Source organism: Brachyistius frenatus, unplaced genomic scaffold (genome assembly GCF_029030835.1).
Source record: "Brachyistius frenatus isolate BFR_SWC_R1_liver_20210118 unplaced genomic scaffold, ASM2903083v1 Contig_4, whole genome shotgun sequence".
Lineage (NCBI taxonomy): Eukaryota > Metazoa > Chordata > Actinopteri > Embiotocidae > Brachyistius > Brachyistius frenatus.
The window spans coordinates 9,433,809-9,577,987 of record NW_027210603.1 but is presented as its reverse complement, the minus strand read 5'-3'; the positions used below and the strand labels follow the sequence as shown (position 1 = coordinate 9,577,987).

The following is a 144,179-nucleotide window of genomic DNA, read 5'->3' as shown; positions in this document are numbered from 1 at the left end:
AAACTCTGTTTTACAGACAGGTACGATAAAAGATATGATCACGTCAACATCATCCATATTTATGCATACACATGTTATTGGATAGCAGCCTATACTTCTGTAATGCATGTTATAAAATTCCTATTTTCTCAAATATGTTTGTTCCTTTAGAAATAATACATATTTACTCTGCGCCATTTCTCAGGTGGCATATTGTTGGCATTACACACCCTAATTACAGCAGGGAAGTAAAACCGAGATAGGAAATCATTGGCACCTCCCCAGCCAGGCAGGGCCAGGCCTCATTATGTGACAGCGAATGTGAAATTTCCAACGGAGACTGAGCAAGGGGAAAAGAATGAGCTTGTGCCGTCAACGTAGGGTCTGAAAACAGAGGGTACCTCTGTCAAAGGTGTCAAAGTTCACGGGCAGAGCATGAATGAATGCACCCCCCATCGCCTCGCTTCCGTCTTGTTTCTCCCTGATATGTCCCCCCGCCCCCTCCATCTCTCTCTCTCTCCTTCTGTATCGTGGAATATCACTGTGGGGCAGAAATCCCCTCATTGACGTCTGCAGGGCTGCATAATGAGAATAAATGAGCTGGAAGTAAATATGCAGGCTGTGTGCTGCTTTGCCGCTCTATACCAGACAGCCTATAGGCTTTCATCAAAAATTAAGATGGATTGTGTTGCCAAAAACCCATAACAATGCTGCGAAGTGTTTTATTTATCTAAAGCAAAACGCAAAGGCCATTTGAAAGGATTTAACATGTTCCTTCATTCCAATTTGCCACATTTTGTTTATATGCTTTAACCTTTTTACTGATATTTGTTTGAAATGTATAAGATGGCTATTAATCAATGTGATCAAAAAGCATTTTCACTTCCATTTCACACGTATACAAACAAATAACGTATGTTTGTTTTTTATCACAGTGGGGGAAGAGCATTGTGCAGCAGTGGTGGTCCACCAACTCCCTCAGCTGCTCCTCCCCCAGCCTCTTGTAGCTCAGTTGTTAGCTTCATTATAAGTGTTACAGGCACTTTTTTAAGTGATCACTTAAGTCAGCAGTTTCTCTTATGCAATGCAAAAAGGGAGAAATATGTGATAACATTTGAAATGTTCATGACTATTATCAAATAAAAGTTATGACTGTCTGTGACTTGCTCTGAGTGTAAACTCCAAACACAAAACACAATTCTTTGCTTTTTCCATAAAAATAAAAACTGAGCAACACAGCAAAGGGTAGAAGTCACAGATGTAAACAAACAACATGGTGTCAGGGTGGATTAAAGTGTCAGCTCTGAAGCCCCTGGGGAGAAAATCTCCTTCTGAAAGTCTGTGTTATGAAATGTGTGTGTGCTGCAAGTTGTTCACTCTCAGCCACTGGTCCACAATATATCCCTGACAAGAGCAAATTTAATTGTGAAAACACACAAGCACACACACAGACAAACTGCACAAGAGTAAGGGGTTTTCCAAAGGTTAATTAGATGATGTAATTTTGTGTTGCCTTGACAGGTTAACAGAGTTTCTTTCTGGGCCTTTTGCTCCACCCGGATGAGAAATAGTTATAATACATTTGTTTTGTTTTTTAGGGAGTAAATTACTGTTTAAGTCATTTTTATTCAGAGTTTGGTTAACAGTAAATACCTGTGAAACTGTATTTTTTAGTTTGAGAACATATCATTAACACTTCAACATACCTTTTTCATAAAAGTCATTTTAGCATGTCACCGGCTGAATACCATTTAGCTGCTTTAGTTTTAGTGTCGTGGTGCATGCTTGGCTCACTGTGCCACTGTCATGGCTTACTGAAACACTTGAATAGAAGGGAGCCAGTGTTAGAGTTATTAGAAACATTGGTGTTTCCAAGTCAAAATCTGATGTGACTTATGCACAAAAAGCTCAGGGAATAGTTCAGCATTTTGAGATGAGAAGACCAACTTAACTCTTGTGTTTTTGCCTAACCAACAGAACACAATGTTAAACCTGCTTTTTTGTCTCTTTGTTTCCTTCCTGTGTATTTTAGTAACTACAAAGTTTTCTGGGATCATGTTTCATTGGAATTTCATGCTTAAAACTGAATTGTATTGAATTGAATTTAGGGGAGAGTTAGCCTATCTTAGCATATAGGCTGGAAATAGGTGTTCAAACATAAAAACTCCACATAAGAAAATCACTAACCCCGTTTAATTATCACATTGTTTTGTTTAATATCTAAGAAACAGATGTGACAAAATGTCAGTTTGTATTTTTTAGGAGAAGGAGAATTGTTGGGGGACAACAGCAGGGGCTTCACGATGACAGTGAGGTTGCCAGGTACTGTACCTCATCCAGTTTGAGCATGTCAGTCCTCTGAGGTAGCAAGCTGTTTCCCATGCAGTAGTCAGTAGTCAGTAGTGATCCTAGACTCTGTCGGGCCCCGGGCAAAGGAGCCTACAAGGCCACCCCCAACCCAGCCCTCTCTCACATGCCAAAGTTCCCCCATAAAAATGCATTCAATCATTTCATTAATTAGATAAAACACATGTCTGAGTATTTGAGGAACAAAGGAGGAGCAACATGTAAATATGTATTCATTGAATATTAACTCGCAGGTAAACTCACTCTCACATTCTGAAACAGCTGGTGTTCTTTGCACATGGTTTATACACATACAGCACACCCACACACAACGTGTGGCCCCACCTTGGTACTAAGAAGGGGGTTTTGGGGTAACAGAGGTGCACTGTACAGTGACTTTGTGGGAAGTTTTAGGAGGGGGCGGGGGGTATTGCAAAATGTGCCAACATGAGTGGCCATTAGGGGCCCATTTTCCCAATTATTAAAAAAAAAGAAAAAAGGTTCCAATCATTTGGCTGCTTTGCTGCTCCTGAACGTGCACCTCGGCAATAAGTGTGCTAAATAGGTTCCGGTTCCAATAAGTTTGAGTTTGTAGCAAACTTCTCATGTCACTTTAATTTCAAACGTGTCGCTTTAAATATAATGTGTCAGAGAGCAGATGGTGTTTGAGAGGACAGATTGGTATGGTTTTGGCAAATATAGGATTTTATTGATGTTTAATTTTCAACCTTGCATGCACTGTTGAATGAAATAGTACTATCAAGCAAATGATGATCTTCCTCCAAGAACCCGCTATATAACCAGTGACATGTTTTATTTACTGTACACTGGAGGCTATATTGTAGGGCTACATCATGGGAGTCGACACGGAAGAATATCTGGCTGAGTACATGCTCTATTATCAACCAGGGCAGCAGTGATTTATTGAATGAAGGCTTTCTGCTCAGACTACTACCTATCCACCTGCAGCACAGACATGCAAATAAAGCAAAAGCCTCTCCCATTTTCTACTATAAGAATGTGTGAACAACATCTGTAGCCCCCGTAGCCCCACCCAGCCTCGCACAGGAAGCGCTGCAGGCACAGCCATAGCTTTCGATTCGTAATTAATATCAGCAGCAGGTTGGGAGAGGGCGTTTTCCTGTGGCAGATTGCTCTGTGCGTAGGCGCTCTCCCAGGAGACCACGCATTGCTCTGCTGGTAGAGCTTCATCATATGCCTTCGTGGAATAATTTGCTCTTTATGAGAGCAGCAAGGAGCATCCTCTCACCCAATAAAGGCTGGGAGATACCGTGGTGTCTGGATGAAGGCAGAGGGAGGTGGGGAGGCTCACAGTATGAAAGCTGTTTCCATAGCAATCCAAATATTGCAGCAACAAAATCTGAGCTGAGATGGGAGACTGACGCCAAGCGGCCGTCAATCATTTAACAAAGAAGGAAATAGGGAATAAGCCTCCTCTCTCTTCCAGCAGTAATAAAACTGCTGGGCCACTTGATGAAGATGGAGTGTTATGATTAGATGTGGGCATGTGTGTTTTTTACGACCATGCATGAGCATGGTTGTCTGTTGCAGCTTTGCATTTTAGAGACCACACAGGTGAGACAATCGATCCAACTGTAGTGCTGGAACTGTACTCCAAATCTATTGTGCTTTATTGCTAAAAAAAATTAAATCAAACCAGCTCAAGAGAGAGTGAACCCTCAGCTTTAAAACATATTAACTAAAGAAAGCAAAGAACTGTTTGTTTTTTTAGCTTAAATTTTACTTGATGAGTAGACTTACACTCAAGACCTGATAATGCAGCTGACTGTGCTGTGCAGTGAAGGACGTGAACCACTATAGTCAGAAAAGATGGGCCTGAGTCGCTACTCTTTTCCTGTGAAAGAATTTACCATTAGATAATTAAATTTCTCTGTGGTTGGATGCAACACAATGAGTGTGTGATCATGCAAATAATTGCCTTTCCGCTCGTACTCGGGCAGATAGGTCGACAAGCATGTCCATATCAGATCTCCGGGAACACAAGCGGGAGCTCCCATTTACACACAATGATGTTTGGATATGAATTAATTAATGTGCAAATAAATGCTGTGCATAAACATCATCGGTTGTCTGATAAGGAAGATGTCATACAGCGGCTTTACTACAATAAGAAAACATCTCTGCTGCTCCTCAGCGGCCCTGCAGGCAGAATGATCATTCCGAGATGAGATTGGAAGGTGTGAATGATGCACACCGGTGTTACACTTGGTTTGCGGCCCCACACCTCTCTCAGGGGAGGTGCCTGAGAAGCTAATAGAATTGGGCCCATGGGATAACAGGGGTGTTATTTTGTCTGTTTCAATTAAATGTCTTGGGGAGTCTTCTGAGGGGGGGGGGGGGGGGGGACTACATGTTTGGTAGCAGGGCAAACGCTGCCCACAGGGGAGCGGCAGAGATAGACAATAGCAGAGTGGCTTTAAAGGAGTCTGCCAACAAATCAATACCTCGAGATCCACAGCACCATCTAATCAAGTCCTAAGCCCTGGGGCTAATTCAAAAGAAACAATGGAAATCGATATAAATAATCATTCACATTTGCTTCATTGTCTGCATGCTTTACCTTTAATATCTGAAGGATTAGTCAAAGTAAAAATTCACACAATTGCTAATCATTTGTGAAAATAAAAAAAAATATATAAAAAAATGTTGCATCAATAAACATTGATACACTTCCTATTTGCTCACGTATTTCCTCTTTCATCATCTGCAATCACAAGCAGCTGTCTGAATGTCATCAGATATTGTATATAACCTGACATTATGATCATAGGGTTGTCATGACATTTTAAAGTGTGACAAGTGACATTTTCAGCTCATGTTGAAATTAATTTAGCAGTTAGGGTTTCCCCGGAACGTTCATTATTAACGAGGATGGAGGGTAGAGGAATATCATATATATATATACATATTTATACAGTATATACATATATACAGTATATATATATATATATATATATATATATATATATATATATATATATATTACGTTGTACAGGGTGATATATGATATACCAGTTTAATGGTCAGTCATTTTTCATTTTTGTGTCAGATGACATCTTTAATGCAGTTCTGTATCTTTGACCAACATCCATTGCGAGATTTAAATGTTTGACAATGTACATTTATCCCGCACTCATTCCTACTATTAGTATATATTGTAAGCACGGTGGCGTGTAGCTAATTTAAAGTATACACACCCCTCCATAATTTAAGATTTTATACATTTACTACTCCTGATGGGCAGATGGTTCAAATTGTGCACGTGTTTCGCTTTCCTTCTAAAATCTTCACAATAGCTAATGATAGCTTTAGTTTTGGTGACAGAATTAATACTGGGATAACTATAGCACGTTCTCATTTCCATGGCAAAAAACCATTAACTGACGATCTAGGAATAAGAACTGGCTAGCTATACTCAAGCAAAACAGAGATTCTTGTAATCGGTCCTCCATACTTAACCAAACAAATCCTCCCGTCTGCTGGCCCGCTTGTAAACACATTACACCTGTGGCAAAAAAAAATCTTTGGGTTTGGTTTGACAGCAATTTCAGTTTCGAACACCATATCACAAAACTTGTGCAGTTTTTATCACCTTCGAAATATCTCAAAAATATGTCCTGTTTTAACTTTTCATGATGCTGAGACCATGATACATGCCTTCATCTTCTCAGGCCCAGACTACTGCAACAGCCTCTTCACCTGACCTAAATCAAAAATCCATCAGTCAATTCAAACTGTACTCAGCTGCCAGACTTTTTAACTAAAACCAGGAAAAGGGACCACATCACCCCTGTTTTAGCCTCTTTGCACTGACTCCCAGTATGTTTTATAATTGATTTTAAGATTTTACTGTTGACTTTTAAAACACTTCATAGCTTCTCTCTCTCCTACTTAGCTGACCTGATTGTTCTATATAAGCCTGCCCGTATATTCTCAGACAAAAATGTTGTATCTGTTCTGGAGACACGTCTTAAAATTAAGTGTGACAAAGCACTTTCTGTCAGAGCCCCCAAGTTATGGAATGAGCTTCCTGAGGAAATATGGTCTGCAGAGTCAGTGACATCTTTTAAATCTCTTCTTAAAACATAGTTTTATCCGAGAGCCCTTGGTGATTTTAGTGATACACTTTTATTGCTTTCATACCCTGTTTTAATTTGTTTTATGGTTGTTTTATACAACATTTATGTTGTTGGGTGTTGTGTTGTTAAGGCTCGTTGAAATTCACTAGTTCTTTTATTTTAATGGTTTATTTTATGTGAAGCATTTTGTAACTTGAGTTTAGAAAAGTGCTATACGTATAACGTTTATTATTATTATTGTACAGTACAATTTCTTTAGTGGCTCAGAAAGAAACAAATGTATGAAAATGAACCTGATAATTTAAGACTACGAATTTATGACTGAAAAATTGCAGTACCACTTGGAGGTGTGGAATATGAAATGCACGGCCATCAACAACAACAAAAAGCTCTTGGTTGCACTATGAGAAAAAAAATAATCCAGTGTTTTTAGAACCTGGCTTGCATCATGGACTAAAAATTAAGAAACCTCGACATGTTCCTCTAATTTAGATAACTCTCGCAAGACAAGAGTAAAATACTAAATTGCAAGAGGGCCTCTTACATTTAAAAACTATAAATTCTTTCAAATCTCCCACAACCTCTGCTTGTCATCAAATGAGGTCAATACATCCAGTCTGAGAAGCTCTACATTAAAAGTCTGGATGAAAGATAATAGGTGACGTTAACATTCAAGTTTACATTGACGTCAACAACTGACATGAGCAGAGGAAATGAGATGTATGTTTTAAACAGCCCAGCTTAGCAAAGCCCCAAACAAATCAAGAGTTTGTTTGGAGGAGCTGGTTTCTGCTGTGTTCTTGTGTAATTTAAATAATGTTCTTGCACAGCTTATTTCCTGTGTCCCTTCAGCAGGACAAGGCCGCCTGGATCTTGTTTACCCGTCTGATGTGGACACGTGATCTGATCTATTGGGGGAGGGGGTCAGTGTGTCAGTGAGGGAGAGGGATCCACACAATCTTCGTATAAGGAGTCCAGCAGCAGTGATTCAGGACTGGTTTATGTCACTTTGACAGTGAACAGAGAGGGCCATGTTGGTGTCAGTGGGGAGCCAGACACTCAGACAAGCCCAGCTCCCTCCTCCTCCCCCCTCCCCCGTGCGGTGTCTCTTTTAATGACCTCACCTCACAATGCCTTCCTTTAACAACCCTGCCTTGTACATCTGAGTCATTAATACTCAAGCTCCTAACAAATCAGTGTAATCAAGTCATGCACTGATTAAAACTCAGTATTCCTCTAAGAGCATTATCAGTTAACAATTTGGAATGAGCACAGAGCTAAAATGTAATCGTCAATGTTTTATTCAGAAGACTGAATGAGGCTTTAAAAAAAAAAATACAAAAAACTTGTCTCCCTTTCCTATGAGAAAGAAAGGAGATTGCGGGTTTAGTTGCCATGGAGATATAGTGGAATTCAGGAAGTCAATTAGCAATCTGGCTGCATCTCATTAAATGTTGTCTGGCAGCGGTGAGTAGTTGAGGTGGGGATTTATTTTATCAGGGGAGAATTACTCTTATAAGCATTCATGGGTGTCTTATTCCGTCGCTTGCTTTAACAGGCAGCGGTCAGTTAACAATCCGTGCATCTGTGACTTGTCACCAGTGCGAAGGTTGACGACTCAGGGCCCCATTTAAATGCTCTAATGCGGCTATTGTAGATCTCAAATGAGGTATAATTTGGATAGGCCACATGTGTTTGTCTCCGGTCTCTGTGCTAGAGCCAAAGGTGCTGGAAGCTGGGGACGGTCACAAAAAGCCCCGCCAATAAATCTGTCTGGGCAACAAAGTCCTCAAAAGACACACACACACACACACACACACACACACACACACACACACACACACACACACACACACACACACACACACATGGAAACCCTGGAATGATTTGCATCCATCTCTAAAAATACTCTAAAGAAGTTGCTTGCTTTTCTGTCTTGCGGCTCTATTGTGTCTCTGAGGATCATGGGTGGAGCTGGAGCAATAAGCAACACCACGACTGAACCAACCCCCAGATGCACCAAAGAGCGCCTCCTGATATCGCGGGGAATTCCAAGCAGCATCCCACCAGCACTAATGAAAGCAATATGAATTCATCAAAAGCAGCACCCAGCTTATCATCAGCACAGGATATATCATAGCATATATCAGGTCACAAGTATCTGGGAAAATGCTAATGCCTTCTCAGTCCATTATCACTGCCTTGACCAGTTTCTTTGTAGGACCTGATGAATCCACCAGCAGAATCCATTCATTCATTCATTTACATGCGCCTCTCTCCAGCATCGAGGTTTCCTGTCATTGTGTCTGACAGGCAGATGACATCAGCATGCCCTCGGGCAGCTCGCGGGGTGCGGCATCTCTTCCTCATCAAGCAAAATAAAGGAGTACTTTGATGGTATCATCTCGGAGTCTTGCCCCCCCCCCCCCCCCCCGCATCCCCCCGTCCCCGCACTGTCACAGTCACACGACAGCAGACTTCCATTTCCCAGTAATCGAGTTTCTGTTGAGCCTCTTTGTGTTCAGATGAAGCTCTGATGAAGTCACCCCTCCACAAAACCTCTTCCCCCTTTCCCCGTATAGAGTACCGCCCCCCCCTAAACGTGTTTCTGTCTTCTTATTTCTCTCTTCACTACACATGATGAATATTTATAACAAAACTTAGCAGTTGTCTGGATTGTTTTTCCTGTAAAGGCATGACTATTTTCAATAATTAATTACCACCTGCATGTTTCTACAAGTATCAGTTAATAGCAAAATTAAAATTTTCATTATGTGAGGGTGCTGTTCATCATTAAATGGTACCCTCTCACATTTCAGTCATCACATTTCCCCACCCTCTTAAGCAAGCAGGCTCAATGACTGCGACCAGATTTAGCCAGTCAGCTCCTGTTTGCTGGGGAAATAACAAGATCAAAGTAATGAATGAATCGAAACAAAAACACAAAATTCCCTTATGTAGTTTGCTTAACATGCTACCTACCTAGCTGGCTCGGCAGCAACTGGCTGGCTAATCCAAAATTACTTTTGAATCGAAAGGTGTTTTTTATCAAAATGTTGGGTGGTATCACACCAAAGTGTGTAATACATCGCTCAGTCCACTAGAGGATACCATTTCAGTGTCACGTGAAAGCGTGAAAAGTACACACTAGTGAAAAATACCAGTGGCGGAGGTCATTTGTTGCAGCACAAAAGCTGTAAAATCAAAGGGACCAGGGTTTGAGTGTGGATTTATTTCAATACATGTTTTCTAACCCTAACCACATGGCTTTCTCATGGACTGAAACCCCAGTTTCTTGGATTCCACCACTTTTGTATTGCACCTGGCACTTAATGCTTCTTGGTTTCCTCAGCCTGGCCCAGTTTTTTTATTTTCGTTTTTCTTTCCAAAAAGCGCTTCTCTGATATCCCTAACAAAATCTTGTGCTAAAACAGTTTCATTTATTGTTGGGAGTCAGCTGGGTCTGCTTGAGTTTTTAATTAAATTTGTACGTGCTGTTGCTCAAAGCACACATCAATCATAGAGCCTTTCAGCCATTTATTAAACAGCAATTAACACAGTACTCGCGTGAGTTTGCTGACATTAAAACTAGTGCAAAACCATCCACAATGTTTATAAAAACCGTTTGCTTCCACGATGGTCTGAGCGCTGGAGCTAACAGATCATTTTGCACTCTAATCTAACAGGCGGGTAGTGTTCCTGGGATGAACATTTCCACTCGTCACTGTTGGGATTCAAGCAGTTTATTGCTCAAAAACAACTTTTCAGGCTGCTCCCCTCAGAGTCTCCGGCAGTCTGGTTCAATTTCTGCCTCCGTCTGTCTCGTTCTTCTCACACCTGACGTCACTCAGAAAACCATCTGTGTGGTGAGGTGTTAGTCCGTATACTTGTAGCGGAGAACAGGGTAAGTTCAGCTACCCTTTGTTTCTTGACAACTGTAGAAAAAAATGGTCATGTGACCACAATTTATTTTTTTTAATGTTCAAGTAGTTATGATTCTATTTTCTGAACAAGAACAGAGAAGTCCGACACATTTCCCACACTTGTTAGTGCTTTAGTGAGTTACAATATGAGGCTATACTCTCAGCATGATGTTAACTCTAAACTGCTGGATGATACATCTTTGTTAAAATGGCAGGATTTGGGTAATTTGAGCGAACAGGCCTTGAGCCAGTTCCCCCAATTATAATTATCATGATCAAAGTAGTATTTAAATAAAGTATTCATTATACATTGCATTTGTACTTTTTACTGCCAAAATAAAAGGACATTTAGAATGTTTGACCAAACTCGATCTTCTATTAACAGAGGACAGACAGGGCATCAACACACAGGTGCTAATGCGCGCTGGTGCAACCAGTTCCCTTTTCGCCTGTAAATTACCAACTATTTCAGTTTGCACAAGCGCAGCCACCTCTGATGAATTTCCTTAGATTTGATACAGCATTATTTGAGGTGAAAATGTACTTCGCCACAATCAGCAGAACAATTTACCCACCTGCCTTGGCTCAACTCAAACATCACTGGGGGCAAGTTAAGCCAAGAGACCAATTTTTTTTTTTTAAGTCATATTTTGAAAACGTTTTTCTTTTAGATCCAAATTGATTACTCCCAGCGATGCACCGCACATTGAAATATGTGTACATGCATTTAGTTGAAGGCATTACTGTCATTGTTTCACTTTAAAGATGCTCCAAGTACAAACTGTAGAACTTAAACTGGCTGAACTTTCCCCGTTCTCCCCTACTGTCATACTTTTCAGCACCTGCTTGTGGATTAAATTTGACTTTACCAATGTGCAAGCTAGAGAAGCTACCCGGACAAATCTGGCCATTGATCACTATCATAACACCACTGTTATGAAACAATACATTAAATAAAATAGTCATTGGGATAAAATGCCTTATGAAATAAAATTGGTGTTTTAAAAACCTAACCTTTAAAAAAATTCACATTTCACATGTATATTTTACACCGTTTATTCATATCCACATTTCAGAATTTATTTGTTATTTATTTTTTATCAAACACGTCGGGTTGCACAGATGAAGGCTTAAATAATTTGTTGAGCTTTTACGTGGACATGTGCTCTGGTGTGTTGAAGAGTTGACTGGCTGCTCTAACTAAGTCATTTTCACAATTAGATTTGCATTCACCCTTTGCTATTAATTCCTGTCACAATCTGACCTGCTACATTGACATGCTAATGGATATTGTTGTTATTGTTTAGCAGACCACTTTGTCAATCATCATCTTAATTCTTAAAAATAATGTGAAGGTAAATTGCCCCCTCAACCGTATGGTCAGTGACACAAATTGATTCATGGACTGAGATCCACTGACACCTCAAAGATTGCTGAATGCAGCCTCGTTCCACCTCATCCATAAATCTGATTGTAAAAGTTGTCCTCTACCCCCCTCTGTTGGTAAAATTAGGAAGCACATTTGTTATGCCAAAATCCTGTTTTTCGTGTACATTTGTTGTCTGTGTCACCCTCCTCTGGCTATATTTGTTCCTACACCCTTGAATCCAGTCTTTCCAAATCCAGCAGTGTTACATTGGCTATTCGAACATCCAGATCTCCTGGTACAAAATGATATTGCCATATGTCAGTGTGGTTAAATACCTGAAAATGATCAAGCATCATAATTTATTAACACCTGCCCTTTTTTTAAAAATTCAATATTATTTCAAGCTCCTCTTGACTTTGAGGTCCCCTTGCCACTGGGGTATCCCATTATTTCCCCCACCATTTTCTCCAGAATATATAATTAAAGTCCTTTTTCTACTGTGTCAGCAGGCGGTATTACACGGGGTCAATAGCCTAGTGATTTAACAACAGGGAGATGAATCCAACGAGCCACTCGTATTTATGCCCTTGAGCAAGGTTCTTGTCCTTAATTGCGCCAGTGAAAATACAGTTGTTCCAATGTGCTCCTGTATGAATAAAACACATCATATTTCTTAAAGAGTTATGGGCCTGGGTTCTTATTAATGAACTCCAGCAGCAGTATCATCCTGCTTTATGGATGCAATAACATAAAGAGCTCTATTTTTCCCTGTGCAGCCGTATGCAAAGTAGGGCTGGTCAGTGATTACTTAGTAATTCATCCTGTTATATATAAACTTCTGGCACACAGTTCAGTCCAGAGGGGGAAAAAAACGGAGTATAAAAAGCATACAGTATTCTCTGCTGACTGTTTGGATTATTTTAAAGAGAAAAAAAAAATAAGTTGCATTTAACATTCTTCACCCAAGGCGCTGGAGAAACACTGTCTGAAGCTGAGCTGGTGATGTAGACACGTATGTAAATCTACTCCTTCTCAATCCCTGGGCCAATTCCCATGGAAAAGATCTCTGAACTCCACTTTAACCCGCAGCAGCTTCACACCAGCACAGCCTCCTGCCATGTGCCAATGCCTAGTCTAATCTCACACCCCACACCATCTGCCGCCAGAACCCCCAATTTGGCATCCGTCGCTCTGCGGGCAGACACCGAACATGCAATTCACGCCTCTGCACATATTGACACTTTTACAGATGCTGGCTGGAGCATTAAAATTCTCAACCAAGACACTGGCAGCTCTCCTCACAACTAAAGCACCAAACTAACATTTAAAGCAAAGATTAACATGAATTTAGTGGCTTCATACTGTTTTTGGTAAAAGCAATTGTGTGTCCATTTTGCCAGTGTGGGAAGGCAGCTGCAATGTCTATAGGGCTTGTCTTTTTTTAAGCAGCTTGTGCAGATTTGCTGCTCTTTTCTTCTCTTTTTGTATTTATGCCTCCTCAAAATAATAATAATAATAAAAATAAAAACACACACACACACTGGCTCCAGTTGTGCAGCTCTTTACACCCCTTATTGCCAAAATGCTTTGAACAATAAAAGGCAGCGCTGTCCTCTCTACCACTGTGTTCGTAAACCATTCCAAACGTCTTGGGGAGGCATAGCTGCTACGCTTTTAGTACAAAAGCTTATACATTGTCTTGCTGGTGTTTTGTATAATTAGCCATCCAAACCCTCTTCCTGCTACATGACAGCTACAGTAGCCCCAGGTTTTTTTTCCCACACCTGTCTGTTTTGATCCGTCCCTTCAGACTGTTCAGTTTGGTCCGAACCTAAAAAGCAGGTGTGGAAGGTGCCTTGGACCATGGTCCAAACCTAGACACCTAAACTTGGTCTGATCAAAAGAGGCAGTCTCAGACAAAATTAGACTGAATTGTGGTTCAGTTCTTCTGCAGCATAAAAATCCTTCTGATCAATTGGACTTTTGTAACAAATCACAGTTGAGGCAGGCTATCATCACCTAACAAACAGTAGAAGAAAAATAACTGAAAGAGAAGAAAAAAATAGCTACAGCAGCACAAATAATTGAATTGTTATTGAGGTCAACAAAGAAATCAAAGTTCAAATTAAAAACAAAAATGTGTAAAAAAGATGAAACTTGTGCCTTTTTATCTGAAAGTAAAATATGGGCTGGTAGTAAGGCCATGTTAACAATAGTATAGTCCGGACTTCCTAGTTTGAAAACACCTACAGCTATTGGACCCAGAGGACAGCAAAGAATGCCAATAAGCCCTGCAAATGAAGAACAAGCATTGCAATGAAATATACGTTGTTGCTGTAAGGGGGTGAGTTAAAGGTCTGTGTTGGGATATAAAAAAAAAGAAAAAGTAATTTAGCGTGCCATTAAATGCAGAATTGGGTATATTTTAAGGAAAACAACAACAACAAACCCATCAAGCGCCCACAGTGAAGAATAGGAGATACAGTGCCCTAAAAGATGGAGTAAACTGGCCATTATGGTAGAAATTAATTCATGTAGTTTGACCATTAGGATAATACAGCACTGTAAGGCTTTGTTCAGACTGCAGGCAAATTAGATCTGTTTCTCACTGACTCTCCGCACTGTTATTTGCTCTGAAATAAAGCTCTGTCACTCTGAAAATTGTGTTGTCACTGTGTGTTGCGTTGTGAATGACGTACGCGATCAAATCTGAACCACAAGAGTGTCCAGACTCACACACAGCTGTAGAAATCTGATTGGGAGCGCATTGCAAAACCTTTCCAAATGTGGTTTTGATCAGGTTTGCAAAAAATATCATTTCATGTCACGTATTTTTGTCTAATTTTGTCACGTATGTTGTCTTTGAGTACAGATCTAACAGTTTGTAGAGACATAGTAGAACTTTTTCCACCATTAAAACAAGTGTATGGGTAAAATATTAAGTATGTTTTATTCATGTTCGAATTCCAAAGCTGCATAACATGCTAAACATGCTAGATGTGCAGTAGCTATAGGTAACCAGGTATGTACTGGCCTTTTCTGTACTTAATATTTGGTCCAAATTGGAAGTCAACCATGTGGTGTAGTAGAGGAAATCATTAGAATAGATTGGGATATAATGTGATCACAACCTTTTAGCCTGGCTTAACTTTCACTTGAAGAAAGGGGAATTAGCACTGGTTAGCCTGTGATTACAGAATGTAATTAGCCATTCGAAATCAGAGGATTTGAACAATTATGAGGGCGCTCTAAAAAGCTGGAAAAGCTTCAAAGTAAATCATTTTTAATACAGAAATGTTGTTTCCTGATGTTGTGAATTGCCCTAGAAAATGTTCATCTTCGTTGGGGATGTGGCCTTTTTACCAAACATGCATCACTGTTATTGCCTATTCAAATATCAAGTGGCCTTTAATATGTCTTCACCCCCACCCCTCAGACATCCTGAGAGAGAGAGAGAGAGAGAGAGAGAGAGAGAGAGAGAGAGAGAGAGAGAGAGAGAGAGATGCTTTATGGGAATTCATATGTCTAGTAGATGTCACAAAAACAAGTTAGTGGTAATAGTGGGTTTAAAACAGGGCTAAGAAAAGAAGGATTAAGAAAATCAACCCATCACTAGATAAATAGATTAATAAAATTGAAAGTGCCATTGAGAAAAAAAAGTGCGACTGATTGCTATTGCAACAGTAAACACGGTCCTGACACAACTAATGCACAGTCCAAAGGAATATAGCGAGAGTCCATTATAGCCAGTACCTTGCTCCGCATTCACCTGTCCACAACCATCCCCATTGAGTCCAGGCTCCAAGTCGTGAGCCAGCTTTTTTGACCAGTTTGTCCGGCAGCCTTTAGTTCTTGTCGGCCACACTGCCACCCAGCATAAAAAAGGACACACAACACCACTGACTGGATGAACATATATCACATTTCACTGCATACATCAAAGGACCCCAGCCTCCTTAGGAAAAACAGCTGGCTCTGCCCCTTTCTGTAGATGGCACCTGTTTTCAGAGTCCAGTTTGTTATCCAGATGTACACCTAAGTCCTCTACTCGCATGGTGATTGGATGAAGGGCGAGACTTGGACCTTTGAACATCCACAAACATCTCATCGTCTTTGAGGTGTTCAGAAGGAGACAGTTTTTGTCGCACCAGTCAGTGAAGGCCCTCGACTGGTCCCTGTATTCCCCCTTGTGCCCATGAATAGCACATAGTTCCTTTTCAGTGAATGGTGCCACCATGCAGTCACACTGATATCCACAGACACAAACGCACAACTGGTGTGATTTTGTAAATGAATGAATTTGAAATATCAAAACTTATTTTAATGCCTGGCTGGATTACATGCACATTATACAGGGATTTCTGAAGGTATTACTTTTAATGAGGATAGGCGATTGTGTAGATAAATCCATCCAAACTTGATGCTGACACACCATCATCACCTTTTAAGTTGATTATTTTTGGTGTGTATGTCTGTGGTGGTAGCAAACAGCTGCCTATTCACAAATCCAGCAGTTACGGGTGTGCGTGTGTTTTTACGCATCACTTGGAAAGACTATGATGTCTTACGTTTTGTATTTTTTATTAGTGGCACCTATTACAACTAAACCAGAATTTTTGCTGCAGATTGTTGACAAATATGATTTTCTGTTTTCAGGAGAATATTCCCTCAAAAGACTCCAGGGTTTAAAAAAAATGCAGACAGAAAACTTTACATAAACTGGGATGAGTCATAAATGTGGTGAATGAGGTGTGAATTGTGAAACAAAATGGGTATAGTATCCTAGCTTTCGGGGACTGACTCAACTGGTTTGTGGGCATGTGAGAGTTTGAGCATCTGTTTGCTTGGACTAATTGCAGTGACTGGCAGCTAAAGTGGTTGTGCTGTAAGCACTTTCTTGAAATGATTTGAAAAATGTAACAGCTGCTTGGTCACTGCTTTAGAGCTGAATACATTTTGTTCCTAAGTTCTTTACACGCAGGTTGTTGTTTTTTTCATGTGATTAATTCATACTTTTCTAACTATTGTTAAATGAATATTACATGGCAAAAATCCTACTTATGTTTTAGAAACCACTTTATGCTTTTGAGCTTTTGAGGAGTAAAAGCATTAACCAATTACATTGGTTGGAAGAGAAAAAAAGATGTCACATCACAACTCTAAATGACGTGATGATTGATTGTGTCTATATTATAGCCACCCTGTGTTATATGAAAAAGTCACCAATCTCAAATTTCAAAGTCACTACTCCAAATGCACAAGTCAGGACACAGATTAAGGCCTGTGTAACATGTTGCTGTGTGGAGTCATTTCATTTCTGCATTTCTGGTGAGACGCGCATCTCACGTGCATTTCACGCCACACTTGTGCAGTGTGACATATAGAGAATAGACCGGATGCCTAGTTATCTCGTAAGCTGCGCCTGGTTCCATCATAAATATACAGGGCAATGATTGGTGATAACACGTGCAGTGTATAATTATAGTATAAACACAGTGGGGGCTCGAATTATATCATGGAAACACTTAACCAGGTGAAGGGTGGAGCTTTTGGATGTAGTAGAGCTGGGAGTGAGCAGGCTTGGCTAACATATCAACATATCCTCTGCTTTTGTGAAACGAGAGGAGCAGGACAAGATCCTCATCACTGGATCAAAATGTTTCTGACAAATGAGCTGACGTGAATCAATTTAAACTTCTTTTGGACAAAAAAAATTCACATCGCTGCCTGTATGAATAGTTTTGATGCAAAATATTCAAAGGCAGATAATTCAAATTTTTGTTCTGCGTTCGTCACGTCCTCAGTGCGTAAAGGTCAGTGCACATGGATACGATTAACTGCATCCAAAAAAGGAACTACATAAGAGCAATATCAAAGCTTATAATAGTCTTCATGGATTGTTCTTAATAATAAGAAAGATACATAATCATCATTTCAAATCTATTCATTTGGAATGCATCAATACCTTTTTAGGCACTGTAAAAAGTTATTGACCAAACATATACAAATTCAATTTAAAAAAACAACTAAATAATGGTCTGGAGTGCTTTGCAATTGAAAGCTGCAAAATGTCTAACATGTTGATGCAATGTGTTTCCATAGTGTGCAGGAGTCCTGCTGCTGTTGTAAATATTTAATTACAACATGGGAACACATTCTCCACCCTTGTTTAGCCTTGCTAACAAGGCCAGCAGAGTTCCCAATTATTAGAGTGTCAAGCCCACTTCACAAGGGCTACAGTCCTTTAAAAAAAAAAAAAAAAAAATGCTAAATTGAGCAGCAGAAGGCCTTATTTGATTAATCGGTACAGCCTGTGTAAAGTGTGTGGCAGGCCCAGAGGGGGCTGGGTAGTGGGTGTAGGGAGCAAGCACCCCGGCTGGCTGAAGAAGTGCAGAGGAAGGCTGTTGACAGTCCCCAACCTCATTAGAAGACTAGTCAGAGGTGGCTTGTTGCAGTGCAGTCTGCTGGAATGTGCCGCCACCAAAACACTGGAAGGGGCTCTGAAGCCTACTGGTGCGTTGTAGCCATGTCAGACTGAGTCTGTTTGTACCAGTGCACTGTTTTGACATTAATTATCGTCCCACAGCCTGCAGGCTTGAGCTCATGGCCAGCTATCAAGAATTTGCTCTATAGCGCTGTCTAATTGCCATTGTTAGTTTTAGAATGTTCATTGGCACAATTTTGTAATAGGAGCTGTGTTAGGATTCATGTCTGTGAGGAATTGTTACATCCTCATGTGTTTAATATATTTCAAAATGTGTCACAGGATGTAATGCAACAGTGTTTTCACCAGCCAAGTGCAGACCATGCTAGTATTCATGATGTGATGCAATGCAGATTGAATTAACTGTGTCTGTTAGCAGCTGTACTGTAGAACTCTGGCTTTTGTCCAGTGTCCCTATACTGGGTTGAGACTCTGCACCACCAGTGACATCCTGCAGCTCAGGTTGTGTCAGATAAAACTGACAGAGCAATAACATCTCTACCCTTCCCAAACGGCTGCGATAGAAGCGGGGTATGTTCAGAGGAGTAAACCGAGTGGTGTAAGCGGCACCTCAATACTTATTTGTCATAGACTTCAATAAAATGGGTTTGAAACAGCCATGCCTACCTAATATCCTCAGTTAAACTGCGACAACAAAAAAAGAAGAAGAATGCAGCCTCGCCTGAGAGTAAAATAACATGCTGGGGGATAAAAGTACTGTAAAGTAAAAACAGCCAGGTATTCTCTTTTTCTTTTCTTTTTTTTTCCCCAAGTGAAAAATACTGTTGTGGTGCTTCCAGATTGTGACGGTGAACACAACAATGCTTCAGCACTCTCCACAGAGAGAAACATTACATTATTTGTAGCCCCACTCTGTCCCAAGAAGCAGCCTGAGAAACAGCCTGTGTCACTCGTCGATGGGATCTTGGGCCAAAGTGATTGCAATGCAAGGCGCAATTATCAGAGCAGGGCAACATGCAGAGGTAACGTGGCAGTTACTGAACACTGCTCTACACAGTCTCCCTACTGCTGCACGAGCAGTGATGCAGAGGTGAATAAAACCAATGAACTCCAGTTGGTATGGTAACATGAGGTATGTTACAGTATTACCATGACTATAAACCTTGTGGACACTGCAACTTACTGACTTAATGAATAATTTCATTGTGTTGTCCTAAAGGGGAGGGGTGGGGGGTGTAAACTCGCATAATAAAATACATGGTGAATGGAGTGCATGCACATAAGACTATAAGGCAGTAATGAATCTGCCTTCCGCTGAATGGTTCATGTAATTGACTTTGACTTATGTGTCGTTGAACTACTGTGTTGAAGGTGTGGACAGCTAAATTTGTACTGACATAAAAATACCTTTAAAGCTGTAATAATCAATATTATTTATGTTGCCGATGTATGAAATAGCCATGCACAATTAAAAAAAGTTACTTAAAGTAACAAGCTCTCAGAGAATTATTATCCAACTTTGCAATCCCTCTCCCTCCCCCCCTGTTTTGAGTCCAGTCCATAAACTCCACTCTCATATCCCAATGTAACTGACACTCAATAGTTTATGGTCAGCAGTAAATGGACATTTCGAACATTTCATTACTCATCAGGAATAGTCTTGCATGACGGCAGTTTTTGCTCCTATAAAATGTGATGCATTGCACTGAGGGATTGTAAGTAAAAAGTAGTGTAAATGCCATTGACACAATCTTATTGATCTATTACTGGATTTATAAAAAAAAAAAAATTGAGGGCCACACAATAATAATGAATTTATTTGGATTGGATTCTTTAAAAAAAATTGGCAGACAGTCAAATACGTGCACTCTCCAGTAGATATGTGGTGATTAGCAACTATGTAATGAATGAAGGGGAGTTTTTAGCAGTTAAAAAGCTCGACATGTCTCCTAGGAATTGGAAGCGAAGAGAAAAGAGCTAAATGTGTCACGTTGTGTTTTGTAGCTCCTTCCACTTCAGTCTGAAACAATTATTACATAATCGCCTGATCGTGATTATTTGAGCCGACCGCAATCATTTTGCATTATCGTTGGAATTAGTTCCATTATTTCGTAAAAACAGCAGAGTAAAACTGAGTAAAGACCAACTGCTTTTCAATGAACATCTACTAACGTTAAATCATGGATTTGGTTGCAAAGCCAAACACCACAGCCAATAAATGGCTCTTCTTCATAAATGCATTATTAAATTAGGAGTAGGCTTACACTGCAATAGTGGAAAAAAAAATATGAAATGAAAAACAACAACAAAAAATTAAATTGTAAATTTGTATTGAAACAAAAATCTAATGAAGGCCCTAGTCCTACTGAATACAAAGGGCTGAAAAAAACAAAACAAGCAAAACTGTGTTGAATATACAGCATCAGTAAATTAAAAAAGGTGGTTAGTGAGTGAAGCACCAAATGGGTATTCCTTTATAGAGAAAGTTACACTTTAACCTGTTGTTTAATGGTAAAGGAAACTGTAGTATAGGCTGAAATACTCACATGAATTTGGTTGAATTAACACAATTGCTTCGTGCTTATTCAATTTGATTAATTGTCAGGAAATATGACACACTAATATCAACTGACAAGATGACGGTACCGAGTTTTAGTACTTCATTAATGCAGTTTTGTGCGTACAATTCATGCTCCTAACCTAATCAAAGTAACACTACGGTAGTATTTTAACATTCGAAAGGCCAATCTAGTATCACACCACAGCGTGTAATACACCCGCCAGTCTACCAGAGGGACATATATTTTATACATGTTAGTCTGATATTCGCTTTGTTCACAAACTTCATCTTACATTTCCTTGGAAGCCATCAACACTTGAACTGCTGCTGAACCCCCCCTTCATGCTGACATGTTATGTAGCTGGTGATCAAGGCAAGGCAAGGCAAGTTTATTTGAAGAGCACATTTCAACAACAAGGCAATTCAAAACCGTTAAAAGCATCAAAACATAAGGCAAAAGAAAATGACATTTAAAAACAATTAAGACCAGTGATTAAAACATTAAAACAGTCATCAAAATATAAAGGAGGCTAAAAACAGGATAAAAAGTTACAGTGCACTGAAAAATGATGTGGAATCACCTTCAAATTAATGGGAAAAGTCTGTGTCCGTCTGTGTTAAAAAACCACAATGGATCCTATCACCTTCAGTGATTTCTCTAACATTTCCACTGGATGAATGTTCTTGGTTTCACAGCCTATCCTTGTCCGGCAGCCCCTTCCACCTCCCCGTCTTTACCAGGTCCAAGGAAAAACAAAGAGAATAGACAAAGATAAGGGAGAAGGGAGCTCTTGGACACTAGATGCTGCACATCGATGTTTGAATCAGGTTTTCCAGCAATGCCTGTCGAAGGCAAACTCTTTTTAAAAAAAAAAATTTAAGTACACCTACATCCTCGCACTGCACTGCAGTGAACAAAGAGACTATGCAATGAGAGGTACTGCGCATGTTACACAGAAGCAAGGATATTGCTGTGGAGCAATATCAACTTCTCATGATGCCCTTGGCCTACAGCTCATGATTTGCTTTTAATGCAAACCAAATTATCAACATCCTGCTATTAGTAAACCACAGGCCAAAGGAAGCCCCATAATGAATATTAGTGTCCATACAGTACAGCAGAGTCAGACTGAAACAAAAAAACATGCACCTCAAGATCATTAAAAGTGTATTATCTTGACAGTGTCATCAGCCAGCCGTTCCCTTTTACAGCAGCACTCAACGTTCCTCAGACATTGCTCGCACAGTAACTGTGCTTGTGTCCTTGAGTTGCGCCGTGGAACTAATTTGCAGCTGGCGTGCAGAAGGAGCCACAAACACACCAATTAAACTGACATTCGCCTTTCTGTTCGCTTGTCTTTCAAAACACACAAGGGGTGGTGCTCCAAAGCCCAGAGAGAGGAAGTTCACAAGTGAAATCCCCCGATCCCTGTGAGAGAGCAGAGGCAATAATTACTAGCCAGCACATTTGATTTATTGTAGAGCTACATTCCCCTGGCATGGTTATAAAATACTCCCAAGACCTGTCTGCGTGTGATGCAAAGAGGCATCAACATTTCGCATGCTTACTTAGGTGGTTCACTGTACTGCATTTCTGGCTTGATATTGCAACTTCAAGCAGTAAAAAAATACTCTTGTGTTGGGTTGACAAAAAAAAACAAAATATGACTGCCTTAAAAAAAAAATTCAGTAAATTTAAGGGATTAGTTGAACCTCCATCTATTTTTTGTGAAATGGGTGTCAAAGCAAGGTGGAGGGAGCATCTTAACACAAACAGATTAATGACATTATTGATGCATAGAGAAGGAAAAAGATTGAAGACACACCCGATATCCCCATGAAATCTGTGATTGAGTTCTTTCTTGGCATATAATGATGGCTGAGGCACTCACAAGCTTTAAATATCAGCCGGTCAATACCATGTCGAAATAATGATATAAAACGGCAACAGAATATGTATTAACATGCAGTACAGCAATGTCATTTTGAAAATATGATACTGACAAGGCCAAGGCCTGACTCAGTCAAATTTGAGATCACTATAAAAATCCTTTTACCGCAGATCAATCCTGGCCCATAAGGTTAGATCACATCTCTTTTTAGAGCTTTGTGCTTCATTGTGTGGCTTGATGCTTCCCTCACTGAATATAAATATATATCCAGTATTTCCAATGTGCGGCCCACAACCATTGGTAAATGGCTGCAGAAACATAATTATGAGGGTTAACAGGCTCTAATGGGTAATACATTTTGTAATCATGTAAAGGTTACAAAAGACATTATCTATCATGCATACTCACTGTTGTATTAATGCAGCAACCACAGCTGCTTCATGACATGTAAGAGCTTGCATACTTAATGTAATATACACAATAGTTTACAAGTTGAATACACAGAAGACAATTTTAGGTCTGTTCTTTATGTCTCCTTCAAATATTTAATAGACTGAATTATGCATAAGTAGTGTGTCTTTGAGAAAAAAAAAAAGGAATGTCTCTGCTTGCTGTAATTCTCTCTTGTAAGTACTAATTGCATAATTTCATGTGTAAAAGCTCTTAAAGTGTAATGTGTCATGTAGCGCATTAAGGATGTTGAATGAAAACAGAGGATCTCTTCTGTCTGTCTATAAAATGTATTATTGCGTAGTATTAAAAGCTGATTTTATTATATAAGCAACTACTGTTCCTATCTCCTATTAAAATATAAAATGTCTGATAAGACAAATCATGTTGTCATTATAACAAGGACATATTTTTAAAACAATATATAAATAGAATAGATTCAAAAACACAAGTGGGAGTTTTTTTTTTTTAATGTGTACAGTGAAAATACAGGCGAACGTTAAAACTGATGATCTGTTGAATGATTTTTTTAATTTTTATTTTATACTATTATTTTCTTATAGTAAAAAATAATCATTACATGGTCTGTGCATGTACAAAAACTGAAAATAATTCCACTTCAGCACAACAAATTTGGGAAAGCTGAAAATGAATATTTGCCACAGTGCTTTTGTGATAGTTGTAGCAATGGCTATTGAAATGTGCTTTGGGCAGTAAGAGCTAACATTCTTTTTTTTTTTTCCCTCAAATTGTTTGCATTAAGGAGCCCTGCATATAATTTTTACATACTGTGAACTGATACTATTGGGTTCTGTTCGTATTCTATTGTTTAATTTCTTCTGGACTTACTGTAGTTTAAGGTTATACGTCTGCAATTCTGAGAAAAAAGTAGCCAAAAGGGGTCTGAAATAAATAAAAGAATGAAACAGGATTCCTCGTCCTGAGGTGTTTAAGAGGCTGAGCTATCACACAAAAGCACACAAACGCTTGGTGCGGTTCCTCTCTGCAGCTAACATCTGTGCTTTCGAGTGTAAGAGTGAAACATCACAAAAACGCACACATCACTAGCTCGTGCTCTTTCTCGCAAGTTAGGTCGCTACGGCTAACACATAGACAGCAGCTGATTTGCGGCAAACAAGTAAAAACTGCAAAACCACCACTCCTATACAGTAACATGTTAAACACATTTTGCAATTTCACAACAACACCAGCTTAAACAAATAAATAAAAATGCAATATGAGGTATCAACGTTTAAAATTGGAAGACTGGTAGTGCCTCTAAGTTTCCATATTCACTAGGTTTACTATTGAGGCTACAGGCTACAGTTTAAACCTACATTTCATTAAGTATTTACATTTACAAAACTGTCATCATTGTTAAATTACATTTCAAGACATTTCAAATCATACACATGACTTCATTGTCGCTTTCTCCAATGTGCTTGTATACGGTTTTTTTTTTTAGAGTAAAGCCAAATGTCAAACGTTCTTGACATGACAACAACTAACTTACGTTATGACAAAAAGCCATCAAAAGGTTTGTCATTTTAACAAGAAATGCATCTTTTATGATGAAATACTTGTCTCAATAATGAGAAAAACATGTCATTATAACATGAAAGTATTGTATCTTGTTATGACATTTCTTTTTTTGAGGAAATGTCACGGATTAGAAGGTGAGGTGTGATCACTGTGCCTTTTCCTTATACTACCCACAAGAACGAACAACCCACATTTTAAAAACTGACATATTCTGTATATTTCCAGACTTCCTAACATTTCATTATAGTGTAATTTTAAGCAGAAGCTCTTTAGTTTTGTGTTCACCTCAGGGGCAATCCCTCATTAACAAACAGCGATAGCCGCTGTTTCATGGCACTGATTTGAAGTCATTCAGCTCTATAATATAATTCGGACTTCACTGTGACTTACTGCAAGGAATGGAAGCATGTACATTTCAGACCGAGCTCATGTGAGGTTTTATAACAATGCATGTGTTTTTGTTTTGGAGTCACAGCAGACTGTTTTCTCACTTTCTCTCTGCATCTCTATTTTTTAAAAAGAATTGTGGCTTCATTGTATAGATAATAAATTCTCTGGCAGCTATTTAATTTTTGTACTGTCTCAAATTTATGTTGAATAATAACAGCATCCATCCTTTGCAAAATAATTATTTCAGCAGAGCAGCTTCACATTTGGACACAATGTGTCCTTGATTGAAAGACAGTAGAAGGATACAGTGATGCATTAATAGGCAACACAACGTTTTTAATGAAAGATTGCATGAATTAGTGAATGTTATGTGATAATTAAACCTTGATTAATTTATAATTTTTAGTTTCAACATCAAATGGAAGGTGTCCTCACTGCAGCCTTGACCACAACATCCTTTTCACAATATGTCTATTTTACAGTTTTTCACTCAGTACACTGATGGCCTCCGCACCCACCCACTCAATATTTTCTGTGCATTTGTTTTCAGTGCTCCCCATCCTGATAAAGTCAAGATGACATCTTAATAAAGGCTAAATGACATTTCCTTAGCAGTGCAAAATGCCTCATCTGGGTGCCCCACATCTGACCATACAGTTCTTTGGGCGGGTATCTGTATTCTTATGCCGATGCTTTATTTGTCACTGAATGGGTGACAAAAACAAGGGATCAAATCAAATGCTGTCAACATAACTTAGTCCATCAGGCATTCTATTCAAGTACTAGCTGTAGCCATCGACTTATCCTTATAGGCTAAACAAATTATCTGACAGCACATTTAAATTAATGATTAGGCACCCTTCTGTGTTATTTTTACCCAACACTGTACGAGGGGCGATCAAAAAGTCTCGTACATATGCTTTTGTGACCAGCTGTACGTGCGCAATTTCGATTTCACAATCAGAAAGAAGCCAAATCCTGTGAGTAGTGGTGTTGGGGATTGTGTTATTAAAATGATTGTGTTGTTGCAGGCAAGAAACTTTTGAGCAAACTGTGAACGGGTGTGTTGTCATGTTGAAGAACCCTTATGGTATTGTTCAGGTCGTTTGTTTCCCTCAGACGGCTCAGAATATTATAGAAGTACTTGGAATTGAAAGTCTTAGGCTTGTGGATAAACTCACAATGGGAAACCCCTCAAATATCAAAGAAAACCCACGTTTGTGCTCCCAACCTGATGCACCTTCCTCTGTCTTGAACAGTGACGTTTTGCCCCTTTGAGGCGCTAATGTCACTGACAACACATCTCCAGTCTCATTATTATATATTTCCTTGAGGGTCTCTGTTGCTGATTTCTCTGAGTTTTAAACACATGTAGACGTTGTGCTCTCTGCGCAAATGCGCAACTGCAAATGCCCAACTACCAGTGGTCACAAAAACACGTGTAACTTAGGTGCTGATGTTGAAAGTTTAAATATTTGCGAAAGTTAGTGGTTGCCCCTTCTCTGTGCACATCACTGAGTGGTGCTCTGTTCGTGTGCAATAAGAACAGTTGCAGATTTGAAGTTAGAAAATAAGATACAAAATACAAAAATGTATATTAATGTTTAAAGAAATGTCTAACCCTGTCTAAAAAAGAACTGTCTAAAAAACATTAAAATTGCTTTTTACCACTACACCATTCACTGTTCACACGTTCCTTCACTATGATGAATACAGGCACTCAATCCAACAGACTCCATCCTGCTGCCAGTAATGCTCACTGGAGTCACTGTTGCCAGATTGGACGGTTTTTCACCCAATAAATCCACTTAATATTCAAAGGAAAAGTAATTTTTTTAACTCCAGAACTTGCTGAATCTGGGACAATGAGAGCAGCTGTGGCCTGGCCATCGACCAGTTTGTCAAGTCATATCTAAAACCAATGCCAAAATAACTGATTTTAGAAAACATGGCCACACACAGTAAATCATATTCATTCAGGGTTAGTCAGTGGACTATGAGAAATCTTACAAATACCCTGCGACTATGACAGACTCAAAACTGAACTTTGAAGCAAATTGTAAAGCTTAAAAGTTTCAAAGTGCAAAAAGCGGCACCAGAGTTTGTTTTGTGTGAGAAAACCGTCATTTGTCCACATTGACAAAAGCATGATGACCTTATTCCACTGTGCTTGTATTGAATAGATTTGATCTTTTCTTCTTTGGAGTCATGTTTTGGCAATCTGTCTTTAAAGAACAAGGAACTCTGAATCAAATTGTTAAATGGACTAGTAGGCTGACCGGTGAGTCACAGCTTCCCCCAGCGCCCATGCACACCAGAGAGTTAGAGCGTATAAGTGGTGAGATTTTCAATGACGACTCTCACTATTTACAGAGTGAATTTCAGCTTCCTCCTTCTGGATGAAGGTCTACAGTCCCAAAGTGAAGACCAAAGTTGCATGAAAATGGCTTTATTCCAGTAGCCATCAAGTGAACAAGTCATAGCAACATTGCACAGTTGCTTTGGGAGCCACATTTATGTGTTTATTTTATTTGAATGGTTTAGTAATTATTTGAAACATAAGTGCTATATCATGTTTGTCTTTTGTTTGTTGCTGGTGTCGTGTGTCAAATGGATGCCTCATCTGCTGCAAACTAAATCTATCCAAAATAATCTTCAATTCATCATTTAATCATTTTTAAATTTCAAAGTTTTTAATGTGCAGTTGTCAGTACACCCATTGGTACTTAGCAACAGTTAATAGCAAATCAACCATACTTAGCAATATTTAAGGTAACCTCATCGAAAGGTTTTGTAGAAACCATTTTTTCAATGATAATTAAAAGGTGAGTTATATTTACAGACTATATTCATTTATTTTACAATTATGATTTACCTTTTACGACGGCAGGTTCTAAGGTTTAATTCCGGCGCCTATTGTTCTGGCAACACTGAATGGACAACCGAAATCAGTGGCTGAAAATCCAAAACAAGTTTATTCTTAAAATGTACTGCACACAAGAAATGACTGAGTTTCTTTATTAAGGTTTTGTGACCCATTTTTAAAATTTGCGAAATGTACACTTTTGGAAGGATCCAAGAAAGTTAGGCCTTAGTCACAGGCATATGTTGTGTTAATTTCTAGTTCATTTAATCTAAAATGTGAGTTTTAATTGATGTTTTTTTTTTTTTTTACCACTTTAGAGCTTATAATGAAGTCGCCTTTTGATTTAAAATAAGTTTAATGACTGAACAGCTGATAGTTCACAACTCAAAACAAAACTAGTATACAGACTTTCCAGTTTATGACGGAAACTTACTGTTATTTGTAACACAAGATTAAATTAAGAACTAGTTTCTTTCCATTATAATGAAAACCATTCTAACTATGATACCCCTACCCCTGTTTACTTATAAATTATGCAACCAGCCTCACAGTTTGCCTTTGTACTGACCCCGGTACAAAATGGCTTCATGTTGACTAAAGAACAGAGAAAATGAAAAAGGAAAGTTGATTCACAGTCACTGCTGATTCAACTTGATATCTGAAGTTTATTAAACTTTTTTCAAGTTCAGTTAACATAACTAAGCTACTTTTACAATTTCACACCTCATAAAATGACTTTGAACTGATTAATCAAACTGAATGCTGCTAAATTTAATGTTTAGGTATCAGAGGAACTGCAGTTGGTAAGATGAATTAACTTATTAATTACACCTATCAGATAAACCTATTAAATGATTTAGTGTTCTTTAAAAAAAAATAACAGGACAACTAAAACTTAAAATTGGTATGAGATTACTTCCTGCATCACATCAATGCAGATAATTTTATTTTAAAAGTTGACATAATATTTGAGGTATTTTATTTTGTTCAAGACATTTGTAACAATCACACTTCAACGTCCATTTGATGGTTTCTCTGGAGCTTTTGACCATATTACGTGTTCTTTGTGAATTGTTTCAGGTGTTGGAACTTGATTAGTGTAGATGGAAATTTATGTTCAAATTTCATTTCATTTCAGTAACGGTTGAAAGTTTTTGACCTTGGAAAACTAAACTTTTATTTCATTTCAGTTTTTAAACTCAACTCTTAAACCAACATGGACATTTATTTAATGTACCATTGACTTGGTTTTGCATTATTAACGGATGTTTGCAAGTAAAAAAATGAGCTTTGAAACTTCAAGTATTTTTGGTTGCCATGTTTGAAAGCAAATGTCCTTTTCTTTATAAGCCTGCCACATTGCAATTTGTTCTTAAATGAAAGCAAGAAAAATTGTGAAGTTTAATGTTTTATGCAGACTTAGAGCTGCAGTGTTGACCTTAGCAGGTACAAATTACCTGATGAAACCTTGAAATGAATGTGTGTTGGTGAAATAAAACTGCCTTTATTCACCTAGTGAATACATCTTTGCAAATGAAAAGCATTTGAAAGCCATGATTACTCTTTGATCGTTTCAATCTTTTTTGGATGATAACTATTTCCTCTATTTTTATCATGGCCTTCATAATAATGTAACTTATAATGATGTAACTCGTAATACATTTTTTATCTTACTTCAAATACAAGTTTAGAATACACACAAAGACATTTCATTTGGAAGACAATAGACAAGAAGTCCACTTGTAATTTACGAGTTTGTAATAATGTTAGATGTGATTTAAATGCTAACATTAGCATATGATTACACATGGTAGTTTTTGGGGAAAGATTTAGCTCAGTATGAAGTTAATCCCAATGTCTGAGATGAAATCCCCTTTCATTGAATTCATAATAGTGCTTGAGTTTTTGTTTACACATTAGCCATTACAATTAAAACAACACAATGTATCCATGATAATAATCGTTCCTTTATTTCTCATGTCATGAAATTTGCCTGCACTCAAAATAAGGCTGAATGCAACATACAGCACAATGTTGAAGTAATATTTGAAAATCAATACAATCAATGTAGATTATAGTTTGTGGGTGCTTGTCAAAGGTTGATAATGCAAGCATGTCCATGGCAATTTCCCCCTTTTAAAAAGTACAATTAAACAACAGCATCATTGTTTTGCCCTTTTCAGATGAATCAAATGATCAAAATTGTCTGTCTAATTAGCACCCACAAGTGAAGTGTCCATGGTTTCTAATTACACCCATTATCTTAAAACCAATTCAAAAATGCATAAAAAGTATTTGCATTGCACTGCATTTGGACAACATATTTACAGCTCAACCTTTACACTCGTATGTTTTGATGACAGACATCACATTGTTTTGTGGCACTGATTACTGCCATTTAGAAATACATAGGCAGATTAATAAGTTCCAAGACTGCTCCTGTTGCCCATGAATGTTGCACAGTACTGTAACATGCATGAAGCACAGAGAAGCTAAAACCTTCACTTAACCAAAATCAGCATCTGAGTTACATATGCTGTTGTGAGTCGTAGTCTGGGTGCGTCGGCCACGTTTTGTGCACCAGAAACATGAGGAGCGAGCACAAATCAAAGTCTATGACAAATTATTGGGGAACAGAAAGAAGTATTAGGGAGCCAGGATGTTACAATTGTGTTGTTATGTTTAAGAAACTGTGCGTCTTCAGTGGCCTGTGAGCAGGTGCATCGTCATCTTGGAGAACCCAAGTGCCAATGCGCCACTGTTCAGGTTATTTGCACCTAATGTTTTCCCTCAGATGCCTCAGAACATCACAGTAGAACTTGGTGTCGACAGTCTGATCCTCCAGGAAAAAATTCAACATCACCAGTGTCAAAGAAAAGCCATGGTTGCATGGCTAACCTGCTGTGCCTTTTTTGGTGTTTTGGACAGTGATGTTTGACCTTTTGGAAACTTAAATGCCACTTAAAGCACCTCTCCAGGCTCACTGCTTCATTGCTGCAGGCCAGGGGTCTCCAACCTTTTTTCCTTTGAGAGCTACTTTGACAAAATGAAAGTGTCCTAGAGCTGCTCATGTTTATTAGCATTTAGTCACACAGCTGAGCTCCACCCAAACCAGCTGAATAAGCAGAGCAGACACACTCGGTAATCGATCACGTTGATAGTAATTTTTGGTCAGTTGTCTGGCAGTGTGAATGGTTTCACTATTCCATAATTTTCCCCATGGCTGCTTGATACAACATAAACTAAGGGGAGCTTTGTTACTGGAGTTGTATGTTGTGGCAAAAAGGGCTAATACTCGTGGGATGGAAAACTGAACTTGGACTGAACGCTGCAGAACAGACAGACTATAATATTTGAAGCTGCAAATCACGCTGCTTTGAGTGGGGGACATACCTCCAAGCACACAACTGAGAATGTGAGGAGCAGGTGAAAACACCAGTCACCAAACCCATCACCCTTTGGGCGGCCACACTGCAGCCAGCCCCAAGCACTCCTAAAAGGAAGAAGAAAATCAAACTTAACTCAAGTACATTATCATGGGAATTAAATTATTGGGTTGAAAATACCAAAAACAGTTGAGTAAAGAACAGGAAACTAACACCAATAAAAGTAATGTAACTAAACAATACCACAGAAATAAAGAAACACAAAACAGTAGCAAAACAAAACAGCACTGGCTTTCATTTCTGGCCTGAACGTCATGCCTCCTCCTCCATTTCGACAGGCTCACACCTGGTTTGGGCCTCCCTGAGGAGCTGGGTCTGGAGTTCAAACAAACAAACAAACAAACAAACAAACAAACAAACAAACAAACAAACAAACAAACAAACAAACAAAGCTTTACTTCAAGACTGAACCTTAAAACCACCTACCAGATCACTGCGAATCTCAATTTACAGAGCACTCAGACACAAGAAGGGAAAAGCAGCCTGACAGCAGCTCATTTGGTACAGCTTTTATATCCTGCCTAATGGGTGACTCAGGAAGTAGGAGGTGCCAAGACCTGCCTGAACCTCCAGTAACTCAGGGGGGACATTTGCTCACTGGCCACACAAGCAGCAACCCACCGTGAAGTCACACAGTTTTGTGAAGGGTCAGTTTGTCTCCATCTTGATTTGTTGGAACCAAGATGGTATCATACCTCTCTCAGAGGCCTAATATCTAAATTAATATGGAATTATTTTCAAAAGGACCACCAGAACACTAATCAGGAGTGAATTGAGCAAATTAAACCATAATGACTTGTGGGATAAACTTATTGACTTTATATTTCATGAGAACATTTTACACTTTTTGAATGGGAATCTGTTAGTGCCAGCAGTTTTTTTTTTTGGAGCCAACTGCTTGTGGCTGCTTGTGACTGCGTCATCTTCACTTTTCAAACCTGGAGTTTTCATCTATCTTCATATGCAGTCTGTGGTTTCATGTTTTCGATCAGTAAGACCCATCCAATGATGTGTACAGAGCAAGCATGAAAGCAGTAGAATTGTCGTCGTGCCAAAAGGCCAATTAAAACATGTAGTGTGAGTTAACACATTATACAAGATTAATAAAAAAAACGCACAGCTTTAGGTCACTCCATGCATCATTAATACACTCGGGGTTAGAATTACTTAGGCACGTGCGCCCTTGCTGCATGTCTGATGCACTCTTTCCAGACATACAACATTATGTGGTGTAATTATCACATAGGATAAATACTCTACTGCTTAACTAGTGTCTCTGTCTCCTCATTCCATATGCATTTCAGGAAGGATTTCATAAACAACAAGAGACATGTTGATGGAATATTATTGTATTTCACTGGATTTATTAATGTCACAAAATTTTGAAAAAGCAGTCGTTAACATGGCACCTATTATTTATGATATACAAGAATCTCGTGGAAGATTGTAGCATGAAAATAAATTATTTCTTCCTGAAAACTTAAAATATCAACAGAAAGAAAACGTTAAAAAGAAAAAGAAAACCTTTGTAGTCCCAATAATGCTTATTGTATTGTGAGGTCCCTTACAACTGCAGCTGCTCTTCTTTTGATAGTACATTATGACTCAAATACATTAACCTCAGTATCCTCGTAAAGCATCGGCTGTATAGTGCACACTGATCATCTGTATAATCATTATGTAAATGATTATTGTTTTGAATGATTATTGTTTTAGGCGGCACAGTGGTGCAGTGGTTAGCATTGTCGCCTCACAGCGAGAAAGTTCCAGGTTTGAAACTGGGCCTGGGCCTTTCTGTGCAGAGTTTGAATGTTCTTCCTGTGCCTGTGTGGGTTCTCTCCAGGTACTCCAGCTTCCTCCCACCATCCAAAAACATGCACCTCAGGTTAATTAGTGATTTAACAAATCTCCCTTAGGTGTTAATGAGAGCGTGAATGGTCTTTGTTTCTGTCTGTCTATAAGTGTTGGCCCTGTGATAGACTGTGGACCTGTCCAGCTCACTTTGGGCAAAGTGAGCCGGGATAGGCTCCAGCTCCCCTGTAACCCTGTTCAGGATAAAGTGGGTATAGATAATGAATGGAATTATTATTTTTGCTTGGTGTACGAACCGGATCTTCACTATACATGGTCAATCTAATGCAATCTCTTTATCTCTGTTCATCTTATGATTGTCTTTAATTATAATATAATTTGATCTGATCTAATATGAAGGTCTAATTTAAAATGATGACCCTAAAGCTCAGGTTGCATAACATCAAAGTGCAGTACATATAATGAGGATATTCTGTACATCAGTCTAGGGCTTTTCAGTGATGTTTGGAACATTTTTCTGGGTAACATTTGCTGTGGCCAAATAGGGAAAGTGATGTGGCTTTTAAGGCAAGGACATGAACACAGCATCTGTCTGGGAGAGCAAGGAGCTTCTCTACATCTACTTCCCCTTTGGTCTTCTATCCAGACGCAGGTTACCTCAGTGGGCTGGCTGCTGTTTCAAGGCAGACAGCTCATCAAGATGAGTGAAGTGTCGGGGCAGGAACCGGTCCATTCACAGTGTGGAGGGGGCCAGACAGCACACTTCCTGCCTCACATAAAAGGCTCTGCAGCAACAGTATCAGACAATATGACATATCCATAGTTGCATTGCTCCGTATGTAATTTAAAAGGTCCCGCATGAACCCTCATTGTTTTTAATCAGGGTGTTCTTTTTGAATTACAGTCTACTTTGACAGTCTATTACTTTTTTTTAAATGTTCAAAGACCTGTTCTAATGCTGAGTAAATTGGGTTTTGTGGGATTGCATGCTTTTTAAGTGTTTAATTGCAACAAATACATTTTTAAATGCAGTCATCAAGGATGCAAAGTTAAAGACATAGTAATGAAATGTACACAGTTTGTCCTGCAATCAATTGCACCATCACAATGCTTTTTTGGATCTGGTACCTTCCCTGTGAACTGCTTGATTACCTTCAGTGCTAAATCCGGGGTTATGTGAAGTGAAGTCTGGGCTGGGCTTTAATCAGGGTACCCAAGAAAAAAAAAACGCTGGCTGTGGCCCTCTCCAGCCAAGTGGAGCAGGAGGAGCACCAGCTGCAGCCTGCATACTGGGGTCAAGCTGATGGCATCTGAGAGGTCTGAGAAGTCGGGCTGTTGGGATTCCAGCTGTGCAGTCTGGAGGTCCTGACCTTGAGCTAAAGATTTGACTGTGCTCAGGTATAGGCCAACTCCCAGACAGCAGACACTAATGACTCCATATATCTGTTAATTAAGACCACAAGTATCTCCTGATGCAGCGACTTTTGAGAGTCCTAATGAAGGTCTACGGCCATGGCATGGAATAATGGTATTACTGAAGATGTCAGCGGTGTCCCTGGGTCACTCTAAAACATCACAAAATTAAGAAAAGTGCCTATGCAGCACAAATGCTACCATGATGAATTGGTGGGCTATTTTCAGCTGTGATCCCAGCAGTGCGGTTGGCACTGTGCCACCAAGGGGTCGGCCTGACAACTTCAGATGAGGCCCCGGGGCAGGAGGGACGTGCTGGGCAGGGCACAAGGCTTGCACTGGGTGTCAGCCAGCTCTCTGAAGTGGTCCCTCCTGGACGGCAGATGGAGGACTACGCGAGCTGTAGTTGTGTTCCCATGGCTCAGCCGTCCGCTCCAGAGGAGTCCACCAGCTGGGCTTTGAATCATCCCGAATCATCTGGCTTCTGTCGCTGCAGGTCCCACCAGTGAAATCAAAACTTGGTCTTCCAGATGGAAAGACAGACAATGCACAATATGTCCCGGTGCACTCAATGTGACGGATTTATGCCTCCTACAAATGAAGCAGCAGTAGCAGGCTGCAGATGTAGAGCAGTGAAGAGCCTGGTGGTCCTCTGACTTTCCTGGCATCTAATGTGCTGTAATCACATTACTGTAAGGTGTCAGCACAAACAGCATGATTTATTTGACAGCATTTCTTAAAATGTCTCACTACAGCCACACCAGGATCAGACTGGCCTCTTAAAAGTGTGCCGTTAGAGAGAAGCAATAATTAATGTCCATAAATTAATCCTCTGCTTCACATTTTAATAGTGAAAGTGCAGTAACAGGCCTGATGTTATGAATTCCACCAAGCCCTCACCCTGCCTCTCTCAGTGTCTGTCACCAACTAGTCAAGGGCAGCACGCACTTCACACTGCGGCGCTCAACATGCTGTGTATCTGTGTGTGTGTGTGTGTGTGTGTGTGTGTGTGTGTGTGTGTGTGTGTGTGTGTGTGTGTGTGTGTGTGTGTGTGTTTTAGGCATTAGAGGGCTCAGATTTAATGAGGCACACCTGGCCCTCATTCATAATGGAAGGAAGATTTCATATTAATTTGGTGGCGGACTCAGTGTCCAAGGTGATGTCGAACAGCTGTAGAGATCCAGTTGCACTGCATAATGTATGATATCTCACATTTATTTAAAAACCAAAGGAGTGAAGTCTTCATTGTTCAAGCAGTAAACAGCAGAGAGGCAAGTGTTTCACTAAATGCAGAATTAAAGACTTAATTAAACAGAAAGAAAAAAAAAAAAGCCCTGAAAGTTGGAATGGAGGTGTCTTTGAAGACTTGAAGTTCTGCAAATTATTTCTCACAATGAAGCATCTGGTGGGTGGTTGGGTAAGTTTAGGTGTAGGTGTAGATGCAGATGGGTCCCTTGTTTGAGCATGTGTATAGATCATGTTTGTTAGTGCAGAAGGTTACTGCTCCTGGCCAATAAATAGTGAGAACACCATGTCTGTGCTGATTAAAGATTAAACGAGATATAACATGTTAGTATTGTAGGTAGGTTTTATTACCAGCCAGGGTGACTGTTTCCAATCTTAAATAAGCTGTAACTGCATATTTATCGTACAAATATGGACATTTGAAACTTCTTATCTATCTCTTGACAAAGGAGAGAATATGCCAATTTCATAAATTTTTAAATTATTTCTTAAACATCACTTAAAAAAGTAAGGAAGCGAATTAACCCTCCACCGTCTGAAACTTAGTTAAGGTTACTGGGTTTTTGTGAGGTGGCATGTCTTAAAACATTACATACATGTTTGAAACTGGATATTTAGATAAAATTTGGTCAAAAATAGAAACATTTAGTCAATTGACCAATCATATTCAGTAGTCTTCCTCTAGGTTATTTTTCTTACTGTCAAATCCAATGAAAAGACCAAAATCTACAATAAATTGGCCTAATATTGTTTGTGTGTATCCAAAGCCTGATATTTCGTATCTGGCATAGAGCTGCACTGTTGTTCAAAAGCTATTAAGAAACTTGCCTGGCTCTGCCCAACTATTTCTCACGAATTCAATGTTTGCTGTGGTTATAGTCTGGAGACCCTGTTTGCATTAAGGTTCGCTCAGCAATTCTGAAGGGTGGACCAATCGGCGACTATACAAATGGTATATGGTGGTCAATTTTCAAAAAACAACTCAAGGGGCCCTATTTTCATCCGCCAGACGCAGTGCACTTTTGCACCAGCGCAGATAGGTGTGGCCAACTTGTTTGGTATTTTGGTTAACATGAGCGCAAGCGTAACTCTGGCGCAGCAGGGCGCGGTGGTCTATGAGGCGGACTCCATAATTAAAAGGTGTATCTCATCCGACTTTAATTGTAGCTAATCAAATCAGCTCCTCTCATTCTCTTTAACACTGCTGTGACGCACAGGACTGTCAGTTTCTTATGAATGAAGAAGAAACTGACCGGCACTGCTATCCAAACTTTACCGTGCAGGAAACTGACATACTTGTTTTGAGCTTCAGGCTCTATCACCAAATTTATTAGACTATGAGTCGGCCTCCAGGGGCTGATCACAGGCTTGGGAAGAGGTAATTAATGTTACCATGTAGATCAGTTTTGAGACTGTGAAGTGCACGCAGCAGGAGGAAGGTATAACTCTAATGAGTAAGTGTTACAAATCATCATCTGGAAGTCAGCAAGACCCTTAAAATGCTTCAGTAATTCTTCCCCCAGAGAGGTCCCCCACGAGTTATAATGTGCATTACTTTCAATGCAAATGGTCTGAACTGTGCTGCTATGGCACATAAGTTCTCCAACATCAAAATGTGCCCTCACAGTGCATTTAAAAGTTTCTCACCTGCAACAACACATTGCTCCCCACCACTCACATGAATGGGGTATGGCTCCCTGCTGCTTTTTTTTTTTTTATTATTCCCAATAATTTGTCACAAACTGCAATGTGTGCTTTTGCTCAAATTGCACATGCGTAAAACATCACAGATGCCCCCGGACCTGTGTAACTCAGGTACTGATTTTGATCAAGTGACGAGACTTGGAGTCCTTATTAATGAAAGGTATAGCTTCTCTGTGTCCATTGAATTTTGTTCGCATAGGAGCAGTGTGAAACTTACTGATCCACATAAATACAGATTTAGTTTATTATGGAATAATAGTTTACTTTGGGGTGATAAAAAAATAACTTTTTGAATGGTTCATTTGATGTAAATATGATTTTGTCTGTGAGATATACCACTGTGCACGGTGCGCGTTTCTTTAAGGGGGACTACAGTTAAAAATGTTAATATTTGGAGTTATGTAACCGGATGAACAGTTTCCTAAAATACCGATATTGCTGAATCACAGGACTACTTGTAGCATTTCATTTGTTCTATAGTTGTCTTCCTTGTTCCAAATGAACTCCTTGTGTGTTTTAACACCAACCTTAGGTTGTGTGTTACAAACTCACCTGTGTAAATGATGCAGTGTCACTTGCAAGCCTTGATCACTAAACCAGATGAGTAGATGAAAAGGCCTTTTAATTGTTATCCCTTTATGTGTAATTTAATTACAATTAATTTGTAGTTACTGGAGTGTCTTTTATATTTCATGTCTGTGATTGGCTGCTGCATAATGATGTACGCCAACTGCTTGATTAACATCTGATTCAATAGACAAAAGTCCGGTCAACTTTTCATATAATTAACTGAATTGGAACGTTGCATGAAAAAAATATAGTTTAAATATTTATATAAAATGTTTAAATATGTGGGACATCCACCAAGCCTGTGGGTGTGATTTTGGACAGGTCTGCTCATGTACGCTCTGCCCACTAAAGCCACAGAAATAGCTCTCTGCTCGTTGCGCCATTGAGTTTGACCTGGTCGGAGCTGTCGGAGGCATAAGGCGCGAGTTCACCTCAAAGTTGATACCCAAACTCCAATACACCAGCTGATCAATGACACACCCCCTGCTGCGCTGTTCCGCCCTACTTGGTGCATGTGTGGAAAATATGTCACCAAAATAGGTCTGCGTTGCGCTGGGAACAAAAATATGACCCAAGGTTTACCCCGACAAGAATAAATCGACTGGAAACAATCCTCAATGGAGTTTGGCCAGACCCATATGTTTTAGTATTTCATTCTCCCCCAAACGAAACTTGATCTATCTCTGTATCTATCTATGGACATTTTGCTCTTTGCACAACAGGGGATGGGAAAACAGTCAGGGGCTGTCTCAAAACTGTCAAATCACACACACCTCAAACCAACAATTTTTCCCTGTGGATCTGCTTCTGTTATACAGAAAAAAACCTCTAGTCATGCAATATGTTGTAATGCAATTGTGAATTGTATTTTTCCATTATTGTTTTGTATCCCGACTTTTAACAGTTACATAGATCTTACTGACACTCAGTATGGACTCCTTTTTTAATTCTAGAAACGTAGTTTTTAATGCAAACCCTATTTGATCAATTGATGAATTTAGGTAGAAGTAAATACATTTAAGTGGCAGCTGGCAAGGAGGCAACAAATGGCAGTAGTAAATAAAGCAGACAAGAACGGTCCGCTGGCTGTAAACACTCACTCGAATATCAAATCTATTTGTTTTAGGAAGTTGCTGGGCTTTCATAGACTAGGGCTTTTTAAACTGTGGCCCATGGGTGGGATATGTCTCATTTGAAATTATAGCTGCCTGTCTGGATACTGTGTCATTGTTTTCATTTTTAACAAATATGTATATGGACCTGCTATGAGCACCTTATGTTTGTTTGGAACTTTTTTTTGATAGTATCATAAACAGGCCCATACAGTTTTATTATGATAATCTTGTATTTTGGTGTCTGTAATTGATTACATAAAATTAATTTGTGTAATTAGTTTATTCCATGGACTGATATATCTATTTACAAGCAAGCAAAGTTCGAACAAGTTTTAGCGTATATCCACATTAGCTAACCTGTCTGAACACCTACTCATCCATCTATATAAAAGTTATGATAAACATAAAAACTGGCTGCAACTGTTTTCTTTTTCATCTTGCCTCAAAGGCCTCTAGAACAAACCTTCAAGGCTTTAAATAATCATATCAAACTAATTCATTGAATAAAGGACCCAAGGAGCATGACGCAGGAGGCAGATGTAAAATAATCTATACTTAAAAAAAACAAGTATGTAGAAATCCAAACAAAGTACGAAGGGACGGGTTGAAGCAAAATCCAAAACTGCTGTCAAGGTTGGAAACATAATCAGGATCAAAACAGGCAGGCAAAGAACAGAGCGCTGGAAAACTAAGGAACATGGCACAATGACAATCTGGTGGAGAACAAGGGAAAACCAACTGGAATGTGGGCAATGCAGGAGTCGAGGTAATGGGGAACAAGTGAGAAGATTGGGTAGGAGGAGCAGTGCAGGTGATTCTATTTGCCTGCAGGTGAGGGCAACATTGTGCATTCAGGCAGCTGGACATTTTTAAAAGTTCCCATTTGGGAACATCCCACTTTCAACTTGAGAGTGTTATCATAAGGACAGCAAACAGGCAACATTGCAGCCCCCAGAAAATGTCCTCTATCGCTATGATTTCAAACCTTCTTCTTAAACTTCTTAAGAACCTTTCACTTTACTTGTGAGATATTTGTAGTTCAGTAAGCATTCAAGTGTATTCCTCACTCAGAAGCTTTCCCTAGTTGTTAATGCATGCACCTTAAGAACATGTACGCACAAACAATTGGACAGAATGAATTAAAGGATAAATGTGCAGATTGAAGCTCAAAACATGACCCTGTGCTTGTTCATCAATAGAAGGAATTTAATTAAAATTGAAATAAATATTTTATTTGGTGTTTTCCTTAGTTTACTGCATTTTTTTTATAAGGTCACTTGGTAGATCAATGAATGGAATTTTCTTTGAATGCATCCTTATTTGATTTAAGTCCCTAAAACCACTCAAGTGGTAACCCACCATGATGTCACCCATTGGTTTGTGAAATATAATTTGGAAGACTTTGGAAGTCTGTTTGGCTGTTAACATTCAGGTTTTTTTGGAGCCACAAGTGACCATATTTGAATGAGTTGGGGTGGAGACAGGTGACTAATAATCACTATACCTGTTCACGTATACAGAAACTGGACTCTACCTGCATGTTAAACTTGGCATGCCCCCAAACATACCTCTCTTTGAGGCCTAACATGTAATTCATTATTTAATTATCTTCAGGTGGACCACCAGAACACTGATCAGAAGGAGTGTATTTCGCTAATAACACCATGACGATTTGTTGAAAAAATGTATTGCGTTTGTATTCCATGAGAAAAGATTACGCTTTTTGAATAGGAGTCTGTTAGAAGATTTTTGGAGACAGCCCGTAGTGGACCCTCAGTAGTATTGCACTTTCACACTGGTTTCACTTTTTAGACCCAGAGCTTCTGAGAAGTTGAAGTGTAATATTCTTCATCATGCCACGTACAATTAATTATTCATCCAATAACACCACTAAATAATGATTAAAGGGATTTTCGTAACAATCCACCCACGACTCCAATGGAATTCTGATCTGTGGCAAACCATCCGGGCATCTGGGTGTGAACGATGTGTCCCACATTCTCAGCAGAAGTGCTGTGGGAAAAAAAAAAACACCTCACAACTTCACTTCTTAGGTGAGATGGTGTGAGTTTGTGTGCCTTTGAGTGAAAAGCCACATGTTAACAGTACAGCAGCGTGTATTATGATGTTATGCTCCACATGTGTTATGGGGATAAATCAAAATTAGTGACAGCTTGATTCAGAATATAATGTGAAAATGATCAGCAGGTCATCACAAAGCACAGATTGCAGCACGCAGATTTCACATCAATTAAAGACCACCCACAACACTAGATTGAGATAAATTAAGCCATTTATATACTCGGTGTCACGCAACCGTTGAAAGTACTGTGTGACACACTTAAGAAAAGAAACACAAATATGATAGGCTTTTAAAGACGAATCTGAATTAAAAATGTACCACTAAATGTCAAGGTAACATCAATTCCAATTCCACTAAATGCAGTGCCTAAGAAAACTATAACAGCATTTACCATTAATTGAGGGCTTTGAACACCCATACAGGTGCTTTCAGGTTTTCTGGACTAATTTGATTTCTTCCCATGTAAAGTTAGCTCAAGATTTGTTGGGAAACAAAGCAGGTTATATGCTATACTTGATATGGTTAGTTAGTATAGGTAGTTTAGAGAAAATTCAGAACTGCAAGATCAAAAGAGGGAGGAATGGACTAAACCATGTCTCTCTGCTATTACATAAGCAGTGGTCAGAGTGTTAGCTCCAAAGCTAAGGAGTGCATTATTATTAATGAGCAAAAATGTGTTTTTGGAGTCACATGTTAAGTTCACGTCTAAAGGGCAAAACAGTCACATGTATTCCTACAAATGGCTGCTAGTTACGCGTAGGAACGCCGCCCAGCAACACCTCACCCAACTCTATTACTATTTCCAGCATTCTCGTGCCTGAAAAAACCTTTCCTCCCAGAGAAAAGGCTTTTTTGAACTTCACAGCTCCCGTATCATTTCATCTTCTACTCTGCTCCTGTTGTAGCCCCAGGTTTGCAATCGACTTCCTCACCTCTTATTGTTGCAGTCTCACAGTGGGTGAGAGGAGAGGAGTTAATGAGGTCGAGAAAAATCTTGATCTGTACGACCCCACGACCATTAATACCAGGACAGTTGGCAACGTATCCATCACATTGTTTTTTTTCTATGCTTTGTGTGGTCTCCACGCATTGCTGTGCTGTGCATCTTATTGGTGCGAGTGGCGGCAGTCAACGCGCGACACACTGCTTGTTTGTTTTCAGATTAAGACATCCACTGTGTAGTATTTCAACCCGTTTCCTATTTGTTATGGCCTGTTGGTGTCTCATACATATATGCAAGGTAGCTACCTTGTTCCCAATGACATCACACAGGCCATGAAAGATGGCAAAGTAGGATTAGTGTCGCCGAAGTCGAAGAAGTTGAGACTCTACCACTTATTCTGACACATTGATCATTTGATCATCATGGATGATTGTATCATGGAGCCAATAGGGCTGGCTCCAACAAAAACCTACAGCTACAGTAGACTTCCATTGAGGGTGGCATTTATATATGAAACCACCTATTCACTTTATAAAAACCTTGTATTTGCTTTATTACTAAATTATGAAATGCACTAAACAAAAATTTGGTGTATTTCATTTGAATTCTGAGTGTACAATGTAGCAATTAAAATCTTTAAAAAAATTCAAAATGGGAAAAAAAATATAGCGTCTATGGAATGTACACTACTTTTCAATAATTTCCTACAATGCAATGCCAGACGATGATGACTCAAAGTAAGTGTCTGAAATCTGAAAATACTGATCACTCGAACTTGAGCCAATTATTCAGTGTACATGAGTTGTGAATGAGCAAGCAAGGGAGTGATATCAGACACAGCCCTGATGTTGTACATGTTGGCTGGTGATGGCTTAAAGGGACTCTTAAAGGAATTGAGCAATCTATAATATAATTAGCTGCACCTGTGTTTTTCCCTATGACAAGTCAAAATGTCTGCTGTGTGAAAAGCCTATTATCCTCAACCATTAGGTTTGCGCATGCAGATAACTTAATGCTCTGGACAAACCCAAGTTTGTGCTCAGAGATTTGGCTGGTGCCTTGGCTCATGTGGCCACTGACTGTGATGCCAGATGATCAGTACCTGGCAATTCCAGGCCCCTCCCACTCTTCCCCCATCCCTCCTGTGGCCACTCGCTAACAATTCTCTCTTGACTTATTACCCGTTGGGCACACAGGAGAATCTGATGCATGGCATACTGTCATAAAACAGGTGAAATATTTATTTTGTTGGTTTTCCTCTCAGTTTCTGCTGTCAGGGAAGGTTGATGTATTATACAAAGGGTTCAACAGATGCAGTGCATGGCACGGTACAAAACAACTCTTTATGTCTCAAAGTGAAATATGATATAGATTGATACTGTGTTTTTTTCACCTGACAATGTGCCGTAGGCCTAAATAGTATAAGGCTTTTCCTGTCAAATGAATAGCAACCCTTTGAGACATGGAATTCGACAAACACAATATTGTAAACACATGTCCACGTGAACTCTAAAATAAACTAGGTTTGCCAAAACAGAGCCCAAATATACATTAAAATATCTGAAAAGGGAGTGAGTTTTGCTCCCTCCATAAATGTCTCAGATTTAGTTATTGATGTGTCATTCGATCCTTCCAAATATGATGGTTAGCAACATATCCACTGCTTATCCCAATGAGTTGTGTTACTGTATCATATTTTCTTGTCAATTGAACTTTTCAGCAATTCAGTGTTTGGACAATGCTAATAGAGCAGCTTGACTATACGTACTGTATGATGTCACCATTTTACCTATTTATTGCTATTTGTAAGTGTTGTACCTATTTGCACTAGATTATACACACATCACCAGCCATTTTCCTTCTCAGGGTTAGAGGCAGGGGTCCCTCCCAGCTTGCAGCAGGTGAGATCAGGAGCTGGGAGTTGAGCCAAGGCCCTTCATGCAATGCAGGAACAGTTTAAACCACCGATCCACACCTTTTGATGAATACATATTATTTTGATGAATAGCTTTTCTTCAGCCATATCTTGGCAAATTGTGGCCTGCTTATCATACTTAGAAATATGTGCAGTGTAGTAAATTGCGGTGGGTCAAAAATACAAAAAAGCAAGTGTTGTGTTGATGCTACAAAATTAAAACCATGTTTTTGGGGTGGAAGTTGAATTGTTTATTCATGCTGCCTACCATCCTGACATTTTCTCAATAATTAAAACAGTACATTGTTGCAAAGCAGCAGTGGTGGAAGAAGTATTTTAATCATTTAGTAAAAAAAACAAAAGTAAAAGTAATGTCAAAATACAAAAACAATGTATGCCAATTATTACTTGGGGAAAGCTATTTTAGTATTACCCTCAAAATGTAGTTAAAGTATTAAAGTACAAGTATGGTTTTTACTAATATATTTGTATATATGGCATCTTAAGATGAATACTGAAGCATTACGTAAAATCAATATCAGCATTCAGTGCCACTACAAGTATTTTGTGTTTTAAAGTAGAAAAAAAAATATTTGCCTTTGATTGTACCATAAAAATAATATTCTACTAACCTCAATATAGACAATATTTCCCTCATCTTCAACCTGACCACTGTGGGGCAGCAAAACAGGCTGTAAACTATACACTGTAGAGAAATGGATGTAGTCACTGGGTCTGAAAAGTGAAGACAATTTGGAGGTAGCTTAAACTGCAATGCCACTGAGGGCCACCAGGGGCTGGCTCCAGTAGTCTAATTAAAAAGCGTAATTTTCTGTCATGAAATTTAAAGTCAATACATTTTCTCGACCATTATGGTGTCAGTGTCCCCGTGGTCCTTCTGAGAAGATTCTGTAATTAATTTATTGATCAGATCCACCCCTTACACCTCCCATGGTTGTCTACCGGCAGCTCACGAACCAGTGAGTAATGTAAAGTTGATGTGATGAATGTGTTAGCAAACAGTTGCATACAGACACCTCAATGGGGGATCAAATTAGAGTCCTAAAGATTTTGTGCTTGTGAAATGATGTTCACAAATCATTTCAGTCTGCACTTATATTTCACATTTTGTGTGCACGTAAAAATAAATGCGCATGCTTGTATCTGATTGTGTAAGCTTGTAAAAGAAAACTTTTCTCACAAAATCAAATCTGTGAATGTGTGAAACTGTTTTGCACCTGTAAACATGTTTTCTGTCTGCGCAAACAAATTTTGTGCACACAGAGTGCAAAAGGTTTTTGTGCCTGTACAAAGTACAAAGAGGGACACACAAATGTTCTACTTTTGTGTGCGACTCGAGCTACAAAATGACGGACGAATTTTGACCCTGTTTTTACACCGCAGCTGACCAGCCAATCAGCATGTTGCCCGCTGACTAGCCAATCAGAACATTGCCAGCTGACCATCCAATCTGGAGGCACTTTGATTCTTGTGCATTCTGGCTACGCCGTCCACCTGCAGTCTGCCGGGGCGTCATGGCAGGACCGGAGGTGAACTCTTCTGGGAAACAGGAGGGTTAATTGCATGTGTTTGCACGGAACATACCTGTCAAGTCCCTATCAGCTTTCAAGCTGTCCTCTGTTCTAACATCAGTATCACAGGGAGCACAGATCTCTCACAATGTTTGGAATATGAGTTCACAAAATACACAACATTAACATCGTGTGTAAGTGTATACATGTGTAAGTGTGTAAGTGTATACATGATGCTATTATATGTTATATGATGCTACTTATACTATTATACAACTCAGTACAGTATTTACTGTGAATATTTTAATATTTTGTATTTTATTATATGACTATATATCTACTATATATCCTTTAGTATAATGTTATTCTCATATTTGACCTTATTGGTTTGTTTTGCCAATTAATATGTTATACTATTGTACTATGCTGTATATTGGTGTATCACTACATTTCACAATATACACGGATTCCACTGAAATTCCTGGAATATCATGGAATTATAAAAAGTAAGTTCCAGACATTAAAGTCAGAGGATTTGATAAAAAATTTTTGTATGCCAAATCATGGAAAATCATGGGGTTTAGTTTAAATCCTAGTTGCCATTTATCAAACAGTAATATTGAGTGTCTAGTTAAAGTATAGCCAAACTCAACACACTAAGTAACTGGAGAGAAAACATTTTATTTTATCATTTGTGAACATCATTACACAAGCACAAAATCTTTATGACCCTAATTTGATCCCATACCTTGAAATGAGTGAATTTATAGCATTCATTTGAGATTAGGCTTTGTGATACCGAATGGATTGTATTACGTGTGTTACAGACAACTTTATGGCTGTGGACCAAAAACCACACAAGTGGTTAAAAAAAATTTGAACTTTTGTGGAAAGTGCACAGTCAGGGGATGATTATCTCTGGTTTCATTACTGTGAGCAAGCCCTTTTCACAGTCACATTTGATTTATTGTTATTATGAAATAATTGGTCAAAGCCGCTTTACTCATCTCATGGTAGCCATGCTATTATTGGCTCTCCTTACTTTTTGCCACAAAGTAAATCCCAGCAGCTTCTCCTGTCCTTTCTAACAACTGGAGGATTCAACATGTCGTTTCACAGACATGGTTGGAATAATGAGTTGATGGAATAATGAGATAACACAAGCTACAGAAATACCATTCAAGTTTTTTTTCTAACGTCTAATTTTTGTAGTTTGTAGCTGTCAAATAGGAGCATAATTTTGTTTCTCTTTCCAGTTTGAGTGAACAAAAGGTAAAACTACTAAAGAAGGTGTAACACATGTTTTACACTAACATTTTATTAAAAAAATAATTAGCTGAATCCACACTTTCACTGGCTTTACAGAGCTCTATAGTGAGGTTTGGCTCAGTGTTCAGCTGTCTGGTCAGTAACTTACTGCTTTGGTTCACTCTCTCTGCTATCATAGTGTCATTTCCAGTCACATAGGGCAACTGTTTTCAGAAAAACCAGGCAGATGCTGTCAGCAAGTAGCCGGTGAATATAGTGAAGCTTGATATTTCCCTTAGATGTCAGTGGGCGCCAAAAGAAAAACTGAACACTGGACTTACATTGGCCAATTGGTCTAAACATGACTAAATTATGGCTAATGGAAGTGCTGGATGTACTGCATAGGTGAGTATAACTTCATCAGCATAAAAGCTGATGATACCTCAGTGCTGTATGTGTTCACAGCTTGTTTCCGCTGCACCCAAGTGGCTAAAATTAGAGACTGTCCTCCTCCAAAAAAATGACCCCATGGGTCTTTTGTGCTTGCAGCTTGTAACAACCCAAGTGATCTCTAGCTGTCATCTAAATAACGACAATCTGCTGTCTACGGTGTCCTACTTGAGATGACCACAGCCTCATAACGCCGCATAACTTAGAGGGGATATGTAATGTGTTAAAATCACTCAAAGGGACCACAGCAACAATGTCCGTGGAAAGTCAATTAAGATCCTCAGCCATGGTAGCCACACAAACGTAAGCTGGAAAAGTGATGCAGTTTAGATGACGTCGATACAATATGAAATTTTCATAGTTAGAAGGAGGTGGGCTTGATGGATGAGTTGATACAACGGCTGACTCGGGTGTTCCCTTTCCATTTTCAATCTCGAGTCGGGACAGTTCTGCAAAACCACATTTTGTTATGTGGTGGAGTATTTTTCCAGGACCCAAATGCAAGCACACAGACTCGAGGTATAAGTTCCAAAAATACTGTATTTATTGTCCAAAAAATAAACAAACAAAAAACTACAAACCAAAAGGTGGCACCGAGCGTGTCCACTTTACGTCCAGTCGGGAGGGCAACTCAACCGACAGCTTCAGGGGGACACGGTATATACCTACCTACCTACCTACCTAACAGGGCAGCCGGCAGACCAGCGGAAGGGACGGCGTCAACAATCCTCCAAGCCGGGAGGGCAACTCCACCGACTGGTGATTTTGACGGGGATTTCCGCAGCAGACACAGAGGACGGAGGAACGGGAACAGGAACAGGACTGACAGAGAGCTGACAGAGAGCTGACGGGGAGCAGACGGAAGACGGACGGGGAGCAGACGGAAGACGGACGGGTGGCTAACAAAAAATGAACCGACAACCAGAGTTGTGCAGGGGCAGGTTACATATAGTCTGGGGAGGTGATCAGGGAGATGCAGCACACCTGCAGGTGGTGATCAGGGGTGAGTGGCTGCATCTGCTGGGACTGGTGAGGGGCGTGGCCACAGGCAAAGATAGGGGACACAGGAGGAGAGGTGATCGGGGGCAAAATGGAGGACAAAACTGAACTCCTGACACATTTATTGTTGATCAAAATGAAAGTTTCATATTTATAAGGAAGTAGTAACTTTAAAGCACAATATGTTTCCAATTAACATTTTAACCCAAATCCGTATCTTTCCTTGACCAAGTGTTTTTTGTGCCTACACCTAACCAGCGGCACACATGTAGGACACATGTATGTGGGTTTTATTAGAGGGTCAGAACAAACTATCAGAAGTTGCTACTAATCAGAATTAGTACTTAAAAGCTCATACGGTACGTGTTAAATTAAAAGTTTATAGGCACGACTGTTTTTGGGTTATTTATTTTTTATCACAACCAACTGCACTACCTGTCCCTCAGATCCTTAGTACTCTCACGTATTAGTCTAAAATTGCTAAACCAGAATAAGTGAAATAAAGAGGTTTTATAATTCATATATTAATAGTTTCACTGCAAAAAAAGTGGAGGACTTTTTTTTTTTTTTTCAAAATTGATTATTCAATTACTTTTATTTTCATTGACATAAACAAGTTAATATATGCTTCTAAATTTAATGATACACGTTTCTTAATTTCATACATTTAAGTATGCTTCTATGATGGTCACATGACTGCTATAACCATTGGAAGACTGAATGCAGAATGGGGATTAATAAGAGAGTCTTTATGGAGTTAACAAATGTATTGCTACTGACTTGGTATCAAAGAATCCCAGTCACTTTACTAATACAACTGACCATTAAAACAGTTGTACATTTTTGCCTCGATACCCCCTTAAGTATTTTCTGTCATAATCTCAACATTTAATGAGCATGATTTTGCAAATAATTATCCATGTTTGCAGCATTTAGAAGCACACAAACATGCACAAGAGACTTATTCAATATGCTCACAGGCAAGCTATGCTTTTATAGATCCAGCTTTAAATTCTACAAGCAGTCTAGATTCTATAGTACCGCTGTGTTGAGAAGCTCAGAGCTGGAACTGGGAAATCCTGGTGCTGTCATATGGTGCTTATGGATGGTGCTTATTCAGAAACCAAAGACCAGTAAATCAATGATCCTTTAACTGTTAATCAATCACATCTCACTGTTATTCTCATAAGACCACTGTAGCTTCATTACCATTCAACAATTAACACTGCCAGGAGAGTGATTGGTACACTGACTGCCATGATTAATGAGACTATAAAATGGGAGGGGGTCCAATGAATTCAAATTTTGATGTTAATTAATTATCGGACAGTCATTAATTAATTGAAGGGTAAAGTTATAGTGGTTCATAGGATACGGTTTTGTTGGTTCCTGGTAACACATCTCAACATGACTTCGACTTAAAGCAACAAGTTAAAATAAATAAGGAAAGAAAACAACATACTCCTTAAACTGTGTATTCACAGGAAAGGCTTTTTTTTGTTGTTCTTGTAATGTTTCTTGGCTTCTGCAAAGAATCAAATATTGCAATATTGCCTGATCTATCTTTTTCCACCCTAAATCTTGTTAAAGTCTTTCACAAATCAGTGAGCCTGGTAAGTGTTGTTTGTGCTCTCTCTTGCCTGGCATCAAAATGTTTTCAAGATATACACTTTTGGCTGCCCTGGACTGTTGCATTACATTTTTTGTATTGTTTTTAACCAATCAAATGTATGATTTAAAGTGATTATTGAAATGACTGAAGGATGGCAGGCTGTAAGCAAATGGTTAATTGGGTCCCAACAATGGGATGACTTAAGACAATGGCATCACCTGCTACACACTGTTGTCCAAGATTTCACACTTACAATAGGGCATTGCAAATACAATGAATGCAAATACAAGCATTCCCTTCCTCACACTGTCTGTGGTGCTAGATGTTTCCATTCTGACATGTTCTCTGTATGTTTTCAATTATGTAGGTATTTATTTGCAGCCTGTTTTTGCAAGTCACTGAGATTAGCATTATTTTGCCTTAAGACTTGTAAGTGATCTAATAACAAAAAAAAACAATAAATTATCTTAATATTTTGAGTATTTTATCAGCTGTCACGTCTGGCCGTACTGAGTGAGACTTTATCTGTTTTATTTTGGACAGAAGGCAACACTGTGAAGTCAGTAAGTCTTCCTATGATCATATCCTTTGGGATAGTTCATTGGCACATTGAGAACAAAATGTTTGCACATTTGCATCAATTCTCTGCCAAAGTGCCTTCTCACATTGGAAACTGTAGTGTCACTTCCCAGACAAAAAAACCCCCTATGGATTAAAATTTAACACAACAACCTGCAACAACACTGTCAACTTGTGTATGCTCCCTCTGTTAAAATGGAAGCCTACTTTAACAGATTTATTTTGAGACATTTTCACATTGCTATAATGCTGTAACATACACAGAATTGTTTACGTTTATTTGAGTTTATCATTTAAACCTTTAAAATGGTGCAAAGCAGGGACTATGTGAAGTCTTGAGTTAGGGTTTAACTTCCTGCTATCTTTTACATTACATTTCATTTAGCTGACGCTTTTATCCAAAGCGACTTACAATACGTGCATTTCAACCATGAGGGTACAAAACCCAGAACAACAAGAATCAAGAAAATGCAATTTCTTCAAGAAAGTCAAACTACAAAGTGCTATCAGTAAGGGCCATTTTAAGCGCTACTAAAGTTCTACTATTCAAGGTAAAGTCGGAAGAGGTGTGTTTTTAGTTTGCAGTGGAAGATGTACAGAGTTTCCGCTGTCCTGATGTCGTTGGGGAGCTCATTCCACCATTTAGGAGCCAGGACATCAAGCAGTCGTGATTTTGTAGAGTGTTTAGCTCGCAGTGAGGGAGCAACAAGCCGATTGGTAGAAGAAGAGCGGAGGGAGCGGGCTGGGGTGTAAGGTTTGACCATGTCCTGGATGTAGACTGGACCCGATCTGTTCGCAGCACGGTACGCAAGTACCAATGTTTTGAAACGAATGTGGGCAGCTACTGGTAACCAGTGAAGGGAGCGGAGTAGTGTGAGTGTATTTCGGGAGGTTAAAGACCAGTCGAGCTGCGGCATTCTGGATGAGCTGCAGAGGTTAGATGGCGCTAACAGGTAGACCTGCCAGGAGGGAGTTACAGTAGTCCAGACGTGAGATGACCAGAGCCTGCACCAGAACCTGGACCAGAACCTGCGCCGCCTTTTTGACCCAAAAACAGTCATGTTTGTCATTGAGTGAGTAAGTAATAAAAGTTATATTATTGGTTGGGCAAATTCTACATTACTGACTGAAGTTAGACCATTGGCTGGCCTGAATGCCACAGTTTCAAATTAAAAAAATTAAAACAGCACCATGACGTGCACAGAGACCCTTAAAAGGCTTTAGTAAGCCTACAGCAATGAAGCAATGAATCACGTGAGGTGTTTTGAGTGGCATTCGCATGTCAGGGGCAAAACGTCACTGTCCAAGACCAAACAAGGTACATCAGGTCAGGAGTGAAAACAGGTGGCTTTTCCATGATAATCGTGAGGTTGCTCACTGTGAATTCAACCCCCACGGTCAGGCTGTGAACATCAAGTTCTACTGTGATGTCCTTAGGTGTCTGAGGAAAAACATTAAGCACAAAAAACAAAACAGTTGTTCAAATGCACTTGGGTTCTCCAACGTGACAAAATCGTCTAATTACAGCTCTTTGAAAGGCACAAATTTCTCGCCACACAGTTGATGCTCTCAACCATTCCCGTTCGCCAGATTTGGCTCCTTCTTAATTATTTCTGTTGACACAGAAAGTTGGCAAGAGATTTTTGATATGCACTGTAGAAAAGTCTCTGTGCTCAAGTTTCAGGTCAATGGTGAAATCACAAATGCCAACGGAGGAGTGGTCAAACTGTCGAGCACAACAGGAAAACGTTTTGAACACCCCTTATACAGCGCAGCTATATACTTTTTTTTTTACTTTGTCTTGTCATACTTTGATGAAAAAAACATTTAAAAAGCAACAACTATAGGAATATTAAGTGATGAAATGACAATGGAATTGTATGTTAAGACAGAATTTGCCTTTCCTGTAGACCTCTTTAAAACCATTCAGCTGTTTACAGCAAATTACTTGTCAAACTTGTTGTTTATCCTTTATATTCTGTGACAATATGACTGGTTGGTATACATTTCCTCTGTGTCGGAGGCTTTGCTGTATTGCTTTAAAACAGGTCCCTGTGGAGACTGAACACCCCTTTATCCTTTCGCCTCAAGTCGCAATCAGATAATTGTTTCTCAGAGCAACCCCCCCCCCCCCCCCCCCCCCCCCCCCCCCCCCCCCCCCCCCCCCCCCCCCCCCCCCCCCCCCCCCCCCCCCCCCCCCCCCCCCCCCCCCCCCCCCCCCCCCCCCCCCCCCCCCCCCCCCCCCCCCCCCCCCCCCCCCCCCCCCCCCCCCCCCCCCCCCCCCCCCCCCCCCCCCCCCCCCCCCCCCCCCCCCCCCCCCCCCCCCCCCCCCCCCCCCCGTTTGAGACTGCAAACCATGTAATCCCCAGTGCTACTCTGATGGGGCTACAATGGCAGGAGGCTGCTAGAAACTCTGAGGGGCTCATTGTGAGCTTGTTTCTGAAAAGAAATGTTTTTCAGAATTGTTTAGGTTAGGATAGAAACCACAAATACTTAAGTCAAGTGAACTTTCCCAAAGACGGGGTGCGTTTTTAGAAGTTGCACTTTCGTTCGATACCGAAGGATGTTTCTGTTGAAAGAAGGAATTGCATTTGGCAGATTTTATTGTTGCTACGATAGCTTGAAATTAATGAAAAGTCCAACACTTTTATTCAATTAACACCCAAAATCTTTCTCTTGCTTCTCTATGAAATCTACTTTTTGCATCATGCACATGAGACTACCCTTGGCATTTATCATCACCATATTACCTGTCAGCTCCCTGACTCTGTCATGTCCTAATATTCCATATGGTAATTTATTTATGCCTGTTCTACTAAACCAAGTGTCTGTGGGCTGCTTTAAAGATGTAATGGTAACACTGGTGCAGATAGAGTGGCAGAATACTCTAAGCAATATGGTGTAATTTCTCAGTGAGGGGAAGGTGTTACTTTAAATTTGTCAAATGTGGGAAACCAAAATACATAGCAAGGAGAAGAGAAGAGAAGAGAAGAGAAGAGAAGAGAAGAGAAGAGAAGAGAGGAGAAGAGAGGAGAAGAGAAGAAGAGAAGAGAAGAGAAGAGAAGAGAAGAGAAGAGAAGAGAAGAGAAGAGCCTTTTGCATGACCTTTGGAGATAGACACTGTGAAATCACAGCTAAGCTACTTTCAACTAAGCCAAATTATATTTAGAAATTAAATGACTAATTGCAATAGCGAGCTCCAATTCCCAACTCTCATTATTTATTTCAGCTAAATCATTACTCAAAGTAAAGAATTCATTGAAATGTATGAAGGATTTCTTCTTTTTTGTTGTTGTGTTTGTTTGTTTTTTGTCAAAGAAACAACCTCCCCAGTATATTCTTTGCAGTGGCAGGTTATCGCCCCCCGAATGGCTCTATTGTGGGATGTAGGAGAAAAAGAAACAGTGAGAGTTTGCATTTAGTTGTAATTTTCCATCAGTCCTCTGGTATAGTGAATAGTGTATTTATAGACCCAGCAAACATACTGGCTTTTTTTTAAATATTTTTTGCAGTTTAAAGTGTTGTTATTCCCGGGTGGCCAATCTATTTTTCATGAAAGTATTTGGTTGAAGGCCGTAATGCTTTTAAAAGCATAGATGGACAAAATGTGTTCCTGACGATTGCTTTTGTTTTTCTAATATAAAAGAGGAACATTTGCTGACTACTTTCGAAGCAAATATTTAAAGTGGTGAGAAGGGAAATTTAAACTTTACACTAAATATGTAGAGTATTTTATCCTAATTTACAAAGGCAAAAACCCAATTATCTCCTAAATGCAACACAGTGAGTTTGTTTCCATCTCTTGAAGATTTTGGTGGCATTTAGACCTTTTTAGTTTGTGTTTTTTGTCCTGCAACAGACAGACCGAACGCCTTCATGTCATGCTGCAGCCGAGCAATTTCAAAGTCAACATCTTTTTGAGCCAAGGCCACTGCCTGCAGCCTGCAGGTGTTGGTCTATCTAACAGCAATGACGAGACTCACAATGCTTTGTGCTAGTCTCCAATGTGTCAGTCATGTCAGCAAAGAACCACGGTCTGAGTGAGTCCCATTCCCAGCCTGGAAGCCTTGGGCCTTTTGCTTGCAAGGTTGAGAGACAGCTGCTCTGCACATGGAGTCAACTTGAAAGAATGCGACTGACAAAAGCTTGTTGTTCTACCAAGAGAGGTAAAATGGCCTCTCTCTTCCCCAGCCACAGGAAAATCCTCTCAATCATTTAAAGCTGCACAAAACAATGTTAATTCCACATTTTTGTTATGTATGTGACCATATTTACTACAAATATCATGTGCAGTATGGACTGTTATTAAAGTTCTGTTTTAATGGAAAATACATAGTTGTCTATGCTTAGGAGCTTTTAAGTTGGTGTCGCTAGTTTATTAATGTGTGTGGAAATTATCAGGAGTGTCTGAGGGCCCAGGGACAGTGAAATTAACGAGAAATAAGGGCTGTTGGAGAGAAATGTTGTTGTGTGAGAACCAAGTACTTGGTAGAGGCAAGCTTTAGCAAATGTCACATTGTGAAGCATTGGCAAATTCCAGTCTTTTGGGAATATCATCCTTGGTTTTCATGTGTGCAGCATTTGCTTAGCACCCGAAGAAGACAGGTTAAAAAGGCTCTTACAAAGATAATAATTTTGGATCTACACATTAAAAGCTACGCAATGGAGAACTTGTTTTGTTTTCATTTTTGTAACTGCGTCTTTGTGTATTGTTCCTCTTTGGACAACTGGGTCAGTTTAAATGTTACTTACCATTTAATGTTTGAATGTATTTAAAACTATTCACAGATTTTTTTATAAATATCTGCATTTGGTTTCTGATCCTGACATTATGTTTCCTATCGTGTCTTTACCTGCGCCCATGTACTGAGTGACATTTCATTGGCCCATACTTGTCATGTGACCACTGACCAACAGATATAAGGAACAGCCCAAAGTGTGTGTTTTTTTTTTTTTTTTTACTGCGATTGAATAGCCATGACAAATAAAAGGCTTTTTTTAATTATAAACCTTTTGAGTGCCTCAGATTTCTTCAAGTTTTCAACTCAAAGATTAAAATTGCTTCATGATATGGAGCATTGTCACCTCTGTGTTCAGAGATAGACATAGTACTTTGTGATTTCTCTTATATCTACTTGACGATGACTCAGTCTTTTACCTACTTTTGAAAGTTCTGCTCATTATGATTGAGGCATCTCCTCAAGTTGCATTATTTAATTGCAGGTAGTCTTTGTAGTGAGGTGTATTATATAGTAGCAGGGCAGACATTTTTATGGGCAAAAATTAGGCAAAGAGATTAAGTCTATTTCAGTGCACATACTGTGCCCCATACACCACACAACTTCAGGCAGGAACTGCTTGTTTATTTGCCTGCAGAAACAGTAACCACCAACTCACTTCACTCATGGTGCCAAGTGCTTTCTTTCATGACAAACTGTAACACTGTAGAAACACAGTAGCATTATTGTGAAAACCACTAATACTAATACTGTTTGCCACATAACATCTGTGGTTCTTGGCCAAAGAACTAAAAACACATTAACTCAGAGCATCCTGGGAAATACCATTTTTCAAGATCGAAGTTTTGATTTCCTTATTTTATACACTACAATAGCCACCCAACTAATTAGGTTGCTTCTGAGCCTAACATTGTGCACCAAATAGAATGTAGGTTTGCCAAAGTAAAATGGGTTGAATACTTTTCCAAACAGCATACAACATTTTTCATTTTCTTAGAAAAAAGTTTGCGATGTAAAACTAATGTTACTTTACTAATTCAAGTATTATTGTTGTAAGTTAAAGTAAATATAGGAAAATAATTATGTGTTTAAATGTTAAATGAGGGATTTAGCAGGTGGCTTGAACACGTTTGCAAGAGAATGCATACGTCTCACTCTCAAAGTGTCATCCTAAAATCGTCCTTTGTAAAGTAATACAACAAAGCTTTAGGAAGCCAATTGTTTGCTGTCGTGTTTTTCAGAATTTCACGTTTTCAGATGTCCATGAATATCTGACCAGCATGGCCTTGCTCTGTAGTGTCTTCCTCTACATACATTATCTAATAGTATAGCGTACTGACACGTCAATATGGATTCAGGCAAGTCAACACAAGTCAAGTACTTCAAATGGTTTTATAGACTGTGATTTTCAAATTTGATAAGGTCATTGCAATTTGAGCATAATATATGTAATGTAGAAAGGTTCAAATTTTTAACTAAATGTTCCAGCCCAAGACAGTACCAAAACTAGTCATGCTTTGTCTACATGGTCTAATCTGGAGAAATTGTTGATTCGTTTCCCAATTCCTTTTGTGGTGAGAAGCCTGACCACTACCAGGGGTATGTTACAGCAGCAGGATCAGGAGTTTGTCAAGGCGCATGATGAAAAAGCAAGATTCTGCCACCAGAGACCAGGGTTGGCATCCTGCAGGCTGTGTGGGTTTGGGTTTCAGGGAAAAGGATGACTTTTGCTTGTGATTAAAGAACAATAGTGTCGCAGTTTAAAATCACTTATTTTTTTAAACTCCACCAAGACTGCAATCTTTACCTGACTTTAACCACATGCTGAGAGTCCCAAAGCATAACCATTGAAAGCTTTAATCATGGAAAACAAATGTAGCATCAGTGAACATTTTACAGATACATATAGGGTGAACATTTTTCAACTTGCTGTATAATGTTAACAAAACCATGAATTAATCATACGAGAAAGCTGTAACAAATTTCTTGTAATATAATGTCTTTGAGGCAGCAGAAGCTAGCAGGAGTACTGATTTCATTAACACCAGGAAATAATGTAAATTATAAGTTTGCTAGTTAAGCTACATCTCGCATTACCAAAAACAAGTTACCTGTTGGTTTGTAAACAGCCGTCTGGCCGTCGCCATCGTGGTTTTTGGAAAACAGAAGGGACCAAATTTGGACGAGCTGGAGAAGAGCATGCAGTGGATCTACCTGAGAACCTGAGGGCACTAAGCCCGCCCACTTGTTCCAGCAAACTGGCAAACTGTCTGTCCATGTCAATCAAACTAGGCGTGCCCTCAACCAAACCTCTCTTTAAGGCTTAATATCAAAATGATTATTTAATTATTTTCAGAAGGACCATCAGAACACTGACGGAAGGACTAAATTTAGCTAATGACAACTGCTGACAACTGGTGCAGCAATGAAGTTCCATCTTCTCACTGGAGTGTATGTCTGTGAAAAACTTAAATCTAGTAGAAAGACTACAACTATATTGTACAACAACTGCTAACTTCTACCTCCTACTGCACAGTTTGATGTCAGAGGACTCACTTCTCTCTGTCATCTGATACAAAGTAAACCAAAACAAGGAGCAGATCCAATTTCTCAAAGCATATTCTCCACATCAAATGTATACATTCTGTAAGAATTTCAACTTACAAGTTGCTCCTTAACCATCTACTTCTGGAACATGTTTAAAGCAGAGACACTAGTCTCTATTTTATATTTTGAGTGACTACCACTGCGTGAGGGCTATGATCTGAAAGAGGCGGCAACACCGACAACACTTTATTGTAAGATACCAACATTTGATCAGAAGTGTGGAGGCTCTGAAATGTTTTATTTAGAGTTTTGTGTGGGTGTGATATTTGAAAATCCCACTACAAAAAATTAGTTTGTGTCGTGCTTGTGAATCATTTCAGGCAGGCATTTTTATTCAAAAATACCATTTGAGGTATCATATTCAAATGCATAAATAAATCTTCCTTGATAACATCATGCAGCACGTAACCATCATGAACATGTCAGGGAAAGAGATGTGACTGCCAGAGAAATATTCACAGTTGTTTAATTTTTCAGGAATCAGACCTGAAGTATGTACACTGCATAGGCTGTGCTTGATAATAAAAGTCATATCTGAAGAATTCTGTCAAATGATTAATAAAGCACAGTCTCCTGTGATTTGTGAACATTGTGTTACATACAAAGGAATGGTACTGAGCTAATCGTTCAAAAAATGACTTGAACAATGAAAAAGGCATGCCATATGGTTTCATTTCAACTACTTATATATCTTCATACTATTATTTTACACTCACTGTCTATCCTATATATCTCCTCACATTTTCTGTGAAAAGGGTGTCAGCTCTGCAGCAAATGTAAAAAAAGATTTTTTTTAAAAAAAGGAAAGCTGTGCCTGCTACCTAACATTTCTCTGCCATCCAGTTGAAATTGCAGAGCTCTTTCTGTATTTCAGCTCTCACTGGAAATGTATGTGCAAAGATCAGAAGGCTATCTGTGGGTTAAAGTTGTTGTCCAGGCCTGCCGATTTCATTCGGGCAGCAATACATGTTGTATGGGAAATATAATGAGCAGATTCTTGGCTGATGCCATGAGCGTGCCAGAGGCAAATCTGCCCTCTCTCTCTCCAAGCATGAACAGTGTGAACAGGAAGGCTCCAGAAGTTTACCAAGTGCACCGAGGGATCATGGACATAAGGGAATAAGATTAAATGCAGTTCGAGCATGTTTGAATGCAGTAAGAGGTCATAACTGGTATATTCCTGCATTACAATTTGCGTGTTAAGTAGGCTATAAAATGTAGTGTTGAACTGAAAAGCAGCTTACAGGAAGAAAATACTGATATACAGTATGTTGTATTATATTGTTTATATTTAAAATCTGAATTCATAAAAAAAAATGTAAGAACATATTTAGTATTAAAATATGAATATTGTATGAATATTTCTATATTACAACCTTCATAATGTAGTGTTTCCCCCACTACTATGTAGAGATGTCGACCATCATGCCACGTAAAAACTGCAGTGAGAGACATATTGCAAAGGTTTTGTAGTAGTAGTACTAGTGACGCTATAGTGCAAGGTTTTGAAGATAGGGGCCACTGTCATTTATGTTGTGTGTAAACACAAGGACAGATATATAGGCACAGTAGCGTGATATTTTTGGTGCTAACAGTGCGCCAGTAAAAGCTGAGAAGAAGAGGACCACTCATACTGTATACATAAAAATGGACATAGTGTCTGTGTCTAAAAAATTAAGCCAATGTGGAAGTGGAAGATTGATTGTTACTTGTGGCCCCCAAAAAAACATGAAGAAAGGCTTGACTTCAGGCTTCAATACAGCAGTTCACAAACCAATGGGTGATGTCAGGGTGTGTTGACAATTGGGACCACTCGCCGGCAAACATGATTTAATTATTAATAAAGCAGGTGCAAATATGAAACAGTCCACTGCACATGTTTTATGAGCAAGGAACTGACAAAATATATCTTTTTAAAAAATGTGTTTCTATTTAGTTCATTGTAAGACCAAGATAAGACAGATATGCTATGATCTACAAAATACACCTCAAAGCACAAATAATACATGGGGAGCTTGTTGCACATTAAGGATAAATTCAATCATGTGCACATTGTGTTTGAATTGTATCTCAGCTAAAAGGTGTAGTATTTTGGATGCAGCAGAGAACATTAAGTCCGAGCACATTTTTAAAAAAGCAAAGACAATATAGCAAAATATGTTCGTCATGGCCTTCACAAACAGGTATGTGTCAAGGTGAGACGCCTTGGATTTTAATAAAACTGTCTGTTTAAAAGAAATGCCCACCTTTAACCGTGCTTCCGAAATAGGTAAGCTTTATCTGTGGCCGAGTGGGATTTAGTGGAGTAATGTCCATGTTAAATTCTTAACAGTGATACACTTCCTGATTTCGGTACAACTAGCTTTCCCACCTGATGCCTTCTGCACAAGAGTACACCTGATCTGGACCTAAGTCCTTTTTTTTTCCAAACGGACCTGGGTACTGTTCCCAGGTACAGCACACAATGTTCACACTTAACACAAACAAACGTTCACAAACGTACAGGACTTTGGGGTCAAACATACTCAAGTATAAGGGGGAAGTGTGAAAGGCTTTAAACAAGGATTATTTGGAAATAAACTTCTTTCTAGGAGTGATTAGGGTATAAGTGAACACACAGTTTCCTACCAAGCTGAGAAGAGTTTTGTTTGTTCCACATCAGAGATTCAGGATGTTAAAAACTTCCGTCATGTTGCCATGGAAATCTGATGAAAAGAAGAATACCTCTCAATGTGTTTTTTTCCCCTCAACCTTAACTTTGACCACTGCTCATGTATTGTTATAGATAAAAAGTATAATACAGTAAAAGGATCCACCACATAAATAAAACAAGATGAATGAATAAATAAAGAACGTAAAATACGCAGCAGTTCCTGGCTGTCACACAAAGTGTAATTACATAACAGGCTTTTCTAGAATAACCCTGAGACAGATTGCCTAGACACTGTAGATAGAGAGATATTAGCATATGAAGATTGCAAAACTGTATACCCTCACGCGTGTAAAACCAGCTGCTCCCACTGTAAGATATGATGACAGAGCTGCGAACATGTGAATGTGGGAATACTGTAGGTTTTGAATGCGCTGCTGGGGAGCCTGGAGTTGGATGTGACGTGTGCTAGATGTGATTGATTGTGTTGTTATTGCTAAGGACTCTCTTCCGGCTGCCTTCGGGACCTTTTTCGATCCATCCACTGTCTGTTTGTACTGCTGCTCATAAATTTTACAGCCCGTGCTGGAACCTACTGGGAGCTTAAACAATTGCTTTATTGATGAATTTGTCTCATACAAGGAAGAGCACCACACCAAGCTGGCATGAGACGTTTCACCACAACAAAATGAATATTGGTGGCCCTTTTTTTTAATCATTTAAATCTCAATAAGTGTAGGGGTGGGAGGTGTGTGTGTGTGTGTGTGTGGGGGGGGGGGGGGGGGGGGCTGTGTTGGTGAGGTTTTCCATTCAAAATTCTTTACTGGTGCTCTTTATTTACTGCGCCTTTTTTTTTGGTCCCAGCAAATGAAATGTATCTTTAGATGGAGAGGTGGAATCATGGTTTATGTTGTTTGCAAGGTTTATGTTTTTTCATTACCTACCCCGTGGAGAAATAAATGTGAAACTGTGACATAAAACAGAGACAGCCTTTTGAATTAGTATTAGAGGCTTCAGATTGTTTGTATAAAAGCAACCTCAGACATGGTTCTATAGGAAACATAAATCAATTACAGGGCGTAGTGCTACTGTAATGTGCATGTTGTAGCCTATGTGATTAAGAAAGAGAGGCACAGTTTACAGTGTGTGATCCTATTTATAGGAGTAGAAAGGGGGGTATTATGTTAGTGGGAGGATTATTGGTATTATTAGTCTTGTGCTACTAACCCACATGAGCGAGAGCTGGGAAGATATATTATGTCATTAAAGTCAGCTTCTTTAAATGGACAAAAAAAAAATCAAGTGCAGTCACAATAACCTCTTAAAATCAGCAAGGCACTTGCTGTTTTTACAGAATAAATATTGCAAGGAAAACATGTTTAATTCTCGCCAGGATCAGCTCCATGTTCCTGGTGAGTCAACCGGGGATTGGGGAAATGGAGTACTAAAATATTTATCAGAGCGTTGCATATTCAGCTGAGGGTCCTTTGTGCATGCTCGTGTGATCTTTCACAACACGTTCACAAATTAAATATTTATCGCATTTAAATAAAAAGGCGAGTGCTGGGTCTCACCGAGTGGTAGTATGTGTGTGTGTGTGTGTGTGTGTGTGTGTGTGTGTGTGTGTGTGTGTGTGTGTGTGTGTGTGTGTGTGTGTGTATGTGTGTGTGTGTGTCAGAGTGCATGAGGCGGGATGCTAGTTGTGTGCTATCAGGGATGATTGGTGTGGAGTCCCGGGTGGCGGGGGTGTGTTGAGCCTGTCAGGATGGAGATATGAGACTCACCTCCCTATCTCCTCATTCACAGAGACTGGAATCAGCCTCAGCTTATCCAGTGTGCTGTGGCTACTGAGGGGGCTGCAGCACACAAAAAGAGCACTGTGCCTGACCTAATGTTGCAGTATGCCACTAAATACACTGTTGTATAAGGAAACAAATGGCTTCCCAAAATCAGAATATATGCGGATATCACATTTTTTGACTAAATAGACCTTTTAACTATTTATTCAATTTCATATTGATTTAATTAGGGTAATTGTATGGATTCTATCCATCAGTGTATTCATAATACATTTTATATGAATGTATATAGTCTGATTTTTCTCCAAACTTAACAAGAAAGGGTTAGCATGTAGTTAATGGTTATAGGTTTGGTGTATCTAGCTGCTGACAATCATGATCTGGTTCATACAAAGCAGTGAGGTAAGTTCAGTTATAAGAAATGAAATACACTCTGGCTCAACTAAATACACCCAGAGTTTTTTTGTTGCTACTGACTTATTTTATTTCAAATGACCAGTAGCGTGGTGGCTACTGAAGCTTTTGTTTGGCTTATAGCTGCAGAGTTCAGTGTGCATCAAATGGAGTGCTTTTCACTTAACTGAGCATAGAAAACGACCAGCGTAGTTTGTTTTAAGTGTACCCTTTGCTAATGTTAAATAATGTTGACTAAAGTTCATGCCAGCAAATTTAGAAATTTGTAAACTTTTTTTTTTGGTGCTATTTTTACACAACATGGTGTTTTCTTTGTGGTAGTGTTAGGATGCCTGGTACTAGCTGGATTAAAGCAGAAGTCAGAAATGAAGAGCAGACCAACTAGTTATTTATTCACCCACAAAAAACACACAACAAACACATTACATGTTAAACAAAATGTAGATTAAGTAGCATGAGATCCTATAACAGCAGCAGATTGTTAACTGGCAGCCTTTTATAGACTGCTGCTGACTACTTCCTTCAAGCCTTCCCAATGGACAGGGTAGTCACAAAACCCATTAAAAACTAACAAAGAAATTACATCCATGAAAATCATTGCATTAATAGATTTTACAAATAATCCATAACCTTATTTAAAGAAATTTCCTCCATCACATTTAAGGCCATCATCTCAAATTTGAATTTGAAAAACTGCTTCACCCCCTCCTCAATTAAACACTTTAAATTAAACACGCCTCACGAAACCTTTAATTGGTGTTCAGGCTCCATAGAGACTCTATTAGCCTGAACATTATGGAAAGGAACCACAACAGCAGAGGTAAGACATTTAGCAAGATATTACAACCACCCAACATTACAAAAACCTGCATCTAGATGTCTTTCAATTCAGCACCAACTGATGTTCTCTTTTTGTACAGCCAAACCTGCCAATCCAATCACCTTCAAGCTTTCAAAACCGTCATAAATACTTTTGCCTTCCGGCATGGTCACGAAGCACTGTATAGCTTGTTTCAGGTGTACTCTCGATGTTGATTCATGTTTGCAAATGTAATGCAAATATTGCTGTGCTACACAGTCAGTTCCCTGACTTTATAACTTTACTTGTGCCATTGTGTTTTAGCTTGTTACAGAGAAATAAGAATGCACTGCACCTCCCCAGAGTGTCAGGAGTGACTTGAAAGATATTGCCATGTCATAGTGATAGCAAACTTGTCCTGCTGGTGCTTTACCTTAACAATAGCCCTTTAGACAGGCCACCAAAATTAGCAACCCTGAAGCCTCAGATGCATTTGTCTGTTTGTCTGTCAAAGAGTGAAAATAAGTAAAATATAACATGTCAAATAAAAATGATGTGTGAAAGAAATAATGGATCCCTGACTCCTTTTACATGAAGCCCATGAGAACCCATTGTAATGTAGGAAAAAAAAAAAGGTTAGGGCATGCTGAGTTGGTAGCTGTTTTTCCCCAGCTTGCTGCTAATTTCTGAGGGCCAAATGTCAGTGCACTGCCTCCTGGCTAATGGCAAATTCAGACACATTCAAAAATACAACACCAGCAAGGTTTTAATCACAGCATGCTTAGATAATATCTTTTATAATGTGGCAAATTTGTTATGTAGTGTTCAAACAAGTCAGGTTCTGATGTTACCTTCAAAGCATAACAACGTATAAATATAGCTTGCCACTGTTCCTGGGGATAAACTTGAAGTATGGGTCAGCACATGCTGTGAGGAGGCAAGCTGTGAAAGACTCAGGATCTGCTTTAACAGCCAGACCATGAGCGGAGTCGACCCACTGAGACAGAAATGTAAAAAAAAAGGAAAAGAAAAGCCAAACATAATTACTATTGAAATAGTCAGCATGTGGGGGTGTTTTATGTGCAAAATAGTACCTCATCAACATCAACAACAGCCATTACAACATGACGGAATACCTCTATTGATGAGCGCAGCCCAGCACGTAGCACACCGTAAATCACAGTATGATGGTTTAAATTAGGCTTTTTTTTTTCTTTTCTGAGAATACTGCATGGTTATGACTACAATATAACAAACTGTAAATGCAGGTCAATTTTTCTTTTTGTATCCAAAAACTAGCCTTGATAGACTGTAATACTGATGCAGTGTCAGAAAAAAAATCTTGTTGACAAGAACAGGGTTGGGATAGGAAACCGACATCCGAGGAAGGGGAGTTTCAGAGCAGCTTTGTCTTGAAAATGTAGCATCAGTTCATTAAAGGTTAATGGTGCATTGATAATAAGTTTTATTCACCTCCTCTCTTCTGGACTAATGGTGCACTGCTCACATGTTGACATCTTTTAGATAGAATAGATGTTTGAGTCTTTGGATAAGGTGGCTTTGGTAGTAGCCAATGCAGTGATACAGTTCTTTGTAGCAGAATGCAAGAAGTTTCCAGAGATAGGATTTACAACCAAAGGCACCTGTATTCGCACCTCTCCAGACATGTCAGTAAATTTCCTTGAATTGAAAAGATAAATTTAAGACTCTATGATATGTTTATAGCCCTGTGTCTTAGCATTGCTTTAGGCACTAGCACTAGACCTCATATAATGTAGCAAAGATGAGACTTGCACATTCTCTAACTAAAAAATAAAACTGAAAAAGTTGGATAATAAACTTAAAAGTTACCTTTACCATTGGACATTAGACATGAGGTGGGAGGATGGAGCTTTCATTTCAACAACTGCACTAGCAGTGATTATAAAGAAAAACTGCATGAACTTGGATGTGTCTGCAATATCTAAGTTGTGAAAGTATTATATTATCTGAAAGTAGTTGGGGCCACAGCACCATTCATTTTCATGCTTTTTAAAATGGAGGGTGCTGAGAGATAGCAGTTTATAGTGCTTATATATTAGGTCTGGAGGGAAGTGACTGCAGTTAACTGTCCTGGCCACCGGCCAATGTGATCCGACTGCATTATACAATGCTTGGTATAAAATGTTTTTTTATTTTTTTTACATGTATTGAAATATCTATGCAAAGAAATTAACCCTAGCCTCAAACCTATTGAATAATATATTAGCTATTAAAACTTAAAGGCAAATAGAAGTACACTTACAGTACTGTAAACTTTAAATGTTTTCACATCTTATTTGAGTGCCCATCCCAATCATTTGTGTCTTTCATTGGCTCTGCAAGGTTGACCAGGCATGAATTGCTGAAAATGGTATACCTTCTGATGGTTTTAAACAAATATTTGAATTAGTGTTAAAATGTTTTTACTCGAAAGAAACATTTTTGGGGCCAAGAAGTTGACATGCAGCTGTTAAGTCTACTCAGCCACGTCAACTCATTCCTGTCACTGCTTTTTATTGGTGCAGCTACGTAACCAGCAGCAGTGGCTATGTAGGAAGATATGTTCTTTATTATACCTGCTTTGACTGGTTAACCGTTTCTCTAACCATCAGAAACAGCCATCAAGTGAGCACAATGCAGGACCTATTTGACATTATTTCTGATCATCTCCAATTTGTTTGGCAATTACAGTAAGAGATCTGGAACCAGGGTGTACATGACCTGCATATCATCAAATCAGTGTGGGGCTATAATTCACCCTGTGTGATCTACATCTTCAAGGACATAGTTTGAGGATTTTATTTGCAGACTTTACAGTATATCTGCATTTGATGGTGTCGTTAGCCACACTAAGCCTTCCTAGAATATCAGGCCTTCATGATTGTGCACCAATCACTCAGATTAAAAGGTGTAATGCTACAACGGTGACTTTTAGTTTGCAGATCACTTTCCACTGATTGTCATTTGAGGCTGCAAACTGACACCAACTAACAGCTACCTTTCTGATCAAAAGGAATTCACTTTTAAAGTAAAGTTAATGGATTTCATTTCATTTCATGGTGTGCTTGAGAGTGGATGAGACATAGAGAGACGCCTAGCACCTTTTGATCCATCACCAGCCTGAACTCAGAAATACAGGAAACCATGACCCCTTAATACCACATGGTGTGGTGGTGGCGGCACGTGTTGTGTTAAATCACATACTGGTGACATGGAAACAATGCCTATAGAAAGTGAATAAGCAAGAGAAGTGACAAAGTTCAGATGCTGTCCATATCTTTTTTCTTTTTTTTATCACAAGGCAGCTTTAGTGAAGGGCGGTACGGTGGTGCACTGGTTAGTGCTGTCACCTCAAAGGAAGATGGGTTTGGGTTTGAACGTAGAGGGTGTATGTTCTCCTTGTGGCTCCGTGGGTTTATTTTGGGTGCTCTGGTTTCCTCCCGCAGTTCAAAGACATATCTTAGGTTAATCAATGATTATACATTGTCTGTAGGTGCGAATTGGTGCGAGTGGCCCTGTCTTTCTGTGTCCATCTGTGATGGACCAGCAACCTGTCCAAGGTGTACCCTGCCTTTGGCCAAATTCAGCTGGCATAGGCTTCAGATCTCTCTGTGACCTGTACTGGATCATGCGGCTTCCTGTTTGCCACCCTGAGTTGGGACACTTTTATAGAACTGTGTTAACTGTTGCCATAACAAAGAAGGTTGCTGGCTTTTAATTTTAACCCTAACCACGTTTCAAGTGATCATTTTAACCCAAACAATAATATTTCCCTAACCCTAATTGAGTGGTTCTGTACCTAACCATAATCAGACACTAACCACAGCCTTGACACATATTTTAGAAGCCCGCTCAGTGATTTTAATTTTTAACTAGTCCTGCTGTGAACGTACTTTAAATGAAGGTAAATACACATCGCCTGTAGCTTTTGAAATTCAACATATGATAGACTGTGGTGTTTTATCAAAACACACACAAACCTGTCAGCTCCAAATTATTAGCTGCAACTTGTTGTTCATCTAGAAACTGTTGCCATAGAACAAAATCATCTTTGACTCCTCGAATCCTGGTCAAGAATTCTTTAAGGTCCTTTAATTGTCAGCAACATTTGAAAAATTTAGCGTTTTATGCAAACACAAGCTGCTCTTTCAAATGTGGTTTTCATCCTCCTCTCGTAGTCATTTGACTCTGTAACACAACTTGGTGACATTAATTTTTATTTGATCAAACTGTTTTGATCTTTCTGTTGGTAGGTCAGTTTCTAGCCACAAACCAGCTCCCTGACCTGTTGTAAGATTCCTTTGCACTTTTACAGCTATCATTCTTTCCTATTTGACAGATTTTGTCGCTGCTTCATTTCTTAGCTCTTCAAGACTTTATTTCCTCCATGGCTTCAAAACACGTTATGGGAGCCTTCAGAAACTCTTTGAGGGCTGAGTAACTCTGAAAGTCTTACTATGAACAGATTGAGAACATTTGTTTGCCTGGTGCTTGCACTCTCTACAATTACACTTGTGATCTTTCCATTCAAAAACATCCTTTCTCTCCTCAGTGATAGAGAACTGTCAGCTGTCTGACAATTTTATAATACAACATTATCACGGAAAAATGTGGCAGACAGAGAGGCAGCAGCACCGAGGAGAAGGGCGTAAAGCAACATGTTGTCTCACCTAAAAAGACAACAATGACAGCATGCTGACATCCCTGAAATTCCTTCAGAGGCCAAAATTGGCCCGAGCTACTTTATTTCTATGAAACTGTGCAAACCTCTGTCACTACCAAGAAAGCAAGCTAATTGAGTAGCTCTGTTGTCTTGCCAGAGCTGTGGTGATGAATGCCAGTGGACCTCTAAAGGCCTCTGAGTGAGATATAATATAATTATGGTGGTCACTCAACCATAGAGTTCCAGAGGTCTGCACACGCCAACTGAGCATATTGATGTTTTGGTAGAATTTGCTGAATAAGTTTATGTGAGTGTGTTGTATTAATGACAAGGTATTATTGGGACGAGATGTTTTTTCTTTTCTTTTTTTCAGCTTTGTTAGACATTCAAATGCCCTCATTGTCTTTTAGCAAAGTGCATAATTGCACAGTAATTACTGTAGAGCTCAAACCATTTAGCAATTGAGCAGTGCCGTAGGTCGTTGCAGGTTCTTTGTGGCTCCTTAACTGATAAATGTGTTGTTTCCAGCATGGTCATACGTTCCATTAGCCTACTGTTATTGAGATTAATGTTGTTGTGATTGTTATTACCTGTGCATTACATTACATTACATTTCATTTAGCTGACGGTTTTATCCAAAGTGACTTATAATAAGTGCATTTCAACCATGAGGGTACAAAACCCAGAACAACAGGAATCAAGTAAATATAATTTCTTCAAGAAAGCCAAACTACAAAGTGCTATCAGTAAGTGTCATTTTAAGTGCATTGTATGGGCTGAGAGAGGACTGAGTTGAAGGGATGTTAAAAGCAATCCTAAATTGTACAGCTAATAGCTACTGTGGAAGATGTTGTAAAGACTTCAAAGAACAGAGGCCACGACTGTTCACTTCACTCTGTTACCCACTCAGCACCTTCCAACATGGCACCTTATTTTTTTTACAGAACTAATCAACCCAGTGGCTCAAGGAATAATTAGTGACATTGGTCTTTTGTGTCCTACTGTGCAATACTGTGTTGGCTGACTTTGGCCTAGATCAGTCAGATCTGCGACAGGAGACTGTTGTAATAACTGCCTGATGAGCTTTTTCTGTTTTTTCTCCACCAAAAACTGTACTTGCAATTTAGAATTGTTTTTCAGTAACTGGCTAGAGATAATGTCTTATAATTGCCACTGTGTTTATAAGGGAATGGATACAAATTCAATTTGAATAATTTATAATTTGATCTGAATTGCACAACTTGAATAATTGGTTAGGTTAGGTTAGGTTAGGTAGTTACTTTATTAATCCCCAAGGGGAAATTTGTTTCGCTACAGCAGCATACAGGAAAGCAATACAATAATAATAAAATAATAAAAAGCAATAAAATAACAGTAAAAAAACATTAAATATAAAATGCACAGTATATACAGTACATTATATATATATATAATATGCAAACAGCCAAGAAACACAGACAACAGTGTTATTGTTGTGTGATTGATTTAGCCAGAGGTGAGTTATTGTACAGTCTTATTGCAGTGGGCAGGAATGATCTCCTGTATCTGTCCTTGTGGCAGCGGAGCTGGAGGAGTCTTTTGGAGAAAGTGTTCCGCTGTCCCTGCAGCAGGTGGTGGAGAGGGTGGCCAGGATTATCCAATATGGATAACAGTTTGTTCAGCGTCCTCTTCTCCACCACCTTTTCCAGACTGTCCAGATTGTAGCCGATGATGGAGCCGGCCTTCTTAACCAGTTTGTTAAGTCTGTTGGTGTCACCGGCTCCAATGCTGCCCCCCCCAGCAGACCACAGCGAAGTACAATGCACTGGCCACAACAGACTGGTAGAACATCTCCAACATCTTGCTGCACACATTGAAGGATCGAAGTTTCCTCAAGAAAAAGAGTCGACTCATCCCCTTCTTGTAGACAGCGTTGATGTTGGTCTTCCAGCTCAGTCTGTTGTTGATGGAGACACCGAGGTACTTGTACTCCTCAATCATGTCCACCTCCTCTCCCAGAACTCTCAGCAGTTGTGGAGTTCAGTCTTCCTCCTGAAGTCAACCACCATCTCTCTGGTCTTGGCCACGTTCAGGAGCATGTGATTTCTTCCCGCCCACTCCACAAAGTCCTCTACTACTGCCCTGTACTCGTCCTCCCGTCCATCCCTTATACACCCAACCACTGCAGAGTCATCAGAGAACTTCTGCAGATGGTAGGACTCTGAGTTGTACTGGAAGTCAGTGGTGTATAAGGTGAACAGGAAGGGAGACAGAACAGTTCCCTGTGGAGCTCCAGTACCACTGACCACCGTATCAGACAGCACACTGCCCAGACGGACAAACTGTGGTCTGCCTGTCAGGTAGTCAGTGATCCAGGAGACGGTGGACGTGTCCACCCCCACCGCCCGCAGCTTCTCACTCAGCAGCAGTGGCTGGATGGTGTTGAATGCACTGGAGAAATCAAAGAAAGTGATTCTCACAGAGTCACCTGTACCATCCAGGTGAGACTGAGTTCGTTGCAGCAGGTAGATGAGGGCATCGTCCACTCCCACATGAGGCTGGTACGCAAATTGCAGAGGGTCCAGTGAAGATTTCACCAGCGGTCTGAAGTGGGCCAAGACCAGCCTCTCCAGCACCTTCATCACATGAGATGTGAGGGCAACCGGTCGGTAGCGGTTGAGGCCAGATGGAGTTGTCTTCTTAGGGACTGGAACCAGGCAGGATGTCTTCCACAGCACTGGGACTTCTTCCTGCTTCAGGCTCAGGTTGAAGAGGTGTTGTAGGACCTTAGCCAGCTGGACGGCGCAGGTCTTCAGGACCCCGGGGCTGATGCCATCAGGTCCTGCAGCCTTGCGCTGGTGGAGTCTCTCCAGCTGTCTCCTAACCTGGCCAGTCGTCACAGAGAGGGGGGGAGGGGAGACATGGCATCAATGGAGGAAGAGCCCTTTGAGGTTGAGGGCTCTGTGTCTATGCAGCTCACCAGGGGGGGCAGAGGTGGGAGGGGGAGGCAGCAGAGGTGTTTGGGAGGTGTAAGGTGTGGGGGAGACAGATGAGGGTGGTGAACTAAACCTGTTGAAGAAACAGTTTAGCTCATTGGCCCTCACCAGGGAGCCCCCTGGTTGTCTCTCTCTCCCCTTGAACCCAGTAATCTCCTTCATACCGGTCCACACCTCCCTCACGTTGTTCTGCTGGAGTTTGGCCTCCAGCTTCCTCCTGTAGGAGTCCTTGCACTCTCTCAGCTTCTCCTTCAGTTCGTGCTGCACTCTCCTGAGCTCCTCCCTGTCCCCAGATCTGAAGGTTGCTTTCTTCTGATTAAGAAGCACCTTCAGGTCACTGATGATCCACAGCTTGTTGTTGGGGAAGCAGTGTACAGTCCGGGATGGTACGGTGGAGTGTTCACAGAATTTGATGTATTCTGTGATACAATCCGTCATGCTGTTGATGTCCTCCCCATGTGGTCCACACAGCACATCCCAGTCCGTGGACTCAAAGCAGTACTGCAGGGCGTCTTTAGCCTCCTGTGTCCACCTCCTCACAGTTCTGGTGGTTACAGGCTGCCTCTGCACCAGGGGAACATACTTGGGAGTCAGCAGGACCAGGTTGTGATCCGACCTACCACGGGGGGGAAGGGCAGTAACACTGTATGCATCCATGGCATTAGCATACAGTAGGTCCAGAGTTTTTTTGTTCCGGGTGGGGCAGTTAACATACTGGTGCAAAGTTGGCAGTACTTTATCCAGACTGGTGTGGTTAAAGTCTCCAGTAACTTCCAAAAATGCACCGGGATGCTTAGTCTGAAGTTTGAAGTTAGTCTGAATGTAGAAGTACACAGCGACATTGCATTACAACATTTAATTTGAATCACATAAATTGAACTTGTAGTATTTAACTTGAATATTATAATTTTAAAACTGAATTTTAAAATGGTAAATTATAAAAATGAATTGATTTGTACTGACACCATATTTAAATATTATAGAAAATGTAGCTTGCTGTGTACTTCTACATTCATTTCTCACAATTCAAATTTATCCCATGAAATTAAATTTCAGTTTGTGTCTTACACATCCAGGTCTTTGAGGAACAGCAATCGCGGGCAGATTCACAGAACTTCTTTTGACATCTACAGTTATGCCATCACTTGTCACTTGTAGACAATAAACCTTCTTCCCATAGGAGGCGCAATCAAAAAGTTTGCAAACTGTTCCTGTTGCGGCCAAACAAAGCGTCGCACCACAATGTGCATGGAGCAGGGGGAAGCTGTGTAAGTAAGTATTCAAAGTTAAGTCCCTTGATCAACATCAGCACCTGAATTACACAAGTTTTTGATACCATTGGTGCGAGCGTGATTTCACTGTGGAATTGGAAGGTGAGCGCATATCAGATTTTAAGTCAAACTCAATAAATTGGCAACAGTAGGGTCTCTGAAACAATCAGACTCCTATGGTCACAACAAATACATGCAACTCAGGTGCTGATGATGATCAAGTGACGTAACGTTGAATACTTTCTCACAAAACTTGCAGGTGGTTAATGGTGCCGCGCTCAATTTGCATACAACAAGAGCAGCCTCTGAACTTTTTGACTGTGCCTTTTATGACAGAGTTTATATAAATAAGTGATTGCATAACTGTAGCTGCCAAAAAAAAGTTTGGTGAATCTGCAGTCAATTGGTCTCCATCAAAGACATGGATGTTTGACACAAAGTGAAATTAAATTTCCTGAACAGAATTTGTATTTTGAGAATTCAATGTACAACTACTCAAAGTTGCATTTTCTGTAAGAATCAAAATACAGTTCCCGAGCAAATTAAATAAATTCCATAAAGAAACATTGCATCAAGTTGTTTAAATTTAGTTTTAAACTAATAAATACAATGTCATTTTACGCCATTCAAATTCAGTTTCTTAATTATTTATTCAAGTGAAATACTACGAATTCAAATTATGTAATTCAAATTCAGTTTTTAATGCAATTATATGTTTTGCAATTCAAATAAAAACTTGAATTTAGTTTCTACTCTGACATATTTCTGCCCATATCAGGCATACTGTTTCTCTGTACAGGAGAGTGATGCACTGGATTCTTGCAAGTTACCCTTTGAATTCATATTTTTCAAACTTTCTTGCTGAAGCCACACATAGCGAGCCGAACAGAGATTGTGGATAAATAGCTATTCGCATCTTACAGAGAGCACTGAGCCCCGAGGGTTGAGCATGTGCCTTAATAGATGGGTGTTGATATACATAATATTTCAGTTTTGACAGCAAATCTGTTCTTAAGTTGCCGTGACAGCCACTCAAATTCATGCCAAAAAGCTATCAAATGGAATGGATTATTCCCTGTGTTCCCTGTCTACAAACCAAACTGAGCAGGAGCATGACACAGTTCCTCTGGCAGTGGTTTGCGGGGTGGCATGCTGCCAACGAACAAAGGTCCCAGATTGGCAGGGGCACATGTGATGGAACAACGGGAACATCTTCATAGCCGGGCTCAACCTTTAAACTAGTGCAGGTAAAGAAAAACAGCTGTGCACAGTCGCACACGATTGCAGCCTCGCTCCGATCTGAAAACACAGCTGCTTATGGTGCTTGGCGCTGAAGTAAATCATGCCAATTAACGTTCTCGTAATCCTTCCTTCCTGGCAAATTTAGTTGAATGCCGCTGTCGGTTCTCTATTGGAATCCTTACAGTACATCTCTGAATATCAGTGTATCAACAGCTGAAGAAAAGGCCATGTGTGATCACTGAGAAGCCCTCAGCTTATGCACTATTTCTATCTCCCTAAGAGGTCTGTGCTCTTCCTTACATTCATGGATATAAACATGCAATTCACAGTGTTGTGTTTATCTGTGATGATTTGACATTTTTTTCTCATCGCCTTTACAAGACAGTTTCAATAACGTGACAAGACTGCAGACTTCTATTTTAGCTCACTTCAGTCTTAATAGCCGGGTAAAGGAATCTAGTTTGCAGCACAGATGAGCAGAAAAGTCAACATTAAATACAAAAATAAAAAAGGATTTTTGAATGAAAACCTGATTTGGTACCTAGAGGCTGTCAGTACAGGAGAGAATAGTATTAGGTGTCCTCACCACCATCATACTCCTTGAAGGCGTCCTCACACCCGTAAACATGTGCACTTTCACTAGATTTCTAAATCACTTTATTACTGCTATTACTATAATAGACAAAACAAAAACTACTATCACATTCAGATCAAATTAATTTGTCAATGTAAGAGTGAGGGAAGGAAAATATTATCCACAACGGGATAAAATGTCTATGTAAATATTAAATTATGTAAGCATATGGAAGGAGCATAACCCAGGGCAGAGGCAGTAGATGAAAGGGTGCGAGAGGACACCATTGACCCAGGTACCCAAAAATCTGTCAGGAAGGCAAGGCCAACATTCTTCTCAAAATGGTCACATCCAATTTGGCATGTATCAGATGTATCATCTCAAATAACACATCATATGCATCTAATTTCTGTAATTTAAAACACTATTTGCCAATCAGAATTTTCTCAGCGCTGCATAAATTCTGCTCTCGTAAATCTCTACCTCCAACTTTCCTAGTTAGAAGCTCCTTTGCAAACTTTTGTGCAATGTATTTTCTCTCTGCATTCCATCTTTACAATATCCCTCCCCTAATTCCAGTGTGTGCCTGTAGTGAATTAGTTTGTTGAAGGCTGCTTGGAGATGTGTAATGGCTAATGTTTTCCAGCCAGTCTAATTTGTTCGCATTTTATCTCCATCTTTATGCTTCCCTAACCTCCCTCTCTAACCTCCCAGTCCCTTTATTTCCACGTTTTCCTCCTGTTTTGCACTTAATAGGGATGCTGTGTTTGATCACCATTACTCTGCAGCGCTTCATTATACATTGTCACTGAAGTTCATCCACAGGTCAGTGAAAGCCATAACATTACTGAGTTGATTATGGCTGTATTTTAGAGATTAAGATTGAAGAAATGTGCAGCGTATTACAGAAAACAAATCTTTTTCACAAAAGAAACATTTACAAACATATTCCGTCAACTTAAGTTAAGACTGGAATTTACTTTTTGTTTTACAATATAATACAACAAAAGTATATACTATGCATAGAGCCAAAGGTATATACACTGCTCAAAAAAATAAAGGGAACACTTAAACAACACAATATAACTCCAAGTCAATCACACTTCTGGGAAATCAACCTGTCCAGTTAGGAAGCAACACAGATTGTGAATCAATTTCACCTGCTGTTGTGCAAATGGAACAGACAACAGGTGGAAATGAGGCAATTATCAAGACAGCCCCTATAAAGGAATGATTCTGCAGGTGGTGACCACAGACCATTTCTCTGTCCTCATCCTTTCTGGCTGATTTTTGGTCACTTTTGCATTTTGCCAGTGCCCTCACCACTAGAGGTAGCATGAGGCGGTGTCTACAACCCACAGAAGCTGCTCAGGTAGTGCAGCTCATCCAGGATGGCACATCAATGCACGCTGTGGCAAGAAGGTTTGCTGTGTCTGTCAGCACAGTGTCAAGAGCACGGAGGACATACCAGGAGACAGGCCGGTACACCAGGAGACATGGAGGGGGCCGTAGGAGGACAACAACCCAGCGGCAGGACCGCTATCTGCTCCTTTGTGCAAGGAGGAACAGGAGGAGCACTGCCAGAGCCCTACAAAATGACCTCCAGCAGGTCACTAATGTGCATGTTTCTGCTCAAACTGTCAGAAACAGACTCCATGAGGGCCCGACATCCACAAGTGGGGCCTGTGCTTACAGCCCAACACCGTGCAGGGCGATTGGCATTTGCCAGAGAACACCAAGATTGGCAGCTTCGCCATTGGCGCCCTGTGCTCTTCACGGATGAGAGCAGGTTCACACTGAGCACATGTGACAGAGTCTGGAGACGCTGTGGAGAACGTTCTGCTGCCTGCAACATCCTCCAGCGTGACCGGTTTGGTGGTGGGTCAGCGATAGTCTGGGGAGTCATTTCTTTGGAGGGCCACACAGCCCTCCATGTGCTAGCCAGAGGTACCCTGACTGCCATTTGGTACCGGGATGAGATCCTCAGACCCATTGTAAGACCATATGCTGGTGCAGTGGGCCCTGGGTTCCTTCTGATGCATGACAATGCTCGGCCTCATGTGGCTGGAGTGTGTCAGCAGTTCCTGCATGATGAAGGCATCGATGCTATGGACCGGCCTGCCCGTTCCCCAGACCTGAATCCAATCCAGCACATCTGGGACATCGTGTCTCATTCCATCCACCGACGCCACGTCGCACCACAGACCGTCCAGGAGTGGACTGATGCTTTGATTCAGGTCTGGGAGGAGATCCCTCAGGAGAACATCCGTCGTCTCATCAGGAGCATGACCAGGCACTGTAGGGAGTACATACAGGCACGTGGAGGCCACAAACACTACTGAGCCTCATTTTGACTTGTCTTGAGGAATTTCCACAGAAGTTGGATCAGCCTGTGATCTGATTTTTCCACTTTTATTTTGAGTATGATTCTGAATCCAGACCTCCATGGGATAATGATTTTGATTTCCATTGATCATTCTTATGTTATTTTGTTCTCAACACATTCTACTATGTAATGAATCAAGAATTTCACCTGGAAAATTTCATTCATTGAGATCTAGGATGTGTTGTTTAAGTGTTCCCTTTATTTTTTTGAGCAGTGTACTTTTTGTTAAGATGGCATACAGGGGGCGATCAAAAAGTTCAGCGACAGCTTCTGCACTATGATTTGCATGGAACAGGAGGAATCTGTAACCCTCGTAAATTAGTGAGCCAAGTTTCTTCCTATGATCATGATCAGTACCTGAGTTACACATTTTTGTGAAATCAAATTTTGTGTCATATTTTTGGGGAACAGAGAAGTCACAGAGCCAAATCTAGCGTGCAGGGGCTGGTGGGGCACAATAATAGTGTTGTTGCTGGTGAGAAATCTGTTTTCAATGCAGGTATATTGTCATGTTGGAGAAACCAATTGTCATTGTGCCATAGTTCAGTCGTTTGCCGTAAAAGTTTTCACTCAGAAGCCTCAAAATTTCAGAGTAGGACTCAACCTTGACAGTGTGACCCTGGGGAAAGAATTAATGTTGGAAAACCTGAAGTTTGCAAACAAACACACCTGGTTGCGCTCCTGACCTGAAGGGTGTACTACAAAGCGAGATTAGTGGGTTAGTGAGGTATGTTGAGACTAAAGCGAGGGTTGTCAGTGTCACGAATGTGGCTCTCTTATAAGCTGGCTAGATCACCATGGTAACTTATGCTGCACATTTTACCTGGTCTGGAGCAGGTTATGCTGGAGATATCGGATCAAAATGTAAGAAAGTACCGCCTATTGACCAACCAATTCTTCCTGAAAGTTGTCATCACCAATAGGAGAAGTTCCAGTAGAGCTCAGTACGTGGAGTGAGACAGTCTACTACAGTGTTCAGAGACCGACAAACCGGTGATTTTTATGAGGTATAAATTCATTTCATTTGTTTTTTTTTTCACTGATATCTGAGATTGATTGATGCACTAAAGCGTTGCACTTGTTGCCTACTTATAAGATCTGACAGTAGACCTCCCTCGCTCTGAATTATGATTTTATATTTATTTATATATGTATTTCTTATTTGCTCTGTTTGACACCTCCGGGGCTGCAGGGGAAATGATAAGACTATAACGCTCATACACGTCATGAGAAAAAAAAAAATCAAATAATAAATTAATTGAATGTCTGCACACGAGCTGCTGCGTTCTGGACAAGTTGGAGGTGGCTGGTAGCTTTTTTAGGAAGACCAAACAGGAGGGCGTTGAGGTAGTCAAGCATAGAGTTAATAAAAGCGTGCATAAGCTTATCTGTATTGGCTTGAGAGAAATGGCCTGATTTTGGCGATATATAGAACTGGATCTAAAATTGATAGTTGTGGGACCCCATACAAAGTGTCGGTTTCCTCTGAAGAGCAATCCACGACAGAGACAAAGAACTTACGGCCAGACAGATACAATTTAAACCACTTTAAAACTGCTCCTGAGAGCCCAGCCAAGTTCTAGAGCCTATGCAATAGGCTGGCATGATCAACGGTATTGAAAGCTGCACTGAGATCCAGAAGAACAAGGAATGAGAGCTTTTTTGGGTCACTATTCATTCTTAAGTCATTTACCACCCTACAGTTTCTGTACTGTGATGGGCCCTAACCCTAACCCTTTTTCTTAAATCTTACTTAAAACTCAAAAAGGTTTGATATGGCCAGTAATTACTAAATGCAGAAGGATCCAGATTTGTTTTCTTAAGGAGTGGTTGAATCAAAGCAGTGTTTAGAACATTAGGGAAGGTGCCAGTAAACAGCGAGTGGTTAATAATACTTGCCACTCCCTCAGAAATGCAGTTCAAAACAATCTTAAGAAATGATGTAGGTATGGGGTCCAGTAAGCATTTGGAGGGTTTCAGCTCAGAAACTACATCATTGATTAACACTGAATCAACCGGGGTAAAAGAGAGAAAGGTATGCGTAAAGTGCTTAGTGAAATTAAAAACATCATGCGGACTTGACTGATTCATGTTCATTCTAATTGATGTTATTTTGTCCCTGTAGTAGGCTAAGAATTCATTGCATTTTGTGTCTGTCAAGTTAGAAGTGGGGCAAGTGGCCGTAGGATTTATCACGCTGTCAATAGTTTAAAAAAAAGACTCTGGGATTGTTGTGGTTCCAATTGATGAGATTGGAGAAGTGGGTTTGTCTGGCATTTCTCAGTACTCTATTGTATTCAAGAAGGTGGTTATGGAAGATCTCATAGTGAATATGGAATTTACGCTCAGGTTGTTGACAAGTAGTTTTAAGTATGTTTACAGTTTCATTTTTTCAGGGTGGTTTAGATTTCAGTGCAAGTTTTTTTCAGGTTTAAGTGATGTAACAAGGTCAATTTCTGTCCCCAATATTAAATTGAATTAATTTAATAGACAGTCGACAGAGGGAGGTCAAGTGAGACGGGGCAACATGTTGATGTGTGTAATGAAAAATGTAGAATGTAGGCTTTATGAGGTTAATAGGTGAATAGACAGCAAAAGATAGCTGACGTACTTTCTGTAATCTATCAAAAAAAAATTAAAAAAAGAAATCTGTCAGATATACAATATAAACCAGTTAGAAATCTGAAAGGATACATTTTCCATATAGATAATGGATTATCATTAGTTGCTTACCTCTTATACAGGTTTTTTAGGGGTAAATAACCACCCTAAAACTGCATTAAAAAATTACAAATTGCTCTGGTTCTCAATTATATGCTGGCTATAAAACATGATTGACAAGTAAAGCTATAACATTTATATGACTAATATTTTTTCTCATGATTATCTTTTGATGACACATAATCATCAACATCATACAGGACAATATGAGTAAGTTTAATGAATAATCTAAATATTCAAGATATCATATTCTTGGCCTAGTCAGTCAAAGCAGCTCTTCACAATGCATGTCAAATTGCAAAGATTTCAATTCATTTTCTCCATTTTGATAAACTAAAGCTAACTTTAAGGATCAACAATCAAGCTTTGAGAATAAATTTTTTTTAAAAAAAAGCTACAACATTGTACACATTATTAAATTAAATGTGCATGACTGGGGCATGTACCAGCATCTAATGTGGGTCTATTTGGCTTAGTAGTGATTAATAATTGAAGGCACTTTGTGCAATGTCGTGTTACTTTACAGTTTGGCATAAGCTGTTTTTTAATGATGATGAGGTTGACTGTTACACCGTTCTTCATTTTCTTTTAACTTGGTCATACTTATACATTTTTAACATGAGTCATTATAAAAAGTAAAAAAAAAAAAAAACAAACAAACAAACAAAAAACTTCACCCGCAATAATCAGGATATCAGCTCTGGGGACCATAGTGTCCTAGATACCCTTGTTGTTGTGTTGCTCACATGGCTCCATCAAAGCACTTTGGAAACGGTTTGGCCTTTGTGACACATTGTGGATTTATGTAACACAGAAAATATAAGTTTGTTTAAAAGAGTTTTATAATGGTATCTCGGCAACTATCTCTTTTTTTGGGAGCAGTAAATTCCTGAAGTTGCCTCCAGTTGACTGGTCACTACAAGATGACACACCAGGGCTGTGCTTAGAATCAGTCCCTTGTTCAATCATTCTCTTCTCCTCTTTTTACATATTAAACTGTAGTGAGTAAATTTAAATTATTGACACTTGATCATCATTTTTGCAGAGAGCTATTACACACAGACCCATATTTTCCATCACTTAGGTAAATTCAGCATACAATGTCATACTTTCAATACTTTAAAAGTGTGACTTTGGGCACAGCATGTGAGAAATAGTTCCAACACGCAACCCTTCTGTGTAAACTACAAATTATTTATACAACTCAGTAATGTATGGTTTTGATTGATGATAGTGTCTTCACTTTCATGACTGCAGGCTTGAACAATACCATTGTCTCTCACAACATAAGTGAATAATGAAAGCACGGCCAGCTCTCCATTTTACCAATTAATTTACTATTGCCTTCAGTTTGAAATGATGTATATTGGAACTTGTGTTTACAAAATTTCACCTTAACACAATGAAAAACATAAAAAGTAAAATGCATTTTCTAATAAGTGAAGCAAAAGAATAAAACATTCAAGCAGAAATAAATGACGTCAAGGTTGGCGCCAGAGAAAAAGCCATGTTCTCACATGTACTAAAGTCATCTTTAAGGCAAATTCATGGTTTCCGTATAAGTACCTTATACAGACACGATCCACATATGAGAACTCGATATCAACCTCCAGAGAATAGAAGAACAGCTACCTTTTATTATTATGATTATCATTGCATTTGACAGAACAAAATGAAAAGTGAACAAAAAACAAGAAAGAAAAAAAAAGTGTGCAACTGCTGAACAAGAGTAGCACTGAGGGTGTGGACTATAGCACATATGTAGCACACAAAATGCATCCAGTTTTGTTTTCTGGCATATGCAAAGGTTAACCCATGCACTTATTGTGTGGTCAGTCTGAGTTGCCCTAAATTTTGGGCAGGCATATCTGCAGAGGGGTCCACGCTAACCTTCATGAAGATGGCTGTCAAAATGATGTGTCACACAGACCCTCGCAGAAACCAACGATCGACTTAATTTTTGTTGACAGAATTAGTTTTAGTTGGTATTTTCTGCAGTCAGGCTTAGGTGTTCTCTGGGTCAGCTGGACTTTGATTGTACTGCTAATAACAGCATGCTAACTTACTGAGTGAACAAAGCAGCATAATGCTAACAAACGCTTCACTTCAGCGTCATGTCACGTAGCCACCCTCAATAGTTGTTGATTGGTTTGACCTTCAAATTATCTGAGTGAACTTTGATGTAAACAGGTTTTCCAGACTATAGTCACAGTGAGCCACAGCCAGGGCAGGTTTCTTCAACAGGACAATGGTCAAAATGCACCCAACCTGGAGAATAGCCCTCAAATCAGAGGTCCTCATTGTGTCCACACGTTCTTCAGGAACTCAGACCAGACCAGGGACTAAAGTTGGCCCACTGATTATTTATTATTACTATTTAAAACTGTGTTTTTGAGTTGAAATATCACGTTCAGTTCATTTGTGAGAGAACCATGAACGACGTGATCATCTGTAGGTGGATCTTAAACATGTAGTGTGTGCATGGCAGCCTAAAAATATTTTAGAACTGAAGGTGATATTCCAATACGAGTGGCTGAAAATGTATTTATTTATTTTTGTGTTTTCAAGCTGGGATATCTGCCAGAGGGTAACTACCCCAGTAGTTTTGCAAAGCTTTGCATATGTCACATATTACTGTTTCATTTTTATTTAAAAAATTTTTTTAAAAAAAAAAAAAAAAAAAAGGTTTTCATGAAATAAAAAGTAACATTTGAATAACTGCGTGTTTTCTGCAGCATATGTATTACTTCTTTTCACTTCAGAAATCAACTCAGTGGACAAACTTTTGCATACAACTGAAGGGGTACTCAAATATTGTATCTTTCTAGCAACATGATTATTTCGATTTTCCTTCCTTAGCATCTGTTACATTGCAGTGGAAAAAATATTATATAGTCCAGATGGTAAATATTTGCACAGTTAAACTAATACTACATGAATACTACTATATATATATATTGATACATTAGTACTAAGAACCAGCTCAATAGAAACATGATTGAACAACAGCTTACATTTTCTTTCAATCTGAATGAAGCACAGCCTCGAGAACAAAAACTGTCCAAATACTTCCATGTTGAACTTTACATTATGCAACAATAATTTCTTTTTAGTTGTGCTTTGGATTTTTTTTTTCTACTTTTTTCCACTTGGTCCACCTTTGACATGTTCACAGTGAGGTGTTGCCCACATCGTTTCTTCTTTTTCTTCTATGCAGCACTGACCCAAAGTGCCCCAATAAAACATAAAGTGATATTCTAGCCAGTGGATGCTGTTATACCTCCAACATGAATACTACAAAATATATATTGATACATTAGTACTAAGAACCAGCTCAATATAAAAATGACTGAACAACAGCTTACATTTTCTTTCAATCTGAATGAAGCACATAGCCTCAAGAACAAAAACTGTCCAAATACTTCCATGTTGAACTGTGCATTATGCAACAATAATTTCTTTTTAGTTGTGCTTTGGATTTTTTTTCTACTTTTTCCACTTGGTCCACCTTTGACATGTTCACAGTGAGGTGTTGCACACATCTTTTCTTTTTTTCTTCTATGCAGCACTGACCCAAAGTGCCCCAATAAAACATAAAGTGATATTCTAGCCAGTGGATGCTGTTATACCTCCAACTTTAGAGAACTGGCAGGAACAACAATGAGAGCAGTGTACTGTATGCTGCCAAGCCTGGAGCTTAAAAAAAACAAAAAACTCACCAGTCTCTCAGTCAAAGCTGTACGTCTCACTGGGAAACACCAGACACCTTGGGGTGAATTTCATCTTTCTCACCACTTTTCACTTGTTTATTATTATTTTTTTCTCTTAACTTATCTCCGCATGGTGTCCTTTCACTCCTAAATATGAAAAGAGAAAGTGCAAAGTAACACACGCTTTTTATAATTACACATTATCTCTCTACACACACTCCCTACTCAGGGTGGCCAGAGCAGCATTTCCCAGCCTCATTAGCTCTTTGTTTGCCTATATTTATAAAAACATATGGCTTATTTGAGACTACTCCAATTTGGTCCTCCTTTCAGCAGCACCATACCGACCCAACACTACTTACTGCTCTCAGAAACACATAGAGATCTATGCTTCACCTGGCACCAAGTACAACACAAGAGTCTTTGATAGTTTCAGACAGACAGAGTTGTCATTTTCTTGTACAGCGCTTATATATTTAAATAGTAAATGTTTTAGTGCCCATCTAAGCACCCATCAGGGGAGGTCAGACACATTGTTATAGTATTACCATCTTGACGCAGTGAAAATCAATTGTGCAGTTGACCAACAAAAACCTTGTCTGAAGTCAGTGGCACAATATTTTACTATTCTTCAAGGGTGCATTATTAAAATAGTAATATGCGTACATAGGTGGGTGCACAATGCACATTTACTCTGTTGCACACACAGGGACTTGCAGAAGCACACATGCAAACACTAAAAGTCAAAAGCTTACTATTTGAAAGAGTATTATTGTGTACAGATCAATGTCCTCGGACCTTAAATTTAACTCTGTGAAAATTCAAACATCCGAAGAATGTTGAGAACTTTCAGTGCCAAAAAATGTATAACCTTTTCGCCCAAAATGGAAATGTAAAGCAAAAAAATGTTTAATTAAAAGATCCATGCCAAGTAAGCCTTTTGTTTCATTCTCTCACTTGAATTTTTAACAGCCATGCAGTGTCCTATCAACAGTTAAAAAAATGTATTCTCAATGCACCATTTACATACCAAATTTCTGGTATGACTTATTCTGAAAAATTAAATACACAGAATTCCTGAGATGCAATGATGATGCAATTGGCCCAGAAATAAATGGAGTCAAAACCAGATGAAAATAGGTATATAACAAAATATTTCCGCACTCTGTAAAAAGTGCCAACATTTCAGCATTAGATCAAACTTTTTAAGATAGATAGATAGATACTTTATTAATCCCTCAGAGGGACATTTTTATGTTACAGCAGCATGTACAGGGATACACAATATTGAATATAATTTAAAAAAATGCACATTCTACACAATAAAATAAGATCAAATAATATTAAATAAACTAAACTAAACTAACCTAAGCCTTATTATTAAAGATTCCATCCTCACTATTAAGTTGGTCTTGCACCTTTATAGTTTTGTTGTTACTGAATTTTAATGAATATATATTTTCATAAATGTGCAATATCACCTCAACATTATGTGCAAGAAATAATTAATTGTCTTTTGACAATTTCCAAGAGGAGGTCAGAGCCCAGATTCAGCTATACAGGATCTCTGGCCCTGGTAGGTCTACAGATACTCCAGCAGGACTGAAACTGACACTTGTGTCGGCAGAATGGTCTCATCATTCATTTCACCACTTCAGTTACCTGTAGATTAAGGTGCATTGCGTGCGGTGCCAGGGTATGTAATAGCCTCCTGTCCCTGCTGACCTTGAACTGTCATTTTCCCAAACAAAAACCCTCTCTCTTCCACGCATCTCCTCAATGCAATTGGACACCAAATGACCTTAATTAATGAAGTTTCACCTCCTCGCTATTTCCCATCAGTCTCCCTGAAACCCCCCTGGAGTTCTCCTTTGCCCGCAAACATTAAATATTCATATCTCCATCACTTCAATATTTAAGTCAATCAAATGGATTGCGCCAGATAAAACTAACACCAATTATCTATGCAGCGATAGGAAAATTTATTTAGGGTGATGAGTGACAGTTGGTAAAACATGAGGCTGAGTGTCTGTCGCTCTCACTCTCCTTTGCCTATTTTTCTTTTCCTTTTTTTTTTTTCTTTCTTTTTTTTCTGACGACAGTGCATCTTTCAAGGCTCCCCCTTACTTGAAAGAGAATCGCTGGCACAGCTTATAAGAGTTTTGAAAATGAGATATCCACTTTTAACCAAAAGTGACACAGACCCTTTCACAGTGGCTGACAGCTTAAGAATTACAAACTGTAGTGCTAGCTAATAGATTGTTGTGGATAAAGTGGCTAAGAGGAGAGCTCAAGTGCCAACTCTTTCTTTTATTATATTTTTTTTAGATTTGAGTGATAATGGGCCGCTCATGTTTGATTTGACGATTCTTTGGGCAACTTGGACTGCATTATGACACCCTGAATCGGAGCTGTAATGTCACATTATCAATGCATTTCTTCCCGTATCAGAAATCCATGCCATATTAGGTGCAATTTTTCTCAAATCAAATCAATCAAATCTTAAATCAATTCTTATATCAGTCCACTGGAGAGGAGCGGAATCTTGGTCAATATTCTGAATTAACCTCAAAATAATGACCTAAATCATTTGTTTAGTACAATGACATCTGATTTACTTACTTACTTAATGTTTGGATTTTACGTATAAGCGCAACATATAAGGATTCCATCTAAAGTTGGGGGCATGTAAAAACACAATATTGGTATGGTATTGTCACAGTGCAGAATGTCAACTTCATTCTGCTGCCAGATGGATTCATTATGGCTTCAACTGCACATTAGTCCCTCTAGGAAATCGCAATCTTACCATTGCAATGATTAATGGAAATTCAAGCTTCTCCACAACATTTGTGGGAGTTTGCAATTTTGCAAACTTTCAAACAATTTCTTTGCAAAAAATATTCAATAGAAGCTCTGTTGAGGTGTATTTGAACACAAAATAAGCCTCTCCAAATAAAAAGTGTTTAATTCATAAAAAATAACTGCTCACTTACTGTCAACAAGGCTTACCTTTCATTATAACCCCCCCCCCAAAAAAAAAAAAACATGATAGATGACCACCAAACCTGAAAGTGACAGGGTTTATGGGAAATTGTATTTTATCACGGGAATTAATGTGTTAAATTAATTGTATACACACCTCAAGGTGTATTTTGAACTTCTGTTTGTGCATACAGTACAAAAGCTCCAAATTCTTACCTTAACTTGCAACTTTGGCAAAATTCCTGCAATTTTACCCTCACAAAAGAATTTTTTTTTTTTTAACTCTCTCAATTTAATCATAGTTATTTTAAAAGCAGCTGCAAAAGCAAGCATTTTTATTGCCACCATAACAGCAATAACAATTCTAGAGGGACTAGCAAATAAAACAAAATGTATTTCATAAGCATTTGGTTTCTTGCACCTGCCTTAACTCTTTCACTTTATGACTGGATCTGGACTGGATTACAGACAGAAATAATCACTACAACTGCTATAAAATTGAAGTATTTCCCAATACACAACATTAAATGTAAATTTCTGTACATCACATTACTAAGAAACCATTATTAATGCAAACCGGAGCCATATGTGCTTGATATGCCTATGTTACTTAATGAAGCTATCCTTATGTAGCTCCCTGGTTTTCTGACATTAATCAATATAAATGCACCTTTCTCACCTGCAAATACAACAAAAACACAGTGTATTGACTGGGATGACTGGTCTCCCGTAAATGATTACGGTGCCAGTCACTGACATCCCAGAGCAGATACTGCCATTTACTGGCGAAAACAAATATTGTCATACAACTACTTGAAGTAAAAGCACCTTATTTTTTCACGGTTTTAAGGTTAATCAAAGCGCCCCAAGGAATACAAAAACTATAACCAGAATGGTTACAACACAAACCAGCAACACAAGGACTGTGGACAGAATTTTAGCCCCTGAAATATCCAGGGTACCACATTTGACTCTTATAAAGGTTATGTGACAAACATATTGACAAACAGCTGCGCATTTGCACACCCATCAGAGACTGAGCAACGAAAGCATTTATTTGGAGCCATGTCAACTCAATAATTGAAATACAATATTCACTTTCCTTTTCGCTTTGTTTTGTTCTCAGCCAACTCCCAAGGTATATTATCTGTCTGTCTAACAGCTGAATGCTATGCTAATTGCTAAATGTGTTCATCTGCGTACTGTGGGTTTATCAGAGCATTTTTGGCTGGAAACTGCTACGTGCTGTTGCCAGAAACAACAATGAAATGGCCAAAGGGGTGTACTATGAAGCAAGATTAGTGGGTTAGCGAGGTATGTTGAGACTAAAGCCAGGGTTCTCAATGTCACGAAAGTGGTTTCTTCGGAGATCACCTGGTTTTATATATATATTAATATATTTTTTTATTATATATATATATATATATATATATATATATATATACATATTAATATATATCAGTCAGTGGGTCCGGGCTTTTACTTTAATAAGTTTATTACATTAGGATGGTTCATGCCAGACTTACTTTTAATGACACAAATAAGGGGCATACAAGTAAATACTACATTGCTTTATTGGTACATGCTGTGCACTGCTTCAAAGTAAAATAGTTTCTCCAAACATACACAACATTAAATGTCAATTTATCAACAACAGGGGTCTCTATATATAGGAAGGCTTATTCCACATCTAATATAGCCTATATATATATATATATGCCTACTGTTCGTCTCATGGCAATCTCTAATGAGTTTTACTAATGCTCATGCTGGTTTGTTCCCTGGTTTTATTGATCACGGGCTGTTGGTCAGCATAAGCCCAGTTCACCAGTTTTACTGCAAAGCGCCTGCATGGATTTACCACAAAACATTTCACAGATGAGGTTATTTGGTCAATGCCATCTTCATTTTGCTCATCTTCAGATTATTCTCCTCAGTGAACCGAAAAGCCTGTGATTACCAGACACTTTTTCTTTTTTTGTAAATCTCTGCCGGTCACAACGATACAATACCCCGAGCTCAAAATGTGCACCCACTTATGTAGAAGGATAGCAGGTGCCCATAGGCTGGTGGCGCATTACTGTGCTGCGATGGGTGTTTTCACGCGTCACCAGTGGGCGCTTCTTCCTGCGCACAAAGAGAGCATGAGCCCGGGGATGCGCACAATGTAAGTCTCCGCTCAGAGGCAACCGCTGTCCTCGCTGCTTTCTTGGCAGCATCTTGTTGGAGTGTAACACGAGGAGGTCGGGGAGGAACAACCCCTCCCCCTGTGTAACGCGTATCGTCCTCAGCCAGCAAATTCACTTGTGATTGTGGAATCTACCGAGGCAGAGGTTACCATTAGTCCCCATCCTTGAACCACCGAGCGAGCAGAATTAAGTGCAAAGCGCGAACCCGTCTGGAGCGCAGAGCAAACGCTTCTTTTGGCTTCTGAGAGGACAAGAGTTGGTGTGAAAAAAAAAAAAAAAAAAAAATGTGTGCGAAACAACACATCTAACGGATATTGGAATTACAATCAAAGCAATTTAATGAAGAGGAAAAAATCTGCATCCTAGGACAAGTAAGTGACCAGTCAAATATCATCACTGCATGCTTGCATGTTATTTTCTCGTCCAATTTGATTGGAAACGCGTGAGGAACTGTGTTCTTCTAAGTTTTATGCCTTTGCTTTGCAGAACAATAGCAGCAAACACAACTTAATTTGACACAAAGCAGAATAAAACCCACATAAAAAGCCTTATTCGTTTTGCGAGATGGCTTTATCTACATTTGTAAGAGGGGCACTGCATCCTGATGGTCACGCATGCATGATGCAGAGGATTGCCTTCTTCACTAGCCTCAAATGGTTTGGATGGTCCTTCTGGGATTTTGACTGTTGAGGCTCATTTCCCTCATCGAGGACAAACTCCATATGGTGCTACTGTGCTCATTCACACAGCAGCAGCAGGAGTGTCCAACCTGGAGAAAAGCTCTCTTTAACTTGTTAAGGCAATTATTCCAGTCTCTGTTGAGAAAAAGGGGATTGAGCTCACATGATTTCTTAAAATAGGGATTTTGTGATGCTGAATTGAACTTCATAATATTCTGATACGGTTGTAATTTTTCCCCACAATATTTCACAGGATCCTGATAGTTGAAGCCCATAGGGGATAGTTATTAAAGAAACTGTCTTAGCAGCTCAGCGCGACACTCTTTTTTTTTTTCTTCTGGAAAACCAAATATTTGGTCAGCACGCAAGGATTCCTTTTTTTTTTCTACCCAGACTGCAAACGGACAGAAAGGAAAAAAAGAAAAAACGCAGCCGGCTGCATCTTCAAAGTATCCTACTATTCAGCAGGGACTGTTATCGTTCTCCCATCTATTCATGTTTATTTATAGATCCTATGCTCATATTTTGAGAATAACAAGCAAGTAGCCAAATAAGAGGTGAGACGTGTCTTTGAAGCCACGCAGTGAATTAGTCTATAACGTTGCAATATCCAGCATTGGCAGTACAGGGATGAGTTTGCACTGTAGCACCATTTGCTTTCAAAAGCCCATTTGATTGAAGCAGAGTGGCAATTACATTCTGAAGCCTTCTCCTCTGTATTTGTTCCAGGAAAAAAAAAAGCTGTAAAATGAATTGAATAGGATGAGGAAAGAAAATGTGAAGAGCCTTCCTGAGTGTCTCCTGCTCCTCATCCTTGACCTGGAGTCATGTGTATTGCAGGCGGTATCCAGGATGAGGGGTCTGGGAATGTGCCTGTGGCTGATGATGGGGTTGAGAAATGGATCGCTGCTTCCCCTCTCTTTTTAAGTGCACTTACTCTCCTGCCCCCCCGTTATAGGCAGCAGCTGAGGGATGCAGCCGTGTTTAACATTGAAGGGAGTCACTGGGGGCGTCCTGCTGTCTTCCAGGGATTTAGTGATTTTCTCGCATGGAAATACACAGCTGTACAACGTCTGCAGAGCCTCCTGCCCAGCTGTTTAGTTCTACTGTGATATACACAAAAAAAACCCCAAAAAAACGGTATGATGAGGTCATCAGCAAATGTAAAATTATAGTTTTCTTTATTTGTGAGTGAAAAAAAGCTCATATTGAGTGTAAAGTGCTTTTCTCTCGCTTGAGTGATATTTCACAATCGAAGCTCCTGCTTATAGTTATTGCAATATGTTTGTCCTTCAACATTTAAACCTGACCTTACCTACAAACTATGGTGTTTTATTCATATGCACAAATTGTGACATGTCAATTGCACGTGTGAAGTGGTGTCTTTTTTCTTTTCCTTTTGTTTTTGCCTGAAAGGCTCTGCTTAAAATGAAAGGCAAGACACATCTCAGGAGACAAAATGCATGCAACCAATTCTTTCATGAATGTTAATGGCACAGCTGTTCAGACTGGGTTGGGGATGGGGCAATTACATGAAATACCTTTTTATTTGAAACCTTAATGCATAATTTGCCATGGGAGGAATTACTTACTCACCTTAGAGAGTAATGCAGAGTTACGGCGCAATCAATACCAAACAGTGACGCCTTATTTGCTTCTTATTTTCATTTCGCTTTGAGTATTTAGCTGCAGCCGAAGCTGCAAATACAATTAATCTTTAAGTTTAGTTTTTTGAATCAACCAGTTAGTGTTTTTTTTTTTTTTTTTTTTTTAAATCCGTCCATGTGAAATAGACTTGTGCAGGTTGTCAGTCAGTCAGAGTAAATTCGGAGGCATCAGTGCACAGTTGATTGTGAATTCTTCATTCACTGGCAGAAGCACAGAGCAGCTGCGTATTCAGATTGAAGCCCCTGGTGGCAGATTCCCGTCTCCCAGGTTCTCCCGCTGAGTGTTTTAATGGAGACGGCAGCAGATAGCCATGAAGACAATAACTACTTCGGTAATGCATCATATACAGCACTGAATTCATACTTATTGTTCCTTTGACAGTTTTTTTTTTTTTTTGCATGGACTGATATTTGTGATCCACAAATCCTAGCTGTGTGCTGCTTGTGCACTGCATGTGATCTGAATGCAGACCTTGAGTGTGCACGCCGCAATGATAAAAAAATCTCCTTTCCTCCCTTCCTTATTAGATTCTTTTGCAATTATGCTGCCCTCGAGGGGGGAATGGATACTTTTAACCACCTCTCCTATCAATTATGCGCCAAACAACAGCCCCACTAACCAAGAAGTCATCTCATTTACTCTGGAATGTGTTTAGCCAATGACTTCCATTAGGTTTTGGTTCTGTGGAGGTGAAAGTGTGATGCCTCATTACATTTGGCAGAGCAATCATTTGCTGATCATTTCAGCAGAGAAAGCAGAACAAAGAAATTGCCAGCCCTCCTTCATCGTCTCTAAGCTCAGAAGGAGTTCTTTTTAGTTTTCTCAGTGTCCAGAGTATTGTTTTTTTTTTTTCTCTCTTGGATTCGCGGAAGCTTCAGGTGACATTCACCTCTGCAAGGTTTGACACTGTTGAAGGTTTTTGAAGGTTGAAAGTGCCACAATTTATGTTTGAAAAAATGTGTGTTGGCATAGAATTATAATTTTTTTTTTTTTAATGTAGTAAGACTCAAAGCAATGAAGACACTTAAGCTCTTCACTGAGTCATTGAAAAGCTGTCCACTGAAACTGAAATCCTTCAAGGCAAGGTGACACTCCCGTCTTACACTTAATGTTTAAAAAAACATGATCTATTGGCTCCTTATATAAATCACTTATTAATTCAGAGAAAAATACACAAAATGCTCCAACATTATATCATCGTTGCAGATTTTACAAGGTGCAGAATGAAGCTTATTCTCAGAATAAAAAAAAAAAAAAAAAAAAATCATTATATCAGGAGAGACAGTGGACTGTCTGACACCCAACTTTCAAAGAAAGTCTTTTTGAGAATAAATTCCTCTCATGATCCTGGAGCCTGTTGGACTGACTGGTTGAGATGACGAGGTTGGATCCTCCAGAAAGCGGATGGCAGTTAATACTGCACTCAAACTGAAAAATGCACCGCACTTTTTTTTTTTGCACTAGTAGAATCTCACCGTGTAATCCAATGTGATGGGTTTTTAGAGTGGCAAAACGCCCCTAAATTTTGAAAGACACCAGGAAATCCACTCTGAATCTGGCTGTGCCTGCAATTACACTACATGAAGAACAATTTCTGGCATCAAGAAAGTCAAGCCAAGCCAGCACCGGCCATTAAATTATGATCAAGCGAATGGCATGATTTTCCCTCTTTGTAATCTACTGTGCTTCACACGCTTGTTTATGTTGCCATGCCTTTCACGTCAAACCACAGCTACATACCTACAGTTGCAAGTTGATGAAACAAGTGAGTGGTTAGTATTTAGGTCTGTTTCAAGAATTCCAAAGATAGCCCTGGGTTAATCCACACAACAGGGTTGTGTTGTAAGTATGAGGGGTTGGATTGAATTCTTAATCCGGAGAGGCGTATCAGTTTCCACTTACTGTGATGTAGGTCAGAGCTTGTGCAAAGCCCCTCCTGTGCCACTGTTACTGCAATTACAGAGTTCGAGCTCTCCATTCTGCCTCCAAAGTTTTAATGGCCATTTACGTCATTGATCATTGGTTAGAGCGGCACATCAGTACAGCTCTTTGTGATAAAGGCAATAGGGCTTGATGACGTGAATAACATCTTTAATCACAGTGTGATTTTTTTTATCATTATGCATATTGAAATTGTGATATAACGACTGAAAAGTCTACCATCAAGCAGTCCCACTGCATAAATTACCAGCGATGACCCAATGCAACCGGAGATATTAAAGGTCACTTCAGCAAATTAAGTATCGTGCTATTCCAAAAATGTGGGCCTCACAAGAGGTATGTTTTAAATAGTTTCATCATCTAAAACCATTACATCCTACATTTCCCACAATCTAACAAAAATATATATTTTTTTAACCCTACACCTGCAGCTTGCAATACAGAGTCGTAGTTTAAGATTTACAATTAATTACTTGTTATTTACTACTTATTGGAATATTTGTTACACCATTTAATCACTAATTAAGAGCAAATTACTTTACTTTCTATTTGACTTTTCAGTCGTTTCAGGGAATTCCAATTTGGGAACAATAATTAATGCAAACTCAACCAATGCCAATAAATTCCAAGGACTTTCACATTGCAGAATTTCCACAATTTGTCCGTACTAAAGGTACTCAATAGAAGCTATTGGCCCCTAGACCAGTCGCAAAAATGGTATTGACTGTCATGTCCGACTTCCTGGGTAAATGGGAAATAAGTAGAGCCTGACAGATTTTTGGGGGCATTGCCAATGGAGATACGAGGTAATAAAGAAATTCCAATAATGATACATTGGCTAATATTCTTATTAACAACTACGTATAACTATAATGACTAGAAGTACTAAAACATGAACAGATCAACTCCTAATTTACCTGAAGGATCTTTTTTCGCATTATGTTCTTTAAAAAAAAGTTTATTGGATGACATATAGCTGATACCACTATATATCTTTGACAGGTCAATAATGGCCGATAAAATAAGACAACTGATTCATCTGTAGAAACAACCAACTCCTAAAATGTCAAAGTAACACAATTACTGAGAGTGACTGTAGTTATTACAACACTGAAGACAAAAATGGCCTTAATATAGTCAATGTTATTGTCACATACGTCACTAATTTTACAGGCTGAATAGACTATAAAGTGAGCTGGATGTGTAAGATTGTTGGAGTACATTTTTAAATGGATAATTTCTTTGGTAACAAAGGTTTAGGATGGAGGACAACTTTCGGTTCTTTCAGTGTAAAATTATGCCAGTCAACCCTTCCATTTTTACTGTTTTATTATGTGGCCCTCTTGTATATTTTGTTGATCTCAAGGGACATTATTTATGTATATAAAAATGAAAACAGTCACTTTGCTTACATTTAATCAGCCACCAAACCCTTTGTTAAAGTATGAAGTGGCATTTTGTGGAGTGCTGGTACACAGTCTGCCATCTCCTATTAATAGTCAAATTGGGAGAGAGAAGTATCTTTTGAGGTCAATCATTTCCTTCCTGGCTTCTCTTTAAAGTTGCTGAATTTAGCTTGTTAGGCAGGATGAGAAACACACAGTAAAAGAAAACATGCCCATTTAGCAGCTGTTTCTTCGTCTGTGCCCCCTGAAACTCGCACTGCCGGGATGTTTCCTGAGGTTTATGCCTGCTGCTGTTTTTCCACACAGGCTTCTCACTTCCTCAAAATTCACTTTCTCTTCACTTACAGTAACTCAAAAATAATGAGAGACAATTATGTAACTTAGAAGCATTGTAACCATGTTTTTTTTTTGCTTTGGAACGCATGTTGTATTTGGATCAAAATGTCATATTTTAATCACATCCATAATTACTTTCCCTTCAGATTAAAATTCCTGTATTCAAGGGAGAGCATTACATTCACAAGCAATTGGATGAGAGTCTTATTAGCCCTTGGCAACTGAAGATGATGTTACCATGGAAACAAATTGTTCTGCTATCAATCACTGGATGCCTTGCAGGTAAGATATTTTAACACGTTATATTTGAGTCTCACTGCACTTGTTGTCATGGTTTATGTTGCCACAGCATTTTCCCTAAAAGAGTGTTTTTGAATGTATATTGATTAAAGTAGTTTGTTCTTATTTCCAGTTTTTCTGCAAACTCACAAACTGAACGCGTGTCAGTCGTAGCAACCAATATTTCTATGAAATGTATGTACTTGCAACCATTAGTGAGAACGTGACACAATTAGAACAGTTGTAAATAACCTCAGAAAATCTTCTCGACCAAAAAGGTTACTCTGATTAAGTTGTCGTCATTATGTGTACAGCATTCCAGCGTGATGTCCTTCGCTGTTCCCTAGAGTGGTGTCCTGCTGCACGCTTTCAGTACACTGTCAGGGACAACTGGGAGTCCAATCCCATTCCTGCTTATGGCTTGTCCTGATCATTATCAGGATCCATGCAATGAATCCAGCCGTGCATTTTAGCACAATCTACTTGCCACCGTGCCTCATTCTGCCCTTGTGCAGCCACCTGGGAGTCGAGCAGGAGAAGCACAGACACTCTACCAGAATGTCAACCCTAGTTCAAATGACATTGTAAATCCCGATGAATTTTATTCAAATTGGCTCATGGGTAATTCAGGCCCTGTACCCAAGGGAGCGACATCCAAAGCAGTCTCACCTTTCTCGCGGACAAGTGTTTTCAACAGGATTTGTGCCTATAGGTGGTTGTTCTTATTCAGTGCTGTGATCATACACTGGAAGCACCTCGAAAGTCACTACACCTGATAACAATCATTATCAACATCTGAAGTGACATGTTGCCTGGGACAAAGCACTTACTTCACAAAATGAACCGTCCCCTTGGATGTTAGCCTGCACAGCATTTGATTTAAAATCACATTAGTCTGTATTCGGCTATCAAACTAAATTATGGGAAGAAGGAATTTGTTGTGGTATTTTCTTTGATTATTTATTTGGTAGATCATGCTACAAATATGTATTGAAAGTTTTACATTTCTCCCCAAATTTCACTTTTTTTTCTTTAAATTGGTTTGAAGTTCATTCAAATTTTTACCACACACCAAAAGAACAACCAAGTGAAGCTGTGATTCATTACACTGTCTTCTTTCCGAACCTGACAGGTTACCGGTTAAAACCACGTGTAGAACTGCTAGCCACATGCTGCAATCTGTTAGCAGTAGGATATTAATTAGGCCTACTCTGGCCGTCTGTTGACTCCACTTTCATTTAGTACCAGATTGTGTTCCACATCCTTTCCTTTTAGGGCTGCTGGCAGATGAGTGCATCCTTATGGCCTCAATTAACTTGTGCATGTGTAGTATGATGTAGATATTCTGAAAATAGATACCACTACTTTATTTATTAACCCTGTTCCTTGCTAAAGAAACATGAATTACTGTGGAAATATGAAAAAACAAGATTTCGACCTTAGTAGTCAAGTATTGTTGACTTAAGTGATCAACTTAAGTGATCAACTTAAGTCCTCAACTGTTGTTATCTATCGTTATAATATTATTCCTGGCAAGCAATTAATTCCGAACACCTCAGCTTACTTGTATCTCTCAGCAAACTCTCTGCGACTCAATTAAAAACTCTCAAAGGTCTGAGCCAGCTAAATATTTAACATCATAACCAAAGCAGTGTGACATATTTTGCAATATTTGTATTTACATAGTTTTTTACAAGGGAGTTTTGAAGGAGGGAGATTAATCAAATATTGGACACGAGCAACAACATGACGATTTATCATTATGATAAAGTAACAGAGTGAGGCCTGGCCCAATAAGTGTCGTCGTCAGTGTTTTTTTTTTTCACTATTCAAGTGTCATATTTATGTAAAAAAAAAAATACAGTAGCATACAGAGAAACAGATCCCCGTGTTTGTAGAGCAGCACTGTTCAGAGAATAGGAAGCAATATACTGTATACACAGTAGTATATTTAGAAAGTAATATTCACAGTGTGTCAGAAAGTTGGTGAATTTTTACAAGATGAACTATTTGTCCTCAGTCTGTGTTTTTGCTGTTTCTCCAGTATTTTCTCTTAAGGTCAAAGTGACACATTTTCCAGCTTGTACTACTATAGACTTTTTCCCCCTCTCCTCCAGCCTATACAGAGGATGTCATATTCCAAGGGCCAAGATGGAGGACAGAGCCAAGTGACCTCATTTTGCCGATCAACTCCCCCGACCACCAGGCCACCATCACGTGCGAGGCAGAGGGGAGCCCTCCTCCACAATACAGGTAAATTGCCACATCAAAGTTACATTCTCCGCACAAGCCTCGGCCTCGGCTGTCTACCTGCTCTGTGCTCCACATCACATGAGGGAAAATCCAATGGTGCTTAATTGCTTGTGAATCTTCATTGCCGCTTCCACAGAAATCAAAGAGGGCACCGATAGCGTTGATTGCTATTGATTTGTTAAAGAACAACGTTTTGTGGACATAAATGCTTGAGAGAGATTATGCACCATCCAACAAAAAGACAGGCTTCAAAGAGCAACTGCTTAATTAAGCATCCATTTCTAATTGAAAAAAGCTTATCTATGTTCAGCCTGTGCTATGATGTGGAGTTTGAGTCAGGCAGCTGCCGCTGTGGTTGGTGAATATGCCAACATCTAAGATATGAGTGAGGTTAACTTTATTAATGATAAGATTTAAGCTACTGCACAAACTGAAGCCGATGATTTATAATATGGTGCACGGCTTAAGAAATCATTAGGCGAGAAAAGGAGATTGCGGTGACTCATTTGCACCACAGATCCTTTGATATCTTGCTGGCTATTCCCCGGCGGTGCGGGGAGCTTGCCTGAAAATGGCAGCTGGCGGTGTTTTGTGTGTGTGTGTGTGTGTGTGTGTGTGTGTGGTAGATTGTGTTTCGGGGCTTGGTCAGCACCATGTAGATGCACAGCAAGCAGAGGAGAAAGGCAATAACCTTGTGAGTGACATTCCTTTAAATGCTTACATTTCCTATAATGTGTCTGCGCTGAAAACATGGTTTAGGCACAGAAGCGGGGGGGGAGGGGTATCATTATACTTGTTGTGCAACCTGAGCTATCCAAGGGATGAAGGCCATACCATTAATTGCATTATTTCACCCACAACTTAAAGCCTTCTTATTGCTCAAGAGTTTTTTTTTTTTTTTTTTTTTCAGGTTCTTGGTGGTAATGCAGGAGTGTGAAATGGTGTAGTTCTCAGGATTATCTGCAGCTTGTTCTCCAGCTGAACAAGCAGAGGCCTGACGTAGTATTACAAGAGCAGATATAAACAGATTACCACTATTTTACTCTATCCTCATATCTGCTCTAACCAAATTTGCAATCCACATTAGCTTTCCAGAGTGCATTAAGTCTTCCAGGTCAGTGTTTTGGGTTTATGCTCCACAACTTCTACACCCAAAAAACCCTCGATACGTTGCATTACCTATCCAGCGTCAAATTCAGAAAGACACTATTAGTGACCAACTAATGAGCCCAGCCAGGGGCGGACTGAGAGAATAATTCAGGCTGGGAATTTGACTCCATCCCAGGCCACCCTTTCCACCCAAACGATCAGACCGCTAATTCTTTCGGCTATCTGTTGTTGATGTTAGGGGTAGCAGACTAGTTGGGATTGATCAAGAATACTGAGGTTGGTAGCCTATATTATTGCCTCAAAAAGTCACAAGGAAAACACCAATCATAGCACACACACACACACACACACACACACACACACACACACACACACACACACACACACACACACACACACACACACACACACACACACACACACACACACACACACACACACACACACACACACACACACACACACACACACACACACACACACACGTAGATGTAAAAGTCTCAATACACCAAGCAGTTAACCTACTTTTTTTTTTTAAAAGAGACTAAGATACAGAGTTAGCTCAAATGTTAAATTATTATCTTTATGTTTAAGCATCAAAGGTATAAAAGTATCAAAAAACATCACACACACATTCACTAAATCTAAACCTACAACAATATAGCCTAAGTTCAATCCAAAAGTCAAAAAACCCTCCACAATTGAAAGATATAGGTCACAGTATTCAGCATAAAAATAAATATATATATATACATTCAGTCAAATACATATAATATTGTACACATAACTGCAGGTGTAATAGGCCAAAACAGCTTTAAAGAAATAGCTTTAGCTCACAGCTAATTTTATTTAACCCTTATCAGCCGGTTAAGGAAAAGTCATCTCATATCTGCCTCTGAGTAAACAATGAGTGTGTATTTGACTGACCTAATCCTTTCCTTTGCTACATTTATCTGCATCTGTGACACCTTCTCTTTTCGTTCTCTCCCTCCCTGCTCCACCTTTTGTCCTGACCGTTCACTGTGCCAGATGACTTGTCTTAAATGTTAACAGTAGAGATGTAGTTTGACGGTCACTGCTGTGTGGAGCAGAGCACCATAGTGAAGTTGTTTCTGAGCCGTGTACATAGGCTGTGCACCATCACATTTTCCTAGGATGGTGAAGGAATGACCCATGCTAGTCTGACCGGCAGCTCGTGCATTCGCCATCTGAGGAAAAATATTGCGTCGGAAACACTGCGGCTGTACATGACTGGCCACAACGGTCGTCAGGCCACCGGGAAATGTCCCAGCGCTCCCGAGGTCAATCCGCGTGTGAACCCAGCGGTGCATTTAGCAGCTAAGGGCACTGCCTTTAAATGGGGTCATGTTTACTGTGTTCACGATACGACTCTATTTGAAAGCTCCACTTTTGTGGTATTAACAACCTTGGGATTTTGTGAAAGCCCTGAGTTCACGAGTTGGTGTGTGTTTGCTGACGTTTTCAAAAGTGGTAAAGGTCATGGCAGTTCATTTTTCATCAGATAAAAAGTTGATATATTGTGATTTTAATCATATCGAGTTTTTCTACTTAATTCAATAATACGTCTGAAGAAAATATTTATGTTGCCAACAGCCTAATCCCCCCTATCGTTAGGCATGCATTGTCTAGGTTACGTTACCCAGATGCTACCTTACTAAACCACTTCTAGATGCCTTCCATATTGCCGTTGCCTAGCAGCATTGTTTCACTTAAACTCCAAGTATACCATGTACACAACTTCCCATGTCATAACCACGAGCTCACCAATTCCATGTAATGACAGTATATTTGTCAGGAGTTGGTAAAGACCAAATGAAAGGATAGTTAAACATTTGACCTTTTGATATTGAATCAAACACCAAATCAGGGAGAAAGGAGCTTACAGTAAATCAGACAGAGGCGGGAGAACAGTGCTATTTGCTGCAGTGTGCTGCAGGCTCGGGCTGATCTGAGCATGCTCTGAATGAACTCCTCGTGAAAGATTAGACTGTATTCTTCCTTGTAGTGATTATAGTCTGGAAACCCTTTTCACATTACAATTTGCACAGCCACACTGAGGGACAGTGGGGGAGACTAAGTGCGATGATGTTAAAGTCGAGCCTTCTTTGCTGAATGTAGTTGCAGTGAAGGTATAGTTTGGGCGCAAATGGTGGTTAATGGCGATCAGTTAAAGGCTGCTCAGTTTCAAAATGAACCTGAGGTCTCCACCTCTTAGGATACAACAACTGGCAAAAAACTATGGAGTGTAGCCTAACCCATGTATGCATGGAGTGGATGTGGGTCTATTAGCACCAGGCTAGAGATCAGACCTCGTTTGGCCACACAAAACAGTAAAAAAAAAAAAAAAAAAGCCTCATTTGAAATATACACCACCCATAAACCCTAGGAGTTCTGCTGATGAAAGTCATTTGTATTGCCATTTATATTGCTCTGATTCCATGCACATCTTCTGCTTAACTGCACCCTGCTTCTCTAATCAGCCTTCTGTAGCTTAACATTTTATTTAGTATCTGCTGTTAACTAGTTTTCCAAAATTTCAGAGCACTTGGCTTCTGCTTGCAGTACAAAAACAACATTAATATCCATCTAGGTCAGTAGCTCTACAGATCAGAGTCACTGCCTTCAATTATGAATAAAGAATGTGAAACCAGGTTTAAAAGGAAGATGTGATGTTTGAGTAAGCAAACTCTCACCACTGTGGATTGACATTTCTGTAATGCTTTTAAAGACATGAGATTTTTGCCCTTAATTTTACTTTGAGAATGGAGTCTTTTTTTTTTTTTTGTGCTTTATTTGGGTTGCATCAGTTTTTCTGACTCTGATTGTCCTTGACTTGTTTCCCTTTGGGCAAGGAGAGGACTTGTCTTTGTCCCAGTGTAAAAAATAGAAAGCATAAATTCTTTGCAATTTATTTCATTAATACTGAAATTAGAACCTCAAAATGTCCTGAGCAGGCTGAAAGAAATGCCTTTAGGATGTGGTCATGCTGTGACTTTCACCAGAGTCTGCAAGCTATGCACAGGCCTACACCCTGCAAATGAACAGTATTTGTATAATTAGATATGCCAAGCGAGAGGGTATTACATTCAGACACTTAATTTCCTCAGTTACACCAGCTATTAAGAAAAATTCATCCATTTGGTTTAATATCCATAGAGAAAATTGGGCCGCAGTATATTGAATTTGTCAGAGAAGATGATGTTAACCCTTGTCAGGTTTCAGCTTTCCTGAATATCACATGGTGCTGAAATCTTACTAATGACATTTAACACCATTAAAATGGTCAGTTATGAATCAGATTCTTATCTACATCCGTTTTATTTTCTGAATGTCTGTTTTTTTTCTTGATTCCATTGTGAAGAAGCCAGATATACATAATGTAACTGAAGTTTAGCATACTATTCTATGTATTAATACAATGACCAATAAAATGTGTTATAGATATTGTATATTTGCGTCCAAGTGGCAACACACCTTGAGTCTGACATTTTGGCCATTGCTATCACAGTTTATTGGAGCCAGAAGTGACCATATTTGGATGAGCTGAAAACCTGAGGACCCTCTGCCCGCCCATCTATACTGGCAGTCTGACTGCACCCCAGGTGTGTCAATCAAACCAGGCCTAATACCTAATTCATGATGGAAATATTTTCAGAAGAACCACCAGAACACTGATCTGATGGAGTGAATTTAGCTTATGACATAATAATGACTTACGGAGAAAATTCAGTCACTTTCATGAGAGAAGTTTATGCTCTTTGAATCTGAATCAACAGGGATCTAGTTTTTTGAAACCCTATACTGGCTCTTTGTGCTATTGCACCTTAAGGCATTTGCTTCAGTTGTCAGGCCTGGAGACTGTCTATTTTATTTATTTATTTATTTTTTAAATAAGAGTCTGTGTCATAAACTGGAACGACAACTGCACAGCCTACATACACTTATTTAGATAAGGAAAGTATGTTGGAAATGTGCCTCCTTCTTTATATTTAAAAAAAAAAATAACTGCTACAATCTGCATAGCTGTATTGTAGTACCCTGTTTTAGTTGCAAAAAGAAAGAAAACTCAAAGGATAAGTCTGGCGTTAGTCTGTATTTTTGTCACTTCCCGACAACTCTTTTGAAAGACCAAAAACCAACAAAGCACTTCTCTGAATCCGTGGCTTTAATTATTATGTGGCTCTCAGGCCGAGCCCAGTGGTTCCTGCTGAGGGTGTAAATGTTTAGAAATGGCTCCGGAATTTATGGTTTAATTTTCAAAAAACAGGCTGAGTACTTTCTAAAACCAGCTGAGCACTGGAAAGGCTTCTGTTGGGGACTATTTTCAGCTGCAGATGAATACAGATTCAGTGAGCTATTTGGTATTTACGGCAGCTGGATCGTGGACCTAGTGCGGATTCAAAGTAAAAGGCAGTGCCCAGGTTTATAGTAGTAAAGGAACATGCCACCCACTGAGTTGGTGAGGCTCGCTGTTGAGTTGCTGGACTTCATTGTGACTCTATGGCACAGAAAAATAAGCTCAGGCTTTGGATTCACACATAATACATGTGACTCATGAAACAGGGGTGGCTGTGGCTTAGAGGGGTTGCTCACTAATCGTTAGTTTGGCAGTTCAATCCCCGGCTCTCTCTCTGACCAGATGCTGAAGTGTTCTTGGGTAGGACAATGAACTCCAACTACCGATGGCAGGTGAGCCTGCAAGGCAGCTCTGCTTGCATTAAAAGGGAGGTAAAGATTGCTAAGAGTTTTGTAGACGGCCTGGGTAAAAAGGTGCTATAGAAGTGCAGACGTTCTGAAAATGAGAATGCCTGGTTGTCACCTTTGTTTATGATCATAATCCTTGCGAGTTACTGCTGCTAGCTGGCTTCATACCACCTGATTTTGTTTTCTGAGCTCCGCTCCACCTTCACCTCGCCCACTCAGTGACACGGCGAATATATGAACGGGAGCCCTGACAGTTCTTCAGTTGACAAATAGTCCAGTGGAGCACCAGAGTGCACTCCAGGGCTCAGAGCTCTACTTTATGAATACACCTGTCACTGTGTTTACTATGAATCTGCTGTAACGCGGGATCAAGGGCACAGTAGTGATTGGAAAGGGGGAATAAAAACGTGCTCTGACTGGTGTCTGCTATCATGTCATGTGACTTTAGGCAGATGTATGACTCAACCTTTGTTTACGGGTTGGCACGCATTAACGGACATAAATAGTACTGAGAGGGTGTGATTTGAAGACTTTTTCTTTTCTTGTGATTAATTCAGTTGCAGCATAACGCCAAATAACAGCCCGCACTCTAGAAACAGTTTCAAATGGAATCGATTTTTATCTTTTGGAGGGTTACTTGTCCCTTTACAGGCTGAGGAAATTATATGGCCCTTGGTCTTGGGAGATCATTTTAAAACCAACAGGATAAACTGCCAGGAGGCAGGGCTATTGTCTTTAATATAGGCTATATTTGTAGACTGAGCAGCAGATTTACTGTATGGCCCTATTTACTGGATGTCGCTGGATGAATATAGTTTTCTTTTGTACTTACTTTACTTTCAATTTGATCAAAAGCATCATATTTAGACCATCAGTTGTAATTGTACATGATATTATGTGTGTGGATAAATTTCTTTGGGACTGTGGGTGTATACATGTGCACAAGCACTGTATAAATGTTAATATTTCACTAATTCCATTGGATTTCGTAAGCTGACACACACTCAGATATGCTTACACACACACACACACACACACACACACACACACACACACACACACACACACACACACACACACACACACACACACACACACACACACACACACACACACACACACACACACACACACACACACACACACAAGCACTCACACTGATACAGAGGGGTTTTAGTCAAATGTATTGTGTTACATTTGACTTTAAAGCCAAATGAACATCAATTTATTAAAAAGCAGCAGCAATACCCTGTGAAATATAATTGTAGAGAGTACCCTGGTCAGCAGTTGAATTTCCGTTATCAGCTATAAAGCTCTGTGTGTGTCCGTGTGTGTATATGTGTGAACAGCATGTAGTCCGTGGTGTGTGGTCACACTGATGTCTCTGTGGGTATCTGGCCTGAAGGGAAGGCCGGTAAGCCAGTGCTGCAGTACAATCGCTGGTCTATTTGATGAGGAGCCCTCATGCAAAATTGATGTGAACTTCAAGGTCACGAGGAGTTCATTCTGAGCATGCTCAGATCAGCCCGAGCCTGCAGCACACCGCAGCAAATAGCACTGTTCTCCTGCCTCCGTCTGATTTACTGTAAGCTCCTTTCTCCCTGATTTGGTGTTTGATTCAATATTTTTCACAATAAGGACTTCTACCTGATCTTTCTGTTTTATTAATGCAGTTTATTATTAAAATGCAATTGAAATTGATATAATAATAGATCTAGTGCTTCAAAATTAGTTAAAATAGGAAATTGATTACTACATTGTGTTGCTTAATTGAATTATCTTTATCGTCGGGGATTGTAGTCAATGAAATACCTTCTTGTGAGCCCTTGTCACAAGTATTGGCCTCAGGAGGATTCTGAGTTGTCAGCAGTTCAACCCATGAATGATTTTTAGAGGCATGAAGAAGTTTAAATATTTGATATTTTCAAAACAGAAAGCAAAAAAAAAAAGAAGAAATCCCTACACACGTTCAATCTCCCGAACTAACTTAATAAAGTGTAATCGAGTTTATTGAGTGTGAGAAATGTTTTGCCCTTTTCTGCAAAGGAAAACGACTGAGCTTTAAAAGAGGAAAATCATATTGACCGCATGATTTTAGTTGTGTGGTCGTCCCTAAAAATGGTGTATGAGCAATAGTCTTTGATTGAGATTGATAGGTACCACTTTCTAAGAAGGTGCCTCAACTGAAAGGTTATGTATTGCAACTAATGGCTTTAATAGTGGCAATAAATGATGTATCAGTGCTTGATAGATCAGTTGTAAGCCATTGAATAGTACAATGTATTGGGTTTCCAGGTTAGGGAGAGTCCCCCTTCAAACCTGATAGTCTATAATTCATCAGATTACTCTATTTTTTTCCCCCACTTATTACAGGGAGAATGCAAGGCTTTTATATTGAAATGAACGTTAGTTCACAGAATTCTGATGAAGCCTACTACTACCAGATAAATCTCTGTATTTCATAGTTGCGCAGTATTAAAATCTGGTGTCTGGTGAGACATTACCCCGGTGGGGCGCCTGTCGTGATGCGTTTTATGTCACCCAGAAATGGTTATTTTGCCGGAGCTGAAAATTGAAGCAACATTTGGGAACGCAGTGCTGTCGAGTATTGCAGAGTGGGTTGCAGTAGCTGAGAGTTAAACTGGTGTAAATCTTGGAATATAGTGGAAGGATTAATGTCAAAAAAAGAAAATGATGGATCGTCAATCGTGTAGCAATAAAAGGTGAGTGAACATCTTGAGTGCTTGATCCTCAACAATTTACTTGTACAATATCTAAACCATATAACAGACCCAACTCAATACAAGTCGAGTGTAATCTAATGTAATAAACCCAATTATATTTTGTGTCTTTTTGCTTGTTTTGTAGCGACAAAAAAATAAATGCAGCATTTCTCTGAATAGTATGATAATAAATAGCAACTGGAGAGTGATTGGAAAAAAATAACTTTATAGTAAACTGTTAATTTACATCCCGGACCTGTCAGTTATAATCTATATATACGTAACTAGCCCTCAGTTTATAACAATTTTCTAAAAACACTGTTTTGATACAAGTACACATTTCTGTGTCAGAAAATAACTACCACATCTGAGAAATCCATAACTTGATGCTTTTTTTCCCCTCTGCCCTTATTGGCACGGGATCATTTGAAGCGAGCGCTCCTGGAATATGGAAGACAGGGTGGGGGCTGGGAGTCGTGATCACCTGTAGGTGTATGTCAACCACACACCATCAGCGTTGACTGTGTTTTTTCTAATTACTCTGCTTGAGACGGTCGCCAAAAGTTTTGCACTGCTGCAGGTTTACATTTACAAACAGACACAGATTACTGAAAGAATCCTTAGCAAATGACTCTAAAATTGTACTTGCATACGTGAGGATTTATTAGCCTTCATCAATGATGCAATAACATTTAACTTGTTTACTTAGTGGTTTATTATGCTTCACTTACTAATCCCAATGCTTGTTTTTCACTGTTTATTAATTACTTGCACCCACTTAAAATTAAATATGACTTACTGTTGTTTGCTTAAAAGTAAGAACTTTTATAAACAATTTACAAATATTTATAACTACTTAATCAATTGTGAATAACCTTTTATTAATGTCCTATTACCATTTATAACCACAGATGTAAATGTGTATTTTAAATGTTGATCTTTTAACAATTACTGTTAATAACTTGACCTTATCAATAGCCAGATAATACTTTCATAATACCTTAACATATTATCCCAGGAATATTATTAATGAGCTATATCTTATGTATAAATAATGAGTAAATTATGTATTTCATATTCATTTTATATCATTTGTTATGATTTATAAATCATGATATATCAGAAAGTGACACTTACTTATCTACCACCATACACTGTTCAGGTAGGGAAAACAAGTCCATTATTTTGTTAGGCACCCAAAAATTTACCTGAGTACTGATCTGAAATTATGTCTTCATTCTGCCATTTAACATACAATATTGTCGTCTACTTAGTGAAGAGTGAATAAAGACATGATTTTGGATACAGCAGTAAGCAAACAGTGACAATTTGCAGCTACATTGATTGTCAGGTGGCGGATGTTGGAGTGATGTCGAGTGCAGCTGCAGATGAGACTGAGACTCATATTTATCATATTTTCTCAAATGAAGATTGGAAACGTTTCCACCAGGTTCTCTTGGCTGTGGCAAATTTTTAACATATGCACAAAATTCAAACTGCTCCACACAGCTGTGCAAGAGCACTACATTCAGAGAAAGTCCTCCTTCTATCTTGTAATAATTACAGCCTCGCAGTCTTTATAAAGATGCTGTGTGCATTGTGTTTTGTGGAAGTTTCTTCATATTTTCTAAGTGGGAAAGTTCACATTTTCCTTAGTTTATGTCCAACTGTCACCTTGGGAGAAGTTGAAAGTGCGAGTTTATTGTTTTATTCACAACTGGTCAGTAATGGCCAGTAGTTTAAAAAAAAAAAAGAAGTTTAAAATGCTCTTTTAAATACATTGCGGTTATGAATATGAGGCAATGTATGTTACCTCTAATGACAAAAAGACAGCAGCTCATTTGCTCTTGTTGATTTTTCCTTATCTTTGAATCCCATAAAAAAGGCAAACAGGTGCTTTGTGATGACAGGTTCCCCATGACCGCTAATATCAGAGCGTGTCTCTGTTGTTTCTGTGACTGGAGTGGGTGCGTGGCTTACTAATTGTGTCGGCGGAGCAGAGGCACCATCACACCTGGCCAGCTGTCTGCTCCAGGGCTGTGTGATCTGTCCAGGCTGCCCACCTTCCTCTCCCATTAAGCTCAATCATGCTGGTATGCTGCAGGTCTAACTATCTTCCCATCCTTTTCCATTTAACCTCCTCCCCTTTTGCAAGTACAATAATCCTCCCTTTGGCACAAAAGGAATAGCAGAAAGACGATGGAGAATTCAAATGGAGAATTATAGGGACCTCATCAATAAACTCTTATTAGTAAAAGGTGTGTCTTAGTTTAAATGTTTGTTTTTTTCACATATATATTCTTGGAAACCTGACAAATACAGTGCATTTTAAAGTAATAATGTTGTAACAGTGACAAAATCAGCCAGATTAAATGACTGGTACAGACTGTTACATGAATAATGCAGGCTACAAGATGAAAGACAGCTTCGCCTTTTGTAGTCTGTCAGGCAGGAAGCTGGGGAGAGCCATGACTGGCTTTAAGACTACGCGACGCATCACTCTAACTGCCTGTTAGTTTGCCTAGAAGGGGAAAAAAATAATATTGATTTTTTTTTTCTCCTTATCATTGGAATTGTCATTTCACATTCATATCGCTGAGGCAGACTTTCACAAGGCTTTATTTCTCAAATTCTGTCAGAAATGTAATTTTTCATCTGTGTTAATGCTCTAAGGCAAAGTCCTGCTTCACTGCTCCTGTAGGTACAGTATCATATAGTACTTTACATCTCTTTCAAATATGTCAGACTGACAGGCCGTACATTTCAGTGAATTCCATGTGAAGTGTTTTTATTGTTCACGATGAGCATTATTCAGTGTTTCAGTGTCTCTGATGGTAGCTGTGATTAATAGCTGTCACTTCCTGAATTCAGTTTGCATGACGGAGTGCCTCATGACCTTTCTTTGAGGGAAATGGTCTGTAGTCAATGCAATATGAGGGTGTCAGAAAGCAATAAGTCAGAAACACAAAACCACAAACAGAAAACTAATTAGAAAGCACTGAAAGAGTGCACGAATCTGCCAAGGCTGCACGATCCTTTTGATTTGTAATTTCAATAACAGAAAATGTTTAGACATTTTAATCTCCATTTAGATTGAAATCTAGATCAAATTGTACATACAGTAGCAATGCAAGCGTGGTACTCATTTTATATTCAAGTATGTGCTACGATTAATGAACAAAGAGAAACAAGATGGCTCCATAAGACTGTGCTTAGACAAAGCGGTGCTTTGAGTTAAATACTAATATCAGCATTCTAAGAATGTCTAACATAATACATAGATTTCCGTTTAGTATGTTGCTGTGGTAACAATAGCCTAACTGATGCTGGATCTTTGTGGCTGCTAATACTCAGATATTGAAAAGATCCAACAATGTTATATGAGTGATGTTATTTTTATTATTATTATTTTATTATTATTATAATTCTCGATTCGAGATGCATACAAAATTATAATAACCACCGTCCGACCGCGCGCACACAAACACATTAATATAAAGAGAGGACGTTTGCTCGGTGCTTCAGTCTAATGAGTGTGCTTTGCAGTGGAAGACTTGTATTCTAGCTTGACCTGCATGGTTCGCACCGCACCTCATCATTATCTATGTTTTGAAGAAGTTCCACGCAGAACTTTCTGATGGCTGTAGTTGTCTTTGCATGTTTCCCCATGTTCACACCGGGAAATCTAATACCAGGACAGCTTTACCTTCAAAGCTCCGCACCCCCGAAAGCAGCGTGATCTTCTTCTAACCATGTTATTTAATGCAGCTGGCAGGTACCTTTTAGGCACGTTACCGCCACCTTCTGAAGGGAGTAACGCATTACAGCTAGGCCTCGGTAAAAACGGGAAATAAGGAAGAACGAAAGTCGCATGTACTAATTGATTTTGGAGATTAAAACGACTATTTGAATACTCAAAATTCGTGACCCATCTAATCATGATATGGCTTGCTTAGTTTCCTTTCTTTAATCTGAGACCCAGATGCATAATGAGCGGGACATTGGTGGTCCCTCTTTTTAATGGAAACACTGCTGTTACTGTTGTTAATATCTGCCATATTACATCTGCAATAAGCTAATAGTGCTTTATATATTGGCCTGCCAGTTTGTAGGTCTGGCACTTATACTAACATAGGCAAACCCTTGAAAGGCTGCTGGAAATACTAATGACTATTTTTATAAACAAGTATATTGGAAAAAGGGACATTTTGACTTCATTCACCCTGTAGGGGACATAAATATCTGTATCCAAATCCATTGGCAATCCATCTAAAAGTAGTCAAGAACCCAGTGGTGGTGTTAAAGCTAGCGTCTGTACGATTGAATACCAGTGTCTCTCTTGAATAGCTGTTAGATATTTCTGTCTACATCAAAGTGGAGGACTGACCAAAATATCCATGGGTTACGTGGTGAAAACTTTAAAAAGCTCTTTCTTACTCTGCTATGAAACATAATTATGTATATTCTCACCCACAGTTGTTCCTGGGAGTCATTATCGACAAAGTTTCACTGAACTCTTTTTCAGATATCCAGTTAACATTTCCAGCAAACATCAATAAAACCCAGATATCCTGCTAGCACGCTTACAAACTGGACCAGGCCTCCTTAGTGGAGGTAATTAAAACTGAGATGAAATAAAATCCACTTCACTATGCAAGTAGGAGGAAATCAATACTCACCAAAGTAGATTTGCTCGGTTTTTGGAATTTTGCCTGAATTAAAAGCAAAACAAAATACTTAAATTAATTCAAACTGGGATCCATAGCTGTTGACGATGCAATTATTTCTTTCATCCTAACTTGCTGTTCTGTTATTAATACAAAGCCCTCCTCTTATTACACACCTTTTATCTTCTCAGCATGATGTGGGCGGACCAATCAAATCGATCTCTGTGACAAACCCTGCAAGTGTTCATCTCCAGGGGGGCTCAGCTACTGATTGTGTTTGCGTTTTTCCAGATGGTCACTAAACGGAACACTCATTGATCTGGGGAATGACTACCGGCGTCACATGTCTGGGGGCAGCCTGATCATTAGAAACCTGGACAAGGACCAAGACTCCGGCGTTTACCAGTGCACGACTTTCAACACGTGGGGGTCCGTCGTTAGCCGCAGAGCCAGCCTCCAATTTGCATGTAAGTGATTCTCCAATTTCTAACACATTTCTGGCTTGGCTTTGAAACACTTATGACACTCTTGTATTTGCTCTATATCAGCCTGACATGTGGGGGAATAAGCTTATGTACATGCTCCATTTTTTTTTTTTTTCATCTACCATTCAGATTTCTCATTTAGATTGCCTGGCAATATATTTTCAAGGGGGGGAAATGGTAATCGAATGAAATGTCAGAGGCAACAAACACAGTGGGTGAGGTAGCTTCTGACTGCCTCAGAACTCCATTGATTCTCATTAGTGGTTCCAACTATGACAGCATCTGTGCTTCTTCTGAACGGACTCATGTTTCCTAAGTGATCGCCAGCCCCTGTGATCCAGACTTTAAAGCAAACAAACACAAATAATGCTTAAGAAGTGTTTGTATCTTTGTAATAACCAGCCTGACTTTATGTATAATAAATTCAGCAGATTGTGAGCCGATCTGACGGTGACAGGCTGTCTGCTGCTCTGGCAGCCTGCTGCTTTAAAGAAAAAAAGGCAAGCTGGGGAGTGATGCTGCGGAGTAGGGTCTTACCTTCCAGACAAGCACTGCAGAGGCACCTCTCCTCTGTTGATCAAGTCTGCTGACTATTGATCATGTCCCAAGGATAGAGAGCCTTTCACTTCCTCTCAGGAGATGGACTGCCATTATCCCTATAGCTCAGTAATGAATCTCACTTGTGAGGACTGGGTGAAGAGAAGAGCTGCTTGAAATGTATTGTCGTGCCTAATGCGCAGTGAGGGAGGTCTAGGAGATCAGCAAGGCTGATACTTCTGTTTTTCCGTGTAATGAGGCCACTGGCCTAAGATAGAAATGTCATGCCTTCTTTCCTGCTTTGCTTTGCTTTGCCTTCAAAATTCTGCTGCAACCACTAAAAGCACGTACTACTGCAGGTAATTTCTTACAGCATAAACAACCAAAATAATGGTCAAAATGAATTACAAAACTTCGGTTTCAAAATTCAGCTTCGATACAACTTAGGTCAACAAATTGCTGAGATCTGGGAATGCAGAAAACCGTCAGACAGGAGAGAAACATGACCACTCAGACGATCAGACCAGTCACAAATATACTAGCAGTGACTTGAATAATCTGGCTAAACTATTGGATTCTTTACACCCTATCTGATTGACATGTTTGTAGCCTTGCCGAACTTTGCTATAGTGGACAGAGACACTACAAATGATGTAACTGAGTACAATTTTACCATAACCTATACAAACGATGGGCAAAACAAAAATACCCATCATGATGCCACCCATTGGTTTGTGACCAGCTGTTTTGAAGCCTCATCTGGCGTTTTAGTTGTCGCAGTATTGACCATATTTGGACAAGCTGGGGAACACTATGCCTGCCTACCTATGCTGGCAACCCGGATACAACCAGGCATTAATCAAACCGGGACCCCAAACATGCCTCTTTGAGGCTTAACATCTAATTAATTATGGAAATATTTCCAAAGTTACCACAAGATAACTCATCACAAGGAGTGACTTTAGCTAATGAGACTATTATGACTTGTAGAAAAAGTATATTAGCTTTTTTTTCATGAAAGAAGTTGACATCATTTGAATGGGATTCAACAGGAGTCAGAGGTTTTTTAAACCTAGTGGCCCTCAGTAGTATCACACTTTGATTTACTTCTGCTTAGGTTTTACTTTTCCAACCCAGAGCCCACGTCCATTTTTATATAGTCTATTGTTGTAAATAAGATTAATCTTTCTTATGAATGTCTCACATACACGTAAAGAGTTGTATTGTGGTGCCTCTGACGCAGTTATTATTAGCTTTCTACAAGAACCCTGGCAGAAACCAAAGATTGCAGGGATTGTCTCTACGGTGGCGACATTGCTCAAACCAATCATTTCCGAGCTGTAATGGGCAGTCTTGTAATGTCTGGGCCAGCCACTCTGGTATGGCAGAGACTGATTCTGCTTGCAAAGAAATCACTGCAGCTACATTGAGTTTGGCCTCTAGGTTTCCGAGTTACAGTGTGTGGTCAGTTCACTCCAGTGAAGCCCATTATTCTTCTGCTCAGAGGCCATTGAAGAGAGAAGTGTATACCCCCAGCACTGAGTCCAGCTACACCTTAACCCTTCTATGTACAGTTTTGCAGGATTTGGGTGAAGGAGACGCCCTCTCCTTGTTTATCATTAGTAATTATTATGAATGCTATGATTAACCTCCCACTGATTCTGAAGGCATTTCCTTTATAAATATCTACTGCTGTTATGCTGAGCTTTTTCAATCAGCCCGGTATATGAATCTTGCTCCAGCACAGCTCCTCAGAGTTATAAATGTTATTCGGAGATGGACTCTGTATTTACTAAGACAGCCTGGTGAGATCAGAAGGACACTGCATCCGTCTGTATTTCAAGTCGGCCATCTCCTCCTGTGGCCTCTTTGGTGTCTTGCCGTGACTTGGCTCTGTTTGATTCCACTGCGGTCATCAGAGAGCTGCTCATTAATCTTACCAACACTCTGTCCCACTTCTCTCCATAATCTTCCTTCTCCTAATTTCCCTTATCGGTCACACTGACTTTCTTTTGTTTGTGTTTGGAAGGCTTACTCTAGGCTGTTAGCCAGAGGGTGCAGACAGAGTACAGAGCGGACTGCGGCAGCTTCCCTCCATCAGTCATGAAGCCAGGGGTGGTTTATCATCCCAGGTTTAGGTTTTGTGTGCCAGCAACTGCTCATTCATTTGCAGGGGGATAGATTGTGCTGAGAGTATTGATGGGGAAGCTAATGCTTTTAAGTGCAAGATTACACCACATTTAATAATGATGTTACTTATTGCTGCTGGCACTGCAAACTGTCATTTGTCATGCACGCTCTCCCGTGTTTGCGCAGTCCACACAGCATTTCCTTTCTCCCCTCGCTCATTTTATCCTATTTCAGCCTCATCTCTTTCTTGTGCTAAAGTGTAGTGTTGCAGGGTAAACGTCACCAAGTCAGGTCCATCTATTTCATCAGCACCCCGGATGCCTTTGAAAGTGTTGGAGGCTGTCAGGAGGGTGTCCCGGGGCAATCAATGATGCCCTATTAAAGTCCCAGCGCTCCAAATGTAACATCACAAATATGCCTCAGAGAATAAGTGAAGGGAGTTTTGGAAAACGTATGTCCCCTTTCTTCAAAACTGTCCTTAAGAAACCCTTGTGAATATAAACTATATCTAAACACACGTTTTGGCTGTCTGACACTCAGAACTATCGTGGTTATACATTTTTTTTCTTTTCTTTTTAGCTGCAGTCTAACTCTATTTCAATCTTATTTGACTCATCAGATCTCGATAACTTCAAAAGTCAAACAGTGAGGAGTGCTGTCAACGTCCGTGAGGGGCAAGGAGTGGTTCTCTTGTGTGGACCACCTCCACATTCTGGAGGTAAGTTTGCCATATCAGGCTTTTGTAGCTGTTGTCTCTTATTTGAGGGGGACTCTTTTCATTTTTTCAAGTTCTTAATCATCATCCCCTAAAATTGTTTACACAGGTTTAAACCAAACTCCACCAGGGTGTTTTTCTTTCTTTCTTTAGTCTATTTTTGTAATTCAAATTAGTCTCAAAGAAATACAGTTACTGTCTGTAAATATGAAAATAAGGCAATGAGATAGATGGTTAACTGAGCTTAACACAAAGACTTTGAAACAAGTAAACAGCTACTGTATCTGGACACTGTCAGAATGTGACAATATCTGCATAACAGCACCTCTAAATAATAGCACTGTATTCATTTGCTTCTTCTGAAAAAGGTGTGGTTATAAAGAGGTCTAGGTACTAAAATTATAACCGAGATAAAAATGTCTAGCCAACATGTGTCACTGTCACGTTTTGACTTGCCAACGTGAAGGAAAGTACATGCATGAATGACCGGCCTGTTTTCATTTCAAGTGGTAAAGAGTAATAGAGTCTGCATAGCAATGAGGTTGTGGGTGGCTGGATGCAACAAACAAAGAATTTAGGGAAATTTGAGTCCGTGGGAAAGCATAAGTAAACCTGGACTTTATTTAGGTAACGTAAGTACATAAGTTACTTACGTAACATACATTAAGTAACTTCTTTATTTTAATCCAAACCATTATCTTTTTTCTAAACCTTATCGCATGGTTTTTGGTGCCGAAACCTACTTTTCATGGCTAGTCAAGGCAAAATGTGACACTGACACGGCATCCTCTCGTGAACTGACAGGTGTATTACACACTTTGGCATAATCGCAGGTTGAGGTTTATGCATAATACATGAATTATTGAAGGAGCTGAAGGGTGAATTTTGCTGTCTGTTTCCAAACTGTTTCCAGTCTTTATGCTAAACACCATGAAACTGTTGGCTGTAGCCCTTTATTTATGCACCTCCACACATTCAAAAAAGATGCTTTAATTGTGCAAGTGAGAGGCTAACACTGTCTTCTATAAATGAGAGGCCACAAATAAGAAGATAAAGACGCAGGCTGCACTCTGCAGAAAACTGAGAGCATGCACAATGGTTGCTGCCGAGCTTGTCACCCTCTTGATACAATAGCTTGCACATTGGAATGACCAATTTCTTTCACAAGTTAACAGTTTGTAGCACAGTGCATTGTGCAGCTGGTCTATGGGATAATGGGTGAGAGTACTCTGTGTGAAATACAGTTTGACAGCTTCTCTCGCTGACATAGGCTTATACGCGGTTGGCTACTGTAACCGTGGCGCTATTGTGTTTTCCCACATTTTCAGAAGTGATTGAAAGTAAAGCAGCGCAAGCCAACTGTCCCTTTATTCCTTCATTGCCCTGTTGCTCCCTCCACAGCTCTCTCCCCCTGTCCTTTGTATTTTGCTCTTTTTCTTTTTCTCTCTTGAATTTTGAAAGCATTGATGTGTCACATAACCTTCAACTCCGCTGAACTTTATCTGACACCTACGGTAGGAGGGATTCCTTTTGGTTTTCATTACGCTTGATTAGCTTTGAAATCTTCAGCAGCTTTTTCCTCCGCCACCACATGCGTTATCACACCACCCGGTTAGGAAAATTAAAATGCAATTCTTTCACAAGTAATTGTTATCGTACCACTTTTGTACTCCAACATAGATATTTGCTCACTGAAGCGGCCTCTTTGACACTTCTTTGTGTTACAGAAAAGCTCTTTTGTTGTATTTTCACTCCTTGCTTGGCAAAATTCTATCACTGATCATTACAGCCACATAGTTCAGACGGAGTTTATGCTGACGCTGAACTATGTGGCTCTTGCTTGCCTAATCAGAAGGAGCTTTATATCTGCATGGCTGCATCCAGCTCGAACGTTGCATCTCCTCCAAAGCTGAGTGGCTCTCTCCCTCGGGGGCATTGAATATGATTGACAGTCACTGCATGCACCTTTTGACTCAGAACCCCGTCACCTCCGAAGTGGTAGATTACACAGATCATCTCCTCGCTCTTGGACATCTGTGCAGTGTTCGCTTCTTGAAAATGACGCAGTAATTCATCATGGCAGGCTTCTCCTTTCTTATGGTTGACATGCCACTTGTGAAGGGGCAGGGCAACATATTCCTACCCCCCTATGTCAATCCATCCATCCATCCCTCAATCCATCCCTTCATTCATTCAGGCCACCCAGGAACTTAGTCACTCGGGGACCCACGGAATGGAGGCCATGTGTCAGGGGAGGACCACTGACGCGCTGTAATCCATTTTGTTTCGCTCCCTTTCATTTGGTCTCCCATTCTTTCTGCCCTGATAGCTAATACATTCACCATGTCTTGGTATCTCATCCCAAGGAAACTGAGATAAGGGGAGGAAAATGATGTGATATGCTAACATTTTCTTTTGAACCAGCTGTCCATGTCGTAGTAACCAATGTATCTAATATGTGTGGAATCAGCCGAGGTGTGAAAGTGGACCACTGCTGTGCTAAGTTAAACTCTTTTTCTTTCTGTTTACAGAACTGACATTTGCATGGATCTTCAATGAATACCCGTACTTTGTCCAACAAGACAGGCGTAGATTCATCTCTCAAGAGACCGGGAGTCTGTACATCGCCAAAGTGGACCCCTCAGATGTGGGCAATTACACCTGTGTGGTTAACAACACTGTTACAATGGAGAAGGTTCTCAGCTCGCCAACACCACTGGTCCTCAGGAATGATGGTAATTACTTGAAATCACATTGTGGCTTTAGTTTACGTCAACTACTCATGATAATTTAGTCATTTCGATTATACTTAAATGTCTCATCAGATGTTTCTGGTCATTGCTTTGGTGATTCCATTAAATTAGACAAATTCCCATATTTGTGTTCTTTTATATAGCTCGTAGATAGCTGACAAATCCTATTTGTGTCAACATGAATAAAAGAGTGTTTTACAGAAAAAAATGACAGTTTTAGCCCGAGTGTTCTGTAACATTACATCAGTGGTATAGTTGACTTTATCCCATCATGTTAAAATATACATTGACAGCATCTGATGACATCAAATGCCACTGTTGACTGCACATTTACTGGGCAAAAGCCAATATTATTTTTTTTTAATTTTTAGGTCAGCTAGAACATTTTAATTATCTACAGTTGAGTAAATTTACTGGTGGTAGTCATTACGGCCAGCAAAATCAGCAGTTGCTGGCTTAAGCTTTCACTTGGTACAGCTTGTTAAATAAAATCGCAGCTCTTGTAATTTGTAAATTGTTCTCTTTCAAATTCCCTTATAAAAACAGTTAATTGATCATGTGGCGTAATGGTTAAGAACAACTTCAGGGTTTTCCACCAGGAAAAATCCCAATGGCTCCCGCTAGAACCAGTGATGAGGTTGAAGGAATAGAACAGACAAAAGATTTTATTAAATTGAAAAAAGGTTTTAGTTACTAAGCCAAACACTGGGTATCTCGATAGAAGTCCCACAAACATTTCAAAAAGACTACAATAATCCAAAAGGAACAAAAGAGGTAAAAATGAGACACTAAAACAAGAAGAACTTGGAGAAACAGAGAACTTACTGGGTTAGAAAATACTCAAGACATCGGGCAAACTCAAACAACAAACTGACAAAGAGGGAAGGAGAGCACACAGGCAGGGAAATACACCAGGGAGGGAAGCACAACGAGGGACAGATTTTATAACTGATTTGTAAAGCAGCACTAAATAATTTGTTTACCATTAATGAAGCCACTAATTACAAATGTGGTATAATGTTCCACTCAAACCACTGTTTTGATTGGTATTCCACTCATCACGCAGAGCTTTCATGAGATGCCTTCAGGCTTGTATTACTGCCAAAATGTCACAGATTATTACTAACTAATCACTGAGATGATCAGAGTATGGATTGTGTGTTGAGAGAGTTGCAGCTCCATATTCTTAAGCTTGTCCACGTGGTGTGTACGATACATGCACAAGATTCAGCTCTTGCTTTCAGACTGTGGGGTTGTAATTAGTACATCTATCTCTGCAACGAAGTCTTTGACCTGCCCTAGTGATGTGAATATAAATAAAGTCATAAATGAAGTCACATTGCCGACTGTGATAAATCTATACCAAGCAAGTCTTTTCCCTGAAGTGCTGTCTGAATCTTTTATAACCCACCTCTGATTTCTTTTCCTCTCTACAAGCCCTTTAGTGGTCACTTTTGCTCTGACTTTTGTGCTAGCTGTCCCGCTGCGTTACTGCTCTCTCTCTCTGATCCAATATGAACCCAATGTCTGCTGTTAATCATTGATGTAAAAAGCTTGTCATCTATTGTGTCCCTTTTGTAGGAGTAATGGGTGAATATGAACCCAAAATAGAAGTTCATTTTACTGATCCGGTTCCAGCTGCAAAAGAATCAGTGGTGAAACTGGAATGCTTCGCTCTGGGAAAGTAAGTCAGCCTCATGGTATGTGTGTGTGTGTGTGTGTGTGTGTGTGTGTGTGTGTGTGTGTGTGTGTGTGTGTGTGTGTGTGTGTGTGTGTGTGTGTGTGTGTGTGTGTGTGTGTGTGTGTGTGTGTGTGTGTGTGTGTGTGTGTGTGTGTGTGTGTTTGTGCGTGTGACATAAGCTGTAGGCTGATTCATACATGAATTTATGCTACTCAAGATGATTTAAGAATGCACTGGCGTAGTATTATTCATTCTCACACTCATCAATCCATAGCAGAGCAAGGGCTGCAACACTAGAAGACAAGAGAGCTGAAATCAAAGTTCTTTTAAGAGCATTTGAAATCTGAGCAATCACAGTATGATTTGTAGGGAACAATAATTCACAAGGCTTTTGCTTCAACTACTTTCCCGCTTGTGCTTAATCGCACTTTGATCACAGAGACTGACAGTTGCATCCTGGGAACTTTTTGTTCCTGTTTTGCAGCCCTGTCCCAGAAATCAGCTGGAGGAGAACTAGCGGTGTCCCTTTCCCCAGCAAAGTCAAAATGAAGAATTCAAACGGCGTCCTTGAAATCCCGAATTTCCAGCAGGAAGACGCGGGGACGTACGAATGTATGGCGGAGAATCGGAGAGGCAAAAATGCTGCGCGGGGTCGTATTTCATTCCATGGTAAGTGAACCATTTCAAATTGAATGACAGTGGAAGCATGGAGACACTGGGGTGAATGTAACAGATATTCGCACTTGTACAAGAAACATGCAGCTGACCCACAGCTGGAATCCCAGTTATTGGACAGAAAACACATCTACATGTGGGGCATATTGTTGCCACACCATTTTAAAATAAGCTATGGATCCAGTGGGTAGAAGTGAAAAGTGAATTTTATTTCAGCGCCTTCAAATTAATTTTCAGTTAATATTCAAATCTGTTTACCAATTCTGTCTGTGTCATTACACTGATAATCCACTTGTTGAGTTTTCACTTTGATGCAAGTTTTAACTTTAATGCGAGGCTGGTTTTACGGCTTTATGATTTCTGATGCCACACTTTATTAATCCAGTGCTTCTATAATTAAAATACATGTTTGAATAGGTAATCCTTTCATTCATTCCAAGCTAAACCTCACTGGCTCCAGACAATGACGGACACAGCCCTCTCTATAGAGGAAAGCCTCTTCTGGGAGTGTAAAGCCAATGGGAAGCCGAAACCATCCTACAGCTGGATCAAGAATGGGGAGCAAGTGATGGCTGAGGTATGGAAATCTGTTAGATTTATTATGGTAATGCTGACAAACCATAGAAAAAACACAGGATTGGATGTAGAGTTGTATCTCCTCTGTATATGTGTCTCATCAGTGTTTCTTTCTGCTCAGTTTATGCTTTGATAAGTTTGTAGCCACAATATTTTGACCTGGTTTATCAAGTCCTTTTCACAGTTTGGTTTTGGCTGTAATGTTTAATGACTTGCTGAGGTAAATCTGCCAATCCCTTTTCCCTAATATGGATAAGAGATCATCTATGTTAATGCAAGGTGTAAATGCACAAACACCACCTCAGGATCGGAATGCAATTGGATCAGCCGCATCATGTTTGGAGGTGGTCTGACATTGCAATCGGATCTGAGCCAGATCTAAATTCCATTCCTACAGTGTCGACAAACACAATGAGTGTACGTTTCTACTGAATTTACAGCTAATGAATAGTTGGTACATTGTCCACTTAATACCTAGATTATAGTTAAGAAACCGATGTTCTACACCCCTTGCGGCACTGAGGATCCCTGGTTGGCTTAGCAGTTTAAAAATCAGTCATAATTTGAGTATCATCATAGTAAATAAATATAATAAATAGGAGAATAAAAGATCTTTTGCTATATTCTTAGTGCTTTTTTTTTTTTTTTAGCATTGCCTCTTTTGTATATCTAAGATGCATGTTAATTCACCACTGCGTCTTCATCTTTCACAAGCTGAACATATGGGGAATGGCACAAGTCTCTTTTGTCTTTTTTTCCCACCTTTCTCCTTTCTCCTTCCCTGCTGTCTCCTACCTTCATGGTGCACCAATAATTGCCATTGTGCCTTTAGACATAATAAGATGGCCTGGCAATGGATATGCAGAACAGTTTCTCTTTTTCTCCACAGGGCCGGGTACAAATTGAAAACGGGGCCCTTTCCATAGCAGCGCTAAACCTGTCAGATTCCGGGATGTATCAGTGTGTGGCTGAAAACAAACATGGCATTATTTATTCCAGTGCCCAACTAATGGTGTTAGGTAAGATTGTGTCCCTCCTTCTGCTTTTATCCTGCTTATCTGTCTATGCGTTTGATCATCTCCTTAGATAAAAACCAGCAGCCTGCTATAACGTTCCTCAGCAATCAGTCTGCACACTCATTTGATGTCACCATGCACTCCGCCAGAAAATATATGAATCTGAGAGTGTCTCATTTTACTTTCAGTCGTTTCATCTATTGATTTGGATACTATAAACTCATTGCTTTGCTGCATTGTGAATGCTCTCTCGTGTAGACGGGGTATTGATTTATTTGCAAAGCTTTGATGACTTCCATCTGACTAGCTCGATGAGAAATTAGATTTTCTCTCGATACATGTGATGACACTTCATGGTCCTAATGATGGCGAACAAAATGTGATGAGTGCAGGCAGGAGCTGGTGGCTGAAGACATGACGAGCGTAGATGTTGTTTGTGTGTATTTGTGGGATCAGTGGGTTCATAACCTTGAGTGTAATGGGCATTTGGGGTCAGATTGTGCTGCGATTTCAAGCTGCTTTCTCTGAAAGCTCATGAAGAACTAATCTCAAATACAGCACAGCTAATCTGCAACGGTTTAGGTTGCCTATGTTTTTTTAATCTCATACTTTATCTGCTCCCCTATGTACAGCTTCATCTCCTAGTTTCGCCAAAAGTCCGTTAAGAGCCTTGCTAAAAGCTCGCTCAGGCAGCGAAGTCACTTTTGAATGCAAGCCTGAGGCCTCACCCCCAGCAATTAGCCTGTGGAAGAAAGGGAATGAGATCCTGCAGAGAACTGAAAGGTAGGATAAAAGTCCAAGTGCATATTCCTCCTCGCAGCTTTCACTCACATTCACTGCAAGCCGACTTGTTTCGATAGCGTATTTGGCATTTGTGCAAATGCATAAAAGTAAAGACTAATTAGGAGAATGAGAGCAGTGAACCCACCAAGAAAATTGCACATAGCTAATATATTGCATGCACCCTCATGTGCAAAGTGCTTTATGTGATGGATGGAGATGGTGGATGGTCATATCAACACTGCATGCATTAAATATTTAAGAAGACAAAATATTAACAAATGGACTCTGTCCTAAAGATGAAGTCTATCCATTTCTAGACCGAGTAAGAGATTTGAAAAGTATGACTGAAGCTGTCGCATGTGTAATTATCTACTTTATCATGACATACAAAGAGATACAAGAGTTTGATTGATGTAATCAGCAAAACTGTAGAGATGAAAGCCTTTCCGCAGATTGGAGGGAAGAGAGTTTCTCACTATTCTCAAAACTCTGCACGCTGACACGATGAAGACAATGAGCAAACATCAAGCACCACTTTCATCAGTATAAAGTGGTGCTTGATTTAGTTTGTTGTCTGATTTTGTATTGAATACAAGAAGACGTCATATAAAACTAAAGAACCAATTAAAGGTGGAGAGTTCCAAAAGCAAATCGGATAAGAAATGACACATTTGAGCAATCTGTCTGCAGACTTTTCATCATCCCGAATGGCTTGGGAAGGAAAGCCTTGACAGTGACTAAACCCTGCTGCAAGTCAGCATGTGCACGTCAAGAATTTGTATCACACAAACACACGCACACACACACACACACACATGCACACGCACAACAGGCAAGACAGACTGAATAAGAACAACTCAAACACAGGCATCCCAGTGTGCTGAAGAAATGCTGTTTGAATCACTCCCATGCTGCTTATTGAAAAGGAGGTTAGAAACAGAACAATAGTAGCAAAGCGTCTTGTCAAAACAGCACAGAGGCTCTTTAGTTGGTACCAGACGGGAAGCTGCATCTAAAGCTTCAGAAAATTGGTGAACGTCCCAAGCCAACTGACATTTAGTGCATTATATGTGAAGCCCACATACTCTTTCAAGGTGCACAACATGGCATGTATGCAGACACTGGAAGGGAAATGTTGTCTAATATCGGCAGCCATGCCATGCTGTAAATTGGAGCAGTGTGCAGAAAATAATTGTTGCACATAATTGAATAAAAAGGGAAAAAGTAGCACTTTTTTTTTTTTTTTTCTGTTAACCATTAGAAGCTATAGTTCAGTTATGATTCTTCTCATTTGTGCTAGCACAAATTTTGAAATTAGCATTATCATGTAATTAACGCTTGGGGCACTGTTCTTGTTTTTGTTGATTGGACATGTTTTTAATCAGGAGAATGAGAGCAATGAAAAATATATGATTTTTATATTTAGCTTGCAGAGTACTATATATTGGGCTTTTGTTTAAAATAAAGCTATTCAGTGACACCCCCCCCCCCCAACATGATATGGGCTCCTCACTGACCTTAGCAACATAAAGCCTGTTACGCACATTTTTCAGGAATTTGCTCATGGATGCTCTTTGTAAACTATTTCTTCATTTTGTTTTGTGTCCCAGAGTTTAGCCGACTGCTGAGTCAGGGGGAAGGGTCACCCTGCCTGCTGCTTACCCACCTTTAAGAATTACATTTTTCTGGGATTTAGTGGAGAGCTTTTAGGTACCATGAGGGTCAACATGCTTGAACATGACAGGAATATAATTCTGGTAAAAACACCACAGGGCAAACGTATTACATTGAGACGACTCCTAAAATAGCTGACGTGAATACATTGAATATCTATACAAAGTAATGACTACATATGGGATCAAAACAAAGCCAAGCCCTTCTGTCTGTCTGTACAATTTTCAATTTAGTAACCAGCTGTTCTACTTCCTTCAGGATTACTTTGCTTCCAAACGGAACATTAAAGATTGCCAATGTAACTAAACGGGATGCAGCGAGCTACACATGCATTGCTAAGAATCAGTTTGGGACAGCAAGCACAACTGGGAGGCTGCTTATCACTGGTAAGTCCTGGTTTTCTTCATTCAATAACTGCCTAAAAAAGTAAATCACCCTTACTTAATTGACCTTTCTCTATGCCCCGCCCCCGCTTTTATAAGATCATGCCTATTATGCCAAGCTTGAAAAGCTTTAAGCACCGCTTGTATGCAGTTTTCATTGATAACAGTGGAGATTTCTCTCTAAACTCTCGTGGTAATTTTTGAAGCAATGGATTCTTGATTTCAAACAGAAAGTGTCTCAATTTGTACCTGGTTGATTATAATGGCTGTTATGACTTTAGGGTTAGGATTGACATGAACTCAGGGGCCATGGAGGGAAAAACAAATAATTTGGTAATTTTCGGTTATCAATTTTATTTTGTTTTCTTGCCAAGATTGATTCTACTATTATTCCTGTTCAGCTGATGCTGTTCAAGGTTGACTGGTCTTTAAGTAATTGGTGATATTCACGTGGTTAATGTTGTAGTTGTAGTGGTAATACAGAAAGCAGGTGACTGTGTGTAAAAACTGCAAACGCCCAAACAAAATTCACAAAATATTTTTGTTTTTACTTCCTCTCACACGAAGATAAAATTCTGATTAGTATTGCCATGGTAGATATATCCAGTAATGGGCACAACTAAGCTTTTACTTTAAGCATCAGCTAAGCATCAGCTGGTTGCCTATTCTGTTGTATTAAAATGGATGTAGGTTTAAATGATGCCGTCCACAGTGATTGATTGATGATATGAATAACAAACACTTATTCGGAAATTCATATTAATCTGAAACCAGGCCATCTGGTGATAGCTTCAATTTTTTTGTACAGACAAGTGAATGATATTGATCCTCTCATTCCTTCAAATATGCAATTAATGGCTACATAATATGATACCATGCTAAGTCTGTAGCCTAAAAATGAAAAGAAAAGCAAAAGAGGTTGAAGCTTTACAGATCTTGGTAAAAAGTCATCATCATCAGCAGTTAGCATGTACAGTAATACAGAATGTAATATAACAGTCTGATTAGGTGTTATTTATGGAAATACACACGTTGCTTTGACAAAAACACAATGAACTTTACTGTTTCTAAAAATGCCAAACTTTAAGCAAAGCACATGAGGATGATGATGGAACAAGGAGTTTGGTAAGTCAGTGCAGAGCAGGTCAGAGCAGCAAATGCTTACATAGTGGTTAGCAGAATCCAAGGCTGGTGTTCCACAAGGTCATATGTCAGACCTTTGAAGCATATACATAATTGCCCACTTGTGTTTACTCTTGGCCCCATAAATAATGCTAGGTTACTACTAGATGTAATATAGTGGTTAGCCAGCCATGCATGTGTCACAATTTTGTAATTATGATTTTGTTTCTGGAAAGACAATAAAAAAAAAGACATCTATATATATGCCACGTATTTTTCTGTGTAAAGCTAATAAAGCTATGATTAGGCAACTGCTTCTTGGCAAAGGGTCAGTTTCCTGGCAGTTCTTCCAAAATAGTCCACCTATTTATTGTCAATTTACCGTATGGCTTGAAAATCCTTTCATTTCTCCCTCTTTTATGTTTATCTTGCATTGCATATGTACCGTTAACAACCAAGGTTATTGTGAAATGAATATAACTGGTATACATTATGCAAAATAGCAGTAAAGCAAGCAACAAACATTATCCTTGATTTAGTTAAAGGTCATTATTTATGAGTGCAGTGACATAACACGTTCATGTAGTCCCCCAGTTGAATTTGTTGTGTGTGTAGCCACCTAACGTATTTTTCTCATTAGCGTCCATTCTTCTCGCACACTGACAGCTGAACCATTTAATGTCATAGAATTTAATTACTGTGACCTTTCCTCAACATACTCCGAGGCCCCCAATCTAACACAGTCACCAGCGGGAATGTGCTCCCATCTCTGTAATCCTGTTTCGAACATTTTCTCCCAAATTGATCCCGGAACATGAAGTGCGAACCGGAGATGTCATTAAATGTTACTAATGGACAGGCTTGGAATTTAAGTGCTTATTAAAATCAGGAAAAGCCCACATCCATGGGTAATTTAATGATGGTGACTTGATTTAGCTGTGAATTGTGAGTGAGATAGTAGTTGCAGAGGTCACGGTGGTGTTAGAGGTTCTGGTGGCAGAGACATTAACATGCGTACGCTGTCATCTGTTGTCTGGCCAGAGCCCACCAGAATCACCATGAGGCCTACTAACATGGAGATTATTGTTGGCGAGAGCATCGTGCTACCCTGCCAGATTGCTTCAGATCCAGCCCTGGATGTGTCTTTCTCATGGGCATTCAACGGCCAGCTCATCGACTTCCAGCGAGACAGCGATCATTTCGAAAGAGTGGGCGGGGTGAGTCATCTCGAGCATTAAACTGAGTCTTTCTGGCTATTCTGGGATTAATTGGAACATACTGTGCAATGTGCAAGGGTATGCTCCATTGCCCGGCTGAGGGCTTCTTAGACACCAATAATACCCAAGTGAAGAGATTTCTGGCAAGTCTTGTACATTTGAAAGTTTTCCTGTGGTTAGGGGTGAACAGAATATCAAAAAAATAATGATATCTATGAGGAATCAGTTACATTCAGACAGTCATATGCTGTAAAAGCCTCAATGAAAGGCACTATCACTTCAATAATCGAGATCCTTACCTTTTGAATTGGCTGTGTAAGCCACCCACCTCTAAGAATATTTTGATGAAATGCCATTTCAGTCTTACAGAGGGTCCTCATTAATAAAGTCTTTATACTTTTCATCCCTTCAACTTCTGATTCCCGTACCTCAAAGGAGAACATTTTCTTATCATCTCCCTCTGCCATAATTTAATTTACATACCTATTTATGAATCTTTAGCCCCGAAATAATTAAGTAATGAGCCGCCTGGCATTCACCAAGGGCAGGCCTGGCACCAGTAAATGTCCATTTGAAATCCTTTTGCCTTAAAATAAAGATAAGTGATGACTTTTGTTTAATATTTGTTCCTTTTGATGAAGGGCAAAGTTAATTGTTCAGAGCTTGTCAGTTTAAAATGACTACACACGCTTTTGCTTTATATAGTGACAATTATCATCCAAGGTTAGCAGTCTGATCAGTGCCATTAATGTGTTAAAGGTTGATATGCACGCTCACAGTTTTTTTGGACATGCCAAACTCATATCTTCATGAATGCAAATAGCAATTACTAATGACATTGAACTGTGCATAGGCATTTAATTAGATATAGTTTTCACAGAATCTGTTTCCCCTGTCCAGAGAGATTACCAGCCCCCTGCTCAACAGCTTCTGATGAATTAATTTACATAATTAAAGTAAATCTGCCTCATCACTTCCTTCCTGCCAAAGCAGGAGGCCTTGCGACGCATCGCGCACTCTCAGGTCGGCCAGGTGGTGCCTGACATTGGAGAGAGAATCAGACACGGCGTTTTAAAACTGTCAGGAGAAAGGAAAGGAAACGAAAGGAAGGGGAAGAGAGAAAAAAAATAGAGCGGTAGAGGTTGTCTCTTTATCCAATGACCGCAAAGAAGTGCCATTCGGCTTGGCTCTGCTTTGTCAGGTGCCCTAGAGAGGTGGGGATCCACGGGCGTTCGTGCCTGGTTGCAGCAGAGCGGAGCTATGATCACTAGCCGCTGGGGGTGATGAAATCTACTATGACTGCAGCAAGTCTTACCTGGCCCACCCCCAGGTAACTACTTTCTAAAGCAGCACACTCGTCTTTACTGGCTGACATGCTTTGTGACAGGCCACTTGAAGAGGGAACTTTAAGATGTATTTTAGTTTAATAGTGGTGTTGTGTCAGTTATTTTAGAAAAACTCTCTTGCTCACTTACTCAGAGTAACAGAGTGAACTATTAATTGCAGTATGTGTTTTAACGGTGCATTATTTAGTATTTTAAGTTTAAGGTCTTTTTAAAAGACTTTATTTTGCACATTAAAAAATAAATAAATTATATATATATGCAAAAATGACAAAGACAGCAAATTAACAGTGCAGGAATAGGCAGAAAACCCAGAGAGCTCCTTTGAAGCCTCCACCTAAATACATTTCAAATTCATAAAGAACACAAAATTAACATACAGAAAATAATATTGTAACGGAAAAGTGATAGAAAACATACACATGTGTATACATAACAGCAATAATGATAAGGGATGATCTATTGGCAGAAATTTAAAATAATATTAATAATTATGTTTTCATCAGTTTATAATCACCTAAAACTAAGAATCATTGTATTTTCATTACCTTGAATCCTTTATATCTACATAGGGAGCAGGTCCTCTTCTAAGGAGCCCGCCATGTTGTACCACCATGTTTCTACAGTAGCCCAGAGGGGACAATACCAAACACGAGCTTTAGAGGGGGCCTTTCTTGTTATTCAGGAGTTTCAAGGCCTCTGTAGATTTTGCTACACGCTTGGAAGGGCAGGATGAGGCGAGGGTCGCAACCTCACTCAATGCCACTAAATTCTGCACACAGCTGTTTTGGGACATTGCTTTGGCTTTCTAAAAATGAACGTGCACAATGAATATGTTAAAAAATTTTTTTTTTAAGAAATCCTCTGTGCGAACCAGAGAGCTTGGGATTGAAAATCACGGACAGGGTGGGGAAGACTTTAAAATCTGAGAGGTTAGCTAAGGCATTGTAAATAACCAACTAACCTTCTTTGAAAATTCTCCTTCAGCCAGCCACAAATTAAAAACAGCCTTATAAAGATAAGAAAGTTGACAGTATTTGCTGTGATGTTTTGTTGTTTTTCCTCATGTCCATCACACACAATGCAGCTCATGTAAAAAAAACATTTGCTCTACACTGTGAGTTATACTCATATCTCGCTTGAGCTTATGTAATTAGAGAATAATGAGGATTGCATTGCCAATTAGATAGAATATGTTTGTTTTGTGTGTCCTGTGTGTAGCTGTTTGCAGGGGGTTGGGAGGCTGGCTGGTTGGGTAGCGCCTGAAGGACAGCCAATAGTGTTATTTGTGCAGAGTACATCTGCCATGTCTGTTGTTGGTGTTTGAAGAGAAGCAAAAGTCAGTGGCCCGGAGATGCTGTGATTGTCGAAAGCATTATAAATGTTAAAACATCCCAGAACCAAAAGCTGAGTGATGAAACAACACTACATCTCTTACTTAGCCTTATTTTTCCATCTCCTCTAGAGTATATCAGGGGATCTGATGATCCGTAACATTCAGCTGAACCATGGAGGGAAGTATGTCTGTGTTATTGACACTGATGTGGAAAGCCTGTCCACCTCTGCCATTCTGGTTGTCAAAGGTAAGAGAACCAATTGATTTTAACAGCTTCTTTTCATAAGCCTGTGTTTAAATAGCCTGAGTATATTTACTGTAAAATAATGTGGCATTGAAGAATCTGTTAGAGATTAGTGAAAGAAGTTTGACAGAAAGGTGTGAGAAATCCCTACAGCTTCCTACAAAGATATGGGAAGGCGGAAATGGATGCTGCTGCAGTCAGTTATGTCAGCTTCTGTTTACATTAAATACTGAAATGTAAAAATAGCATACACACACTCAAGCTGGCATGAGTGACTTTGGGGCCCAGCTGACGTAGCTTTGTTGATATGTTCTTAGTGTATCTGGCTCAGTGTGCCGCCTTAGCTCTGGTGATTTACATTGGTATTCATGCCCTTAACAAACTGTAATAGCTGTCCCAGGTGCTTTGAGAAGGCAATGTTTATCACAGAAAATGACTGTAATTGGCTCATTTACACATCGGCAAAATATCATGGAAAGCATTCGAATAATGGAGCAGCAGAGCAAACAAGGACAACACGGTAAAGCCAGAGCATGTAACAGTCACACACACACTTGCTTTTCCCTTATTTTATTAAGCCTCTCTTTCTTTTTCTGATTATCCCATCAAGTTTATCTTTCCACTGCAACTGATCCTTATGTTCACTCATCACTAAGTAGTCCCACACATCACATACGCAGTGTGTGCACACACCAAGGACACAGAACTTAATTAAAGCGAGTATGATGGCCTTGGTATGTAACAAGGTGTAGAAGCCCTTATGAGTTTGATTAGGGGAGGCTTCTTGGAAGAGGTGATAACCTTGGATTCAGCCTCCTCGCTGTCTGATTGATGCAGGTCCCCCTGGTCCTCCGGACAAGGTAGCAGTGGAGGAGATCACAGACAGCACGGCCCAGTTATCCTGGACTCCTGGAAGGGACAACGGCAGCCCCATCACCGGCTACATCATCCAGGCTCGAACGCCTTTTACTGTGGGCTGGCAGGTTGTAGACACAGGTATGCTGAAACAGTCCTCCTGTCCTCTTGTAGTATTTGTACACCCTTATGTGGGTATTAATTTGTTTATCCTTTAATTTGAGTCAAGTAGTGCAGCATCTTGATATTTTTAAAATTGTTTTTTCAACTATGCAGTGCCGGAGGTGGTTAACGGTAACATGCTGACAGCCACTGTGGTGGGTCTGAATGCCTGGGTGGAGTACGAGTTCAGGGTGGTGGCCCGCAATGCTGTTGGCCTTGGAGAGCCCAGCCCGGCCTCAGCCAAGACTAGGACAGAGGATGCCAGTATGTACAACTCAACACTAAACTGCACACATTGATACACAGAGTGCTGAAGGATTCCCTGTACTTTTAAAATTACTTTGTGGGAATATGCATTATGTCTTCCTGGGATTTCTTTGCAGAAATGGATTGTATCGACAGAACAGTTTTTTTGGGGGGGGAAATTGTCAGTTTATGGACACTCCCTTTGAGATGAACAAAAGCCCACAACTGATACTCAGCTAAAAATAAAAGTGTCCCAAAGCTCTGCTGAGGATCCTCCAAGAAGACAGACGCTATTCTGTAGTAGATTTTGCCGTGTAAACACCTGGCTGGTGTAGAAGCACACTGAAGTCAAATCAGTGTCAGATACTGACTGATCTGGTTGCATCATCAGAAGATCTAAACAATCAATATAATGGCGAAGTCCAGGGCTTTGCAATCTGTTCACGTCGCTCTGAATTAGGTCACTTTTGTTGCATTTTTTTGCTTCTGCAAAACCAAGAACTCTCATGGAAGTTTATTTATTTCAAATTTTTATGAAATTTAAACTTTAGAAAGCCACAAACAGGTGAAAGAGGTGTAACATACCTGAAAGCTGTAGTAGTGTTTAAGAAAACTGTGCGTTAGCCTCCACCATTTACAGGAATGCAAATTGTAGCGTTCAAGCTTTTTTTTAAATGTTCATGGACCAGTGTTGATGCTAATGTGGCGTAAAGCCTGACCTTGCCCTGTGTGCAGAGCTAACTTATGCAGCTTAACAATATTTTCTTATCATAGAGAATTATGTTCAACAGAGCGGAACACAAAGCTTAAAGTGTGACAGTTACAAACATCGAAACAGTTCTGAAGGATATCAAACAGTTACTGGGAGTGATCAAGAAGTTATCTTATGCACAAACAGAGCACAGTCCAGTAATGAGCAGTGATCAGTGGGACGCAATAACTTCCACGAGTTTTCCAGAACACTTTGCTTGGTTTAATAGCTAAATTACTGCTTCTCCCGTGCTCCGTGTACATTGTTGCGCTCAATTCGTGCCCGACAGGAGCAGTCTCTGAACATTTTGAATGCACCTCCTGTTACTCTACTCATGGTTTTGCAAATATTCTTAGCTACTAATGATTTGATACCATTAACACAGTTTGGTAAGGCAAAGGCAATGGGAGCAAATCTTGGCAAAAATTCCTGGGAAAAACTCGGATCTCAATTCCCAGCATTCAACCCTGCTAGACAACCACTCATAGGCATAAGACATAGATGCTGCTAACTAAAGCAGGGGTCCACTTACTGTACGAAAGAATACTATGAGGGCATGCTTGACTGCTCCTCCACCTACACTGCCGTTTTTGCCAACATGTTGCGCTGCACAAACAGCCAAGTGGGAATAGAAACGGTGTGGGTTGAGTCAAATGTTACAAAATATTACAAATTTTGGCTTACTGTGGATGTACGGTGACATCTGGGCAACGTCAGCAATTTACACTCCTCTGAAATGTTTGTGTTTGCACAGAGTGGGGGATTTGTGGGGTCTAAAATAGACGATAGTATCTGCAGTAGGCGCCCTTGTCACAAGACTACAGCTGAGGTTTGTCGTTGAGCTTCGTAAACTGGGTTCTAATTGCTCCCCTCTGGGCTTTACCTTTCAGTTCCTGATACAGCTCCCACTGATGTTGGAGGTGGAGGCGGCACAAAGTCTGAATTAGTGATAACATGGGAGGTAAGTCATCTGTCACATTTGACTGTTCTCTCCATTGCCGAGTAATGGTTTTGCTTAATTGTGCAGAATTGAACAGAGCAATTTTATGACCCACATTAGTGAGACACCTTTTATTCAGCTTAGCCTACGAGTGCCATTTCTCTCTCCAAAAGCAGGGACCGAGAGCACTTCCTTTGACGAGTTTTGCACTTTAGTCACATTTACATGGCCATGCAAGAGGAAAAGATAAGGTAAAAGGTGATTGTGGCGGTAGATGACAGCGAGAAAGGGGATGTTGTGTATTCACAGAAGCCCTCGTCGAGGTACAGTGCAGCGATGGGCCTGTCTGTTTCTTTGTCTGTATGCGTTTTAATATCACTATAGTTTTGTGTTTCGCTCCCAGCCTGTGCCCGAAGAACTTCAGAACGGAGAGGGCTTCGGCTACATCATCGCCTTCAGGCCTGTGGGCACGGTCACGTGGACGCGAGCAGTTATCTCCACACCCGGAGTGGCACGCTACGTCTTTCGCAACGACACCATCCCGCCCTTCTCGCCATTTGACATCAAAGTGGGAGCCTTCAACAACCGAGGGGAGGGGCCCTTCAGCTCTATTGCCACCGTATACTCGGCAGAGGAAGGTACGGTGCAGACTTCATAGCCCAGCGGCGGAGAGTGATGCTTAAATAAGCTATAATCTCTCTCCTTACCACTATGACCTTGAATAGTAATGATGAAATGAGTTTTTTTCCAGTGCTGTTATTTCCCTCCCCTCTCAAGCTGGGAATGTCAACTTGATATTAGTTATCGGGCTGGTAGATTACAGGAAATCCTAGCAGACACTTACCACACCGCGCTGTCAGGGAGGTATCCTGTTAATTGAATTTGCCGGGCAGATAGTCTTCCCTTATGTCAGTCACAGATCCCATTAAAAGAGAGCAGGGAAATAGCTTTTCAGTGAAACTACAGGTCTATTCTGTGCCTTACCTCTTATTGCTATTAGTGTGTGTGATAGTGTTGGATGAGTCTGTGGAATTCTCAGCACATTTCTGCTCTATTTCTGCAGTCCCCAGTGTGGCTCCTAAGAGGGTTAGGGCTAGAAGTGTGTCTGCAGCACAAATTGAAGTGATCTGGGAAGCTTTCCCTACCATCCCTGAAAGAGTGCTTGGATATGAGGTATGACTCACTGCAACATAATTCTTCTTATGTATTTATTTTTTCTCAAGTAACATAATAATTGAGATTTTCCACACGGCTTGTTCATCAGCTCCTAACCATCGTTCATTTGATTAGTTTTCCTGTCTTTAACTGGTAATATGATACAATTTATTCTCATGTATCTCTGCAGAGGATTTGTTTCAAGTGTTAATAAGATCAAGAAATGACTTCAATACTTTGGCACATCAACAACAAACCCACAAGCGGAAAATAAAATCCCTCATCTTTTCAAGAATAGAAAGAGTGCTTTGCTGGTTTTTGTCACCCCTTCCCTTCCCATGCTCTTTCAAAATCTGTCATCTCTGGCCCTTGGCTCAAAGCTCACCAGTTGCCATAGCACTGGCTACATTGTCCTTTTAGAATGGAGCTCATTTCACCAAACGCCGTTCTGAAGTGTGTTTAGGCTGCTGAATTTCAATGGGCCACCAACACTATGGAAACGGAAAAGGGGACTGCACATGTGCGTAACTCAACCATATAATTACACGTTGGTAGGATTGCAAATGCAATTCAGTTTCAGATTTATGTAATACTGTCCAAAAGATGATAATACTGTTAACTAGATTCTGGTGCTTTAATTGATAAAAGATTGGATATACAATAATGTAAGGGTGATGGGAAAGCAGGAGTCTCCTCAAGGGGGAACTTCACATTTCAATTTATTATATATTGACTTAACTCGTATGTCACTTAATACAAGATACAAATAATGCAAATAACTCAAAGCAAGCAGAACATTTGTCAGTTTGTTTTACCGAATATTGCAATATCTGCACCCATACATGTCCAGTGATAGCCTGAGGGAAAGTAACTCTGCAACTTGTTTTACAGAGCAGAGAATCCTGCTGTTTGCTAGAAAGGGTATGATTTGTTCATCCAAATAAAGTATTTATCCATAAGCTTTTCCATTAAAGAAAGAAATGTGAGATTAAAACTTTCTTCCTGGGTCTGTTATCATACTGTTTGACCCACTAAAATGACCCGGGTGGCTGAGAGTATGTGCACAAGTAACTGAGACTCCACTTGTGAAAAATGAATAATTTGCCAGCACTCCCTCCTTTCTTTTCTCTAATACAAACAGCATTTCAGAATTTCATTGCATGATGGAAAATTAATTTCAATATAACAATAAAATGCACCGCAAGAATCTCTGTGCTCGTGGCTTATTTTTATTCTCCTCCTGTCAGGTCGTGTATTGGGAGGACGACACCAAGCCTGACACTATTGGCAAAGTGCGGATATCTGGAAACTACACACTGGTTAACATCACAGGGCTGAAAGCAAACACAGTGTACTACCTCTCTGTGGCTGCTTTCAATACAGCTGGCCCCGGGCCACAGTCAGCACCCATCAACAACACAACAAAGAAACCACGTGAGTCTGTCCGGGAGGTGTATTTAAATCACTTCTGAATGGAGACTCGTTCATGAACCCTGTTGGATGACACCATGCTGTCCTCAACACGATTGCCGTTGCGTTCTTTCAGATTTGTTAGTTGAGCTTATAAAAGTCAATCTGACTTTTCATATCTAATGCGCACTGTTTTATACCTTGCATCTTAACGTAGGAGGCCTTAAAGTGACCTTGAAGGTGAAAAGATAATGTCAGGCCCTCTTACGCAGAGAAAGGAAAGGGAATGTTTTTGGTTAAGCTTTGTAAAATGCAACCAGTGTTGGTGACGCACACCTGTGAGTGTTTCACAATAAAAGCTTCAATAAGAAAAACAAAGTTTCTGTCCACTGAAATGTTAGCAGGCTTTTAATTTGAAATAAATACAGGAAGTGTTGAGTTTGTGTTAACGTTTAATGCAGTAACTTTAACAGTTGAAACAGGAATAGATTAAAGCAAGGCTTGGAGTTGACGTTTTCAATCACCTTAAATGATAACTGTGACCATTCAAAAAATGTTTTATTGGCTACCTTGCATGTCATACGCTTTAGAGATCATTGGATCTTCAAGCACTTGAAAAATAGAAGTGAATTCCAACCGGATCAACAAAACTGTGAACATGCCTTTTATTCACTAAGCGCGTTCCAATGCACCCTGGCAGCACTACATATATGCATGTAATAGTGGGTGTATTTATGAGGGGCTTACAATATAGTTCCTAATTCAAAGCTGGATACATAAAGGAATCAAAAATCTAACAGGTTTACGTTTTATGTTCAATTTTGATAGGCAGTTAACTTATCTGATTGGTTGTTCAGTTATTTACATTCTTTCAAGACTCGGGACGCTCAAGAGGAATGATATTTACTAGCGTAGGGCTGCTAGTTGCTTGACTAGAAATGGTAGTCACTAGCCTAAGGATTCCAATTGCCAGCTTGGGAATGAAAGTGACTAGCAAAGTCAGTGGGATGATAAAGTAGGTTTACGAATTTTCATTACTTGGCTCACTAAATAATTAGTCACCCTCAGTGAATGAGTGACATCAGTGGGTCTTGTCGAGGACTGCCAGCCTCTTAGGTTTACCACCGTCTGTTTTTCTGTTGTTTATTTTTTCGCACATGATAGTTGCGGCATTGCTATTAGGATGAAGCTGGTTCATAGCTATTTGTCACCGAAAGGGGACACAATGGGTTAAAAAGTGCGCTGATATAAATGGTGCTGTCAAAATGGCAAAGACGTTTTCCTAATTGATCTGTGTTTTGTGTATCTGCCTGTGTTTTCTAAGTTGCAGTGAGAGTCAAGGCCACCATAGAATACACTGTCTTAATTAAAGAGGGTGTTCCAATGAAGCCCCAATTTATTAGTTTTCCAACTGAAGCTTCTCTATAAACCAAACATCTAGAAACTGTTTTTAATAATATGCATGCATTTTTTTTTTTTTAGAGAGATACAACCACAGGAAAGAGTAAACAGAATATCCTGTTTACCTCTGATTTCCTTTCCTAGCTCCAGATCGGGCTCCGCTCAACATACAATGGACCATGATTGGCTCCACACTCACGCTGCACTGGGACCCTGTAGTAGCTATGGAGACAGAGTCAAAGGTCACAGGATATTTGGTAGGTCCCTGTATTGTGTAAAGCATGATTTATCTTCAGAAAACAAGGTCTTTGCCTCAGCTCATTTTTCTAAATCACCCTCTCCTGCCTCAGGTGCTGCTTAAGAGACATCGCTACAATGATGTCAATACTATCTTGACCAACAAAACCACAGCTGAGCTCAGCCTCTCAGCCAACGACAACTATCTCATTCAGATCAAGGCTGTGAGCAAGGGCGGTGAAGGTGTGGGCAGTGAACCCATCCACATTCACAAATTAAGTGAGTTTACTGTTCTCTTTCACAGTTCATATTACTTCCTTTTTAACCAGTGATAAAGCTTAAGTGGGGATTCAATGAGATAAAGAGAACATTTAATTGTGCTTCCTTCCATCACTTTTCAACCATGTGTAATAGACTTATTTTGAGTGTGAGAAAAGCGACCTTTTTAGAAATGCATGTGCGGCGTCATCCATCTCTGCCATTGGGTTATTATTCCTTGTTGACTGGCTGCACAGCTCTGCAGCATATAAAGCAGTCCTGTGCTCTCATCCCGCTGCAAAATTGTGAGGCGGCTCAGTTTGTCGCTCTCCTCTCTGATGTGATACCAACTTTATCTTCTCAGGATACTTAAATAGCCTCTCCTGTTGAAAGCCAGTAATATCGTAGATATGGAAAATAAAATCACACATGGCTTTTGATTTATGATGACTTGTCAAAATCTTAGAGGACAGCACAGCAGAATGCAGGTTTACTTCTTTTGATGTCAGGGGTATTTTGGCTCTTCATATGCTGCTTTGCTGGTTTTGGTTGCAGGCATGGGAGCACGGGGCTCCGGAGCAAGCCGCCTCCGCCCATTGTGCCGCACCGCGGTTCTCATCAGCGCACTGCTCTGCTCTGTCTGGTGATGTCCCCCCACTGCCTATGGAGCGCCCTCCCTCCTCCTCCGTCCCTTCTGTCAGCCTGTCCAATGTCAGCCCTCCACTAGACCGGCAAAAGGCCCTGGGCTTCAGTGGCAGAACTAGGAAAGACCAAAAAAGACCATGCCACTCCTTTTTAAGCACCATCTGATAGAGACGTGATAATTTGCATGATATTTTTCAGTATTTCTTCCAGCGTCATAAGTGCCATCATGTTCTAGCTTTCGTTTTAGAAGTTTTGATGTCGACATGACTTCTCTTCTTAGTATCTTTGGAGATACTAATGCCTTAAAACCCACTTTACATATACAGTCCATACCAAAGTAGGTGACAGAGGCTGCTTTTCTTTAACTCTATATACAAATATATTGCAAAAGAATTACATTTTTGAGCAGAACAATGTTAATATAATCATTGGTTGCATCCATATTTTATCATCTCAAAAATGATTAACTTACCACATTTTTTTGCAGCTTTTGCCAAAAGAAACATACTTACAGGCTAAAACGTTTTACCAGGCTTTTCCAAATATATGAAAGATCCATAGCAAATTGATCAACTGTGCCTGAAACCCACTTATCTCTGAATACTGAAATAATATTAAGCCTTTTCTAGAGCCTCGAGCTCCTGAGTTTTAGGCCCCCTCCACAATGCTCTGATAGATCTTGGCATTTTGCTCTCTATCTCATGCTCCTCTAAATAATAAATGGCTATCACACTCCGCATTCTCAGTCTAGCGAAATTTTAGAGAATAGAGACGTGTGGTGTTAGTATGTCAAGCAGATCCCATGTGTACTGTTCCTCCTCTACATTTAGACGACCTGTGTTCTAGATACGTTCATCATATCACAGAACATGTATGATCCACACCCCAGATGACCAGCTGGCCCAGTGCACAATGGACTACGGGATAACAGTGCCTTCACTAGAGCTCACCTTCTCTTTCTTTTTCCTTCATATGACTTAGGAGAAAGATTCATTTTGAAGCAGAGGCATGGTTTTCTTTTCTGAAGAATTAGTTATGAAGGACAGGAAGCTCAGAGGAAGGGAATCCATTATTGGAAATAAAGTATGTTGATTCAATTTTAATTGAGAGACCGGCGCACCTAAGAGAAAAAGGGGTTGGAGGCTTTAGGAAAGCCGCAATGGATTAAGATATATTGCGGAAATTTTGGTCCCAGTATTTATGGTCTGTGGTATAATAAATGTATGACTCCGTCCGTAACATAATTTATGAGCTATTAAGGCATCAGAATAATTGATGCAAATTCCGTGGTGATAGAGCCCTGACTGGAAATGGAGCAAAAGGCATGGCTGTCATTTTACCCCACCTCATCACCGTCTGTTGGACACATACCAGAATGAACAGCAACAAAAGAACATTGCTGCTCTGCTGAGGGAGCTACTTTTCACTCCCTTTTATCATGTGGATGAATCTGTCAAGAGCTACCCAAGTAAGAGCTGAGGTGAGATTGCTGGGGTCCTGACAATGTTCACGTGAAAGGATACAGTCAACTGAACTGCTACACATTACTGTGCCTTTGCCGAACATGGGGCTGTGTGCGGTCGTTAGCTAGAAGCTGTCGTCGTCGTCTGCATTTTGCACTCTTTGCCGAACACCCCAACCCAAAGTCAAATGAAAGCACAAGGAATTGATGCAAGGTGACTGGATGTCCTCACTTAACTGTCTGAACAGGTGTGCAGACCCCAGAGGCCTCGTAAAAAGCCCAAATGACGAACATAATCAGGCTGTCCTATCTGCTCCTTGACTGGTTTCATAAAGCTCTGTGCTCGTTGATTAGACTGCTGCAGACCAGTCAATGGGATATTGATTTTCCAGCCCCATTATTACAGCTGTCACAATTCAGCTGCTTGATTGACTGATGGCCGAGTTCTTATTGCACTTGTTCTGTTGTGTTACAGTCTGTGATGTTTCAGATGTCCTCCACTACTTCAGTCTCTATCAGACTAAATTCAAAGGCAATCTCTCTCTTTCTCTTTCTTTCTTTTTTTTTCATTGTTGTGGTTCGACAAGCGATTCCACCGCATTTGCTCAGTTTTTAACAGAATTTAATGTTCAAATTGTAGTATTTTTGTAGTGCAGTGCTAGATTGTGACTTTGAATTGGAGCAGTGACCTGAAATTGATTAGCTGGTTGATTATTTTGTGTTGCACATCAAAACAAACCCACTGTTAGGCTCCCGTGCTCCAGCAGGAGAAGCCTTTTACTGCATCTTTCTTTCCAGCAGCATAAAAGCCTCGTCACACCAGCATTTAAAACTGAAATTTCATGTCAAAATCAATTGAGACATTCTTCGATCAGCCGAATCACTTGAGTGGAATCTTCTGTGCTACTGACATTCATTATCTAAAACACATGGCCAGAGAATCCAAAATGGAGGGAAATAGCATAGTTTATTGGCTGTGTTGAACTTTTTGCTTTTATTTACAGTCACCCAAATCTGTCAAATTATAATGCTGCCTTCAAATGGGATCCCGTTGATTGTGTTCCTGAGAAGAGTCCATTTGAGCGCCCCTCTCTGGTGGTATTCACGACCTTCGAGTTTTCTGAAAGCTTAGAGTGAACAGGTGGTGACGTATTTGTTGATGTTTACAAAAATGGAGGAGGCTATTGAAGTTTATTTTTCATTGGATTATAAAATAACAATTTGTAATTTTGCATTTAAAAATACATCTAAAGAAAATATTGATGTTTCCATCCTGTCTCGTGCCTTATCTTTTCCCTCTGTCATTATGCCGTTGCATTTCCTGAGTTACGGTTCCCACCTGCTGTTTGCTAAATTGTTAGCCTATGTGGCCTCTAAACACCCTCTATGTTGCCATTGTCAAGTAACGACGTTCTCGTGACTTAACACCTGAACACCAGACACAGCATGCACAAGTCTACCCATTGTTACGATGAGCTCACAAGTTCCAGAAATAGCAGAGGCTGTGGAAATTAATCCTTAACCATATGTACACATATACGTTTATATATAGTAAGTTTAGTCATGTATAATTTTTCTTTGTAATTTAATAATACAACTGATAAAAATGTTTATATTCCAATTAGCCGCATCTTTTCCCTCCTAATATTCCTTTGCATTTCCTGCATTATGTTACCCGCATTCTAACTTGCTAAATTGTTAGCCTTTGTGGCTTCTAGACGACATCCATGTTGCCGTTGCCTACCACTAATGTTCTTAAACCTTAACCTATTGAACGCCAAGCGTACCGTGTACACAATTTTCCCATTTAGTAACCCTGAACTCATGAGTTCCATTTGAAGGCAGTGCTCCAATTCACAAACTATCCCACTAATCTTCAAGCAACAGCTACAAATACAGATAAATGTCCCTGTGTTATTCTCTGGTGTGACTGGGCCTCAAAGCAGCTTTCGTGTGGTACTTGGTGTTAATATTTCCTTTAATATCCAAATAAGGTAACCCAATCACGAGATTGTAGGCAAATAGTTAATTAATTTTCAATATGTAATTGTGTGGCAGTTTCTCTGAGCTTTCTTATTATTTATATAGTTGTAGTTGGGTGTAACGTCTCTAACCTCTTCTCATGCTCACATTAGAAAACAAAGGTATTGTTTTTGGCCTTGTGCTTTAATAAAATTACAGAGTACAATCTAAAGAAAGTGAAGGCAGTGATTAGAGACGTCTGGAGTGGTTGAAATGGTATTGATGACAGAATAATGACATATCTATTTATATCCACATGGTCAGTTCAGTTAGATTGGTTTCTGTGGTTGTCATTGCTAGAAAGGAGTGCACAGCGTGCAGTGTAAATAGCTTGCATATATTTTTTAAACATGGCCATCAAAGACAACTTTACTGCTTTTATATGGTGTGTTCTCTGACCTTAATACTGGTGTATTAATCAATGATCTCTGTGAGATACTGACATGTAGGATGGCATTTTCATATTGAAAAGTAACTGTATTGTCTTGTATACTAAAATTGTGCATGTTAATCATTGTTTGTGAATTTGTGTTGGATTTTTTCTAAAACTATAACTTAATAAAAATGTTTATTCCAGCTGCTGGTGTTTCTTTTTTTTAAGTTTTTACCAAACTGACTTACATACTCACAGCTTTGTTTCATTTAGTGATCCAGACGCAGGTCCCTCAGGGCCCCCAAAAGCCCTGATAGAGAATCAGTGGAAATGTGATTAGTTGCATATTTGTTACAGAACTTGGACATAAATAGTATGATACATTACTAAATGCACTAATATTGAGCCCTTGCCTTTTACCCAGGCCCTGTGTCAAAATCTAGTTTTTAGAGTTATATAATTGTTGTATAGATTATAATTGCATGATGCAAATACCTAAATTAAAATGGGTTTAATCAAAATTACCACAAATTTACCTTGAATCCTGTTTTAGTTTCTGAATCTCTGGGTAAATGATGCACAGATTACTGTGTGCACTGTATAAATACATTGCATGCAAAAGGGTGCACAGTGCAAAGAGCTGCATAGGTGATCAACTGGGGCGACACAAATATTTTCATCAAAGCCTCCTAACAGGTTAATCTTGCTATGATAAATTATATGTTTGATGTAATAGTCACAATAGCAAAGATATTTTGCTATATCTATGCATGTTGGAAAAGTTGTGCTAAGACACATAAATTCAGCTAATGTGCAAAGTTATGATTCATGATTTAGTGACGTACATTACATCAGATAAAACTACATATAGGATTTATTTTTATTTATTTATTTATTTTTTAAATAGCTTGTTTTGATTTATCTATTTAGGCAACAGAAATTTGAAAAACAATGACCAAAATGACAAAAACCCTTTTAGACTAGTCCTTAAATACAAACATCATTTAGTTGCCACAATTGCAAGTTGAGTTGGGTCGAGCCTGAGACCAACCCAAGACAAAATTTGCTATAAATGCAATGTCTCTTATTAAATATAACTATTTTAATAGGTTTCTTAGGGAAAATAGAGATATTGATGTATTTGCAGACACCCTATGGCATAGACATTGATTAATTAATACAAGCTTGATAAAGTTGGTGGTTTATATAGAAAATAGACTTAACACTAATATTAAGACCCATCTTTAATCCCTACATACTAAATTTTTAGTACAAATATACCTCCAGATCTATAGACCCTGCTGTTGAATATTTCACAGCAATTCACTGGCATGACTTCATGGGTATCAAGTGAAATCTCGTATAAATGAGACATATTAACTTTAACATAGATGGTTACATCATAGCAGTGCTTGATTGAACTAAAAGCACCTCCTTTCATAATCCAAGGCAAGAATGGCTGCTGCTTGCGGGATTCACACATTGCTGGCAAGCTGCCTTTTTAGTCAGTGAGATCTAAACAGGATTACTTTATGCCACAGCAGTTTGTAGAGCAAAGGAATGTTTCAGAATATAATCACCCGATTCATCAAAGCACAGCTTTGCACTGCCTTCTCCGCTGTGCATTTTACCCGTCATTAGCCTCGCAGACAGGCACAGTATCTATAAAGAATAGATGTTACTGACCAGAGGTCGTCTCTAAGTAAGGATTTGAACTTGTGTGTTTGTGAGAAAATGTTGCACATTAACTTTCAGCCCTTTTTGAACCCATGTTTGGTTTTCACAGTATTTATGAAGAGATGCAATCTATTATGCATGTATATGATCACTACTGAATGTCTTGTTGAAATGAGATATGTATGAAAGGGTTCTTTAAATCACCAGGATTCATGTTCTTGTGGTCTATTTAAACCCAATAAGATGGCTGCTTTAACATTTCATAAAATGTACACTTAAAAAGATTTTTTTTAAATAAAGCTCACAAATGTTACCTTCAAAAAAGAGCAACAGTAATTATATTAGTGGTTAATTCTATTAGAATTATAAACATAATCTTATAACCTATAAATTGTTTGCAGAGCAGTTTATGAGTAACTTAGGGTCATTTCATAAAAATGTATTAAGGATGTTATAGTTGAAGTGCTCTGGTCTTTCAAACAGAATAACTCATGTTGCAGTATTCATGACAAACAATTTTAAAATTCAATGTAACAGTGATTTTAAGAGGAAAACTGCAATTTTCATTGATATGTAATGTATTATTCTGCCCAAAAATGCTTCATGTTTCTTCAAATTAAAAGTGTTTGACATTCCTCCAACTACAGTTAAGTTGTTTTATTATAAAGACTTGGAAAGACTGATGTGAAAATATAAAAGTGACTGAGTTTTGACAGAATATGTAAAGACTATCATCTTTCTTTCTGTTCGCAACGTTAGATATATATATCAAGGGTAAAAATGGTATACCATCACAGTCGTTTTGGAAATTATATTTATTAGCTCTATTACCAAGAGCTAGACAAGAAGATTGAAGCTACTTTCCACAAGTCTTCAAATACAAGGTTTCACCCAGAAGCTTGTTAACTTAGCTTGGCACAAACACCCCAGTCACACCTGGTATTAACATGTGACTTGGATATGTTAACTGGATGATGGAATCCATATCACATGTCTTTGTACTGACACTGATAAATATAATGTGTTCTTGTTAACTTGATTTTCATTCACTATATGCAAAGTTGTTAGGTGAGGCTATCTGAATTTGTCCTAGGTCAGAGGAAGCAGTGCTGCTGCATACACTGTGGTTTTCTTTACATTTGCTGCGCTAATGTTAATTATACTGTTTGCATTAGCAAATAGATATACAAACTATTTGACTATGGTGTATATTACACAGTTAAATTGTGCTGACAAAAGTAGTTGCTGGCTGAATTATGTTCAGTGCCGGACTTGCTGGCTGAGGTTGATGCTTTTACTAGAAGTTTCGGTGCATATTGAACTAAAAGCTTAGATATTTTGTCATGTAACATGTACAATAATTGTTATTTCTCGAAGACAAGGTTATGGAAATCCAGTATGTTTTTGAACCTCTGTCTTGGGATCAGGTTATATCAAAGCTATTGTTGTGCCAAATGTCACATAATCTGAGATGTGAGTGACACTGGGCATTTCACTTGTTGAACAAGAAAATGTCAAGTTCATTACACAGATTTTTCTCAATATAGCCATAATATGGACATGCTAATTAATGCCAACTACTTTGATTCAAAGGGTAAATGGCCATTGATATATAAGATTCTAAAATGATGAAGACTTCTACCACCAGGAGTATTCATAGATTTCTACTTAGCAGCAACAGCATTGTTTTTTCTCTGATCATTACAGATGCTCCATCAGTGTTCACTAATTAGGAGGGCGCCTTTTTCACAGACAACAAGGGAAGAGACACAGGAGGGAGGTTTGGAAATGAATCACTGAGGTTTATTAATGAGTGGGTCTCGGCCCTGTGTG

General features: G+C 39.6%; 1 protein-coding gene across 1 annotated transcript; it reads left to right on the top strand.

The window, feature by feature from the left end:
- The first annotated feature begins 88,239 nt into the window (after positions 1-88,239).
- Positions 88,240-138,811, top strand: cntn3b (contactin 3b). The gene is made up of 23 exons (XM_069714607.1): positions 88,240-88,665; positions 94,472-94,607; positions 96,722-96,857; positions 110,374-110,549; positions 113,854-113,952; positions 116,481-116,684; positions 118,284-118,386; positions 118,868-119,052; positions 119,499-119,635; positions 120,524-120,653; positions 121,283-121,433; positions 123,366-123,493; positions 125,654-125,829; positions 128,638-128,755; positions 129,590-129,748; positions 129,884-130,033; positions 131,657-131,727; positions 132,110-132,344; positions 132,770-132,879; positions 134,109-134,295; positions 135,817-135,929; positions 136,023-136,188; positions 136,723-138,811. Exons 2-23 carry the CDS (start codon positions 94,553-94,555, stop codon positions 136,812-136,814), a joined length of 3,081 nt encoding a protein of 1,026 aa, XP_069570708.1. The 5' UTR covers positions 88,240-88,665; positions 94,472-94,552; the 3' UTR covers positions 136,815-138,811.
- The last annotated feature ends 5,368 nt before the right edge of the window (positions 138,812-144,179 follow it).

Bases quoted from the DNA above. Each gene is read 5' to 3' on its own strand.
- cntn3b (XM_069714607.1), top strand. From the start codon at position 94,553: ATGATGTTACCATGGAAACAAATTGTTCTGCTATCAATCACTGGATGC. The intron at 130,034-131,656 runs GTATGTACAACT...TTTACCTTTCAG, and splicing joins GACTAGGACAGAGGATGCCA to TTCCTGATACAGCTCCCACT. The intron at 132,345-132,769 runs GTACGGTGCAGA...CTATTTCTGCAG, and splicing joins CGTATACTCGGCAGAGGAAG to TCCCCAGTGTGGCTCCTAAG.